Genomic DNA, 111,446 nt, shown 5'->3' with positions numbered 1-111,446 from the left:
GCTTGCTGGGAAATGCAGTCCAGTGAGGGGCCGGGAACCTCCTGCGCCGATCCTCTGTTCCCGAGGGTCGGCTAGGGTCTCTCAGCAGGATGCGGCCGTCGGGGACGCTGACTCCGACCAGCAGATTTGACTGAAGGACAGCGGGGCTCTCCAGGCTGGGGAGAATCTAAAGCAGGCGGGCCGCGTCGGGGAAGCTCTATGCATTTAGACCTGCTCCCACCCTCTTCTTACTCCCCTTGGAGATATGAGGCTCCATATCTTTTTCTGAAATAGAAAGTCCTTTCTTGTGGTGGTTGTTGTTTGATTATGCAAGTATTGCATGCTTAGTGTAGGAAAGAAAATAAAGTACGGAAAATTTTAAAGGCATCCATATCCACAAAGCTAACTTCCTCACTCAGCTCACATGGCACTCCCTCAAAGTGGTTTTTCCCTAACCCTATGTAAACAGCACCCGGCCCCCGCTGCCATGCCTCTGCCCTGCCTTATTTTTCTTCCTAACTTTTATCACTACCTGACATATTTGTATATTTGCCCCCCACTACTCGACTATAATTTTCATGATATCAGACTGTTTTCACTGCCCTACTTCCAGAACTTAAATACTGTGCCTGGCACAATATTTGTTGAAAAACTGATGGTTAAAATAACTGAAAGTTAAAAATATCCCTAATAAGGCCATTCAGAAATAAGCACTATTAATATTTCAGTCTTAAGTTCTACATCTATGATTATTTCTAAGGTAAATCTGGAATAATTCTATTTAATGAATTTTTGTTGGCTCAAGTCTATCAAAGAGGACTTCCCTGGTGGTGCAGTGGTTAAGAATCCGCCTGCCAATGCAGGGGACACGGGTTCGAGCCCTGGCCCGGGAAGATCCCACATGCTGTGAAGCAACTAAGCCGTTGCCCCACAACTACTGAGCCTGCGCTCTAGAGCCCGCAAGCCACAACTACTGACCCCGCGGGCCACAACTACTAAAGCCCGCGCACCTACAGCCCATGCTCCGCAACGAGAAGCCACCTCAGTGAGAAGCCTCGGCACCGCAATGAAGAGCAGCCTGTGCTCGACACAGCTAGAAGAAGCCCGCGCACAGCAACGAAGATCCAACGCAGCCAAAAATAAATAAATAAAAAAAAATTCATCTCAGATAACAGTAATGCCTTGTGGAGACAAAATATTAAAAAAAAAAAAAGTCTATCAAAATCCATCTGTTGTGCAAGGTGCATAGTATTCCAAAACATGGAATTCCATATTCCATTTAAAGCCCCCTACTCTTGGATATTTAGATTGTTTCAATTTTTCCATTTGTAGATGTTTACTATGTACACCTTCCTGCATTTGCTTGAACTACTTGCTGGAAGGGATGAGCCCAGGCTGTTCTAAGAAGACCGCTGAAGTGGATGCTACTGGGCTCCCTCTCCTCCCCTTACTGGCCCCAGTGGAAAACTACACAAGGAAGAAGGAACTTGAAAGTCCCTTTTTCCAGTGTGCCCTTACATTGTTCTTCACCCTGTACTGACAAAGATTAACAACAAGTTGGCTTGCAAAGGAGAAACGTCCGTGGGATCTGGCTCCATTACCACAAAGCAGGACAAAAGGGTGTATTGGGGGTTTGAGGGACAATAAATTAATAACTAGTACACCTACCATATATTCTATTGGGCATTGCTGATGGATGATAATTTGTATATAGTTATATTGAAATTGACCACCTTATTGTACTTTCCTTCTGATAGTTTTAGTTTATTTTTCTATGATGTAAAAAGGGAAAGTTGTCTTTCCAGAAAATTTATATTCATTTCCAGAATTTATACTCATTATTTTCTTAGTCTTATAGCATTGTCTAGAACTCCCTAAATATCTTGGGACTTCCCTGGTGGCATAGTGGATAGGACTCCGTGCTCCCAATGCAGGGGCCCCAGGATCGATCCCTGGTCAGGGAACTAGATCCCACATGCATGCTGCAACTGGGAGTTCACATGCCACAACTAAGGAGCCAGTGAGCCACAACTGAGAAGCCCTGCAGCCGCAACTAAGGAAACCATGTGCTGCAACTAAGGAGCCAGTGAGCCACAACTAAGACCCGGTGCAACCAAGTAAATAAACAAACAAATAAAAACCCTGGACCTGGGCCCCAGCTTCCAGCTCTCTGGTTCAGTGACTTTGGACAAGTTATTGGACTTCTTGGCCTGTTTCCTCCTCTATAAAACTGAGATGAAACCCACTGCTCAGACTTGTAGAGCGTTGAGGAAACGTATATATGGTGCTTGGCCCCACGCCTGACAGGGCAGCTGCCACTGGCAGCTATTATTACCATTCTCAGTCTGCTGTCCTGTTCAAGACATTTCATCCCTTATTGGCTGGGAGCTAACCGGGGCTGCGACTGCCCTGCTAGCCCTGTGATCTGCAGAGACAGGTGGGGTCCCAACAGCCTCCCTGATGCAGACGTCCTCAAGGTCATTTGGTGTCAGACTGAATGTAATTGTGAGAGCTGAGCTGCAAACCTAGGACAATAAGCAAGCTGAGCCCACCCCTCCCCAGCGGGGGAAAAAAAACCGTAGAGAATGGGAAGCTTCAGAGCTAAAAAACCAGAAGGCCAGGAGTAAAACAGCCAGGCAGGGGTGGTTAGGGCAAATTATAAAGGACATGTGCAAAGAGACCAAGGAGGTGAGAAATAGGAGAGGAAGCTGGCAGCAGCCTCAGAAAGGACCAGGAGGGGCAGGGTCCCTGGTAAGTGAGAAATCCTCACTGGATTACAGCTGGGTCCTCAGGGATGCAGGTGAAAACGTCCAGTCACAAAATGCAGGCCCCAGTGCCTGAGACAGGAGACAGGGAAGGCAGGAGACACTGAGCATGAATTCCCATGCTGGCTCGGCCCTCCTCCCGGCTCCCAAAGAGAAGAGCCCAGGGAGGGTCCAGAGCTCAGTGGGCAATGCCTGGGACAAGTGACCACAGCAGCAGACCACCCCACCGGGTCCACAATTTCAGAAGTGGCCAGCTGACTTCAGGTTTGGAAACCTCTGTGCTCAGAAGCCTTTACTATAGGCTCTGGAATGGGTCCAAGCCAGGTGAAGGCTGGGGAGGAAGGTGCCCAAGCCCCCCGAGGGATGACATAGGGATGGCTGAGTGAGGAGACACTGGGTTGACTCCGGAGCCCCCACTTCCCCCCGCCAAGTCCAGGGTCAGCCTCCAGGGCCCCACGAGACAGAGCTATAGGCTGTCGCTCGAATTCCAAGGCCTTTAATTTGCAGTGAGCATGCCTCCTCCTCACCCGAGCTCCTCCCATGTTGCCACGCCCCATCCCCATGCCAGCACCTCCCCAACTCCCTTCCTGGGCCTCCCAGGTCACACCCCCGCAGCAGCTGCCCCTGCTCCAATCCCCCTCCTTCCCTGTCTCCAGGCCAGCCCCTGTCTCTCAGCCTCCTAGGTGGGGGCCGGAGGGGGTGCCGCCAGAGCCCCGGCTGCCCCCAGCATCAGCATGGCCAGGGCCTTGGGCCCCGCCGTGTGGATCTTCTCGTGCCGGTGCAGGTTGGAGCGCCGGCTGAAGCTCTTGCCGCACAGGGGGCAGGAGTAGGGCCGGACACCACGGTGGGTGCGCTGGTGGGCAGTGAGGTGCGAGCTGTGGCTGAAGCTCTTGCCGCAGTCGAGGCAGTGGTAGGGCTTCTCGCCGGTGTGTGTGCGGTTGTGGGCGATGAGGTTGGAGCGCTGGCTGAAGCACTTGCCGCACTCGGGGCACGGGTAGGGTTTGACCCCGGTGTGGGTGCGCTGGTGGGTGACCAGGGCTGAGCTCTGCGTGAAGCACTTGCCGCAGATGGGGCATTTGTGCGGCTTGGCGCCCGTGTGGGTGCCCTGGTGGGTGACCAAGTCCGAGCGGCGGGTGAAGCGCTTGGCGCAGCGGTCGCACACGTAGGGCTTCTCACCCGTGTGGATGCGCTGGTGCTGGATCAGCGTCGAGTGGTGGCTAAAGCTTTTCCAGCAGGACGGGCAGGTGTAGGGCTTCTCGCCGGTGTGGATGATCTGGTGCTGGATGAGGTGTGAGCTGCGGCCGAAGCGCTTGCCGCAGTCCGTGCACGCGTAGGGCTTCTCACCCGTGTGCGTGCGCCGGTGCGTCACCAAGTGCGAGTGCCAGCTGAAGGCCTTGCCGCACTGCTCGCACTTGTAGGTCTTCTTGCCGGCGTCGCCATCAGAGGCCAGGCCCTCCTCGCTGCTCTCAGGGGCGGTCGTCCCCGCCTCCCTGGGTTGCTCTGGGAAGCGGCCCTCCTGGGCTTTCGGGATGCCGATGTCAGGCGGGGCTGGTTCCGACTGTGCCTCCACCACGGGACCCGGCTGCACATCGTCCTTGGCTGGCCCTGAGCTCTGGCTGCCGGCTGCTCGCTGCCCACACCGTGGGGCGTCCCCCTGGGCTCTCCCCACCCTGCTTTTGAAGGACTTCATATCCCCAAGGGCTCCCAGGGATGGGGCTAGCTCCTCCTTGCTCACCTCCATGGCTCCTGGATAAAGAGGGATTCCAGCAAGGCAGAGGCTTTCATGAGGGCCCCGGGGGAATTGTGGAGCTAGAAATTAGGGCAAGGACCTGCTGGGAACCCTGGAAGCAAGAGCCACCCTCCACACAGGAGGGAGGGCTGGCGGCCCTGCCCCAGGAGGGGCTGTGTGTCTGCACCCCACAGAAAACCGCCCGCACTGACATGGGGCACCTGGGAGTGACAGCCACGACCCTACTGCCCCGCCCACCTGTCACCTCTGCACGCACCTCTCTTCTCCTCCTTCTCATCTCCCATCTGCTGGCAGGATCCCGAGGCCTCGCCCTTGCCCTGTACTTGAGAGGCCCAGAAAGGCCTGCTGAAGGGAAACCCTGCTTGGGAAGAGATGCTGTGCTCAGTCAGGGCCTTTCGGGCTGCACAGCAAGGAGAAACCACCCCCACCTCCCCGGAGAGATGATGGAGCAAAAGAAGAGGGGATGCAGCTCTGCAAACACGGGGCAAAACCAAGTGAGCTCAACAGTCACTGGGGGCAGATGGCCATGCCCTCTCAGGATGCACACTCTGGGGCAACCTCCAGGCACACTCTTCTCAGGGCTGGGCCAGGTCAGCTGCTGGCCACCTCTATGTCACACTGTCCCCAGCAGTGAGTCCAGCAATGTCAGAAACCAGATGCAGTCTTTCTATCCTGCACCTGCACCTTCCCAGGATCACAGGCAAAAAGGGCTCCTGGGGGAGGGGCAGTGGGCAAAGAGAGGCCAAGTGGGAGGGCCTGCGATAAGAGGGCCAGGGACACTGACCACCCAGAAGTCAAGGACCAAAGGCCCATTTGCCAAGTACCCCAGGGTGAGGGCCTGGGAATTCTGGTCAAGTCAGGAAGAGAGCAGAGGGGCCCTGGCCTCCATGCCCTGATCCAAGCCCCATGGGGGGGAAGGAATGTTTGGACCAACTGGGTGGTTTAGGGCATTTGTGAGGCCTGCCATGGGGCTGTGGAGTGGATGCTGGTTCCCTCTGATCTCCCAAGACTTGCCTGGACCTGCTGGCCTGGGCCCCGGAGAGTGCTAACAATGGGTGGTGAGCAAACCAGAGATAATTAAAGGTGTGAGCACAGCAGCTGCTGTGATCCCGGGGTCCACCAGGGACAACAGGGGTCTTGGCCCGCCATCAAAGTCAGAGGGTGGAATTACCAAGACCCTGGCTCCACCTGGACTAGCAGGTGTGCAACAGATGTGCACTGACAGACAAACAGACTGAATGACCGAATGAATGACAATGAATGAATGAATGTTCATTTTTCCATAAGCCCTCATGAAAGTCTGCCATGAAAACTAGAGCCTGAAACTGAGGAATCAAAGCCCTGGGACTTTACTGCTTACCATGAGAAAAACCAAGGGAGCCAAGGCCCCTCTGAGGAGAGGACACGGCCCTGGCGTGGATGTGACAGCTCAGAGTCAAAGGCCTGGAGGGATTAGCTCGCACTGTTCCCCATCCCCTGGGCTAGCAGCCCGGCCCAGAGCCAGGCTTTCTGGTCAGATACCTCTGAAGCTGGGCTTGGAAGTGGGGGAACTACTGGAATAAGCTAGGGAAGAACTGGAGAGAAGCACAGTCTCTAGGTCGGCACTGTCCAGCACAGCAGCCGCTAGCCACATGTGGTTATTTCAATTCAAATCTGAGCTGATTAAAATGAGATAAAACAAAAAACTCAGTTGCCCTAGCTGCATTTCTAGGGGTCAATAGCCACATATGGCTCATGGCTACCATATCAGCACCGACCAGAACACATCCATCACTAGGAAGCTTCTATAGTACAGTGAGGTCTGGATGAACCACAAGAGGGGGTTCAAGCCCTGGAAAGGGAGGAGGAGGTGATGGCAGATAGGCCCCACCGCTGACTTCCCAGGGCCTCAGGAAGCAGCACTCCAGCACGAGTGAGCCCTTACCCAAGGACAGCCCGTTCCTCTTCTGCAGGATATCCCTGTAGAAGCTCTGCTGTGTGTGGTCCAGCCGCCCCCACTCCTCCCGGGAGAGGTACACAGCCACATCCTCAAAGGTCACTGGCATCTGAAACAACATGAGATGCCCACTCTCCAGGACACGCCAGGACGTGGTGGAGGGGCACGGTGGTGCCAGGACAAGGGCAAGACCCCGACTCCCATCCTGCTGACTCAAGTGAGGCTGGCCCTCGGGTGTGATGAAGCAGGACAGTTGCCCAAGGAAGGCTTTTGTGGGCAAGAACAAAGCGCTTGTGTACAGCAGAAGACAAGAGACAAAAACAAGGATCCTTCTTTTCGGCACCACTGCCAAAGCTCAGGATCTCCAGTCCCCACCCTCAGGTCCAGCGCTCAGATCCAGAGGATGATTCAGAGACGCTGTCCCTCCACGTCCTTCGGCTCCAGCTGTGGATGGGGACACTCACCTGGGACCAGGCAGTGAGGAGCGCCGCGGCCATCCGCCGGTCTCTAGTCCTCCCCTCGTGAGAGAGCACAGAGATCTGGGGGGAGGGGAGGGCTGAGAGAGGAGAGAGGTCCTCAGCGCGGCCTCCTCATCCCGCTTGGCCCTCCCACTCCCCGCAGTGAGCTCATGCCAGGCCCACCAGGGAAACCCACAATGCCTCCAACTCCACCCCCGACCTGATCCAAGAAGAGGGTCAGTGGGCTCTGAGGGTGAGCGGGGGCAGCCTCCAAGGGGCAGGTGGGGCAGACATCAGGGTCTCCCCACCCGGGCTGAGTGTCCACCTGGGAAAGTGCCTCTCTCCACATCCCCCTCCTCACCTCCGCCAGGCAGGAAATGTGATTTCTCCTTAGAGCCCTGGCTTAGGGGCACCCAGCCCCGTACTCCTTGAGCTCTGGCCTCCTGTGATGCCCCCTCAGGGTGCGGCTCTTCCGGCTCCATCTTGATGTGGGGTGACTCCTGAGCGGCTCCCAACGGCACTGTCCCCTCCGACTCGGAAAGCATTTCTTGACAAGAATGCCCATGACCTGGAGTCTAGAAATAATAGCCCCATCAGCACTGGGACGGAGAATGGGAAACACAGCAGAACTCCACACTTGGGGACCTGCAGAGGCAGACACCGAGGCTGGCAGAACGCACACCCAGATGCAACGCTGGCCCTGCTTCCGTCTCCGTCCCTGAGACCTGCATATCCGCGGTTCACCCCTGTGAGGCAGGACAGTGAGGGAAGGAGGGGAGGCTCATCGAGGCCCTGCTGGGTGCCCACAGGGCAGATGCCTCTTCCCAATTTGAGCCTCCCACCTCCTACAGGAGTGTGGATTGTTATTCTTTTAATATATGAGGAAACTGAATGTAGTTGGCTGGGTTGAACAGTGTACCCTCAAAATTCATGTCTACTCGGAACCTCAGAATGTGACCTTATTTGGAAAAAAGGTCTTTGCAGATGTAGTTATGGATCTTGAGATGAAATAATCCTGGATTCAGGTTGGGCCCTGAATCCAATGACTGGTGTCCATAGAAGAGGAGAGGACACAGGGGCTTCCCTGGCAGTCCAGTGGTTAGGACTCCCGCTTTCACTGCCGAGGGCCCAGGTTCTATCCCTGGTCAGGGAACTAGGATCCCACAAGCCATGCGGCAGCCAAAAAAAAGAGGAGAGGACACAGAAACAGAGGAGAAGCCATGTGAAGATGGAAGCAGAGGCTGGAGTGATGCTGTCACAAACCAAGGGACACCTGGAGCCACCAAAAGCTGAGAGGCAGGAAGGATCCTCCCCTAGAGCCTTGGGAGGGGGCCCTGCTGACCTCTTGATTTTGGGGTTCTGGCCTCCAAAGTGTCAGAGAATAAATGCCGGTTGTTTTAAGCCACCCAGTTTGTGGTCCTTTGTTACAGCAGACACAGAAAACTCACACCCCCAGGCTCTGAGATCAGACAATGGCCCAAGGTCACAGAGCTTGGAGTGACTCAGCCAGGACTTGAACTCAGTGTATCGGACTCACAAGTCACCCCCAGGGCCATAACTTCTTGAAAGTGACAGGAAGACATGTGGCCTTGGGCCATTTCAGTCCTAACTCAATTGGTCAGAGCTGTTGGCAGTTTCTGATTTGGAAAAAATAAGTCCAAGCATACCTCTAACTGTGCTGAGGCCTTGTACCCACCTAAGTCTGATGGAAGGGAAACTCCTCTCAGGCTCACCCCCTTTAGCACTGTCCCCCACAATGGGACTGCCAGGATCCTCCCTCCCCTCTTCATAGCAGCCTCTGCCCCAGCCCTCTGGGAGGTGAGGAGCAAGCTTTTGAGTCAGGCTACCGGGGCTGGAATCCAGAACCACCGCTTACCAGCCTTTCAGTCCTGAGCAGAGCAGAGCACTGGGAAAGTCACTTCCCTTGCACTGGGAAAGTCACTTCCCTTGCACTGGGAGGCCCTGGTGAGGCCTCATCATCACCACCCATAGCACTGGGCACCGGCCAGCCTTCTGCTGGGAACTCAAGCCTATCCCTCCACCTCCCCACCCACCTCAGTATATAAGACTCTCAGGCCAGGAGTCAAAGTTCCTGGGAGCCACACAGGCCAGGCGGCCTCCGAGACTCAGCTGCTCTGCCTCCACACAGATAACACGTGAGAAAGAGCTCTCCACTCCACAAAGTTCTGGATAAACAAAGAGCAGTGCTGGTAATTATTATTATTACTCTACTGTGTGAGCTGACAGAATCCAACATCAGCACAGAATGTTGTGGACATATGAGGCCCACTGGGAGTTACAAAGGCATTATGGAAGGGAAACTGAACTGCAGTAAAAATTCTTTGTGCTTCTATGGTATGAAAACAGAACTGACACTTGATTTGTACTTGAACTTACAGCTACTGGAAACCGTAGCTGAGGATTTCCAGGTTTCTCTGACCTAGGTTCTAGTTGCTGTGGGTGGTGTTGTTTTATATGTTACAATAATGAGCACCTACGGGCTGATGAGCTGCTTACAGAGGCCTCTCATGCCTATTATCTTCTCTGAGCCTCCCAACCACCTGGCAAGACAGGTGGGAATGGCAGGCACATGATCCGCATTTTATAGATGACACACCTGGTTCTCAGAGGCCAAGGGACCTGCCCAAGGTCGCACATCCCGCTGCAGCTGACTCATGTTCCCCCAGTCCCAAGCTTGGTGACCCTGGTCTCCCCGCAAGTCGTAACTACGCACACACAGGCAACAGGTACAGGAAGGGCTATGTGCTCAGACCCAGAGAGAGAGGAGGTGCGGGCCCAGGCAGAGGGGAGTAGAGGGTAGACTGAGGCTTGCCCATATGCTCTGAGCACTGTTCAGAGAGCAAACCCCACCCACGGGACCCCTGTGCAGCCCCCTTACTATCTCGTGTAGCCTTTGGTCTGCTGACTACCGAATTCACGAGGCAAAGCAAAGCAGTCCCATAGAAGTCGATTCCCAGGTGGAAGGTATTTCCCATCATACCACCTTCTCTTCAACATCCCCCCACCGCATCTACCAGCCCTGCTCCCACGGTGAGTCTAACTCCTCCATTGGTCCAAATGCCCTGCCTTGAAAATTCCCTTCCACTCCAGTTCCTTCCAGTGCATGCCTCCCTCACCCAGCACCCCATCCATACCTCTTGGGCTCCCTCCTTGTCCTGGGTAGCACGGATGCCTCCACCATCCTCAGACATTTTCTGTCTCAGAGCTACAAAGCTCAGCCGAGTTGTTTCTTGGTCTTGTTGGCCAAGTCCCCTCCAGCTTCTGGCCAGGAGCCTAGAGGAGCAGAAGGAAATCAGCCAGTGTCTCCTGGACATCCCTGAAGCCCCCCAAATTCCCACGCCGGACCAGATCCATCCCTGGTCCCAATCAGAAATAAAACCTCCGAGACGCCCTCCAACGGTCTCACTCTCTATGTTGTTTTTCGGTCCCTCTCTTTGACAGAATGCTATTTTGTATTATCCCGTTTATCGTTGAAGCAAGAATCTCACAGCAACTGGGTTAAGGAAAACCGGGGTGACTTGAAATCTGAATCTCCTGTCATCAGGAGCCGAAAGGTCTGCAGAGATCCTGCGAAACAGGTGCTGAGTGGGGCCCCGCCCACCACAGCCAGCTCCGCGGAGGAATACAGGCCCCGCCGTCTCCCGGGTCCAGGACACACACACACACACCCTGCGCTCGACCTGACTCGGTCCCGCCTGGGATCCAGAAATTGAGCTGCCCGCTCTCAGCAGCCCTCCCTGCGGCTGCAACCACCCGCCCGGGCCGGGTGTCCATCCTGCTCACGGTCCCGCACAGATGATGTCCTTCCTCTTTCCGAACCCGGGTCCAGGCCTCCTCTCCCTGCCAGCCCGTAGCCTTCCACCTTTGACCCCGTCCCCTCCTGCCAGCTGGCCACCCGCGCGGGTCTCGGGATCCAGGCGCCCTCCCAGCCCCCCTCTCACCGAGGTGGAGGCGGAGGGGTCACCTCGGGCAGCGGAGCCCCCTCCCCCGGGGAAGGGAGTCTCCGCAGCCTACACCGGGCGCGGGGAGCCGGGTGGAGACTGGGATTAGGGACAACAGGAAGTCCCTCCCAGATCCCGTTCCCCACACAGCTGCAGCCCTACAGCGTTCCCAGCTTGGAGGGTTCCGGGTCTGGGGTCCCGAGGCCGGCTGCACCTGCTCTCGGCCGGGAGAGACTCCCAGATCCGCGTTGCCGGCTCACGATCGCTTTACCTGGCACGTACTCGTGACACCAGCCAAGCAGGAGCGCCAAAGTGGGAAAATATATTTTGTGTAAGGATTTTTATATTTGACGTTTCAAATTGCAGCTGTCGTTACAGGACGAAGGACACTTTGCCGAGTGGAGGGACATGGTGGTCCTTTTCAGTACACAGAGCTTCTGAAAGTCTTATGGGTGTCTCCGTGGAGACGTCCCTGGATTTCATTTAAGGCTCCCAGACCAGTCAGCAGCTCCTCTGGGTTCCCGCCAAGACTGGCATGGAGTTCTCTCTCCCTAAGAGCAAACTTAGGAAACGAAGAGACCTGGGAACTCCTCAGTACCCACCCCTACACCTATGTCTCACACTTTGGAAAGATGTGACATCAATCTGATTTTTCCAGACGCTGCCCTCCCCCCGCCCCCGACCAGCTCCCTCTCAAGGCTAGGGATAGAGGTGACAAAGGGGTCTGACCCAGCCATGCATGGGGTCCCAAACCCTCAGACATCCCTGGTGGCTTCATAGTCCACCTCTCAGCTTCTGTCTTCCCTTCAGACTCTGAGAGCTAAGGCTCCCAAAACGGGAGAACAGACTGCGCTTCACTCCCTGGGGCAAGGCACTCATTTCTCCTTAACAGGGCACAGGAGATGAGTGTCAGGAAAGGGGTGAGGGCCAGCCCTGCAGTCAGATTCCAGGAAGATTCCTGCTGGAAACGTTCCCAGGCCCCCTGCCTTCGGCCTATCAGAGTCCTCTGAGATACATCCACTTCACCCAGGAAGACAGGCACCACTGGCCCTTGTACCACCCCATCGGTGTGCTGTGTGTACTCACAAGGGTTCAATTTTTTAAAAACTTAGTTCCCAATGCTTAAAAAATTAGGAGGGTTCCAGGACTTCCCTGGGGGCGCAGTGGTTAAGAATTCGCCTGCCAATGCAGGGGACATGGGTTCAGAGCCCTGGCCCGGGCAGATCCCACATGCCGCGGAGCAACTAAGCCCGTGCGCCACAACTACTGAGCCTGCGCTTTAGAGCCCATGAGCCACAACTACTGAGCCAGCGTACCACAACTACTGAAGCCCGCCCACCTACAGTCTGTGCTCCACAACAAAGAGAAGCCACTGCAGTGAGAAGTCAGAGCACCACAATGAAAGGTAGCCCCCACTCACCACAACTAGGGAAAGTCTGCACGCAGCAACGAAGCCCCAACGCAGCCATAAATAAATAAATTTATAAAAAAATAAAAGTGAGGAGAATTCCCATAAAATTGATTTTCTTGAGAAACCAGAACAACCAGAGCAACCTTGGACCCATATTCCTCCCATTCCGGGCCTGATCTCAGGGTGCTACCTTTGGTTCTCCACTTGGCCCTTGCAGCATTTTGAGTTTGCAACTCTGCTTTTGGAGTTCAACTTGTTTTAGGAGTCCTAGAATTCTTATTGATTCTACTATCACTTTGATGAAAGAAAAATTACCCCCAGGGTTTGGCTCTGGTCAGTATTTCCAGGTGTTTTAATCCTCAAAGTAAAGAGAGATGAACAAAATTGTATCAAAAGTCAATACTGTTTTTAAAACAGAGAGAATTATAAAATGAGAAAAAGCCACAGGGGGCCCTGGAAAAGATGAAATGCGCAGTCTGGGAGCCAGACTGTGTTAAGCCAGTGTCCAGAGTAAAGGAACTCAACCTGAGGTGGACCATCTCACACATGGCAGTCCCAGGAGTGCACCAAGTCCATAAAGAATGGGTGTGTCCTGATTCCTGGGCAAACGTTTCTCTACCAGACAAAAGGGGCTACAGTTCAGGGATACTGAGGAAGCCCAGAGGTTTGGATCCCACCATGGGATCACCTAAGTTAGACCAAAAGAAGTCTCAACATTTATTTAACTGTTCAGAAAAAAAAAAAAAAAATATATATATATATATATATATTTTTTTTTTTGGTATGCAGGCCTCTCACTGTTGTGGCCTCTCCTGTTGCGGAGCACAGGCTCCGGATGCGCAGGCCCAGCGGCCATGGCTCACGGGCCCAGCCGCTCCGCAGCATGTGGGATCTTCCCAGACCAGGTCACAAACCCATGTCCCCTGCATCGGCAGGCAGACTCTCAATCACTGCGCCACCAGGGAAGCCCCAGAAAATATTTACTGAGCATCTGCTATGTGATAGATATTAGCTCCTTCTTGGAAGTGAGAGGAAACCCTTCTAGGGCTGGCTCTAGGCCTGAGCAGGTCTAGGAGGAAGGATTATTGATATTTGCTTTGTGGGAATTGCAGTCCCCAAAAGACTTCAGACCAGGGCAGGGTGAGTCAATAAGTAGAGATCAAAAACCTAAATGCCTTCAGCAACCACGCAGTACCATAAACCACCAGTGCCTTGGGTGTAAGACCGGAGTGGGAGAGACTTCAGGGGCCTCAAGAAACCATATTTTGTTTAAAGGGGGCGGTTGGGGGCTCAGTATTGCCCAAGCATGAGGTTTTTTCAAGAGAAGCCAAAAAAGAATTCAATTTCTATGTGAAATATCCTGACTTTTGAATGTTGATGACTAAAAACAAAAACAAAACAAAATTAAGAACTCCATACAATTCCAGCAGAAAACATCTGTTGTCCCACTCACAGGCCACCAGGTTAGAGAGTACTTACCTCAGGAGCCTGTTTACAAGGCGCTTATCAGAGCTTCAGGCACGGGAAACACTCAATGAATGCCAACTCCACTATCCTGCGGCTTCAGTGAGCTTGAGTAAGAGAGAATACGCCACCTTTAGTAAATCGTGATCTACCCTCAGACTGGCCTGCGAACTGATTCAGGTCTTAAAGAGGACCTTACAAAAAAGCAGCCAGAATAATAAAAACTAGAAAAAAGAATCATCTGATGTAAGAAAAATAAAAACAAACGTGTGTTAATGAACACCGTTAAGCCAGGCTGGAGACAGGGAAATGCAGAGATTTAGCCTTAGGAAGGAGAGACGATAGGGGCAAATAAAGGAATGTAAGAGAAGCCAAGAAAAATAGGAATAATCGAGTAAACAGCAGAGAAAATGTTAACCATTGACAAAGAAGAAAAGGAAGCCAGTACAAGTGTTAGGTAGGTGGAACCCCGGAAATAAAACAAATTTTGAAGAAAAATAACAGAACTCCCAGGGCCGCTGGAGACCAGGTAGTGAGAGTTCAGGTGCCGGGCGGCCCGCTCACCGCCAGTGGCGTGGAGGCAACCCTGCGGCCCCGTCCCCTGATGCGAGACGGACGCAGGGGGAGGCGTTCGGAGCCACAGGAGGCCCAGGAGCCCCGCGCGCACAAGTCGTCGTTCCCCAGCTCTGCAGCCCGCAGGGCAACTATGCGGGGAGCGCGTCTCCCAAGCAACAACTGCCCCATCCCGCCCCCACGGGAGACGCGGTGATTGGCTGCCGCCTCCCTGGCTCCGCCCCCCACAGCACCGCCCTGCTGCCCTTACCTGGGCGCTGCTGTCCGCGCCCGCGAGGGGCAGTCCCGCCGAGGGCGAAGGGTCATCCTGGTGCTGCCGGACCCTGGCCGGTGTGCCCGCGTTTTCCGTCCGGCTGCCCCGTTCCAACTTCCGGTTTCCCCGGGTCTCTCGTGGAGCCCGCCTGTGGGCCAGGGGCACGGGGGCAACGGGGGCGGTGAGGACCGCGGGGCGGACACCCGGGAGCCCTCGAGTTTCCGGTGGGAAAATTGAGGCTGGCTGAACGAGGGACCTCAGCTTGAGAGCGCCGGCGCCGGGGTACCCGGGAGCACGAATTCCGGCCCAGCGCCCTATCCAGCCTCCCAGGTCAAGGGTTTCCGCCCCTCACACGTTTTGAGTTTTGTTTTGTTTTGTTTCAAAAATGGGAATATATGCTGCTGACGTGCCCCCTCTGTGTGCGTGACACATATTTAGTATAAAAAACATATAGAGAAAACGAAACATGTAGCATGTCAAAGACATACACAGCCATACATTATGAAGTGGTGAAAGCAGATTTTATTCGGTAACTACGGACAGCAGGGCAAAGAGCTGCGCTCCATCCGATGTGCTGCAGAGGTGACTGGGTGTTTCAAAGGGAGAATGGGGGCTGTGGGGGGCGGGAGGTAGTGAAAAGTCACAATGAGCCAGTCAGTGAAGCTGCAATTAGGCCAGGTGTGTCTGCTACCTGGCAGGTGTGGGAGGCAGGAGGAGTCTATCCTCCCACAGAGAAGGGAGACAGAGGCCCTGTCCCTCCTGATGAGTACATTTCAAGGGAATGGCTCTCAGGTCAGTGAAAGATTGTAAGAGTTATAATCTTCTTCTGGGTTATAAGAGACACATATTCACAATTATAAGCCCTTTTTAGTAAGTGCTCTAAGAAAGGGAGGCTAGGGGCCCATCATCAGGCATTAGCTAGAATGAACAGTAAATTTTCCTGGCAGCTTTGAGCTTTCTCAGGCAGGCATTTTAATGGGGGGCTGGGGTCATCATGGCCTTATGCTGCTAGAAGCTATGCTAGAGTTTGGTCAAGTCTTAGGGCAGGTTTGGACGGATGGTTATGTGTCAAGAGTTCTACTGTTCTCAAGCGGTGCCTTGCTGTTTTTCAACTGCGGCATATTCTGTTGTATGGCTACATCACAATGTCTAACCAGGAGCCTACTCATCACCCAATTCTTGATGCCCTTGCCTTGCAGCAACTGGAACTACCCAGCAGCTCTTATTGTGGAGGCTTTGCTCCTTTCCAGTGGGTAAACAAGACTATCATCTGATCTTGCAACAGGGCAGGCAGAGAGGCTGCCAACCCCAAACCTGGCTCCTGGATCTCAGCTGTGATGCTGGCCCAGAAGCCTGCCCATCACAGTCAGCAGAAATGGCTTTCTCCTGCCCTGGGCAAGCTCCAGGAGGAAAGGAGGCTCCTCCCTAGGCAGCAATTCCAAGTGCTTCTTACCATGATTGTCAAGGCTGGCAGCTTCAGCCTCAGCCACGCAAGCTGTGAACACCAAGGCCAGAAAAGCCCCCAAACTTAGTAGGGTTGACTGGATATATTCCCCCAAACACCCACATACCACCTTCCAGAACATTTTCTCTACCTGGGAGCTAAAGACAGCTTACAGTACAGGCAGGGAGGGGATTCTCTGTTGAGACCAAGCTCAAGAGTCACTCCACTTGGCTCTTTGGAGGTAGATATTAGAGTAAATTAAGTTACTTTCCCTATAGAGGTTGCTGCATTTTTAGGAAACCAGGACACTATCATCATCCTAAAATACCCTTCACTGTTGCTGCAGTCACCTCCTGCTATCTGATACCTAAAGGGTGCCCCAGTCTTGGGTAGAGTTTAAGGTACATTCACTCACGAAAGCTAAAGACACTGAAGCAGGTGGGGATGGGAGTACTTAGGAGGCATTCTGATTGGCTCAGCTCTGAGGACCCCTCCTGGGAGCAGATGACAATGGCACTCAGGCACCCACCCTTGATGTCCTTTTCAGCCCTTCCTCCTGCTGCACTCTCTGGCACCTACCCTCAGCTCTCAGACTCGTTCCTCTACATGGCGTGTGGTCTTTCACTAGTGTCTCTTCTATTTTTTTTTTTTTTTACTCAGTTGGGTGTGAAAAAAAATGTAGAACTTCCATTAATTTTACTTTCTCTCCTTTTAAAAATCCTATTTTTGTGAATGCTTTATAATGTGAAAAAAAATCAGGGTTCCATGGAGAAACAGCTGATCCTAGGACTGGGGCAAGAAATGCACAAGATGAGTCTGCAGACAGTGGGAGGGGAAATGGTACAAGCTCTCTGGACAAGTGTGGCAGAATCTTCTGAACCTGACCATCCACATACCCTATGACACAGCGATTCACTCCTGGGCACAAGTCCTGCAGTACGCACTTATATGGTTACCCGAGACCTACAAGAACTACTAAGCGTGGCTTCAAACTGAAAACCACCCCCGTGTAGACACAGTAGAATGAACAAATAACACAATGGGGGAATACTATTCAGGGAATAAGCAACGCGTGGATGACTCCCTCACTGTGGAGTAAGGTCAGATGAGAGTTCCTATTGTGTGACTTCACTTACACGGAGTTCAAAGACAGACCAAACAAATCTGCTGTGGTTGGAAGTCAGGATAGCGATTATGGGGGAAGGGAAGTGACCAGAAGGGGGCACCAGAGTAGGCCCGAGAGGGCCAGTAAATTCTAATTTGATTGGGATGCTGGCTAAAGGGCTGTTTTCGCTTGGTGGAGACTCATCACGCTCTTCGTTTTTGGTTTGCGCACAATTTCTGTACATTACACCTAAAAGTTTACTTTAAAAAAAAAAAAGGAAATGAATGAAGAGAAACCATAAGACCATTGCTATGATCCAGGCAATAAATGATGGTGACCTGGACTTGGTAGCAGCAGTGGAGGTAGAGAAACACATGTATGAAAAATATTTAGGCTATCAGACCTACAGAACTTGGAGACTGATGAGATGTGGGAATGAGTTAAAGCAAGGGGGTCAAGGATAAATTCCAGTACCTGGCTTGAGCAACTGAATGGATTGTTCTACACTTACCGAAATAGAGAATACCAGGAAAGACAAGGTCTGATGTGGAATATTCCTTCAATCCACATTTAGTGAGTGTTTACTATGTGCCGGGCACTGGAGATACAGCAATGAACAGCAGCAAAGCCAGTCTTGTGGAGCTTGCATTTAAGTGGCTGGGTGAGGGACTTCCCTGGTGGTCCAGTGGTTAAGACTCCGTGCTCCCAATGCAGGCGATCTGGGTTTGAATCTGGGTTTGATCCCTGGTCAGGGAACTAGAACCCGTATATATGCTGTAACGAAGATCCCGTGTGCTGCAACTAAGACCTGGCGCGGCCAAATAAATAAATAATTTTTTTAAAGTCATACAGTGGTTCACCCTCTCTTCAGTGCTTCTCAGTCATTTCTACCTTAGCAGTGAGATTAGAGTAAACCTAGCCCAGAATCCTGCCAAAGTGTGTTATTAAGTCTTTGTTCTGTCCTGAATTCTATACCACCTGGAATTAAACCAACTCATTAAAAAAAAAAAAGAATGAAGAGGAACTGGCAAAGTGGGGATGTGAGTGAGAGCATCCATTCCAGGCCAGGGCAGGATCAGACTGGCATGTTCAGGAATTGAAAGGCAAAGGAAAAGAAGCCAGAAGATGAGATCCATGGTAGGAAGGGGCTGTGGGATGAGCCCCAGGCTGAGCTGTCTGGATTTAGTTCTAAGTGCCATAGGAAGCCACAGAAGAGCTTTGAGCAGCAGAGTGAAGGGATGCAATTAAACCATCTGCCCAAGTCACACAGCAGCAAATGGCAAAACTGAGACTGCAGCTCGGGCTTGCAGAGCCAATGGCTGGCTCCTACCAAAGAGACAAGATGAAACACCTGGGAGATAGCTAGTTTACAGACACTGAAGAAAGACCAGGACAGGTGCAATGCTCACTCCTGTTCTTATCAAAATCCCCAGTGCTTCTGTACCAGGGCTGGTCCTTAGTGAGGGATCTGGCTGTACCATAAACACTGCAATTACTCCATCAAGATTGCAACCACCCAGAGGAAAATGCTGGGGTTATGGCTGCAGGAAAAGATGTTACTAATGCAGTTAAGAGACAGGCATTTAAGCCTCTGGATGAACCAAAGGCTAATCAAGGGATCATAGTGTTTTTAATAGTAATTCTTCCCAGAGCTGGAGAAGGATTTCTCCCTTTGCCCTGAATAATTCTAAATGGAGGAATCCTAAGGAAACTGAAAATACAAGGAAATTTGTTTTTCTTTTGCAATCTCTGAAGAGATAAGAGGAAAGAAGAAGACCCCATCACCCCATCACTATTTTCAGGTGCTTTTGCTGACCTGGATAATACTAAACTTAATTTTTTTTCATATTTAATAAATAAATGGTAAGTTGGGGTTTGTTTTTGTTTGTTTTTTAGACACCAGTTACTTCCCCCCAAAATCTAAGGTAACAACTAGAATAGTTTAAGTGTGCATTTTCAAGATAATTTTAGAAGATATTGATATATATCCTAAACAGGTAGATTTATATTAAAAGTCCTTTGAAGATGCGTTTATCATTTTTAGTAAATGGAGTAAAGTAGCAATCCAGCAACTGCACAAGAATTTTCGTCTCTCAGTGGCTAACACTCTGGGAGAGGGGAGTGTATTGATATTTTCAAAGATAAGGACGAATGTGAAGGGACTTAAATGTTCAGCTCTTTTTTTTTTTTTTCCTCGCCACGCGGTTTGCAGCATCTTAGTTCCCGGACCAGGGATTTAACCCGGGCCAGACATCGAAAGCGCTGAGTCCTAACCACCGGACCTCTAGGGAATTCACTTAAGCCCTTTATTTCTGCAAAGTAATTTGAGTTAATAAACCTTGCCCCCGTGATCTGGTCCTGCCCGGTCTGTAAGCCTCAAGGGGGCAGCACTTGTCCCTTCTATTCAGCACTGGGTACCCGGGGTCAGGGACAATGCCCGGACACACTCGGGGAAGGAAATATTTCCCGAATGAATGGTGCGCGCGCGTGGTGGGCCAGGAGCGCGGGTATTAGCCAAAGCCCATACCTGGGCCGAGAGTTAGGATTGAAGGAGGCCAAAAGCTAGTGTTGGTCTTGTCTCACTCCAGGCACTTGCCTTTCTGCCTGGATGCTATTTCTGGGAGTTACGTCAACTTGGTCTCTGCTTTTCTGACAGATTTCCAGGAAAGGTGTGCACCTGAGTCGAAGGTCTGGAAGACAGCGTCAACAGCAAACACCGAGCCTTCCCTCTGTGCTCCCAGCCAGCTCCCCCAGGCTCTCACCTGGACGCTCCAGGCCCGAGGCACCGAGACCACCTTACCCGAGGAGGCCACGCTCCTTCCTGCAGTTCTCCCCCATCCTGTCTAGACAAGGCCCACAGCTCCCGGTCGAGTTGCCCCCACTCCCAGGGGTCAGACACGGCCTCGTCCTCGAAGGCGGCAGCCATAGGTGCGCGTGTCAGTCCTGGAGGCGGGGCAGGAGCGGTGGTGCCCGGGGGAGGGGGCGTGATGGTCCAGCCTAGGTATAGGGGTACAGGAGACGCCTCCGCCCCGCCTCCCAGGCCAGGCCCAGCGGCGGGGTTTCCTTTCCACATCCGGGGTGGGGTTTCATAGTCCCGCCCCGGGTGGGTTTCCTGGCCCGCCCCAGAGAGGGGGGGCTCAGTAGCCCCCGACTGCCCCCGAGGTAGCGGGAGTACGCGCTGTGGAGTGCCCGGTGCGGGGTGCCAGCAAACCTCGGAGGGCGGTGGACTCTCTGCTCGGCGGTTCCTCATCCATTTTGTCCGTCCTCACGTGTGCCAGGCGCTAGGCTAGGCGCGGAGGATGCAGAGCTGACAAGGGAAACGGACCACTGTCCGCAGGGAGCTTTGGTCCAATGAGATCCACGCTAGACAATTAAAATAAAGGAACAGAAGAAGCCCAGGTGCTGTTAAGTGCAGGAGACAAGACCCGGCCGAGGAGCCAGAGCAAGCGCAGGATCTGGCCGCCCGTCGGGGCAGCCTCTGAGCAGGTTGGAGCCCTGAACGCTCAGCGAGGCACCGTGGACTCCCCAGAGGAAGTGCCCATCTGGCTGGAGACAAGGGCATGACGCAAAGAGGCCCTTTAGAGCAAAGGGAAAGGCTTGACTGGAGTTAGAGTTGGACTCAAGGCTGTTGGTGAGGTCACTTCGCCTCCTGGGAGCCCCTGCTTGGTCATTCGTAAAGCTGGGACAAAAGCCACCTCTAAAGATTCTTGGGAGGATTTTAGGTGCCAGTGTCGACCAGTGGCCTCTCTTCCCCATCACATGGTCCTGTTCCATTTTCTAATTAGCGCCTGTGGTTTGCTCCTGTACCCTGGCGTGCAAGCTCAGGACTGTCCCTCACGTTTACCTCAGTATCCTCTTTGCCCGGCACATAGCAAGCTTTTTTTTTTTTTTGGCCACACCTAGCACCATGTGGAACTTCCTGGACCAGGGATGAACCCGCGCCCCCTGCAGTGGAAGCGCAGAGTCTTAACCACTGCACCACCAGGGAAGTCCCAGCAAGCATTTGTAAATGGCAACTCTTGTCCCCCAAAAAAGTACAGGGTGACAGACGGCCAAGGGGCACAGGGCCAGTCCTGCTTAGGAGGGGGGCAGCTGTTACTTGGAGGGGTAGTTAGACTCTCAAATACAGGCCTGGGTTGGAATCTGGATCCACTGCTTTGTCTTTATTTCTTTGGCCCCGCCCTCTCCCCACCCCACTCCCAAACTGGGAGGTTAAGGGTTAACTCTAGGAAGCCCCCCTCACCACCTGGATGGGATTGGGGAAGGGAACTTCCTGTTCCATTTTCCCGGAGTCCTTTCCCAGGTTGGCCGAGGCTGACTCTGGCCCTGGGGGCCCTCAGAGAACCCCTCAGCACCTCCACCTCTGTAGTGGGAACCCCGAGTGGTGAGTTGCAGGGAGGCCTGGGGTACAGGCTTCCAGGACAGACTTAAAGGGTTCGTTGTAGCTTGGAGAGAGAAAGGGGGCTCCAGGCCTCTGTGGTGGGATGGGGGATTAGGGTGCTGGAAGAAAGCCTTGGGTGGATGTGGTTGGTCCATGCTGGGGAGTACTGGCGGGCCTGTGGCAATGGGGACATTCGGGAGGGTCGCTGGACTTCCTGTGTCGTGGGCTTGCTGTACCCGCTGGGGAGTGGAAGGCAGGCTCCACGGTCCCCCAGGTGGACCGGACTCATCGACTCGGCCCAGCACTGGAGGGGAGCCCGGCCAACAAAGACGAGCGATCCAGGGAGAAAGGGAGAGCCCCTGGCTGAGGACCCCGGCTCTGGGTGCTCCCATTGTCTGGGTGGGTCCGGTGGCAGCACCTCCACCCCAGGCTGGTCTAGCCTAAGCCTCTCCGCCTCTCGAGGTTCCAAATTAAGCTCGTCAAATATCGGAGGATGGCTGAAAAGCTCCCCCAGCAACCCAGCCCACCCCCCACAGATGCGCATATTAACAAAGCTTTTGTCCTGGAGACTTGGGGGGAGGGAGAGACTCTCCAGGGCCTTCGTCCCTTGAATTCCACCTCTTTCAAACCTTTTGGAGAGACCTCCCCTGAAGGTTCCGGCACCCCACTTGCCTAAGCCTGAGGGCTGGAAATCGGAATGGCCTTGTTTTTTCTGATTCATGCTGTAATATTCTGGTTAAGACTAGGCAAATCGCACAGGGTGGGAGGGGAATTGGGTCCTTTTCTGTTTCTGAGCTTTTGCACCATAAAATCAGCGTTCTCCCCTTAAAGCAAATCTTGGCTCTCCCTGGTGTGACCTTGAGCAAGTCACCCATCCTCTCAGAGCTTGGTCTTTGCACCTGTCAAATGGAGAAATTATAACTTACTGCGTGGACTGGAGTGGGATGAAGTGACCCTAAGCAGAGCCCATACAGATAAGCACTCAGTACATGCCAGCTGTTAATACAGGGTTCCTGATCACACGTGATTGGTTCTCTAATTATTTTGCTCATGCTACCAAAACACAATAAAACAAAAACCCATTTTCCTGAACATTTAGTAAAGACCTTTTCTGCACCAGACATTTTTTCATGCATTCCTCAATAATTAAAACTGCAAGGTAGCCAGGTGGGTGGTGTGTGTGGAGTCCCAGAAGAGAGGTGCCAGTGGGTGGAAGGAGCCCCATGTGCCAAAGTGCAGGAAGGAACGGACGTTGGACAAGGCTGTGGGGGAGAGAATGGAGGTAGGGGAAAGCTGGGGAGATTCTGGAGTGGTGGGGGGAGACTGCAGACTGGCCGGAGGGAGTGGGTAGGTGGGGGAGAGGGAGGGAAGCTGGGAAGATGCTGGAGGGAGGTGGAGGGAGGCTGGTCAGGTGGCCAGCACGTAGGCCTGGATCTGTGTTTTAGCATCACAAACCTCTCCCCTGTGTGGGAAGCGCTAGGCCCAGACTTAAAACACACGGGTTTCATTTGTTCTTTTACCACATCATACCCCACTCACCCCACCTCTAAAGGAGGTTCAGAGATCCCTCAGCCCTGAATGAAGGGGACTTAAACTATCCAAAGCTCTTGACCAGGCTGACTTCTCCCTGGCTCCATTGTCAAGGCTGGGCTGTTTTGGGGAAATGTCTGTACCTCTGAGCCTGGGTGTCCTGGGCTGTAAAATGGGTCAGTGATAGGACTAGCTGTTAGCTGTGGTTGTTTGTATTTTTACTCAGTAATGAGAACAGTAAGGTGTTCTCATTAGGCACACCCAACGTGTACTCTCTAGCAGGTCGGGCACCGCTCCACTCCCTTTATGTGGTGGGAAGTGATGCAAGAGGGTTTCTTCCCATTCCTCTGCCTGGGATGTTCCTGGTGGGGGTGGGGGACAGGTTTGGGAGAAGCTCATTTGCAGTCCTGAAGCTGGAGAGCAGGGAGGGCAGAGACACGTTGGAAATTGGGTTTCCATATCCAAAGAATAAGCCTTCTGGGTTGTGCTGAATGACTGAACTGAGTCCCCTGTGGGTGCGGAACTTGGGTCAGCTCCCCCTAGGTAGGTCTTGGCTACCCCAAAAGGAAGGAATAGTCCTATGGAACCAGTGCCCCCTGTTGGTCAGTTAGAAACACTTTTTTTTTAATGCTAGCCAGACTCACAGGGTTGGGATGGATACCTCCCAGAGGGGTAGACCAAGGAAGAATCCAGAACTAAAAAAAAAAAAAAAATTAGGAAAGAAAGGGAAATGACTGCCTCTCCTGCCATCACCCAGCTCCCAAGGGTGCACCCACTAGAGGCCTCTGAAGTGAGTGAGACTGCTTTGGCCTGACTTGGGAACACATCTGTCACAGACTTCTGCAAGCAGTAAGCTTAAGTCCCATGTGGAGACCCCCCCACCCATCCCAGCTCCCCGGCTCATCCCAGCCTGTCTCTAGGGATGGAACCCAGGGAGGGAAGAAGATTGGAACACCGGGTGGGAGCTCAGCCCTGCACTGGTCAGCTGGGTGGCCTTGGCCTTGACTGCTGAGAACCACCTCCAGAGCCAGAAAGTGAGGGTCCGGAAGTCTGGTCAAAGAGCAATCACATGCATGAACTACTCCCCCCTCCTGCCAACCTTTTATCTTTAAAATTCTCAAACTTCCAAAGAAGTTGAAAGAGCAATGGAATGAATGGGTGAATCCATACACCCATCTCCCAGATTCAACAACTGCTATAATTTTGCCACATTTGCCTTGTTGATCCATAAATGTGGCTGAATCCTCATGCTCCATCACTTCCAAACCCTTCAACATTTTCTAAGAATAAAGAAATTTCCTACATACCACAACACTGGAATCTCATCTCAGAAGTTGGTAGTCATCTCCATTATCACCCAGTGCTGCACCCATATTCAGATTTCCCCAACTGACCCCAGAATAGCTTTTAGAGCCTTTTGTTTTTTGTTTTAAATTAGGATCCAATCAATGTTCGTGCATTTGGTTATATCAGCTGTTAGTCTCCTCTAGAGAAACGTGTGCCCTACAGGCACTTTTTAAAATTTAATTTAATTTATTTATTTATTTATTTTGCGGTACGCAGGCCTCTCACTGTTGTGGCCTCTCCCGTTGCGGAGCACAGGCTCCAGACGCGCAGGCTCAGCGGCCATGGCTCATGGGCCCAGCCGCTCCGCGGCATGTGGGATCTTCCTGGACCAGGGAACGAACCCGTGTCCCCTGCATCGGCAGGCGGACTCTCAACCACTGCACCACCAGGGAAGCCCCAGGCACTTGTTTTTCATAACAGACTCAGAAGAACCTGGGCCACTTGTTTCCCATAATGTCCTGTCTTTGGGATTTGTTTGGTCGTTTCCTCAAGAGACATTTGACTTATTTGTTTGTTGTTGTTGTTTTTTATAAATTTGACATATAACCTTAAGCAAGTTTAAGATATACAGCATTTATATGTTAGAATATGATTGTAATGTAATGATATGTATCATATTATATAATTATATTATAGTACAATATTATTGTCTGCATTTGTTATACTGTGCATTAGATCTCTATGGCTTATTTACTACTTGTTACAAGTTTGTACCTTTAAACACCATCACTCTTAGCCTCTCTGCCAACTTGTTTTTATTCCCTGCAATGCCCTTTAACCTGGAAGTTGGGTCTAAAGGCTGGATTGGATCACGATGAAACATTTTTGGCAAGGATCCGTCTTCGGTGGTGCCAGGTACTCCCCGTGGCACCATATCAAGAGGCAGGGAAAGCCAGACTGTCCTCTCTCAGGAATGCCAACTTTGATCACTGGGGTAAAGTGAGGCGAACTTCTAAATGCTGCAGGAGGGAATGAGAATACTAAACAATCCATTTTCTCTGCCTTTTGGTGTGTTGGTCAGGCTGAGCCACTACTCGTGACCAGTTCGAGAAACGATTCCTCTGGAGGCCACATCTGTAGGCATCCCTTAACACCCCAGGTGTGGGAGCTGAGAGAGAGAGAGAGACCCAAGAGTTGAAGCAACCACTGTGAGGCATCGCCAAGGTGAAGGATGCTTGCAGAACCAGGCCCGGCTGCACGGGAGCCAGAGCAGCTCGGAGCAGTCAAACTGGAGGAGGAAGAGGCTGCCGGCCAGGAGGACCCCAGGCGGCCAGAGGCCAGGCCCCGGCCCGAGGTGGCTCACCAGCTCTTCAGGTGCTTCCAGTATCAGGAGGACATGGGGCCGAGGGCATCCCTGAGCCGCCTCCGGGAGCTCTGTAGCCACTGGCTGCGGCCGGCTCTGCACACCAAGAAGCAGATCCTGGAGCTGCTGGTGCTGGAGCAGTTCCTGAGCGTGCTGCCCCCCCACCTGCTGGCCCGGCTCCAGGGCCAGCAGCTCAGGGATGGCGAAGAGGTGGTGTTGCTGCTGGAGGGTGTCCAGAGGGAGTCCAGCAATGTGGGGCCGCTGGTAAGAAGGGGGCAGCCAGGCGGGCTGGACAGCAGGTGGAAAGACAGTGACTTTATCACCCCATTAAGAAATCACTGAGCTGGGACTTCCCTGGCGGCCCAGTGATTAAGACTCCCCACTTCCACTGCAGGGGGTGTGGGTTCGATCCCTGGTCGGGGAACTAAGGTCCTGCATGCCGCGCAGTGAGGCCAAAAAAAAAGAAGTCACTAAACCCCACTTTCCTTCCTCTGCCGGCTCCTTCTTGACCTCCTAACTCCCTCCCTGTCTGACCCTCACATTTCCTCAGTCCCATGGCCCTAGGGAGTTAGTAGGACTTGGATTACCGTCCTGTCCATCACCTAACATGGATGTGTTCTGAACAGGATTTTAGTTTTAATGCTGGCAAGAATTGTCCCCGTGCAGAGGTCACCTTGGAGGAACAGGGGGGCTCTTTCCAAGTCTCCAGCCACAGCCCCAAGAAGGAAGTGCCCTCAGAAGGGCCTCCAGCCCTGGAGCCATCGCAGGAACTCTCGCTGTCCCAGCCAGTGCCCTCCAAGCCTGCTGAGATGGGGGCCTGGAGATGTCCCCCAAGTTCAAAGCAGCCACTGAGTCCAGGTCCCAAGAGAACATTGCAGGCCCCGCAAGAGAGCGGTGAGGAGCTGGGGCCTAAGGAAGGTGGAGGCCTGGTGTACGGTGGGAGCTGAGGGGCCAGGTGGGTGAGGGTGGGGAAGGAAGGGGGCAGCCTCCCTAGTTGACAGGAATGGGGGAGAGCCAAGATGCCTGTCACGAGGCCCTGATGATGGGTGCACGTCCTCGGAGCCACATGGTGGTAGGACTGGCTTCTAGCAGCTCTTTCTTTCTCCCCCAGTGCTGTCAGCCCCGCTGGGTCCTGAGCTGTGGCCAGAGGAGAACTCTGGAGATCAGGAGCTAGCAGCTGTGCTGGTGAGCCGGACTGGTCCCCTCAGTTCTCTGCCTCTGAAGTTATAGCAAATCCATGTTTTTCTTAATTTAAACCTTGAAAGTTCTTCATCCCCCTCAGGTCCTAGAGCCCCATTCCTCACTTAGTGACAATCTCTGCCCCTCCTTTGGTCACAGGAGTCCCTAACCTTTGAAGATGTCCCAGCAAAGAAGGCTTGGCCTGTGCATCCTCTGGGTAAGAGGCCTTTCTCCCGGGTTTATGACCACTGAAGGGTTTTTCTTTGCCTGTCAGGGGTGGTCCCTACCTGACTTTTTGACCTCTTTGGCAAAAAATGGACTATTTTGATGAGGTAATATATACTGATATATATATCTACATAGATATATATTGATATGTCTGTATCTATACAGGGCTATTTTAAGGCTCATTGGGTCTAATCATCAACCCCCAAAACTTTGAGCTTTTAAAATAGGTGGTCGGGAACTCCCTGGCCATCCAGCGGTTAGGACTCTGGGCTTTCATTGCCGTGGGCCCAGGTTCAATTCCTGGTCAGGGAACTAAGATCCCGCAAGCTGTGCAGCATGGCCAATAAATAAATAAGGTGGTCATGGCAAATATCATATGATATCATTTATATGTGGAATCTAAAATATGACACAAATCAACTGATCTATGAAACAGACTCAGCCATAGAGAACAGACTTGTGGTTGCCAAGGGGAAGAGAGTGGGAGAGAGGGATGGATTGGGAGTTTGGGATTAGCACATGCAAACTATTATATATAGACTGGATAAACAGCAAGGTTCTACTGTACAGCACAGGGAACTATATTCAATACCCTCTAATAAAACATAATGGAAAAGAATATATCTGTAACTGAATCCATTTGCTGTACAGCAGAAATTAACACAATATTATAAATCAACTGTACTTCAGTAAAATTAATTACAACAGCTAAAATAAAATAAAATAGATGGTCACGGGAGGGCTTGCTAATGGATATGGGTCTCCATTTGGGAGAATGACATAGATAGTGGTGATGGTTGCACAACATTTTGAATGGACCTAATGGACCAGAATTATACACCTTAAAACGGTAAACTGTATGTTATTTGGTTTTTACCCACCCTCTGCCCACCTACCAGCTTTGCAGGATTCTGGGATTCTTTCTGCTTCCAGGCACTGAGGTTCTGGCAATTCCCAGAAGCGCCTCTGAAAAGGCCTGACCTGTCCTGTTTTCTGCTTCTTTCCCAGGATTTGGAGGCAGAACCCCAGACGAGGCGTTTAAAGAAGAGGAACCGAAAGGGGTGTCCTGGCCCGCTGCCACCTCAGCGAAGTCTCAGGCAGAGAGTCCCAGGGTGGCAGAAGAGCCCCACACTCAGTCGCTCGGCCCGGGCCCTGAGGTGGGCGGCCCCGGTGGAGAAATGTCCCCTCCCGACAGGAGTGAAGTTCTCGAGGTCAAAGTGGCTGGGGGCGCCCCCAAGTCGGAGCCGGAGATAAAGTTCATCTGCACAGACTGCGGGGTGAGCTTCCCACAGCTGGCCCGCCTGGAGACGCACCAGCTGCGGTCTCACCCGGGCGCGCGGTCCTTCCTGTGCTTGTGCTGCGGGAAGAGCTTCGGCCGCAGCTCCATCCTCAAGCTGCACATGCGCACGCACACGGATGAGCGGCCGCACACCTGCCACCTCTGCGGCCACCGCTTCCGCCAGAGCTCGCACCTGAGCAAACACATGCAGACGCACTCCTCCGAGCCCGCCTTCCTGTGCGCCGAGTGCGGTCAGGGCTTCCAGCGCCGGGCCCGCCTCATGCAGCACCTTCTGGCGCACGCCCAGGACCAAAAGCCCCCAGGCGCCCCGGAGACCAAGACCCCAGCGCCCCCCGAGCTGGCCATCGTCCTGTGCTCCCACTGCGGCCAAACCTTCCAGCGCCGCTCCAGCCTCAAGCGCCATCTGCGGATCCACGCCAAGGACCAGGGCCACCAGTGCTCCGAGTGCTCAGGCAGCCTGCGTCCCGGGCCCGAGCTCAGGCCCTACGTGTGTGGCGACTGCGGCAAGGCTTTCCGGCGCAGCGAGCACCTGGGGGCACACCGGCGTGTGCACACAGGCGAGCGGCCCTTCTCCTGCCAGGTCTGCGGCCGCAGCTTCAGTCAGAGCTCCCAGCTGGTCTGCCACCAGCGGGTGCACACGGGCGAGAAGCCCTACAGCTGCCCACACTGCGGGAAGCGCTTCATGCGAAGGGCCGGCCTCGCGCGCCACCTCCTGACCCACGGCGGCCCGAGGCCCCACCACTGCACCCAGTGCGGCAAGAGCTTCAGCCAGACGCAGGACCTCGCCCGCCACCGGCGCAGCCACACCGGGGAGAAGCCCTGCCGCTGCAGCGAGTGTGGCGAGGGCTTTAGCCAGAGCGCCCACTTAGCGCGCCACCAGCGCATCCACACCGGGGAGAAGCCTCACGTCTGTGACACGTGCGGCCACCGCTTCCGCAACAGCTCCAACCTGGCCCGCCACCGCCGCAGCCACACGGGCGAGCGGCCCTACAGCTGCCAGAAGTGCGGCCGGAGCTTCCGGCGCAACGCCCACCTGCAGCGCCACCTGGCCACGCATGCCGGGGCAGGGGACGAGGGCGTGTCTGGGCAGGCCGAGCCCCCCCAGGAGTGCCTGGAGTGCGGCAAGATCTTCAGCCGCAGCTGCAACCTACTGCGGCACATGCTGGTGCACACGGGGGCCAGGCCCTACTCCTGCGCGCAGTGTGGCCGCAGCTTCAGCCGCAACTCCCACCTGCTACGCCACCTGAGAACCCACGCCCGGGAGACCCTGTACTAGCTTCGCCTGGTTCCGCCAGGTCTGTCCCGCGTGCATCTCCCCAGCGTGCCTGGCCTCCAAGGCTGCAGTGGATGGCGCTGCCCCCACACCCCAGCCACCTCTCTCTGGCTCCACCGACCCTGCACAGTAGTTCTTCCCGTCCCCACAGGGAACTCTTCCAGGCCTCAGGAATGTATTTTAAAATACCCAAAGTAAAACAGCCTTCTTGAAAGTGGTCCCTCTTTATGTTTTTTTAAGTGCACCAAAATGCCACCTTTTACCCTCCCCACTGTATCACGGTGATGCATTTCTCCTTCCCCCACCCCTTCAAAGCAGGCTGGATGGGAGCAGGCCCAGGGGGAGTTCCTCCCACCTGAAAAGGCTCAGACTGTGTGTGTGTGTGTGTGTGTGTGTGTGTGTGTGTGTGTGTGTGTGTGTTGGGAGGTGGGGGGAGGGTTTCTGTCACAGGCAGCTCTTGGTAAGGCCAACCAATCTCACCCAGGAATTTTTTCTCCTCTGGAGTCTACCACTAACCCTCCGTGTCCAACACAGTATCCTCCAGCCATATGTGGCTGTTTAAATTAATTAAAATGAATAAAACTTAAAATCCCAGATTCTGGATTAATACAGGAAACCTCTTCTTCTATAACACTGGTAACTAATTCTAACTGAAAATGCTAACAGGAGAAACTAACCTGCCCACAGCCAAGTCAGGTTGACAGTTGGGGACCCCTAACCATCATACTCTTCTAAACCCAAAGCTGCCTTGTAGGTTTGCCCCACCTTCTTCCTGCCCATCAGGCTGACTTGGTTTGCCTCTCCCTCTGGTGGATAGATTTTAAATCACGTGACTTCTGCTAAAAATACAGGAGAGAAAAGCTGCCCACCCCAGCTCCAGAGCACACATACACCTGCTTTTGTCTGTCACTTTTCACTCAAAAAATATTATATTTTAATTACTGCCCCTCCACCAACCTGACACAAGACTGCTCCTTAGCAAATGCTTGTGGAAAGGAAGTGAACTCATCAACCAAAGCTCAAGGAACTGAAGAACCAGCCCCAAATCTGGGGAAAGTAGAGGTGGTTCTCAGGCACAGTTGGGAGGGAAAGCTCTGAGCCTATGGAAGGTCCAGCCCTTCAGGGGTTGGGAGGAAGAGTGGGTTGCAGAGAATCCCCAAAGGAAAAGCTACTCTGTGAGCACCCTGAGGCAGGATGTCAGGGCTGCTTGGGGTGAGGTTGGAGAGATTGGGGGTAGGGGAATTTGGCCTCAGAGATGGTGAGCATGGCTGGCCCTCAGGCCTTGCTCCTGGATCGCCCAGTCTGCATTTGCAGGCCCAGGTGAGGGAGGCCACAGGCCCAGAGACCCAGCTCCCACCTCTCCTACTCTGCCTTCCCTCCTGGCCCAGGATTGGGTGCACCCTCCCTGGCTCCTGGGGCTCTGATCAAGGAGCTGCGAGGCCCCAGCTGGAGTGGTGAAGGCCCAAAGAGGGAGATCAGGAGAAGAAAAGAGGGGTCAAAGCCGCTCCCCGGAGCTCCCTGTGCCCCAGGAGTGTGCATTTATTGAGCACCTACTATGCCTCAGGCACCGCGATAAGCAATGCAGTGGCCTGAGATGGTCCAGTCCTCACCATGAGTCAGTCCTTGACCAGTGTCCCTAGTTACAGATTAGAGAGGCGGGTGGCTTGTCCTTGTTCACCCAGAACCAGGACCCCCACCTGGGTCCATCTGACCCACGAACTCTGCCTGTCACCACTGGGCCCCCAGCCTCCATCCCCACAGGCACTCCATTTGGTTCAATCAACTTTTATTAGGATTTCAGCACTACAGCGACAGGCAGGTCAGACCTGGAGAAAGAAACCCAGGTGGGGAGAGCTTGATGGTGGTGTCCTCCCTGAAGGACAGGAGGTGAGGGAGGTTGCAAGGATGGGTCAAGGGTGAGCAGGAGGGCAAAGGTCGCTTCAGAAGATTCTTACTGAGAAGGGGAAAATCAAATTGGCTTCTACATGAGGCCAATCTCCTCCCGGACCCTGTGGGGCTCCCTAGACCTAGATGAGGCTCTTGAAGACCTGCCCCACAGAGGAGAAGAAACGCTTCAACTCTCCCCAGATTGCCTCAACCGCACTGCGCAAGGCCTGTAGGCCGGCAGCCCCCTTCTGCCGCAGGCAGGCAAGCGCAACAAAAAACTTCCGCTTCAGCTTCTGCAGCCATTCTCAGAACTGCCTCAGCGCTCTGTCCGGAAAGCTCTTTCCCGGCTTCTGGTCCCCTGAATTGTCAGAGCCAGAGGGCCTCTCCGGGTCTCCTGGATTGTCAGTACCAGAGGGCCTCCGGATTCTACAACGGAATTCCTGCTGCACTTCACCAAGCACAGGGGTGAACTCCTGCAGGGATGGGAGGCTGTTCAGGGACCCCCCCTAGCGGGGATGCAGCCCCAGGTCCTGACCCTGGCTGAGGCCTCCAAGCCTTTGTGAGAGTCTGGGACACAGAAGCCCGCAAATGGAAACTGCCTGCTTTCCTGCCAACAGCTCCATGGACACCAGGACTTTTCCCAGAGGCGGGGCCTGGCCCCTCAATTCCCCTCAAGGCGTAAACCACCATGGTGAGGTGTACCTGCCTGTTGGCATACTGGCCTCTGAGCCCAGCACCAGGCCCACGGGGCTCATCATTGTGAATTCAGGGCGGGGCTCTGGCCACTGTGTGCTGGGCGGGGAGGCCAGTGCCAGCAAGGCTGCACCTCCCGAGCTCTCAGGGGCCATCTCTCCAACCCCCACTCAGGGGAGCTATGTGCACACATGGCAGTGCCAACGGCGAGAGAGAGTAAGGTGGAGGGGAAGCAAGGGGCTGTGACAGTGGTTCATACTCACCGGTACATTGTTGTGAACTTCGGCATCCACAGCTTCAAGCAGGTTCTCACTGAGTTGGTCCTGGGGAGAGGAAGTGTGGAGGCTGCACACCTGCCCCTGCCGCTGAGGTCTGTGGTCCCCACTGTGGCCTCCCATGCATCCAGATGAGTCCAAAGGGAGACAGCAACCCAGATAACCTGGCTGATCCAACCCTGGGGGCTACTCTTTGGGGGACGGGCAAGGCCCAAACTCATGTCCAGCTTTGCTAGGACTGACTCGACCTGCTGGGAAAACAACGCTCCGTTTAAAATCCCCCCACCCACTCTCACTTTCAGTCTCAAACCCCAAGCCCCAGCTTGTTCTCATCTGTGGCCCCTCACCGCAAGGTGAGGGTTCAGCCCACGTGCCTGGGGACCAGGCATCTGGCATCCCTGCCCTGCCATCAATTGCCCTCTGACTTGGACACCTCCCTCAGCATCCCTGGGCCTCTGTACCCCCCACCTGTGCACTCACCTGCCACACAGGTAGGAATTTTGTCCAGTGTAAAGACTGGGTGCTGAGCTTTCACCTTCATCATCACCATCATCAGAAACCACCCACCACACTTAAACTGGGGAGGCAAGGGGAGTAGGGGCGCACTGACCCACCTGTGTTTCTGCTTGGGGTTGACTTTGGAGGTCATCACAGAAGTCGTCCACACACTCATGCTGTGAAGAGAGACAGAGTTGGGACAAAGAGGCCTGGTCCTTCTCCCTCCTGCGTCTCAGGTGGGCCAGGACATTCTCAGCTTCACCCAGCAGAACCCAGGCCTCCTGCATCCCCCAACCATACATGGGGAAGAGGTTCTTGCCATTTTGGCCCTCAGAGAAGCAATGTTATCTGGGACTCCCTGTGGAGGTAACAGTGACACTCAGGCTTATGTGACCTTGCCAACTCCCCCAGACCTGTTACACACACACACACACACACACACACACACACACACACACACACACAAGTAGAACCATTGCCACTGAGTGTGCAGGGTCAACCTGGTTCCCAGATCCCTAGCCCTCCGTGGTCCTGTTGAGAGCTGAACAGGGAGGAATTGGCACTGTCCTCTCCTGTCTGAGGCTCTACCTGACTGCTGACCCTGCAGGCCCCCGGGCCCCAGCACCTCCCCGCCAGACACTTGGCTCCACCATGGAGGTGGGAGGTGCCCCACAGACCCCTCACTAGACTCCACATTATGGTCCCAATCTGGCGCTGTCCACACTGCCTTCCGGCCCCTGGGTGGTCAGTGCCACTCACAGCGTGTGCAAGGCACCTGTCTGCACACTTTGTGTCACCAGGGGCACCACCCTGTCAGCCCAGTGTTACACACAACGGGGCAAAAAAACACCTTGGGGGCCAGTGGGAACAATCTCCTGTCCCTCTAACTGAGCCTGACCACTCAGCCCTGGGTCATCCCACAAAGACCACTCCCCGATCCCTGTGTTGCGTGGCCCAGAGCTCCCTGGTCTGGTCACCCTCAGAATTGAGGTGGGGGGAGTGGTGTGGTGGGGGAAGGGGGGAAGGCACCCCAAAGGGAAAGAATAGACAGTGAGGCCAGGCACCTGTGAAGAATATTTTTAAGTTTCTCGGAAAGCACTGCCCAGCCTCAACCCCTGGGTTTCCGGGGTGTAGACGGGGTCCAAGGGGATGGCTGATTCCTCTTACACTGCAGACCCTCCATTTCCAGCTCCCCCACGAGCATGTCCAGTCTAATTCCTAAAGTGAAACCCTTGTCCCATAACTCCTCTGTGCTCCTGCACACACAGACACGCACACAGAGCTGCCCCCCATAACTGACCTCCCAGACAGGAATACTGGCCCACAACAGGACTTGCTCCATAAAGGAAAGGGCTCAGAGCAAAAGAAAACTGTAGGGTCCTTTGTCCACAATTATGCAGGATTTCAGGACGGTGACAGCAGGGCATTCGAACAGGGTCATTGTGAGACTGGGCCCTGTTGATGGCACAGGTCACATGCCTTTGACCCTCTGCTTCCCCGGTGGCTCCCCCAGGGCCCAGGGAGGGTGGGACAGAGGCAGGTGCATGTGGACCAGTCAGCAGGGGTGGGGGCTGAGCTGGTGGGGGTGGGGGACACGGGGGAAATGAGACTCCAGGGCCCAATCTCCCCCCCATCACTCGCTCTCACTCACTTTGGAGAAGCACATGGTGGCTCCGGGTTCTGCTGCTGTGACCTAGTGGGAGGAACAGGTGTGAGGAAAAGGATTTCAGAGAAGCAGCCTGTCCCGCCACCCTGGAAAGTCCTCTGGCTACAGATCAGCCCCCTCCCCCAACTTTTGCTTCTCCTGAGCCAGTGACCTTGAGTTCCTCCAGCCAGAGCCCCAGCTGAGCTGTCTGCTGACCCCTGAGATCCACTGATTTATGAGCAGAAGAGAGAGGGGCGGGGGAGGGTGGAGCCACCCTGGGGCAGGATGCAGGGTCAGCTGTGTGTGTTTGCGTGTGTGTGACAGAAACAGAGACAGAGAGGGGAAGAGACAGAAGAAAGGAAAGACGAGGCAACAGAGGTCTGAGGGGCCTGGACTGAGGAGGGCATTTCCCTTACACTCAGGGTCCCTGGCTGTCGCCCCTCCACCCTGAGCTGGGATGGGACTCTCTGAGCCCAGCACGGGCCTCACCCCTGACCCATCAGCTCAAGAGAGGGGAGGGGCAGAGGGAAAGTCCAGACTTGAGACAGCAGGCTGAAGAATCTTCTGGAGCTCTGGAGAAGGACGTCACCCAGCTGCGGGTTAAGATATGGGGGATGCCCCTGAGCCCTCTGGGAGCCCCTCAATCCGGAGCCACCATGGCAGGGCTCTCCCTGGCCCTATCTCTCACAGCCTGGCCTGCCTCCCAGCTGCAGCCACAGCTCCTCACAGCCCAGCATGGCCATGGCCTTGCTGACTGTATTAGTGACCCAGAGCTGCCCTAACAAACTGCCACAGACCGGTGTCTAAACAGCACAAATTTATTCTCTCCCGGTGGAGCCTAGAAGTTGAAATCAAGGTGTCTGCAGGCTTGGTTCCTCTGAGAGCCCTGAGGGAGGGATGTGTTCCAGACCTCTCTCCTAGGCGTGCAGACAGCCATCTCCATGTTTACATGGCATCCTCCCTAGACACGTATCTGTCTCCTAATTCCCCATTTCTATAAGGTCACCAGTCATACTGGATTAGGGCATACACTAAGGACTTTTTTTTTTTTTTTTAAGGACTTCATTTTAACTTGATTCCCTCTGTTATGACCCATCTCCAGATAAGGTTGCATTCTGAGGTAGTGGCGGTTAGAACTTCACCATATGAATTTGGGGAAGCAAACTACAAACTGTAATATCCTTGAAGAAGAACAGTTCCTTAGGGGCCACTCGTGTGAGCCCAAGAGGGACAGACCTACAAGTCCCACTCCTTGCTGAAAGCCTCACTTGGGTTCACTGGACTCCAGCTAACATCCCCTGACCCTTAGGAGCCCATTCAATTGTCTGAAAACCCCTTTCCCCACCCAGGAAGTCCAGATCTTCCCTGAGCCATCTTTGAATTCCAGGGTGAGAGGGAGAGAAGGGAGCAGCTCCTGCTTCAGCTGCAAGTCGTATTTCTGGTTTCATCTCTGGAAACCTGGCTCCCTGAGACGTGACACTCTGCCCCCCATGTCTGTCTCATGAAGGCCACCATCTGAAGGCATTTTGTGTTTCATCATGGACTGAGCCATTTTCTTTAGAGCCTTAGTGAGATATAATTCACATACCATACAATTCACCCAGGAAAGTGCCCAATTCAATGCACAGAACTGCTCAACCATCACTACCACAATCAATTTCAGAGCATTTTCATCACCTCAAAAAGCCATTCTGGGGGTCTATCCTGGCGGTCCAGTGGTTAGGACTCCTTGCTTCCACTGCAGGGGCATGGGTCCATCCCTGGTCAGATCCCCTCATGCCACGCTGCTCAGCCAGCAGCCAGAAAGAAAAAAAAAAGCCATTCTGCACCCCTAAGCCATCATCCTCCAGTGCCCGTTACCAGGCAACCACTAATCTACTTTCTGTCTCTGTAGATTTGCCTATTCTCGACATTTCATATAAACGGACTCATACAGTATGTGACCATTTGTATCTGGCTTCTTTCACTCGGTATAGTGTTTTCAGTTCCTCCATGTGGCAGCGTGTACCAGGACTTCATTCTTTTTTATGGCTGCACAACATTCCACAGTAAGGATAGACCACATTTTGTTTCTCCATTCATCCACTGATGGACTTTTGGGTTGTTTCCACCTTCTGGCTATTATGAATAATGTTGCTATGAACATTCATGTACAAGTTTCTGTGTGGACATGCTTTTTCTCATGAATTCCACCTGGGAGTAGAATGGCTGGGTCATACAGTAACTATGTTTTTAACTTTTTGAGGTACCACCAGACTATTTTCCAAAATGACAAATCATTCAACATTCCCAGCAGTAATGTATCAAACTTCCACACATCCTTATCAACACTTACTATTATGTCTTTTTTTTTTTTTGCGGTACGCGGGCCTCTCACTGTTGCGGCCTCTCCCGTTGCGGAGCACAGGCTCCGGACGCTCAGGCTCCGGACGCTCAGGCTCAGCGGCCATGGCTCACGGGCCCAGCCGCCATGGCTCACGGGCCCAGCCGCTCCGCGGCATGTGGGATCTTCCCAGACCGGGGCACGAACCCGTATCCCCTGCATCGGCAGGCGGACTCTCAACCACTGCGCCACCAGGGAGCCCCCTGGGAGCCCCCTATGTCTTTTTGATTCTAGGCATCCTAGTGGGTGTGAAGTGGTATCTCACTCTGATTTTTATTTTCATTTCCCTGATGATTAAGGACGTTGAGCATCTTTTCATGTGCTTATGGGCCATTTGTACGTCTTCCTTGGAGAAATGTATACACTGATCCTTTGCCCATTTTTATTTTTTATTTTATTTAATGATTTTTTAAATAGTAGGTTTTATGTTTTTAAATTAAATATTTATTTATTTGGCTGCTCCGGGTCTTGCGGCATGAGGGATCTTTGTTGCAACATGCGGAATCTCTAGTTGAGGCATGCTTGTGGGATCTAGTTCCCTGACTAGGGATTGAACCAGGGCCCCTTGCATTGGGAGCGTGGAGTCTTAGCCACTGGACCACCAGGGAAGTCCCTTTGCCCATTTTTAAATTTATTTATTTTTTTTTTATTTTTGGCTGTGTTGGGTCGTTTCTGTGCGAGGGCTTTCTCCAGTTGCGGCGAGCAGGGGCCACTCTTCATTGTGGTGCGCGGGCCTCTCACTGTCGCGGCCTCTCCCGTTGCGGAGCACAGGCTCCAGATGCACAGGCTCAGTAGTTGTGGCTCATGGGCTTAGTTGCTCTACGGCATGTGGGATCTTCCCAGACCAGGTCTCGAACCTGTGTCCCCTGGATTGGCAGGCGGATTCTCAACCACTGCACCACCAAGAAAGCCCCATTTGCCCATTTTTAAATTGAGTTATTTGTCTTTTTATTGTTGTCAGGGTAGTGTATATATATTGGATAAAAATCCCTTATCAGATATATCATTTGCAAAAAATTTTCCCCCGGGCTTCCCTAGTGGCGCAGTGGTTGAGAGTCCGCCTGCCGATGCAGGGAATACGGGTTTGTGCCCTGGTCCGGGAAGATCCCACATGCCGCGGAGCGGCTGGGCCCATGAGCCATGGCCGCTGAGCCTGCGCGTACGGAGCCTGTGCTCCACAACGGGAGAGGCCACAACAATGAGAGGCCCGCGTATCACAAAAAAAAAAAAAAAAAATTCCCCATTCTTTTCACTTTTTTTTTTTTAAGAATTTATTGTACGTGAAATAAAACACATGTCGCATACCCTTTACCATCACCATTTTAAGTGCACGTTTCTGAGGCATCAGATATATTCACCTTCTCGTGGAGCCATCACCACCATCCCTAGAACTTTTCATCTTGTAAAACCAAAATTCCGCAACCATGAAATTCTCACTCCCCATCCCCTCCCACTGCCGCTGGCAACAACATCCACTTCGGTCCCTGAGTTGTTGACTCCAGAGACCCCATTGGGTGGAATCCTGCAGTGTTTGCTGCAGGGTCATTTTGGAAGAGCTGACTTGCAGTCTGAAGCTCTGCCTGTTTGGACCTAAAGAATCTGCATTTAGGGAGAGAGTGTATGAAGAAGGGGGTATACAAGGGACAAGGGTGTCTGGGGTGACTTTTCACTTTTCTGATGGTCTCCTTTGAAACACAAAAGTTTTACATTTTTATTATGGGACTGTACTGTTCTTTAAATAATATAATTCAATTTAATGTGGCATTTTTGTGTAGCAGACTTAATGAAGTCTTAAAGGCTGCAGAAGAAGTTTCCATTGTAGCAGTGAAAGCAGCCTCAAATTTCACATGGGACATCCCTCCTCTGGGCTCCCTTCAACCAACTTTTGGGTTCCTCCTCCCATTCATTCTCATCCACCCTGTCTCCCATCAACGCTGGATTCCAACCTCTTCTGCAAATCAGAGTGATTTGGGTCTGTCAAGTTTCTGCCACCGAACTTCACCCCAGCTCCATCAGTGCTCAGAAGAAACGAAGGGCTTTCTCTCCCGTCATTTTTATTGTCCTCCTGGTGGGGCTGACAAGCTCTTCAAATACAAGTTTCCTCCTCCTCATACTTCACAAGGATCCTAACAGAGGCCCAGATGGCTTTCTGGTGGCCTTGAATTTTCAGGTTCCGGGCTGGTTGAAGACACCTGGCTGTCACCCTCCTACTGGTCTCCTGCTCGTGACCGAGGTGGGCAACATCCCCACTGGCCTCAGCTCTGGGCAGCACTGTGGGGCCCCTGAAGCTGGGTACCAACCAAAGAAGTGGCTGCTAAGTGACTCCACACATGGGGGGTGGACCTCTCTCAACCAAGGCCATCAGCTGGGCTTTGTAGACAACAGGAAGGGGTTGGCCCCTGGGAGAGAGAACATGGCAGAGACACAGAAAAGCCACAAGGCAGAGACACAGAGACGACAGCTGCTGGCCCAGTTCCCTTGCCCAGCAGGGCCACCCCCACCCCCACCCCAGCTTGTTCAAATGCAGATTCATGGCCCCAGCCCCAGAGTGAGCATTCAGAGCGAGGGCATGGAATCTGCATTTTTAAGTTTAGTGGGTCATTCTGTTGTGTAATATTCCAAAAGCATAGTTGCAGAGGCACTGATTTAGATCCTGAATTCTGTGGATAGTGGGCAGGGGGGAGGTTGCAGTGGGGTCAATGAGATGGCCCAGGTTCCACTCACTCATCACCCAGGAAAGCTGAGGAGCCAGTGACCCTGGACTAAGAAGGGACCAGTCCACTGTCTTTCCACCAGCATTGAGCTGATGGAGCCAAGCAGTTCAGAAGGAGGTGGTAGAGGCTCAGGTGTGGAGGTGGGGAGAGGCGTTTTAGGGACAGGATGGTGTCCTATTGAACGTAGGCATTTCTGGTACCAGCGTGGTGACTAGAAAGAAGGTCCACCCAGAACTTGGGACACTGGTGCTCAGGGGTGGTCTCAGGGCTGGGTTTGGGGTCCCCACCAATATGGCTTGACTGGGACTTCATGGACGCAGGGCAGGGTGAGAAACGTCAGAGCAGCAGGTGGAGAGCCAGCCTGGGGTTCAGCGTCCGGGGCAGGCCTGTCCTGTAAAGACCTGAACAGCTTGGGACAGCTGCTGTTGTCAGGCGGGTCCAAGGCTGCAGGGAGTCAGCCGGCTGAGCTCCGGGAAAGGCTAGGTATTCCGGGAAAATAAGAGTCCTGCGGGGTCGAAGCCAGGCCGGAGTCCGGGTTGCCAGGGGAGGGGAAGGAGAGAACTAGGAGGCCAAACACGTGGGGCATTCAGTGCCAGGGCTAGTCCTGTCACCACCTCTTGGCCTTCCCAGGGCTTAACTCCACCCGCATCCGCCCAGGTGCATCCTCGCTGAGCTCCGCCTCCGGGGACAGAGGGCCCGCGGTGGGAGATCTGGTCCCTTCCATGTGGCGGGCGGTCCCCCCTCAGCGGGAGGCGAAGCCCGCCACCAGCAGGGGCAGAAGGGGCAGCAGGGGGGCCACGGACGGCCGCCCTGCCGCCTGACTGATCTCGCACTGACAGTCGCAGGCTCCTGGCTTAAGGGTCGCTTTGGGGGGTCTGGGGGCGGAGCAGTCCAGAAACTTAGGGCCCATTGGTTGGGGGGAGTCCTGCTCGGCTTTGACGCTGCCCTTGGGGAAGCGCCAGTAGTGGGCGCCCTTGAAGAAGTAGGTGTCACCTGAGGGGAGGGAGCAGATGCTTCAGGGGCTGGTCCAGGCCTGCCCCTCCCCCCGTGTAGCTTCTCTCCCCAGGGCTCTCCAAAACCCCGGGACGTCCTCTAGCTCCCCATCCCTCGGCCTCTCCCCGCGGGCGATCTCTCCCACCTGTGTTGCTGACGGTGACGTCGTCGGGGGCGTGCGGTGCCCCCTCCCAGAGGCTCAGGTCGCGCGGGTAGCCGGGGTCCGGGCGCGCTGCGGCCTCGTCGTACCGCCAGTACCGCCTGCCCCGGATCAGGTAGGTCTTCCCGTTCAGCGGCCAAGAAAACACGGCGTCCACCTCCTCTCCCGCGGGCAGCCCCAGCTCCGTGAGCGGCCGCGCGGCGCCCTCCAGCTGCCGGTCCTGGAACACCCAGAACTGCAGACCTGAGTGGGTGGGGGGGAGGGGCAGGTGAGCGGCGCTGCGCACGCCCGGAGCCAGCCACGCCTCGAGCCCCACTCACCGCTGAAGAGAAGGATCCGGCCGTCCGGGTGCCGGGCGTAGGCGGCCTGGATGACCTTCACCTGGGCCGGCAGCCCCTCCCAGAAGCGATGGAGCCGGGCGGGCCGGGGGGACACCAGCTGTCCCGAGGGCTGGAGGCGCCAGAACCACGGGCCTACGGGGGAAGAAGGGGTGGGCATGTGGGCGTGAGATGAGACGGCAGGAGGTCTCCTCCCCACCCCCCACCCCGCAGTGTGTGGCTCGAACACAGCGCTAGGTTTCCCCTCCCACCGCAGGTTGGGCAGGTCCATCTGAAAATCAAGGCTGCAGTGGCTCTTGGGTGACCGGCTGATCCAGGGCTTTCCCCTTTTTAGCACTGAAAGTCCCGCATCCCTGCGAACCTCATAGCCCCGGCGGGCGGGTCACTCTAAGTGGGTAGGAAGCCAACTATATGGGGTCGGGGAGGTCCGAAGTCACTTACCTTTGAAGAAGAAAGTTTCGCCTCGGATGTTGGCGATGGCGTCAAAATGGCCATCACATCGATCAGGAACGGGTTGGGAGGGGCTGGGAAGGAAAAGAGAGGTGAACAGAGAGGGTTGGGGGGCCCCTCTCCCTTTACTTAACCTGGACGGCATCCTACAAGGCAGGGACTCTTACCTGCCCATCTCGTGTAGGAGGACCCTGAGGTTAGGGAGCTCACCCAAAGCCTCACAGCAGAAGAGATACTCACCGGTCCGGGGGCAGGGCAGGGGGCGGGGGAGGAGGAGCCAGGGGTTTCCTTGTGGGCTTGTCAAGTGGGGTTTGGGGTGCTTTCCCTGTGGAGAAACCGTTAGAGAGCGGTGAGTCCCCTGACCCTGCTGCAGAGGCTACCCGGCGAGCGCCCCATCGCTCCTTGTACCGTAGAGCTGTTGCAGGCCTTCGAGGTCGTCCTGGGACAGGCGGTACTCGGTGGGGTTGCCCACCGGGCCCTGGTAAAAGGGCCTCATGATGGAGTTGGCCGCTGAGGAGTGGCCCAGGCCCAGGGCGTGGCCAAACTCATGAACAGCCACGGCAAACAGGTCCGTCCCTTCGCCATCTGGGGAGGGAGGGAGAATGGGCTGGAGCTGTGCCCCACCCCCACCCCTAGCACCCCCAGGCCCCGGGGAATGGGGCCTTCTGCTGGGCAGAAACAACCAGGAGACCCTCACAGGTGGCCATGGCCTCCTCTACCCGGACACCCGCCCCCACCCCCCCAGCCATTTTATCCTTCCTCTCTGCATTCACTTATTTGGTAAATGTTCTTGAGTAGCCTTGTTTGGCCGTGCTAGATGCTGGAGTGCCAGTCTGAAAAGAGCCACAGAGCAGGTTGGGGGAAGAGCAGGAGGAAACAGTGTGAATAGAGGAAGGAGCAGCTTTACACTGACGAAGCCCCTTCCCCCAAGAAGGCAACATACAGAAACATTCTGGGGGAATCAGGAAACTTAGGGTGTGTGCAGTTCTCTTAAGGGAGCTCCAGCCCTTGGAGTACCCTTCTCACAGCTCCAGTCTGTTGGCAGAGGCCCGCCACCCCTCCAAACCCTTCCCACTCCCACCCATGGGGAATGTTGGTCAGACTCCATGGCCCCACTCCCACCCCATGGTCTGCAGTCCCGGCTTCACCTCCCGCCCCAGTGCCCACAACCCCTCAGTCCTCTATTTTCCCTCCCCCATCTCCCTCTCCCACAGCCTCCACCCCCACCCCCACCTCCCTGGGGTCCTCGCCTTCCCTCCCCACCACTGCAGACTTCATCCCTCTCAGAACACAAAGCTCTAGCACGGACTCTCCAACCACAGCCTGCTAGCCCTGGTGCCCAGCCTCTCTGACCACAGAAGCCTCTTCCTTGGGGGGACAGCCCAGGTGCCAGGACCGAGCCTCTCCACACTCCCAGCTGCTGGCCAAACCCCAGCGCCTCATTGATTCCTGAGCCAGTGAGAGGCCAAGGAGGGACAGAGACAGCAAGAGAGGCAAGCAGCCCCGCCTGGAGGTACGGATTTCCCCAGATGTTGATCTACTTCATGGAAATCTCTAACTAGAGTGAGCAGTGCTGCATGTGGGTTTATTGGAAGTAACCTGGTGAACTGAAAAGCAAATTTCTCTCCACCCCTCAAGGCCACTAGGCGAGAATCTAAGGATGAAATGAGTGAGTCATAAGCAGAGTAGCAAACACTTGTCCCCATTTACTTTTCACAAACCTCTACCTCCTATCCCCATTTTACAAGTGAGGAAACTGAGGCACAGAGAGATCAAGTTAAATGACAGAGCTGGTACCCTGGCTGTGCTGTCCTGCAGCTCAGCAATGATTTCAGATGTCTTGGTCAAACTCGTAAGTACTGATGAATTCCCATGTTGACTGTGGATTTTCTCACTGCACTGAGTGCTTTTTCTAAGAAATTGGAGGACAGGACGTTTGGTGTCTTAATTGGGTAGATCTTTTTCATATCTCACCACTCCCCCCCACCCCGCCTTGCCTCTCCTTTGGCCGCACCCCTTTCTTGCAACCTTCTCACGCTATTCAGCTGGGGAAATTACACAACCATGCAGATCCAGCCACATGAGACTCCCGGTGCCCATCTCTGGGGGTCCTCAGCACCTCCTCGCATCCTTGCCCACAGCCTCAGTGGGCAGCTCCTTTGCTCTCTCCACTCAGCTTCAATTCCAGACTCATAGCCCCTTCAGCCCGCTACCCAGCCCCAGCCCCAGCTCCCAACTCTTAGATGACAAATGCTGACAAATGCATTTCCTATTTCATCAAGACAGGCCGCTGGTGTAATCTGTAACTTCCTGTGCATCGGGCACAGTGCTTCATCTCCCCCAGCTCACCTCCTGCCTCTTGCAGTGCCCTGGGCAGAGGTCCTTGCCTCGCTCACCTCCTCCAGGACAAGGACAATGCCCCACCCATCCGTTCATCACTGCATTCATACGTGCATGCATCCAGCTGTCCATCGATCCATCCGTGTGTCCGTTCATCCATCCATTTATCCATCCATTAATCCATGATCCATGTACCCATCCCCCACCCCTTTCTTTCTATTGGCTCATCCACTGTCCCTGAGTGCTCAAGACTCCCTCATCCTAAGACACCCCCTGGACCTGTCTGCCCCGCATCCATATCCCTTCTCCCTCCCCAACAAGTTCTCTGGTCAGTGGTCTGAACTCAGCCTTCAATTCCTCAGCTCCTCTCACGCCTCTGTGGTCTAGATTCTCCCGCCACCCACCAAGCCTGTGGGCACTAAGGTCACTTTGTCCCCAGAGGGCCAGATCCAGGCATAAATAACTTACTGGATGATTTGCTGCCCTGCTCACTCCTGTCCACTTCCTCCTTTGCTTTTGTTCTTGGTCACCTTTCAGCCTGTTTTTTTGTGTGTGTGTGTGGTACGCGGGCCTCTCAGTGTTGTGGCCTCTCCCATTATGGAGCACAGGCTCCGGACGCACAGGCTCAGCGGCCATGGCTCACAGGCCCAGCCGCTCCGTGGCATGTGGGATCTTCCCGGACCGGGGCACGAATCCGTGTCCCCTGCATCGGCAGGCAGACTCTCAACCACTGCGCCACCAGGGAAGCCCTCAGCCTGGTTTTTCTGCATTTCCTTTCATTCCTCCTTCCCTGCCACCCTCCTCTTAATTGTGGGACGCCCCACAGCTCTGAACTTGATCGTCACATTCTACATTCTCCTGGAACCTTACCCCCAAGTACTGCCAACTCTCAAATCTGCCACCAGACCCAGCTCATAGCAGCTGGCAGTGAACAGCCTGTTCTGTGCTGAGAGCTGTAGGTGAATTATTCGTCTAATCTGCAAGCCCATGGGACCAGCACATACTATTATTATCCCCACTTCTCAGATGAAGAAACTGAGCACATTGAGGTCAAGTAACTGATACACGCAGCAGGCAGAAGAACCCTGGCTCGAGTTCCACTTCAACCCGGAGATCTTAAATGCTGCATTACACAGCCTCCCTATGGTGGATTTGTCTATCTATGTGATCTGCACCTCACCCAAATCCTCTACAGAGCCTGTGTGCCCATCCTCCGGCCACCCCCTCCCCCAGGAAATGGCTCTCCCTCCTGGCCCAGCCTCCCCTTCCCTGAGCAGTCTGCAGCCAGTGGCTGATCGATGTGGGGAGCGGGGGGCTGGAAGAGCTGGGCCCCCTTCCTCCAGGCAGAACCAGCCCTGTGGCATTATTTATGCTCCAGTGTTCCCTGTGGGGTCAGGCTCCTGTCCAGCTGAGACCACATCCTTGCTTAGCTTCTTTCCCCAGTCCTCTCCTGCTTCCCTTTCCCCTGAGAACATGCCCCCGAAAACTGCTTGCACAAGAATTTTCCTCTCAAGCTCCAGTTCTGGGGAACCTGACCTAAGTTGGAGGAATCCAAATTCTAGTGCAAGATACCCAACCACTAATGCACCACCTGCACTGACCAGCCAACCAGCACTGCAGGCACACGTCCCAACCTGAACTCACCCCTGCCTTCCCGAGTCTGCTCCTCCTCCTCCCCCACTTCCCACCTGCATTAACAGGACACCATCCTCCAGGGGCCTTGAGCCAGAAACCTGGCTGGTACCCAAACATCCTCACCCCCCTTCACCCCTAGAACCCAGTCAGATCCCAATCTTTGCCCATCCTGACTAGACTCCCCTCAGAGCTGCCCACTGCCCTCTGCCCCCACTCCCATCCCCTCCACCATCTCTCACCTGGACCCCAAGATAGCTTCCTGCCTCCCTGTCCCTATCTTGCCCCCAACGGCAGCCAGTGGTATTTCTAGAATGCAAAACCTTCCACAGTTCCCACTGCCTTCAGAATCCTATCATCCAGACCCCACCATGTGCTGTCCAAGACCCCTCGTGATGTGAGACCTGCCCTCCAGCCTCTGTAGTCCCCTCCCAACACCATATTTTTGCCTTCCAGCCCCAAATGTCCCAGGCCATTTCTCCCCCCAGTGCTCCCACCCCTGACTCCCCTGGCCTCAGAGAGCTCACTGGCTTGTGCTTTCTTATGTGTCCCCTCTCCCACACCCCCACCCCACCCCTGCCCTGCATACGCCGGGAGAGTGGAACCTCGGGCACTAGTTGGTACTCAGTATATATGTGTGGAACAAACAAAGTCACCACTTCCAGGAAGTCCCCGGCACTCAAGAGCTTTGGATCAGCCTTCCTTTGAGCACCCCCAGGCTTGAGGACATCCTCTGTTGTGATTCCCCGTGGTTTTGTCACCATGTGTAGCAATTGCCAGTTACTCTTCTGACTCAGCTGCTGGCAGAGCTGTGTTTTTGCCCCTTTAAGTCCTCAGCCCTACCTTGGAGCTGAGCATCTAACAGGACTCTGTGATGGGCAATTTTCTGTGTTAACTCGGCCAGACTATGGCGCCCCGGTGCTTGATCAAACACCAGTCTAGATATTGTTGTGGAGGTTATTTTATAGACATGGATAACGTCTATATTCAATTGACAGTAAGTAGAGCAGATCACCCTCCATAGCGTGGGTGGGCCTCATCTAATCAGTTGAAGGCATTAAGAACAAAAACTGAGCTTTCCTGGAGAAGAAGGAATTCTGCCTCAAAGACTGCAATGTAGAAATCCTGCCTGGGTTTCCAGCTGGCTTGTTCTGCAAATACCGGACTCAGAAGTGCACCACCAAGTCACCTGAATTTCCAGCTTGCAGGCCTGCCCTACAGATTTTGGGCTTACCAGCCTCTGCAATCCTATGAGCCAATTCCTTAAAATAAATCACTTTCTACACATACATACACACACACACACACACACACACACACACATCCAACTGGTTCTATTTCTCTGGAGAAGCCCAACTGATACAGCCTCCATAAATAAAGGTAATTTAAACTTAATTCTTAAGGACAGACAGATCTGGGGAGAGGATCTCTCAGAAGAGGTGAGAGTGTACCTTTTGACCCAAAAGTCCAGATCTCCTCATCATCGAAGTGAGTGTCCCCAGAGATGGAGTGCTCCCCAGGGAAGAAGGCATGGGCGAGGGTGCCCCCCTGCCCGTCGAAGGGGTAACTGTCCTGGTGATAGGCCCGGGCAAAGTCGATGAGGATATCAGGCTCCATCGGGTCCTGAGAACCCACTTCCTGGAATTCAAGGCCTGACTCAACACCCCAGGTGGTCAAGGCATGGTGCATGAGGGTCCGCACTGTCTCCTGGCTCAGCACTGAGCCCTGGGGGAAGGAGTTTACCCTGGAAAGAGGAGGGGCGAGTGAGGGGGGCCGAGGAGGGAGAAGGCAGCCACTCACTCGAAGCTGGGTCAGGCAGGCCCAGGGTGGGAGAGGGCGCCAGGACCTACCTCCACGTCAGGGTTCGCTTCTTCCACACGCTGCCACTCAGAGCATACCGGCGGCGCCGCCTGACCAGCCCCGCCGCCCCCAGCACATCAGGCAGGGAGCAGCGGGGCTTATGCATGGTGGCCACTGTCACAGGGTCTGGGGGAGAGGTTGTGGCAGAGGGGGGTCACCAGTAGGCACAAGCTCACTTTCTCCATGGGGAAACTGAGTCTCATAGTGCTTCAAACACTTGCCCAATAAGGCCCCACATCTTCGATTGGAACCCAGGCCATCTAATTCTGGAAGCCAGCTCATACCAGACTATGACACTGCCCTTCTGGGTAGTATCACTCTCTGCACGGCCCTGCATGGACTCAAGAGTCTCAGGCCAGGATCTGGGCATCCTGCTTCCCTGAGCCCTGGCCGCTGGCCTCTAGAGAAAGGAACCCTGGGGGTGCAGTGAGAACTACTCTCTTGGAGGCTGGAACCCCTGGGAGGTTGCCCATACCTCACACGCTAGCTCCCAAGTCCCCATCACATCCAGATAAAGTTGAAAGTCCTCAGGCCAGCTGGGTCTCTGGTCTGTGGCAAGCTCCTCCTAGGTCAGATCTCCTGGAATCCCCTTTACCAGCTTGGCTCCATCCCCAGCCGTCCCCTCACTCCAAGTGAAGGTTGAGGTGAAAAAGAGCAATTGAGGGCTTCCCTGGTGGCGCAGTGATTGAGAGTCCGCCTGCCGATGCAGGCGACACGGGTTCATGCCCCGGTCCGGGAAGATCCCACATGCCGCAGAGCGGCTAGGCCCGTGAGCCATGGCCGCTGAGCCTGTGCATCCGGAGCCTGTGCTCCGCAACGGGAGAGGCCACAACAGTGAGAGGCCCGCGTACCGCAAAAAAAAAAAAAAAAAAGAGCAATTGAGCACATCCTGTTGCCCAAAGGGTCCTACCTCCCCTCGTAGCTGGACAGGACCCCTCCACCTCTCTCTTCCTTTCATTTAACCCAACAGACGAGCCTCTCAGCTCTACCTCCAAAATATACACCCTGGATTCAGCTGCGTCTCATCACATCGTTGCCTGAACACTACGTGCCTCCTTCCTGTTCTGGGTGCTCCCCACCCTCCATTCTCCAGCAGTAAGCAGAGGAAGCTTAAAATTGCAAATCACACACACACACAAAAATTGCAAATCACATCAAGTTGCCTCTCTCCCTCAAACCCGCTCAGGGTTTCTTATCACACTTGAAATCAAACCGAAACACCTTTCACGGCCCCTGATCAGGTTCTTGTTTAGCTCATCAGTCCTCCTTTCATTACAGGCATGCAAGCCAGTGTCTGCCACAGGGCCTTTGCACTTGCCTGTGACACTCTTTTCCCACATCTTCCCATGGCTGTTTCCTCCTCTTTGTGTCCTATGAATTCTTCAAGTCATATGAGCTCCTCCCAACTCATATGACATCTTTCAGAGAGGCCTGCCCTGCCCAGACCAGCTCCCTGAATACCATTAGCATTTTATTTTCATCAGAATGCTCACCACTATCTGAAATTAGTTTGCATATTTCTGTTCTTGATCTGTGTGTGTCTCCCTCTAGAATGTTAGCTCCGAGAGAGCAGGGACCTCATTTACCTTGTTCACTATACCAGCGGAGCCTGAAATGACCTCACATGTCATTTATCAAGAAGAGATTCCTGATAATTACTGAAAGAGGAATATCTTAGAACCTCCGAGTTGGGACCTGAGGTCAGCATTTCATAACGCCCATGATTCAGATACACGGGAGGTTTAGAAACTGCGGTTGGTTGGGTGGGCAACAACGGTCAGGCTGGGTGCGGAGGCTGGGCTGGGGGAGGGAGGATGGGGGCCACATACCCAGGATGCCTGTCTCTGGCAGACCCGCAAACCTCTGCATGACCTTGATCGCATCCCGCAGCTTTGCAGGGCTCTGCAGCTGGGCCTGGGCAGGGTGAGGTGGCGGCAGGTAGCCATAGCGGGTCAGCCAGTCCTAGACCAGAGGAGGGAACAGGGGAAGCAGGAAAGGTCGAAGAGATGGGACTTTCCCTTCCCACCACCATCCTGGAAGCCCCACCTCTCACCAGACATGGATAGTCCAGAGTCCTCAGCCTCGGGTACTGGCCTGCTCCCCATCTCAAGGTACAGGCCCTCCAGCCCTGGGCTTGCCCTTGTTCATCTGTTCCCAAGAGTCCCCACCTCCCGACCATAGCCCCTTTCCAGATTTCCAAATTCGGGCCCCGAACCTCCTGACGGATCCAATAATTCGGGTCCCCTGTCTCCATCCCCGGTCACTCTTTGGACATTTGAACCGCCCCCAGCTTCCTCTGAACCCGAGAGTTCAGGCCCCGGCTTCCCTCTCCCAGACCCCTGCAGGTTCAGGAGCCCGCGAACCCCGGCACTCACCACGCCCAGGCTCACGTCCTGCGCGGAGGGCTCCCGGGCGCGCGCGGGCTGCGGCAGCAGCGGGAGCAACAGCGCCAGGAGCCGGAGCATGGCGCGGTCCTGCCCTGGCAGCCGGCGGAGCTCGAGGGGACCTGACCCACGCCGCCCTGGGGATCCGGGGGTGGAGATCAGGGGCCCAGATTGGTTCAGAGGACCCGGCGCGGGATACGAGGAGTGGGCGAGGGGATGGGGGGCCGCTCGGGGATCCCGGACCCTGGGAGCACGATGCGGGGGGCACAGGGGCGTCCAGCGGAGGGCCGGCAGAGTTGAGAGGGTGCGGGAATGGGGTGGAAGCTCGGGCTCCGGGTCCGCGACGGCCGCCTCTCGGGGATGCGGGCCGGTCCGGTCCGCGCCGACGGCCCCTCCTCCGGACTGGAGCGGCGGGCCCGGCGGGGAGGGGCGGGTCAGGCGCAACCCACTAGGCGAAGACGGCGCAGCAGGGGAAAGGGCCGGATCTTCGGTCTTCCAGCGAGACGAGGCGGGCCGGGTGGTGACGCAGGACTTCTCCCGGACCCAGGACCTCTCCTCCGAGCGCTACACAGATCGCGGGGCGCGGCCCCAGCCCCGGCCGCAAGTTTCTCTTCCCAGATCCCGGCTCCGGTGGGACTCTCCGGAGCGCCGCTCGCTTCTGCTTTTTCAGATCCTCGAAGCCGGGCCCGGGGGAGGGGCGGCTCGGGGTCCTCCCCTTCCCCCAGGCGCCCTTCCCGGAGACCCCAGGACGCTCGGCCGGCCAAGCGCAGGGGGGATTTCCGGGCGGCGGGAGGCTGGGCCGCTTCCCCCTCCGCGGGGCCCTGGCACGCCCCCCGCCCATCTCCGCCCGCGGTCCCCGTGTGCGCGCGTGCGGCTGCCTGTGGCCACCGAATTCATTCCCCCAATCACGTGGGCTGAGCGGGTCTCTGCTTCCTACGCGGTGGTCCTAGCAACTCTAGATCCCAGACCCGGGGGCTACTTCGGGGCAGGTACTAGGCATTTAAAAATCCAGTGACATGCTCGCAGGAGCTGGAGCGCCGGCCCCGGGCCGGGAGCGCAGGGCGGAGGAGGGGTGAATAGGAGGAGATCCCGGAGGCACAGCCGCCCCTCGCGCCCCCCGGGGAGCCGGGTGCTGGGAGGCCGAGCAGCTGGAGAAGGATGAGGATGAAGGTGGGGGTGGACTTCCTGGCGAGGGCGGCTGAGTGAAAGAGCTCAGTCTGTGGCGCAAGCTGGGCAGCCACAGGACCCCATGTGTGTTTTAAACAAAATAAATAGTGAGCAGGATTAGCAAGCTAGAGATGCAAACTAAAACACAGAGATCCTGTGCTGATCCACTGGGGCTGCCATAACAAACTACCACAGACCAGGTGGCCTGAACAACGAGAGAAATTTATTTCCTGACAGTTCTGGAGGCCGGAAATCCAAGATCAAGGTGCAGGCAACGTCGATTTTTCCAGGCTTCTCTTCTCACCTTGCAGGTGGTTGTTTTGTCCCTGTGTCCTCACGTGGTCTTTCCTCTGTGCCCACGCAGCCTTGGTGTCTCTTTGCGGTCCATATCCCCTCTTCTCATAAAGACACCAGTCACATTGGATGAGGGCCCACCCTAATGGCCTCATTTTACCTTAATCACTTCTTTAAAGGCCTATCTCCAAATCCCCACATTTTGACTGGGGATTAGGACTTCAACATACAAATTTAGGGACACTGGTTCAGTCCATAATGGATCCCGTATGCAATAAAAACGTCCACTCCTTCTCCTGGTGTTTCTCCTTTGCTCTCACACACTACCGCACTCACAATGTTTAACATCTGACACCAGATGTGTGGGGTTTTTCCCCACATCGGGCAATTCTCTGTGACACCAGCTGGGTGTCCTACGATTCTTCAATTTTGATAGTAACCAGAGTTATTGAAGACCCCGCAGGTTAAGGGTTCAGTCCCACGAGACTGCCCCCTATTTCAAATGCCAATCACAAGTAGGAGGTCTCCAGGTCACCCCAGGTTCTGCCAAGTTGGCTACGAATCAGAGGTTCCCATGACTTCCCCCTCCTTGGACTTGATAATCTTTGCTAGAACAACTCACAGAACTGGGGGAAACACTTACTTACATTTACCAGCTTTTTATGTAATAAAAAAATAGGATAAGGAATATAGATGAACAGCCAGATGAAGAGATACATCGGGCAAGGTCTGGAAGGGTCCCCAGCCCAGGAGCTTTTGTCCCCGTGGAGTTGGAGTGCACCACCCTCCTGGGATGTAGATGTGTTCACCAACCCAGAAGCTCTCTGAACCTCATACTTTGTGGATTTTTATGGAGGCTCATCACGTAGGCATGATTAATTATTAACAATATCCAGCCCCTCTTCCCTCCCTGGAGCATGAGAGGTGGGACTGAAAGTTCCAAGCTTCAGGTGACCAGCCCCCATCCAGGAGCTATCAAGAAGCCCACCTAGAGTCACCTTATTAGAACAAAAGACACCCCTATCACCCAGGAAATTCTGATGGATTTAGGAGCCCTGGGTCGGAAACTGGGGACAGAGACCAAATATTAGAACAAAAGATGCTCCTAGTACTCTTATCACTTAGGAAATCACAAGGGTTTTAGGAATTCTGTTCCAGGAACCAAGGGCAGAGACCAAAAGACATATTTTCTATTATTTCGCAGCCCACCCCCTTGTCTAGCCATGGAACATTTACAGCAAAACAATATGCAACTTGAAAGATACTGGCATGTTACAGAATCCCATGCCGTCAGCAATCACTCCAGTCCATCATCGTATCATATGAAAGTGTCTGCCAGGGTGAAGCCGCTTAGGGTCTCAAGTTTCCGTCTGATCTTGTCAGGTTCCAAAAGCAGGAGTGGTCTTGGCACATATGGCTTCACCCTTCCAGGCATCTGGTATAATCGAGCTAACAGAGAATATCATCTCTTGCTCTGAGCCTCTTTCAAGGTGTTAATGTAATACTGGATTTCCCTCATGACATAATTCATTTATCCATTACTTTACCCTTAGCTACTGTTCCTCCTTCTCTACATTGACACCCAAATGCTTCCACCTTTGGAAGGGACGTTAGGTTCAGCCACCGTGCTGGTCCAGATTGCAGGCAGCTATACTAGTCTAGCCGGTGCCTCCCCCTCGGTCCACAGAGGTTGAGGTCACTGGTGGGCTATCTTTACCAGCATCACTATAGTTGCATTCACTGTCAATGCCAATTTTGTCAGAGGAGGTGAAGGCACATCCTGCCCCATCAGTCCCGTAGGAATTCTGACATAAGGTTTGACGTATAGTTGCTATCTCTTATTTAGGAATCATCACTGTTTGGGGCACTTGTATTTGCAGCCCTGGTCATGGAACCAGGTAGGAAGAAAAAAAGTTGTGATGATGTGGGGAAGAAAGAAAGAGAAAAAAATGAGTTGTTATATGAGCATCCTCCTCCCTTGGGAAAAACTACATAGTCTTACCAGCATTTCTCCCCACCCTGTCTTCCCCAGATCCACCAGAAAAACAGAGACATCTACCCAGTGGGGACACTCCTTTGGCCACACTCATACCTGTGTTACACAGGGAGGAGTATAAGCCAGCTCTTTAATTGTCCCATTTTAAACAACTAATGCTTTAACTGCTTGCTCCAATTCTCTACCAAACTAGTACTCTGGACATTATGGGCTATAAAGTGGGGTCCTTGGTCTGAAGAAATGATGATCGGCCACCCAAATTGTCATAATATCTTCTGTTCCAGTTCTTTTATATTATTCTGAGCATTTGCATCTACCACCAGCTAAGCAAAGCCCAGTCCAGAATCGGTGTCTATTCCCGGCAGGACCCATCTGTACCCCTCAGGGATACCAGCATTAGTCTCACTTGCCAGTTACGATCCAGGCCTTCCCCCCAGGGAATCTGCCACATAACTATCTCCATTCTCTGTCTCTTGCTTGTTGACAAAACAGCTCTTATTGGCATTTCGTGCCTCAGGGGGTACAAGAGGACCACGTCCAGATTCAGCCCAACTCTGCATTGCTGTAGGGACCCCATGTCCATTTATCTCATGGGCCCAGGTGGCAGCCACCTTAAGGGAACATATAGGAATCTCTGCTTATTAAGTTGGAAGGGGGTTCCAAGGATGGACATTGATGTGCCATGTCCTACTTTCAAGCACCCCTCAAATTTCCATAGTTATTTCCACGGGGCTGTGTCCCATATCGGCATCATTTTATTTATTTATTTTTAATTATTATAATTATTTTTTGGCCACGCTGTGCTGCATGTGGGATCTTTGTTCCCCGACCAGGGATCAAACCAGTGTCCCCTGCAGTGGAAGCCCAGAGTCCTAACCATTAGACCATCAGAGAATTCCCTAGGCATCCCTTTAACAGGCCAGGTTTCCATTGCCCTCCTGCCTGACCGTGAGTCTGTAGAAACCAAAACATAGGGAATTTCCCCACTGCCAATTCTCCCATCATGGCTAGGAAAACAGCTTGCAGTTCAGCCCACCAGACTGATCTGTTTTCACATTCTTTGATCACAGTGGTGGCCTTCCAAAGAGGAGGTTGTCTGTTCACCTTGGAACTGCTGTCCACAAACCAAGCATCTTCTTGTTGGTCAGTCGAGAGCTGTTAATAGGGCACTCACTGTCCAAGTGGTGGAATCCAGAGCTGCTCACACAGATCCGGATTCAGTCCTCAGAGAAGAGAGGCTCCCTCCTCGTGACGGTCTCCCCAGGCAGCGCCATTTTGTGAAAACCATTTCCATCTTATGATGGAACTCTTCTGGGTTCTGCCATCCCCATTAGAGCATTTCTCTGATATCACCCTAGACGTAATGGGTATTTCAGGTTTTAAGATCATTTTATGTCCTTCAGTCATGGGGTAGCTTCAATTAATGTCTGAAAACAAGATAGTAAATAACCCTGGAAACTCTCCAGTTGAAAGTCTCAGTAGTCATCGCTGGGGGGTGCTCACAGGCTTTTGCCTTAAGCCCCAGTCTACAATCCACATAGGTCTACCGCACAGAGACTCTGTCCCTGCCAGCACCCCACCTTCTATTCAACGCTGTGTAGAGTCGGGCAATCTTACTGGTTCCTGTTTAGCATGTCCAAGTAACCTTGCTTGAAGGGAGGATTTGCACACCTTCTGTTTCACAGTACTAGTTAGGGAAACATTCCCCAGTCAGATACAGTGTCAATCCCTGTAATTGCACTCAGGTAAAAGAGGCACTTCACAGAAAGTCTGATGGAGTATTCCAATTAGTAGAATTCCAGTTAGTAGAACTTTTACCTTAATTCAATCGACCCTTACATTCCTAGATGTGGCCTCCGCTGGGACTCCATCTACAGGTTTGGAGTTTACAATACCAGGTAGGGGAAATATTCCCAGCAGGACATAATATCCATTCCCATAAAACAATAGGTAAAGGAGACACAGCTTCTTTACATAAAGGCTGTTTAAACATTCCAACTTCCATAGTCTCATGAACTCTTGCACTTCTAGTTCTGTTTTCTCAATCTAATTGCCGCCAAGTCAGGGCTTCACCAACAGGTTTTGGTACCACAATGAGTGGTGAGTGGGGCTCCTGTGTCAAGGAGTCCTGGGAAGTTCCCTTCTTCACTCCCCGACTGTTTCACCCACTGTTGTGCTAAAGGCTTTGGATCAGAGAAGATTCTGGGAAGATGGTGGAGTAGGAAGCACCAGGAATCTGTCTCCCCACCTGGACAACAATTGCACTGGCAGAATCTGTCTGATGGAACTATTCTGGAAGCCTGAAGGCTTACAACTTCCAGGGGAAGGCTTGGACAGTAAATGGCCATCAATTTCAGCTCTCAGTTCAGTAGTAGCTGCCCATCCCCCACCTGGAGAACTTGTAGGAAGGAAGGTGAGCAAAAAAGGACCCTGTCCTCCGAAGATGGGGGATCTGGGCTCTGACGGCTGAGACTGATCAATGCTTCTGATCAGGGAGCTGTAGACCGAGGGGCGGCAGCCATTCTTGTGGCAGCTCGCCCGCTGCTGCAGCCCCCGCCCATCTGGCTGAAGTAAATGCCAGGGAATTTAAAGGCCCCGGACCCCTTTATAACCCCTTTCTTTTTCTTTTTAAATAAATTTTTATTGGAGTATAGTTGCTTTACAATGTTGTGTTAGTTTCTACTGTACAACAAAGTGAACCTATACATATACATATATCCCCTCTTTTTTGGATTTCCTTTTCCTTCCCATTTAGGTCACCACAGAGCATTGAGTATTAATCCCCATCTTTTAACGATTTTCCCCTTTCAGGAGTCAGACATTAAAGACTAGAACATTAAAACAAAACAAAACAAAACAAAAAACCTGCATCTATGGGGAAAATTAGCAAGTGACTGCGTGTGCCCAAGGAAAGGCTCAGAAAAGACCTAAGAACACATTAAGTTCACACCTCAGTCACAGAGACAGCCTACAACATTCCAAAAAAAAAAAAAAGCCCCCAAACAACAACAAAAAACAGCAAACCCTGGGGAGGGGGAGAATCTGACTTCCAGAGTTACCACATTATTAGATTTAAATGTCCCAGTGTTCAACAAAAAATCACAAGGCACACAAAGAAACAGGAAATATGGCCAGTTCAAAGGAAAAAAAAATCAACAGAAACTGTCCTTGAAAAGACTTAATGGCAGGCAACTACTACAGGATTCCACTCATATGAGGTACTTAGAGTACTGAAACTCACAGAGACAGAAAGTACAGTGGTGACTGCCAGGGGCCAAGGGTGGGGAGAAGGGGTAGTTTGTGTTTAATGGGGACAGAGTTTCAGTTTTACAAGCTGAAAGGAGTTATGGGGATGATGGTGGTGATTTCTGCCCAGCATTGTGACTGCATGTAATGCCGCCAACCTGTACACTTAAAAATGGTTAAGGTAGGGCTTCCCTGGTGGTGCAGTGGTTGAGAGTCCGCCTGCCGATTCAGGGGACACGGGTTCGTGCCCTGGACCGGGAAGATCCCACGTGCCGCGGAGCGGCTGGGCCCGTGAGCCATGGCTGCTGAGCCTGCGCGTCGGGAGCCTGTGCTCCGCAATGGGAGAAGCCACAACAGTGAGAGGCCTGCGTACCGCAAAAAAAGAAAAAAAGGTTAAGATAGTAAATTTTATATATGTGTATTTTACCACAATAAGAAAAAAAAGTTAATGTGGAAAACAAAAAAAGAAGGCAGACAAAAAAATAGATCATGCTATATGATTCCAGTTATATTTAGCAAATGCAAACCAAACTAGAGGGATAGAAAGCAGATCAGTGGTTGCTTGGGTGGGGTTAGGGGGAGGCAGAAGGGAGGAATTTAAACCGAGCAGAACACTGCGGTACCCCCGCCTCCCCCCAAGTACAAAGGCCCTTCCAATGTCCCCTGCCTCTTGTTTGTAGAAAAGCTGAAGTCTCCCAAGCCTCCCTGAGTCACAAAAGGGCAGGCTCAAGTAGTTAATGATCAGGACAATAGAGTCATAGAATCTTTCAGTGTCTGATGCACATTCTTGAGTTGCTTTACAGATACTGTAACTGTCCCCCAGAGGGAAAAAGCATGATGACCAGACTGCAGCCATGACATAAGCTGCTCCATTTTGAGAAGTACTGACTCTTTGGCTAGCACAATTCCAAGTACTGGCCTCAAGAGAATGCGGTTAACACTATTGCTCATAATAATCTGTATCTTTGTGGGCGTCAAAATAATTGTAGCGGGCTTCCCTGGTGGCGCAGTGGTTGGGAGTCCGCCTGCCAATGCAGGGGACACGGATTCGTGCCCCGGTCCGGGAAGATCCCACATGCCGCGGAGCGGCTGCGCCCGTGAGCCATGGCCGCTGAGTCTGCGGTCCGCGACGGGAGGGGCCACAGCAGTGAGAGGCCCGCGTACCGCAAAAAAAAAAAAAAAAAAAAATTGTAGCTCGCTAGGCCCGTATATGTAAGTGGGCAACTAAAATTGTCAGCAAAGAGATGTTATAGAAGCATGTCAGCATCTTCCACTCTAAGACTACGACACTCTATATCAGCAGGAAGAAGTTACAGAAGATGGACCTTCGCCCCTAATCCCTTAGAAATGGAGTGATGTCTGACAATGGGGATCTGTAAGCAGCTTTTTGCAGGAAAGAGCTCTTTGCAGGAAAGAGCTCTTTGCAGGAAAGAGCTCTCTGCAGGAGGTCCCTTTTGTCTTGTCACTTTAGCAAAGCCATATTGTAACTAACTTCCGGCCCAAGCACACCTTTCAAATCTTTTGATCACACAACACTTAGCCTAACCTGATTCTTTCCTTAGATCAAAGAAATAGAAATGAAGAATAAGGAATTAACAGATGACTAGATCTTTTTCCTAGCTTCCCCTTCAGTAATCTCGTGAAGAAACTGTGTGAACAAGGTGGCATCTAAAGAAAGATCACAAGGAGTCGACAAGGCTGCACCCAACGGGAGATGGTGATGATTCTGACCCCCTATCTCAGTGATTAACTGAGGGGACTTCCCCGGTGGCACAGTGGTTAAGACTCCACTCTTCCAATGAACTCAGATCCTACTTGCCAGCGAGGTGCGGTCAAAGAAAAAGAAACTGACAGTCAGTGATTAACTGAGATTACCTCCCCTTTTTCCCCTTTAAAAACTTTCATGGCCAAGCAGAATCTCCAGAGCTGGTTCTGGGACTTGAGTCCGACTTCTCCCCAGGTTGCTAGCCCCCTAATTTTTTTTGTTTTTTGGCCATGCCACGCATCATGCGGGATGTGGGATCCCGGATCCCAACCAGTGATTGAACCCGTGCTCCCTGCAATGGAAGCATGGAGTCTTAACCACTGGACCACCAAGGAAGTCCTTCTTTCCTCGCGTTTTCCTCTTTGTTTCATTCCTATTAATATTCGTTTTATTCACCTTATTTCTTAATAACCCTTTAAAAATGTTCACCCTGCCAAGACCTGTCTCTTGTCTCTTGATTCTCTCTGCCTTTCCCCATTTTTTTTTTTAATAACTAAATTTATTTATTTATTTTTGGCTGCGTTGGGTCTTTGTTGCTGGGCTTTCTCTAGTTGCAGCGAGGGAGGGCTACTCTTCATGGCGGTGGATTCTCTTGTGGAACACAGGCTCTAGGCACGTGCGGGCTCAGTAGTTGTGGCTCGCAGGCTCTAGAGCACAGGCTCAGTAGTTGTGGCGCACGGATTTAGTTGCTCCGCGGCATGTGGGATCTTCCTGGACCAGGGCTCACACCCATGTCCCCTGAATTGGCAGGTGAATTCTTAACCACTGCGCCACCAGGGAAGTCCCCCCATTTTCTTGTTAATTAACCTAATTTTTTTTCTTTAGTAAGACCCATGAGGGGGAGCTGGGACCGCAGATTTATAAGGCTTCCTGAACTGTCCTTCAGTTTTGCAGCAGTCGGGTTATGTGGGGTACCCATGCAAAAGGGCCACCCCCCAACCAGAGGGTGGTCGGGGTAAGGGGCATATTTTGTGGGCGAATATTCAAGTCATTTTAAAGCCAGCCCCAGGTGGCTAGCATACAGAGTTGTCAGCCACTTCATCTGCAGTGTTCCACTTGGCATTTATGGGGCGAGATGGATAGTTCTCCTTCTCAGGGTAATCAGACCTTACTGTGGCTTTTATTCAGTCTACCAGGCTGGCTGTTCCCTCGGGAATAACCTCCTGTGGGTCTGGATCACTTATAACCATCTGTGATTCTTTCATACTGAGCTGCGGGTCCTGAACAACCCAGACATGCCCTTCCACTCTGCAGACTCAAAACCAAAGAACAGCCCCTAAGCTAGTTACTCTCACAATCCATTTCAAGAAAGGGTCTTCAAGAAAGTGATGATACTGATCCATGAAATGAAAAAAAGCCCTCCACACTGTCCCCCTGTTTTCAGCAGTTTCTTGGTTTTGCCCTTCCCCCACCTTGACTACCTTCCTGGTGACCTGAGGTCTCAGAGGTTCTTATGGTTGTCCCTGCATGACTTTTCCCTCAGTGGGTGGCATTAGGCTAGTGGCCAAAGCTCAGACTCACCAAAATCTGATCAGTATCAATGTTCCACCCAGCACTCTCTTTTAATTTCATTTTAGCTATTACCAATAACAATAAACAATTGAATCATTTGCTGTTTTCTTAGTGGTTTTCATTTCCTTCTGCCTCAATTGAACCAACTCCCTGGGAGTTGGGTCCATCCCTAAATTCCATTGCCAGCTTTTACCTTTAGTACCTGAATACAGCACAGCTGCTTCTCCAGGCCATGGGTGACCACATGGCCACCAGGAATCAAAATCTCCGCATCCCCTGCCCTTTTATCCTTTCTCTTCCCAAGCCACATGCTTCCATGAGTTCTAGCAAATCCCACTTCACTGACACCAACTTAATGAAAACCTCACTTCTCCTGGCATCCCCATTTACAAGGATTTCAGGAGCTTTGTACCAGGAACTGAGGGCAGAGACCGATATATATTTTTTCTATTATCTCACACCATGTTTGTCATCGGATTGGCAAAAATTAAAAAGTCTGATGATGCCAAGTATTAGCTAGGTACGGGCTAGATGAAACTCACACTCTGCCGATAGGAGTGTGCTTCCTGGTTGCTCCATGATGGGATCAAACCCTCCACACAAAATTTGGTTCAGAGGTGAAGACTGATGAGGTCACACATAGCCAGAGAGTAGGATAAGATTGATGACTCACATAATGAGGCTTCCTGGGAGGAGCAGGGCAGGTTCCCAAGCAGGTCAGAAATGGCTTGAGAGAGTGAGGAGGGGCTTTCACTGTGGTTAGGGGGTGAGGCTGGATTGAGGGCCCCTCCACACTGGCCAGGGCTTTCCTGAATTCAATTTCCTGCCTGTGCAAGGGAGCAAGCATCAGGGCCTTCTTATCAGCTTGCCCAGATGTGGGACACAAGAGGGAAGAGGGAAGCCTGAGGCTTTCAGGCTATCAGCAAACATCAGAAATGGAGTTGGACTTCTGATTACAGAGTGTAAATTCATACCTACCCTTTGGAAACCGGTTGGGCGATATTTAATAAAACTGAAGAGTATAACCTCTGTGGTAGGTAAAAGATGGTTGCAAATTCTTCTCTACACCTCCTGTGGGGAGGTGGAATCCACTCCTTTCCCCTGGAACCTGGGCTGACTCAGTGCCTTACCTGACCAGTAGCATGCTGTAGAAGTGATGGTTCTGGGAACTTCTGAGTCTTAAGAAGCCTGGCAGCTTCTGCCCAGGCTTCTTGGAACCTCGTTTTTGGGGAAGTCGGCTGCCACGTGAGGAGTCTGGGATAGCCTCGCTGGGAGGAAATCCAGGCAGACACGTGCAGAGGCTGCGTGAAGAAAGAAACGCTATCTCGTCCCAGCTGACCCAGCCAGCCAGCCCAGGCGCCAGACTTGGGAGCGGAGAAACCATCTGACGACTCCAGCCCCGGCCACCATCTTACCTGCAACTGCATGAGATCCCGGCAGAGCCCAGCCAACCCTCAAAACTGTGACAGAGAAAACCAAATTGCTGGGCTTCCCTGGTGGCACAGTGGTTAAGAATCCGCCTGTCAATGCAGGGGACACGGCTTCAAGCCCTGGTCCGGGAAGATCCCACATGAAGCCTGTGCGACACAACTACTGAGCCTGTGTGCCTAGAGCCTGTGCTTTGCAACAAGAGAAGCCACCACGATGAGAAGCCCGCGCACCGCAATGAAGAGGAGCCCCCGCTAGCCAAAACTAGAGAAAGCCCGCGTGCAGCAATGAAGACCCAACGCAGCCAAAAATAAATTTTAAAAAAAGTTCTAAAGAATAATTAAAAAAAAAAAAAATTTGCTGTTCCAAGCCTCTAAATGGTGGGATAGTTATTACCCAGCAAGAGATCACTGGAACACCTCCCCCCACTGATTCTACTTCTAGAATGATGACAGCATAAAATTTCCATCCAAGTGTCCATGGAGATCTACGTACAAGGATGTGCATTAGAACATTGTTTATAATGTTGAAGAAGTGCCAGAAGACTAAGTGTTCATTGATAGGAGAGTGGAGAAACAAATCGGGGCATAAACATTGGATGAAATACCTTACAGCTGTTAAGAACAAACTAAATCTAAATACATTATCCTGGATAAGTCTGAGAAACATTTTGGAAAACAGCTGCTTGTATTCTTCCCCCCAAAGTCAATATCCCGAAAGACACATAAGAAGGCAAGGGGAGTGGGACTTCCCTGGTGGTCCAGTGAGTAAGACTCCATGCTCCCAATGCAGGGGGCCTGGGCTCAATCTCTGGTCAGAGAACTAGATCCCGCATGCATGCCGCAACAGAAGATCCTGTGGGCCACAACTAAGACCCGGCACAGCCAAAATAAATAAATAAATATTTAAAAAAAGAAAAAAAAAGAAGGCAAGGGGAGTATTTCAGATGAAAGGGGTCTAAAGAGAAATGTTCAGTCGATCACATGTGATAATGGTACATGATTATGTAGAGGGATATCTGCGTCCTCAGAGATGCAAGGTGAAGTAGCCAATGGTTTAGTAAAATGTGTGCGAGTGTGTGTCGTGTAAGAGAGCAAGAAAGCAAATGTGGCAAAATGTCCACCATTGGGAGCTTAAGTGGAGGGTATTCATTGTGTTATTTCAGCAACTTTCCTTTAGATTTGAAACTTCTCAACCCTATTGATTCCACTGATATGTATGACATGGATGAATCGCAGCAGCATTATGCTGGGTCAAAGCAGCCAGGAGCAGGGACTTCCCTAGCGGTCCTGTGGTTAGGAGTTGGTGCTTTCACTGCCACGACTCCATTCAGAGAGCAATCTGGAAGAGGCAAAGTAAAGCAGATCAGTGGTTTCCAGGGGATAAGACCTGCGGAAGGAGCACGGGGAGCTCTGGGTGATGGACCATGGAGCTGGGAGAACAGTGTGGGAGAGATGCCCGTCAGGGGCTCAAGGAGGAGCCAACACTGCCCACACCTTGATTTCAGGCTTCTGGCCCCCAGAACTATGAAACAATACATTTCTGTTTTTTGAGCCATAAATTTGTTATGGCAGCCCTAGGGAATGAATACCTACCAATAAAGTCAATTTTTTTTTTAAGTTGGGAAAAAACTTGGAAATATCAGGCTAAATGAAAAAAAGCAAGTTACAGAACAACGTATTCAGTGCAAAACATTTTATAGGAAAGTTTTAAATGCCCCAAACAATACTACTTATTGTTCATAGACTCTGTATCTGTCGTAAAAGCCCAGAGGCACCTTGGTCTGGAAGTGCGCCATTCCCTGGGTTGCCTCACTGGAGGGGGTGGGGCATTCTGCTGGCTTCCGCTGCCCAGCAAAGGCTGCCCAAGTCCTTGTGAAGTCTGTGGAGGTTTCCCCAGGGAGGAGACACCAGGACTCACCAGGTGGTTAGGAAGGCTGGGGAGAGCATTCAGGGCCGAGCCAGAGCTTGGAGGCTCCAGGAAGCTGGCTTGCTTGGGGGGTGGCTGGAGACCAGAGGGCTGGGTTATTATCATCCCTGCTCTTATCTGGACATGTCCCAGCATCCCTAGGGCTTCCCTGGGGCCACTCTGTCACTCTTATCCATCTTCACCTGTGATCAGCAGGGAGGCTGGGGAGAGGGGAGCTGGGGGACAGGGGAGGGGCTGGAGGCCAGGACTCAGGTCCAGCAGGGAGGCTGGAGGCCAGATTCAAATGTCCAAAGAATGACTGGGGCTGGGAACCAGGCAAGCTGGGATGAGAGGTCGGCTATGCAGCCACAGACAAATCACTTTGCCTCCCTGAGCTGGTAACCTGTCTGTGAATGGCAATGACTTAATAGGGTTGCTGTGAGGATGAAATGCATTGTAATACGTGTGGTGAGTCATTTCTTAGGGCCCTGCTGAGGATCATGAGCACAGCCTAAGCGCTGGTACTTCACCCTCATTGAATTCTCAGAACTCCATAAGCTAGGAACTGTGATCGCCTCTGTTTTACAGATGGGGAAACTGAGGGCTGCAGAGGCCAGTCAGCTGAAGGACACAGGTACACACAGCTGACATGTGACCAAACTGGAATTTGGATTGAAGCCATGTGATGCCAGCACCCGAGAGCCAAGCTCTTTTGCTGTTTGTTTTATTGGTGCCTTTCTGGTTTATAGGTCTACACCTCCTCCAACTTCCTGGGTGGACTGTGAACCTCCTTTGGGAGTAGGGCCTTGAGCACTTCATCTCCAGGTGAGCCCACCCCCTGCCTGGCAGGAGGGGGGCTCAGGGAGTGGAGTGTGGGTGCATTACACCTGGGGCCCCGGGTGGTCCTGGTATTTGGAGGGAGTTAGGTGGCAGCACCGAGGCAAGGCTGGGGTGTCTCCAGCCCTCTGAAGTCTGCCAGGCTGTCCCACAGGTGCTATGGGAGAATGTAGTAGCCTTGCCAGGCAAGGCAGCCCACAGACCCCTTTGCAATGTAATTGGTACCCCTGCTCTGTGCTGGCAGGAAACCTTGTCCCAGCCCCGGACGCAGTAGTCCCAGCCCCCGAACCATCCCTCCAAGGAATCCTTGCATCCATTTCCCCACAAGTCAGGAGTCCCAGCTCCCATCTTCCTCCTGTTTTTCTAAAACTCAGCCAGATAGGACTCCAGTCCTCCAAGACTCAGAAGCCCTGACCCCCCCAGCCAGAGGGGCAGGGAACCCAGCTGATACTGGCTGGCAAAAGCTGATTATGGACATTTCTGCCCATCTCCACATTCAAGGATGTCACATCAGTAGCTTGAAATCAGCTTTGGAGGGAGTACTTACAGCACAGAAATTGGCAAAAGCAACAACTCAGGGCATTCTTTTTCCCCAGAGAGTCTGTTGTTAAAGTGTTACCAGCATACCATTGCTCCCAGCCCTCCATCTGTCCCTACTCACCAGGACAGGAACCCCTTTTACAGGGACCCAGGGAGCCCTGGAAGTCTGAGGAGACTCCTGACAAGCCACCAGGCCACGGCAGGGGCATCCCCCGCATGCCCAGGCTGCACTGGGCTGGACCCCAGAACCCAGGCCTGGATCCTCCCACTCTCCATACCCAGACCTCTGCCTCTGCCTCTGTGCAGCCTGGGAACTGAGAGCCTCAAGTTGGGAGGCGCACAGGTTAAGGTGTGGTTACGGGTAAGTCACTTTAGCTGTCACCTACAGCACGGGAATCAGCATAAGAGCACACACCCTGAAGTCACACTTGTGCTGCTCACATTCAAGTTCTGTCCATGTGATCCCAAGCAAGTTAGATTCTCCCTGGCCCTCAGTTTCCTCATCTGTAAAATGGGGATAATAGTAGTTCCTGCTTCATTAGGATGTCATGAAAGTAAAGAAGTTATCCCCATATAAGAAGATATTATTACTTAGCATATTACTTAGCATTAATACATGTTAGATTTGTTGTTATTGTTAATAATTTCCTATCCCACAAGGGAAGTTGTGAGGGGAAAGGAGCTGACATATATACTCAGGGGTCTGCACACAGCAGGTGGTCAGTTAATGGGCCCTGTCGTTTTCCGATGGCGGCAAGATGGGTCACTGGCTCTGACCTGGGTCGAGGCGACTTTCTTTGGGCCCCACCTGGCCATTCCGGCCACCAGGGGGCGCCCCAGCCTTGCCCGTGGCACCGCCCCCTCACCTGTGCGGGCAGTTCACCTGGCGCCGTCTCCAGAAGAGGGGACCGGGGCCGCGGGTACCTCGGAGGGAGCCCGGCGTCGTCGGGTGAGAGCCTAAGGGGCGCCGAGGATGGGGGCCCTTCAATTTTCGGGCGGACCGGGCCGGAGAGAGTGGGCGAGTGGGGCATGGGGCGGGGCAGGAGCGGCCGTGCCGGACTCCCGGGGCCGGGAAACGGGGGACGCGGGCAGGAAGGAAGGCAGGAAGGCGGTGGCTGGGCTAACGACGCCTAGGGTTGGGGGTCGAGGCGTGGGGACCCTGACGCCTGGGCTGAGGTGCTAATAACTGGTAGCTCGGTGCCGGGAGGGGTGAGGAGGAGGGATACCCCTGAGTCCCAGAGTGGTGTTGGGCCTGCAGAGGCCACGTCAGGGAGACCCCCAGCCTGGCCGGGGGGCATTTGGGCTGGGACTGCCGCTGATGCCTGGGTCCTGAGAGTAGGCCTAGAGTCGGACACATGGCGAGGGGAGGAGGGGAAGGGACAGATGTGTGTGCGCGCGTAGGGGGTGGAGAACCTCAGGAGTGCTGGAGAGGGGTAATATGCCAGGAAAGCCCCATGTGTCCCCTCCCTCCTGAGCCCTGGAGCCCCAGAACTGCGGGCCCTGGCGGCCCTAGGGGAGTGCCACCAGGCTCCCATCCCCAAAGCCGGGCGGGAAGTAAACAGAAACCTGGAGTGGACGGTCGGGCGGCAGTGCCGGCACAACCTGTTACCTCGCCGGCCCGCCCACCCGCTCAGGGCCTGGAATCTGGGGGACTGGGGCCAGCAATCCAGAAGGGGTGGGCTGAGGGTCTGGGCACCTAAGTTCAGGATGGGGACCTGAGAAAATGGGAAAACAAGGGCCAGGAGGGCTGGGGGGCAGGGAACTTGGGCCTGGGCTTCTGGAAAGGGAGGGTGCTGGATTTCTGGGGGCTAAGGGCTCAGGACACGGAAGTTCCCAAGGCCCTGTATTCTTGGGAGAAGAGGCTGGACTAATCGCAGAGTCCTGAGTCCCAAGAACCTGGGTTCTGGGAAGAGTTTCTCAGCTGGTAAGAGGCTGGGAGCCAGAACAGCTGGGTCATGGGAAGAGGGGGGTGGGGACTGTCACTGGGGTGGCGTGTGGTCCTGGAGCACTGGGAGAAGGTTTCCTGGGAGCAGAAAACATCTGCTAGAGGCAGAAGCCTGGACAGCTCTTTTCCTGCTTCTCCCTGCCTCAGTTTACCCTGGGGACATTAAAGGAGCTGGACAGCCAAGACACAGATCATTAACCCTTCATGGCCCAGGGAGGCCCTGGCTGCAGGACCGAGAGGGCCAGTAGGCAGGTGAAGAACTGCAGGAGAGCCACGTCTTGGCCAGTGTGTGTGTGTGGGGCGGGGTGGGGGGGGGGTGCGGGGCAGGGCAGTGAACCCCTTTGGGCTGCGGTGTAGAGTGTCATGCAGCTACCTCTCCCCACAGATCTACCTGTCCCCACAGACACTGCAGGCACCATGAGCTCCCCAGAAGGGCCCAGCTTCCCATCCGGGCTGCTCTCCGGGGGCACCTCCCCCAGCAGCAATGAGGGCTTCTTCCCCTTCATGCTGGAGCGGCGGGACTCATTCCTGGGAGGGGGCCCAAGGCCTGAGGAGCCCGAGGACCTGGCCCTGCAGCTGCAGCAGAAGGAGAAAGACCTGTTGTTGGCCGCAGAGCTTGGCAAGATGCTTCTGGAGCGCAATGAGGAGCTGCGGCGGCGGCTGGAGATGCTGAGCGCCCAGCACTCCGAGCATGAGGAAGTGAGCTGACAGCAGAGGGCAGGGCTGGGGGGATGGAGGACAGGGGAGGGACCAGGCAGGGGGGCAGGGAGAGGAAAGCCAGGCAGGGGGATGCCTCTGGAACAGCAGTTCAGGTCTGGGACCAGCCTCCCTGGCAGTGTTGCCCAGTGGTTAAGAACATGGGCTCTGAGGGCAAGACAGGACCTGGGTTCAGATCCCTGCCTAGCTGTGTGACCTTGGGCAAGCTGCTGGACCTCTCTGAATCTTGGGTCTGTCTCCTCAGCAGTATTGCCAACAGATCCTGGGCTCTCTCCCTGCCTGGCTCTGGGCTAAGCACTTTCCATGCATCATCTCAGTCAATTCTCACCCGGCTCTGGGAGATATGAACAGTTCCCTCTGCCCAGGCTGTGGTCAGCCACACTCTCACCCTGGGGGTCACATCTGGTCCCCTAAACACCCTAGACACCACTGACTCCTGTATCCATGTCGTCGGCCCCACACCCTCCCCACCTGGCCACCTAATGGGCATTTCAACATAAGTGGCACTGGATTCCATGACCCCATCCCCTGCTGTCCCCACCCCAGCTTCCCACCGTAGGACCAGAGCCTGAACATCTCTGTGACCTCTCCCTCCCACACTGGCAGGCCCTGTTGATTCTTCTTCGAAACTAGATTGTGAGTCTACCCACTTCTCACCGTCTCTCCAAGCTGGCCGCAGCCCCATCATCTGCCCCAGACACTGCAGCTGCCTCCTCACTGGTCCTCAGCTTCCACTCTTGCCCCCTGAGCCCCTTCTCCATGGGGAAGCCAGAGGGATCCTCAAAAATTGCAAATCAGATCATTTCAGTCCTTGCCCAGAATCTCTCAGTGGCTCCCCCTCACATTTAGAATGAAACCAAAACTCCTCCTCTTGTGACCTCCTTGACGTCAGCCACGCAGTCCCTTCTCAGAGGGGGCCTTTTTTCAGTTCCCTGAGCAACCCACGCTTATTGCCTCAGGGCCTTTGCACTTGCTGTCCCTTGCTGTAGCCCTCTTCCTTCTTGCTCTGCAGGAGTCAACAGACATCACTTCCTCCTGAAGGATCCCCACCCCACCCCACTCCTTTTCATCACTTACCAGGGTTTCTTTAGAGCTCTTAATGTTCCCCCTCTGAAACTACCTGGTTCAATGAAGTGTCCATTTGCCTCTGGACTCTAAGCTGCTTCAGGCACGGAACTTGGTGGTCTCACTTACTGCTGACAAAGACTCCAAAACAGGGTGAGCTCAGGAAATATTGGATGGATGGATGGATGGATGGATGGATGGATGGATGGGACTTGGAGATATTAGGGAACTTGCCTTACCACAAAGCAGCAGCAGAGCAGGACAACGGCCAGGACAATCAGACCCCGAATCTGTGGGCTCCATCCTAGAGCTGTGTTGCCCCCACAGTATTTGGTTAAGGGCTTGGCTGCCTGGGTTAGAATCCCGGCTCCACTAACTCACTGTGTGTCCTTGGGCAAGGCTTTTAACCTCTCTGAGGCCCAGTTTCCTCATTTGTAAAATGAGGATGTTAAGGAGTCTAAGTCTCGTGGAGTAAATAAAAGAATATAATATAAAGTGCTAGCACAGGCCCTGGCAGGAATGCCTGCTAATCATTGTAGCAGCTGTGATTAGCTTCACCTTCCTGCGTGGAGAGTCTATGACGGGGAGGCAGGAGACGCTGGCCCCCTGACTTGCCTGCCTCCACAAGCTGGGCATCTGGGTGTGCCAGGAGCATCCCCCTGCTGGTTAGACAGGTTTGGGGGAGGGCAGGCAGAGGCCTGGGGCCAGGGTGTGGCTAACCAGGGTTAATTAGAGGGAGCTAGCCAGGAGGAGCTGGGGGATAGGGACGGAGCAGAGAGGCTGGGCAGAGGCCGAACCTCCAGAGCCCCTGGAACCCAGGTGTGTGAGGCCATGGGCCGAGGCTTCAATTCTGCCAGACTCAGGCGCCACAAACGGCGCCTACGCCCTCGGGTCCAGAAGCCCTGGTGGCAGCCAGAGGTGAGTGGGCATCAGGGAGCCCCGCCCAACTCTGGCCCAGGGTCAGCTCCTCCTGGAAGCTTCTTTCTATTGCTCCCCCTCCTCCTCTACTGTCTGAGGCTGTGTCTTGCCCTCTGCCCACTTCCTCCCCGGCTCTCTCATGTTTCTGGTTTTCAGGCTTGTCTCAGACCCCCCTTGGACTTTCTTTGGGTCTCTGTCTCCCTGCGTCCCCTCCAGTCTCACCTCTCCCTGTCTCTACCCTCTGTCCCGGCCCCCACAGCGGCTGCAGCAGGAGAACCATGAGCTCCGCCGAGGCCTGGCAGCCCGGGGAGCCGAGTGGGAGGCCAGGACTGTGGAGCTGGAGGGGGACGTGGAGGCCCTTCGGGCCCAGCTGGGGGAGCAGCGTTCTGAGCAGCAGGAGAGCGGACGGGAGCGGGCACGCGCCCTCAGTGAACTCAGTGAACAGAACCTCCAGCTCAGCCAGCAGCTGGCCCAGGTGGGACGGCTCTGACCCCAGGTCCCTGGGAAGGAGTGGCAGATACCTGGGTCCTGGTGGGAGTGGGTGCACTGGGCTTGGTGTTGTGGCTTGGGCCAGCTGAGGGCTCCACTGCCTCCCCCCACCCTCAGGCCTCCCAGACTGAGCAGGAGCTTCAGAGAGAATTGGATGGCCTTCGGGGTCAGTGCCAGGCCCAGGCCTTGGCTGGGGCAGAGTTGAGGACACGGCTGGAATGTCTGCAGGGGGAGGTGAGTGCCAGCTGGGTCTGTTGAGCCTGGAAGGCTGGCTGGGAGCTGTCTGTGCCTGGCCTAGCCCTTCCACTCCAGCTCTGAGGCCTTTCCCCAGAATCAGATGCTCCAGAGTCGCCGACAGGACCTGGAAGCCCAGATTCGAGGTCTGTGTGAGGAGGTGGAAAAGGGCCAGGGCAGGCTACAGGCAACCCATGAGGAGCTGCTGCTGCTACGGCGGGAGAGGCACGAGCACAGTCTGGAGGTGACTAGTAGGGTTGGGGTGGGCAGCTGCATCCAGCCAGGGCCTTGGCCACTGCCTCAGGGCTTCCTGGGAGAAGACACCAGAGCTGGGTCACTGGGAGCCCTAACAGCTGGGCCAGAAGAGCACAGGCATTAGCACAAGGGCAAGTGGGAGCCATAAGCTACTGAGCAGGGGCAGTAATCTTAGAATGCATCAGAGACTGGCATCTGGGAGGCCAGGGATGGGGCTGAGGCCAGAACTCAGGGCAGAGATGATAGGGACCTGGACCAGGTCTGGGCTGTGAAAATGGAGGAAAGGAAATGAAAAGAGGCAGTATGGCTTGATGTTTGAGATCTCAGGAGTTTGCATTTTGTGGTCAAATTACCTGGGTTCTTATTTCAGTGTCCCTTCCTACTATTGTGGAACACCAGCCTCAGTTTCCCCATCTGTGAGATGGGATGTTATGGTACATGGCTGTGGTAAGGGTGTGAGACACTCAGCACATTGCCCAGCTTAGAAGAAAGAATCAGTCAATGCTGGATGATAGCATTAGTGAGAGAGTTAGAAGGTAGACTGGTATGGTCGGGGGAGGGGGTGGGGCTTTTCGAGGTGACCTGGTGGGGTGGGACTGGAGGGACGGTGATGGGAGACTTTGAAGCCGGGGCGCCCATCGGCGCCCTGCTTTATAGGGGAGGAAATTGGTGTCTGCCGAGGGTAACTGCGCGGCCCAAGGCAGCCCAGCGATCCGGGAGTGGGAGCCAACTTCAGCGCTGGGCTGCGCGGACGCGCGGGGCTGCCTGACTCTCTGCGGCGTGCCGGCGCCCCCTGTGGGCCGGCCGCGGGATGCCGGTGGCGGGAGCACCTGGCTGACCGCCCTTGTTTCACTCTGTGGTGGGTTGGTCGCAGCTGGAACTCGCGCGCTCCGAGGCGGGGGAGGCACTGAGTGCGCTGCGGAGGCTGCAGCGGCGGGTCTCGGAGCTGGAGGAGGAGTCGCGCCTCCAGGACGCCAACATCTCAGGAGCCTCGCTTCAGTCAGAGTTTGCCCATAGCCTCGACAGCAAGGACCAAGACCAGAACGCGGACAGAGGCGGAGATGTTCTGGTGAGCTCTCGGCCCACCAGCCCCTACACGTACCATCCAGGAGGGCTGCAGACTCCGTCCCTCCTTTTTTTCCCACGAGGTTTGACACTGCACTGACCAGTTTCTTTGGTGAATAGGCCACTCTGCCCCCAGAGACCCAAGAGGCATCCAGCCACCAGCCTTCGCCCCAGGAGGAGAGGTTGGAGCCTCCCAGGAAGCGAGCATCCCTGAGCCCAGCGGAAATACTGGAAGAGAAGGAGGCGGAAGTGGTCCGGTTGCAGGATGAGGTGGGGGGAGCATAGTACTGGACGCAAAGCCCCTCTCAATGTCAGTTTCTCTTTCCCATCTACATCTCCGAACCTTTGCCCACGAATTCCCCTCTACCTGGATAGCCCTTCAACCCAACAAACTTGCAATCATGTTTGAAGAGTCAGCCTGTATGTCACCTCCTCCAGGAAGACTTCCTGAACTACACTGCCCCTTTAGTCCCACCTCCCAATGCTTCTCCATGCATCCTTCCTGCAGGCTTATACCACCCATCTAGCCCCGACCAGCCCCACCCCTCTAGGCGCTCAGAAAATTCATCTCCAGTACAGGACCACAACTGTCTGGGCTGTTTGTGGAGCAGGCGGGGATGGGGGGTGGGGGAGGGGGCGGGAGGGCGGCGAGCTGGAGTCCAGGCTGCCTGGAAGAGTAAGAGCTGGGGCACTCAGGGGCCTACCTGCCTTTCTGCACCTTACCCTGTCCGCAGATAGCGCTGCAGCGGGAAGAGCTACAGTCCCTGCGGGAGGAGCTGCAAAGGCAGAAGGAACTGCGGGCGCAGGAGGATCCCGAGGAGATCTTAAGCGGTGCCCTCTCGGATCGGGACGAGGCTGTGAACAAGTGAGCATCTGCCACCATCCACCACCGCCCCAGGGGGGGCTGCAGGCCCCCAGGACACTCTGGCCTTTCTGGGTCTCGGATTCCCTCCCGCGAGTGCTATAATTGTCTCCACTCCGATGCAAGGGCCCTCTAACCTCCCTGGTTTCGGTATTAGCGGCCTCACTCCCGCCTGCGTCCAGGAGCCCCCAACCACCACTGTTCGCTGAGGCCCCAGCGCCCTCGTACCTGCTCTCTGCCCCTCGCTCTTGCAGGTCCCTGGAACTGGCCCTGGAGCTCAGCCGCGTTTCTCTGGAGCGGGACTCCCTCTCCCGGGAGCTGCTTCGCACCATCCGCCAGAAGGTGGCGCTGACGCAAGAGCTGGAAGCCTGGCAGGTGAGGGGCGGTGCCGGCGGGGCGGTGCCGGCGGGGGCGGTGCCGAACGCTGACCCGACCTGCCGGCCCGGCCGCCCTGTCCGCAGGACGACATGCAGGTGGTCATCGGGCAGCAGCTGCGATCACAACGCCAGAAAGAGCTGAGTGCGGCTGGATCCGCCCCGAGCCGCAACCCGCCGCGCCTCTCGCTGCGCCTGGGCCCTGGGCCCGCCGGCGGCTTCTTCAGCAACCTCTTCCGAAGGACCTGAGCGCCTGGTCGAGGGGGCCACCTTTGCCCTCTTTGGCTCACTTTCCTCTTCTGGCCAACGGAGCAACGGGCCCCGACTGTCTGCCAAAGGCGGCTGGTGCCCTCTCCACCCCGAGAGGCTGGGCAAGGGCTCACCGGGAGCAGGGGCCAGCTTTGGGGACAAGGGACCCCAGGTGGGTGGCAGGGGCAGGTGTGGCAAAGCTGTTTTTCGAATCTATATAAGTCTATCTTTTCCAGGGACTAGGCCCCCTGGCCCCCGGCATGCTCCAGGACAGGGTTGAGGGTGGGTATTTATGTATCAAGCTCAGACAGAGTAATATATAAATCATTGCACCGACTTGGCCTCCATTCTTGGGAAAAAAGCACATGAAAAAAAAATACCCCAAATTTTATTAGTATAAAAAAAAGAAAAAACCAAACCACTCCGAACCCCTGAGATGGAGGTGGGGGTGTTGCTGGAGGTCAGAAGGACAGGGAGAAAGCTCGGTAGCCCAGATTGGTGAAGACATCCACCCTGCAGCTGTTGCCTGCAGCTGTCAGGACCTAGAGGCAAGAGGGGAGTGACTGACCTGCCCACACGCCCTGGCCTCCCAGGATCCCCACTGCCCCTTGCTGAACCCACCTTGCACTCAGGGGCTGCTGGTTGCTGGTTGAGGCTGAGGCTTAGCAGCCCTGGGGAGGAGCCAGGCACCTGGGCCTTGAGCTCCCCGCTCAGCTGCCACTGATTGACACAGCGACCCTGTCCAGCTGATAGAATCTGTGGAAGACAAGGAGGGGCCTCAGGGTTCAGGGCTGCAGGGGGAGCGGGGCAGGGCTGGCAGAAGCAAGACAGAGGGCCTCACCAAGTCCTGGTAGAAGGTAACGTGCTTCTGTGGTGCCCGCATGGGGAAGACGGTGGTGGGTGTGGAGGATCGAAGGTGCCAGAGGGTTAGTGCTGGGCCACCTCCACAGACCTGGGCAGAAAGGTGGGGGTCCCCAGCCGCCATGAACCACAGGCTTTCAGCTGGACAGGGCCCGGAGCTGCCACCCCATCCTGCACTCTGCCCGGCTCACCATCCAGTCGGAGTCAGTTGCCAAACATCCAATCCAGCGCCCATTGTGGGGCCTCGAGCACTCCTGGGAGGGAGGAGGAGAATAGAGGAGGAGGTGAAGACACAGCAGATGCCCAGGAAGGAAGAAGGACAGAGCATGGGGTGCGCCCTCACCTCGTGCTTGTAGACCTCAATCGTCTGGACCTCCTTGGCCGTGCGGAGGTCTGTGGGGGAAGAACCATAAAAAGTACCCTCCTTGCCCCAGCCTCCCTTACCACCATCTTTCCCTCCAATCAGACATTCCCTTACCCCAAAGCCGCACGGCCCCATCCTCGCCACCTGACAGCACCTCGGGGCTCCGCTCCCGCAGTGCCAGGCAGTGGATGTAGTCTGTGTGGCCCCAGAGGGCCCGCTGCAGGGAGAGGGGCAGTGTCAGGACAAGATCCAGGAAGGATGCTGCTGCCCCTGCTCCCCCACCCCGCCCCTGCCACTCCAGTTCCACAGCCCTCTCACTGTGAAGGTCCCCGTCTCAAGGTCCATCGTATGCAACTGACAGTCTCCCCCCGCCAGGATGAGGGAATTCTCCTGCAGAAGAAGGAAGGATGGGGTCAGAAGAGAATGTCAAGTCAGAACAGGGAGAGGAGAAGGATTAAAATTTGGGCCCAAAACAGGGCAGGGCAGAGCCCCGATTAAAAAGGGCTCAAACCTTGGGGACGAGAAGCAAAGCATTGATCTCAGGTACTTCCAGACTGGTCCTGGGAGAGGGAAAGCAGAGTCAGCTCTTGTGAGGCAGTACCTTCACCCCCACATGCCCTCTGCCCACATGGGCCTGGCTCACCTGTATGGGGGCTGACGACGCCACAGCTCCTTACAGCCCTTCATGGAGGAAAACACTGGGTGACCTCAAAGGCTCTCTCTGGGTCTGGGCACCTCACCCTTCCCCCAGCTCCACACTCACCTTCTTAAGGATCTCTGCCCAAAGCCAGGCCTTCACCTCCCCATCCCCAGCACTGAGCAGATGTCGATCAGTGGAGACCATGCTGTAGACGGGTCCATCGTGGGCTAAATGGAAGTACAGAACCTGAGTGACCCTGTCCTGCTCCTCTCGTCCACCCGGGGGTTCCCTAAGCTGGCCTCAATGCCTGCACCCACCTTGGAAGGTCACCATGGGCTTCTTACTTTCCTCTTTGGCCTCAGAGCTCAAAGCAGCAGACAAGCTGAAAGGAGAGGGGCCTGAGAGTCAGAAGCAGGGGGCATCAGCCCCAGGAGGACCAAGTGCCAGAGCTAATGGATGGTGGGGAGCAGGGGCAAGGGTACCTAAAGATGGCTATCTGCCCGTAATTGTTGCCGGCTGCCAGGAACTTCCCACAGGGTGAGACATTCTGGGAAAAAATGATCATGTGCAGCCGCTGCAGGGCCTGAAATACTTCCATCTGTGGAGAGAGGCTGGATGAAGGCTGTCTGGGGCGTCTGGGACCCCTGAACCACACACTCCTTCCTGCTTCCCCTGCTGCAGTCCGGCCTCCCGCCGCAGTCCGGCCTCCCACCGCACTGACTTCTCAGTTCTCCTTTTTATAGCCCACCAAGCAGGCACCTGTCCATATAGTCCCAGGAGTGGCTCGAAGAAGGAGGTGAGAAAGGGGAGAGTTGAGGCTTGATGCCTATTGGAACTTTTGTTGACCAAGGACTCAGCCTCTCCTCCACGTTTCCTCAACTGTCAAAAGGAGCCCACTGGAGATTTCGTCACGATTGGATGAGCTACTGTATATAAAAAGCTTCGCACAGGGCTGCCTCGGAGAAACCGCTTAAAAAGTGGCTCTAGGGGCTTCCCTGGTGGCGCAGTGGTTGAGAGTCTGCCTGCCAATGCAGGGGACACAGGTTCGTGTCCGTGGGATCCCACGTGCCGCGGAGCGGCTGGGCCCGTGAGCCATGGCCGCTGAGCCTGCGCGTCCGGAGCCTGTGCTCCGCAACGGGAGATGCCACAACATTGAGAGGCCCGCGTACCGCAAAAAAAAAAAAAAAAAAAAAAAAAAAGTGGCTCTATTACTCCAATACAGAAAAACGTACTGACTCCTAATCCGTATCCTGACTTTCATGTTAGGCCCCTGAGGTATTTCTGGGTTACTCTCCCTCCCTCGGGTCAGAATCCGAGTCCCACCAACAGCCCACGCAAAACAGGTCTTGAGCGCACGACTCCTTGCCGGCCCCTTCGGAGCCGGGCATGGACTACAAACCCCAGAAGGTACCACGCATCACGCCCCCTCACCTGACCCAGAGGCACCGCTTGCGGCATGGCTCGCTCCATCTCGAGAAATAAAAGTCCCAGAGTGCTCCGCACGCGACGAAGCCTCACGAGACCGGAAGTGCCGGCGAGCGCCTCCCTTTCGCGGCGCGTCACCTACCCAACACCGGTGGCGGGTCCGGCGTGAAGGCGGCCGCCGCGTAACCCGAGTCCCAGGAGCGGAGGTGACCGCCAAAAAGGTCCCAACACTAAGTGGCGCCCTCCTCAACGCCACTACGCCAGGTCCCTTCCCCTACCTCCCCTCCCCTACCCCGCTGAACCGACCCGCCTTCCAGTCCCGTGCCGTCCGTCTTCCGCGCCTGCGTGGAACCTGGCCGCGCGCGCGCGCGCGCGCCTAAAGCCACGCCCACGTGTTGAGCCACGCCCTCGGAGGCTCCGCCCCTGTCGCCCGGATCCCACCCCTCCGCTCGCAGGACCCCGAACACCAATGATCTTGCAGCAACCCCTGGAGCGAAGCCCCCAGGGTCGGGCCCGGCGCGACCCGCGGGCTGACTCAGGGGCGTCCCGAGGCGTGGACGCGAGGTGTGTGTGGGGGCCCTGGGTGGGCCTGGCCCGGGGGCCCAGGAGCTTTGCTGGGCCCTCAGGGCTGGTCTGCAGGATGACACGCGGTGGGGTTTATCGGCAGGGCTTGGGCATGAGTTAAGACAGGATTGCAGACTCTGGACAGACTCCGAGGCAGGCTTCTGGATGGTCTGGGAGAGGAGGTGACTTAGGCGTCAGCTGAGACAGGGTTGGGCTGGGGGCTCCTGGCTGATGCTGCAGGCTTAGTTGGGCAGATCCTGGGGATGGGTCCAAGAGGGTGGGGTGCTCCTGGCTCTCTTTTCTTCCCAGCTCCCCTCTCCGAGGACCTGTGCCCATGAGTACCAAGCGTCGCCTGGAGGAGGAGCAGTGAGTTTGGGGGCAGGGAGGGACTCCCAGCAAGCCCTCTGTCACCTCAGGTCCCCATCAGACTACCTCTCTTCTGAATATCCCAGGCTGCCTGCCTCCTCATCTCTCCCCAGGGAGCCCCTGCGCAAGCAGTTCCTGTCTGAGGAGAACATGGTCACCCATTTCTCTAGACTCAGCCTGCACAATGACCACCCTTACTGCAGCCCCCCCATGGCTTTCCCCCCAGCTCTGCCCCCACTCAGGTAGGCACAATCCACAATCCACTAGCTGGGCCTTCTGGAGGATCATACCCAATCCTCAGAGCCAATCTCCAGGCTCTGCCTCATCTTGCTATTTTTAGCTTCTAGCCAACCTCTGTTGTTTTCCTACTTGGCTCCTTGGAAGGTGCCAGCAGTCCAGGAGCCCCTGGGGACCTGTACCAGGTGGGGTGTGGCTCTGCCAGTCCAGCCTCAGCCCTGTGCCGTGACTGTCATTTCCTCTTCCAGAAGCCCTTGCTCTGAGCTGCTTCTCTGGTGCTACCCTGGGAACCTGATCCCTGAGGCGCTCCGGTTGCTGAGGCTGGGGGACACCCCCAGCCCCCACTATCCTGCAACCCCAGCTGGGGACATAATGGAGCTCTGAGTGCTGGGGGGCAGTGCCCCTGCCCACCTTCCTTCTTCCCCACAGCAGGGGAGGCCAGCACTCCCACGAAGGGAGCAGCTGCCCTGCTTTTCCTCCAGACCAGGCCTCTGGGCACCAGGACCTTCCCCCAACAGAGGACACTGAGCCCCACGGAGCCCTGGGGTGGGAGGCGCAGGAGCATGGGAAGGGAGCCGTCCCCTCCCCAGAGAACTGAATAAAGATTGCTGAGCAAATGAAGGCTACAGTGTGGAACCCAGGGCCTTTGGGAAAGGGAGGGCAGGGCAGGGGTGCTGGATGCTGGGGTTTCTTCTCAAGATCTTCCCTGGAAAACGGTCAGGGCACAGCCAGGTCCTGGCAGGCTGGGCTCAGGCATTGAGAATGTGTGAGTCAGAGCCTCACCCCCACCCCCGCGGCTGACTCACTCCTCCCTCCAGCTCTGGGAAGTCAGGCTGGGATCATGCCACTCTCCAAACCATTTAAAGTTAAAGATTCTTTTATTAATAAATTCTCTCCCCCTCCAAACTTTCTTCCCAAAATAAATATCTCCCCCCTTTTGGGGGTTGGAGGGGCAGTGTCTTAGGGCCAGCCGTGCTAGAGGGCCAGCCCCCTAGTGTTAGGAACAGGTCCCTAGCCCCCCAGGCTGAGACCCCCTGGTGGAATTTCAGTACATCTGAGTGGGTGGGTCCTGATGTTGTGTCTGTCTCTCAGGTCAGCCTGGCCCCCAGGCCATAGTGGGGGTGGGGGGACCCTTGTGCAAATGCTGTGGTTCCTTAGTGTCAGCTGTCTGGCATGAGCCAGCCAGGGTCTCCTTTTCTATTCTGGAGCCAGAGTCAGGGCAGTCAGACACCTTGGAAGGCCCTTCTGAAGCCTGGACCCAGGCCTCAGAGAGGTGACTCGCTGTCCCCCATCCCTCCACACCCCTGTGGTTGGAGCAGCCTGGCTCTGGCTGTGTCTGGGAGGCTGGGGCTGGCTCCAGAATGAATGAATGAATGATGAGTGGGCGCAGCCTCCTGCTGGCAGGGGGCGCTCACTGTCACTGGATCAGGGCCACGCCAGGACAGCCCTCCCCGCCGGTCTCCTCGATGGGGGCTGCAAGATAAGAAGAGGGGCATCAGGAGCGGGGGAGTTGTTGAGGAATGATGAGGGGCCGTCGGGCGGGCAGGGGCACACTTACTGGTAAACTTTTCTCTCCTGCGGCACCGTCTCCAGACCAGGAATCCGGAAAGCAGCCCCAGAACGAGGGCCAGGCTCAGGGCACCCCCAAGGATGGGCCACAGCAGCCTGAAGGAGGCTGGAGGGGCCGCAGCGCCTGGGGGCGGGACTCCAAGTCAGACCTCGCCCCTCTAGGGACCAGCCCCGCCCCCTAGATCGGAGCCTTAAGCCTTTCCTCCACCTTGGTCCCTACCCCAGTCAGAGCCCCTTCCTCAATCCAGCCTCTCCCAATTAATTCCACAGATCTGCTCCCCTCTCCACCCAGCAACCCTCTCCCCCAGACTGGGGTCCGCTCGCCTCTGGCCCCGCCCCCACTCACAGCCCAGGCAGAAGTCGCTGTGCGGTCGCGTGGGGCACGATGCGCAGTCCATGCACTTGTCTAGGTCCGCGCTCCAGGAGCTGCCGCGAGAGCAGGGGGTGGTGCCTGGGGAGGGGGCCACGAGTCAGAGGCGGGGGGCGGCTATTTTTGGGGCTGAGGTCAGGGTCGGCCGGCTCGAATAACGTGAGTCACCGGCGCCCTCCCTCCACATTCCTCACAGGTGACCGCACGGCCCGACCGGGACACGGCAGCGCGGGGGAGAGGGGGGCGTAGTGCGGGACGCTGGGGGAGTGGGTCAGGTCCCCATAACAGCCCCCCCGCCGCCGCCGGCGGGTGACTCATTCCTGGGCACCGGGCCCGACCCCGGTCCCTCCCCCCGCATAGCTGGGCACTGAAGTCACCGGATGGAAGGGGGCACCCCACATGGTATGGGGGGCACAGACCTCCGTGCCTCTCAACACCCCCCCAACTCTCCGGTTAAGGGGGGTGGGCAGACCCGGTATTGATCAGGCTGGGGGCGTGCCACCTTACCGGACGGGACATCCCTCCCTCAAACTTTTCTTCTCTCTCCACTTCCGAGTCCAGACTCAGGACCGAAGCCTCCCCCGCCCCCCAAGTTGGACAGGCGGGAAACTGAGGCCCGGACTACGGATGAAGCTGGGAGCGAGATGGGACCTCTCCTGGCCAGGGAGCGCGGTGTCTGGAGACCACCTGACCCCGGATCCCCATGTCCGCCTAGTCCCCCCAGTTCTGCCCCCCCCTCTAGGCCCCCAATGACGGCTCCCCGATCCCGGACCTGGGAGTCCTCCGTCTCCCACGCCCTCCCGCCCAGCCCGGGCCGGGCATACCTGGCACTCGCTCCCCGGCCGCGGCGCGCAGCAGCGCCAGCCCGAGCCCCAGCACGAAGAGCCGCGGCAGCGGGCGTAGTGGGCCAGGAGACATGGTGTTCGTCGGGCGGCGGCTGCAGTCTGCGCTGGCCGCCCGCGTACCGGGGCAGACAGCAGCGGCCCCGCCCCCGCCTTCCGGGGCGGATCCCTAGCCTCTCCCCGCCCCATGATCCACCCCTAGATGCCGGGTCCCGCCCGGACCTCTAAGTTCAGTTATTCGCTCAACAAACGCCGTCTCTGTGCGGGAGCGGCCAGAACGCCAAAGGGATGCAGATCTGGCCCTGCCTTCTCGGTGCGGAAGCCCAGGAGGTGCATGTTGGGCGAGAGGGCGGATCTGACACGAAACAACCCAGCACAGAGAAAGCTGTTTCTTAAGGGCCCCGAGGGTATGATAATAACAATACAACAAAAATAATAATACTGTGCCCTTTAATTTCTACCTTAGGACATAGTTACATAGTAAAATGTGGGCTTGTTGTCTCCATTTTTCAGACTAAAATGAGGCTCGGGAAGGTTAGGTGAGTTCCGGAGTCGAGCCCCAAGTTCTGTTCGGCTCCATACCCTGCCCCTTGACCCACTGCTTGCCGGACTTCAGCCAGTTGATGCCCTGCACCCGGGCCAGATGGGGGAGCAGCGGCTCCAGGCTCGAGCGCCCCCCACTGACGAGGTTGGGATTCGCGCGTCCGCCGCGGTCTGGACTGGGGTCTCTGCCCCTCCCCTGGGCGGTGGTCCGGTGACGTCATTGCCTCTTTAAGACCCCCGCCTCCGCCCCAGTCCCAGCACTCCGCCTGCTACTCCGAATCTTGGTGGACTCCTTTGCAGGTGAGCCTGGGGGAAGTGTGCGTGTCGTGGGGGAGGGGGTAGGTGCCTCGAAGATAGGGGGGCAGGGGGAGTGGCGGAGTTGGGTTGGGGTGCGCGTGAAGAACCTGAACTGATTGGGCGGCAGCCACCCAGGGCCAGGAGCCCCTGGGCGGGGGGCTGCACCAAAGCCCTAATGGGGTCCTTTGGCGGAAGGGTTAAACGCCCCTCCCCCCAGCCCGGGGACAAAGGCACCGAAACCCAGGCGCCCCTCCCCCACCTGTGCTTCCCTCTGGGGCGGGGCTCCCTTCCCCCTCACCTGCGGGAGCGGACCCTGCAGCTAGCGCCGCCATTAGAACCTTCCAGGGTGCGCGGCTTCCAGGCCGGGGGGCTGAGGACACCCTTCTTCGGGCCAGACTCAGAAGGGAAATAGGGATCGAGAGCGGGAGGGGACGCCCTCGGATGAGCCGAGCCTGTAGTGCGTGGAAAGGGAAGGGGTCGAGAGCAGGGACACGCTTGTAAGGGAGAGGTGCTGGGTGCCTAGTCTGGCGTGGCCCCGGCCCTAACCCGGCCAGAGTCCTGGAGGGCTGACACTGGGTTTGGGATTAGCGCCACACGGCCCGCCGCGTCCTATCTCCCCCCAGGTCATGAGTTCGGCCCGGGTTATGGGCGGGTGCAAATGAGTGGAGAGTCTGCCCTCTGGCCACCCTGGTGGGCCCGGTGCTAAGTTTAGGTCCGAGCCGTGCGCGGGAACTTTGGGCAATGGAGAGCCACAACGGGACCCTGAACGGAAGGGATCCCCCGCGGCGACCTCCAACACGAAGTGGGATGTGAGGGGGCCAGGGCTGCCCCAGAGGAGATGTTTCACTGGACAGACCCCAAGGGTGGTAACTTCTTTTAGGGAAGTTGTGTCCTGAGAGAATGGCACTTGGGGCAAGAATACACAAAAAAAAGTCACCAACCTTGGGGGTCTGCTCTGTGGCCCCCCTAGGGGAGGACAGAAGGGCAGGAACCAGGGAGGCAGCCGGTGGCCTTGGGAAAGGAAGTGCTTCGGGGTGGGAGGGCTGTTTTTGTTTTTGTTTCCCACCATCTCTCCTGCCCCATCCAGGGTCTGACTGGGTGGGATTGGTTTGGGCCAGGCAGTGGCAGGCAAGGCCAGGGCTGACTGGCCACCATGTACACAAGATCTTAAGATCAAACTGGCAACCGCCTGTATGGGGTACAGAACCAAGTTGGGGTGAAGGGTTTGGACATTTATGTTGGGTGCTGGGAGGAAACTTGTATCTCTATTCTTGGTGTTAAAACTAAGTTTTAAGCCTGAAACTCATGGCTAGAGCAAACCTACCACCCATTAACCCTGTGGAAACCACCAAAAAACTGCATTCTATTGTTTCATCCCTTTTGCCCCTTTGTACCCAAAGTAGCTGAAGCCATGGGCAAGCATGTGCATAGGCTTTATATTTCATTTGCACTCAAAACAACTAGGACTGGGTTGCTTACTTTTTCACTCTTATAAACTAGTGCCTGTCTGGGGAAAAAAAAATACTAAAGCATTAAATGCTCATTTTGCCCATGAGAAAATGAGGCTCAGGGAGCATGCCTTGCCCATGTTACAGGACACGGTGTCCTGATTCCCAGGGTTCATACTCTTGGTGTCCTGTGTGGTGGCCATGGCATGTGGCATGGGGGTTAGCATTCACTGGGAACCAGGGGCTGGGCCAGCTGATCTTAACGTTACTCTGCTTCTGTCCCGCAGTGCAGCTCCTCAACCTCAACCTCACCATGGCCTCTGCTGGTCTGCAAATCCTGGGGATTGTCCTGACACTGCTTGGCTGGGTGAATGCCCTGGTGTCCTGTGCCCTGCCCCTGTGGAAGGTGACCGCCTTCATCGGCAACAGCATTGTGGTGGCCCAGGTGGTGTGGGAGGGGCTGTGGATGTCCTGCGTGGTGCAGAGCACTGGCCAGATGCAGTGCAAGGTGTACGACTCGCTGCTGGCGCTGCCCCAGGACCTGCAGGCTGCCCGAGCCCTCTGTGTCATCACTCTCCTAGTGGTCCTGCTCGGCCTGCTGGTCTACCTCGCAGGGGCCAAGTGCACCACCTGTGTGGAGGACAAGGACTCCAAGGCCCGTCTGGTGCTCATCTCTGGGATCATCTTTGTCATCTCAGGAGTCCTGACCCTGATCCCCGTGTGCTGGACTGCCCACACCATCATCCAGGACTTCTACAACCCCCTGGTGGCCGAGGCCCAAAAGCGGGAGCTGGGAGCCTCCCTCTACCTGGGCTGGGCAGCTTCTGGCCTTTTGTTGCTGGGTGGGGGGCTACTGTGCTGCACCTGCCCCTCTGGGGGGTCCCGGGGCTCCAGCCATTATATGGCCCGATACTCGGCCTCAGCCCCGCATACTGCCTCTCGGGGTCCCTCTGAGTACCCCACTAAGAATTACGTCTAATTCGGGAAGGGGAGCGTGGGCTCCCTTGAGAGTGGAGCCTAACCCTCTGAGCTGGAGCCATGGCAATGGTGATCCATGACAGCTTTGGTGTTGTTTTTGCTTTATATTGGTGGGGGGCGGTGGTTAATCCATTTGATAACCCACCTGGGCTCTGCTACTGGCGTTCCTCACCTTTGGATGATGGAGCCAAAGAGGTGATGCTTCAGAGTTTCTGGATCTTTCTCCACCCTGGACACCCCCATCTTAGAGACCAACCTGGAGCTTTGGGCCCCATGTGAAGGGTGCTTGCTATCCAGGTGCTTTCATCCTGTCCCCGAGAGTTCCTGCTGATGTTGGGGGTAGGACCTCCCTAGGCCTGCAGAGACAAGCCTTCCCTTGCTGGTCAGGCCTCTGGAACCCCCAGGGGCTTTTGAGCCACGTGTAGCCTCTAGAGGAGCAGGTGATAAGTTACCAAAGACCCACCCACCTCCAAGTCTTCTGACCTCTGGCTTCTCCATCCTGAGTCATGTCCCCCCTGTGCTGACCCCTGACCCTCCCATCCCCAGCCCCTGTGCACTTCTGCCATGTCCTGCCCACACTCACCAGTTTTTACTAAATAAAGCACATTTTGTTTGGTTACTTGCCTTTGGTGTTGCTGGGGGTCTGCTGAGTGCCAGCCTGGCAGGAGGAGGTGGGCACAAGTCACTCACCTCCCGTGTTGCCCCCGTGCCTTGCGTGGCCTGAGTGAGGTTACCCACTGGTCAGGACCTGGAGCAGGCCTTGGCCAGACAAACCCAGGAGAGGCCATCAGGTCTTCCCGGCCCAACCACAGATCAAAGGAGCCGGGTTACAAATGGTCTATTTATTCCCTACTCAAAGGTGGCGGTGAGGGGGGTTGATGATGGGCAGGGCCTCCAGGCCTGGAGGAGAGTGGCTGCTCCCAGATGACCTGTCCAGATGGGCCTCTGGATGCTGGTAGTGGCCAGGTCAGAAGGGACCAACTCCAGGCCAGGGAGGGCATAAGGAGCTACTGCCCTTTGGGTGAGGCCCAGGTTTGGGGGGCAGGGGAGGGCTCAGGAAGAGGAGGGCCAGCCTGAAGAAGGAGACAGCAGAAGAGAGAAAATTGGGGGAAGCAGGGGCAGGCCAGGGCACCCTGCCTGGATGGAGGTGGGGACCCTGAAGAGGGTCTAGACTCAGTCAGGCCCGCTGAGACTAGCACTGCAGCCGGGCTGGGCTCCAGCATCTGGAAAGTGGGTTTCACCTGGGGGAGGAATTGACAGTAGAAGGCAAGGATTAGGGCAGGGCATCCAGCACAGGGTCAAGGTTCTAAGCAGCAGGCTTCCATGGACATTCACCTCATACGTAGTCTCTCTTGTCCAGCCCAGATGCACCCGAGCGGGAGGGGATAGAGTAGCCCAACCTCGGTCCCCGGGGCCGGTCGATCTGGGGCGGGGGGCATGTGCAGCAGAGGAGGCCCCCGCCCAACATAAGCAGGGCAGATGCCGCCCAGCCCAGGTAGAGAGAGGCTCCCAGCTCCCGCTTGAGGGCCTCAGCCACCAGGGGGTTGTAGAAGTCCTGGATGATGGCGTGGGCGGTCCAGCACACAGGGATGAGCACCAGGATGCCTGAGAGGAGGAGGATGACCCCCCCGGTGAGCACAATGCGGGCCTTGGCGCCTTCATCCTCCACGCAGGTGGTACACTGTGCACCCGTGATGGCCACCAGCAGGCCAAGCAGAGCCAGCAAGAGGGCGATAACGCAGAGGGCTCGGGCAGCCTGCAGATCCTGGGGCAGCGCCAGCAGCGAGTCGTACACCTTGCACTGCATCTGGCCGGTGCTCTGCACCACACAGGACATCCACAGCCCCTCCCACACCACCTGGGCCACCACAATGCTGTTGCCGATGAAGGCAGTCACCTTCCACAGGGGCAGGGCACAGGACACCAGGGTCCCCAGCCAGCCCAGCACAGCTAGGGTCATGCCCAGGAGTTCAAGAGCAGCCGAAGCCATCTGTTCCCTCAGTTAGGTCTTCCCAACTCTAGGAGGCCTGGTTGATTTGCAGGAGTGGGTCCGATGCTGCGAAGCGTAAGTCAGCGTCCTCTGACCAAGACAGTCCTCACATCTGTGAGCCTCTGGCAAGGCACCTCCTCGCTCCGTGCCCCTCACAGATGTGTCTCTGAACCTCCACAAACACAAATCAACCTCAAGTCCTGCTCAGCTGAGCGGCTGGTGTCCCTTCGAGGGGCCCGTCGCCCCTCAGATGCCCAGCGGCTGCTCCTGCCACCCTGCAGTCAGGTCCCACCGCCGCCTGTCTGACCCAGCTTGCACGGACCCTCCCGACCCACCTTCAGGCTGAAGAGAGATGTGTCCCCAGAGTTGGTGCAGGTTCACGCTGAGCGGCTCACCTGGCAGTGCCACCTGGGGACTCTGCTGGCTCCCGGTTGCAGGCGGGGTTTTAAGGCCAAGGCAGGGGAGGAGCAGAGAGGCCGAGACTGGGGAAGCCAGAGTGATGGGAGGAGGCGGGGCTGGGGATGGGATGGGGGCCTCAGGGTCAGTGCGGGGGTGGGTCATGACCAGGATGGAACAGGGGAAGAAAGAACATCCATGCCATAGGAACCCATGGACAAAGGAATGGGGAGACTGAGGACCGGCTGTGGAGGAAGGAATGGGGGCCATAAAGGAACTGGCTCAGGACAGAAGTGGGAGGGTATCTTGGGGAGCCTCCTGTCCCCCGCCCGCCGCTGTCTCTGCTCTCCCCCACCCCGTGATGCAAACGCACCAGCTTCCCCAGTATCACACACCCCGCCCCTGTCCAGCTGCCTGCCAACCGGGGACTCTCTGGAATCTGATCCGTCTCCCGTCTCAGCCCAGTGGCGCTGGCGGCTCCCGAGGGAGGGGCCCTGCCCGCACTGTTCCCCAGCAACAGGTGCCTGGCGCTCAGCTCAGGTGGCATCACCCAGGCAATGGCCTAGAAAACCACCACCCCCAACTTCTACATCAGCTCAGGTGTGCCATCCCCACCCCTGCTGCTGAATCTGGGGGCTGAGCTGAGGGTGTCTGGGGGCCAGGGACAAAGAGCCCGTTGTGCAGGTGGGGGAGGGGGAAGGGGGAGAGTAGCAGGGGCGTGAGCCCTCCGTGGGGGTGCAGCCCAAGCACCCAACTCTGTTCCTCGGGGAGTGGGACACCACAGAGGAGGGCGTCCCTGAGCCCTGCCCCACAGTCCTCAGGAAAGACACCCCTCCTGAAGACCCCCTCAGAGCCTGTGACTCCCCTCGTGGGGGCAGCCTGGAAGTCACACAGACCATGGCTCAAATCCTGCCCCCAACCCAGGGCCAGTTCATGGAAGGTCAAGGTCCTTAGCCTCCTTGGGTCAAAGGTCCCTTTGAGAAGCGCACAAACAGGAGCCCCTCATTTGGGGCGGGCCATGAGCTCCTTCAAGGCCCTCCCTGGGTGCTAAGAACTGAGGATTACTGTGTGAAAAGGGAGTTGGGGGCTGATGAAAATTCCACTCTCCAGGGTGGTGGAGAAGACCCCCGGGGGAGACCCTCTCCACCCGCCCTCCTCCTGAGGAAGCTGGAGCTCACCTGGCCTGTGGGGGCAGGGGTGGGAGGCCCCCCAATGCACACCTGGCCGCTGCACCACTCTACGACCCTGAGGGAGGGGAGGGGTGCTAGGTGCCTCCTCACCTACCCAGTGGGGCTTCATTTATAAAGGATTCTAATTTCAAGTGGCTGCATTGCTTCTGGGAATGGGTTTTAGCAATTTTTTGGAAAAGAGGTTTATAACTTCATCAGATTTGCAAAGGGGTGGGTGCCCCAGAAAAGCACAAGAACGCCTCCCCCTAAAATGGAACAACTGAGGCCAGTGCCAGCCAGTGGGTCTGATAGGCGGACGCCAATGATTGGAGCTTTCTCCACACTGGGTGCCTCCCCAGAGAGGGGCAGAGATCAACTGGTATGGGCTGACCTGGTGGCCCCAGCCTGAAGACGGGAGGAGGGTGCTGATGCTAGCTGGCTGGGACACGGCCAGAGCTCCCTGCTGGCTGTGATGGGCAGGGGGAGCCCTGGGCAGGTTGTCCAGCTCATCTAGTGCCCCCTCACGCCCCCAGGCCTCAGACTTCATGGGGTAGGTGGGTGGTTGAGAAGAAGGGCAAATAGAGGCAAGCCTTCAGTGGGCTCCCTCTGGGGCCACCAGGAATCCAGTCACACAGGTTTGGGCAGGCAGGTGTCAGGGAGCAGCAGCCAGCCCGGATCTCTGGAGGGCCCACCGAACCGCACAAAAGGCCTCCCATCCTGGGCAGCCTCAGCCCAGGGCCTTTTCCTTCCCCAGGCCTGGAGAGAGTCTGCCTCCTGCCTTGGGCATAAGGTCACCAACTCATCCTGATTTGCCTAGTACATTCCTGGTTTGAGCACTGAGCCCTTTGTAGGGGGGTCGCAGGGGATGGGGACAGTTGGTCAGCCTGCAATTGGGCCTTGCTTTAAGGGCCCACCAGTTCCACGGGCAGCTCCAACCCCCTCCCCCCAACGTCGTGATGGGGCCTGGTGTGGGCACTACACACACCAGGTAAACGTGGTGCCCAGAGATGGCACAATGAGGACCCTAAACTTCTTAGATCCCATTTCCTCTTCGGCCCGACATGTCTACACTCTACCCCTGCACTGCCACACGGGAGGTGGGCGGTCAGAGGATGAAGACACCCCTCTTGCCGCCGCCCCCAGAAACCAATCCCAGCCAGACCTGCCTCCGGGCACGGGGCAGCTTCAGCTTCCTCCCACCTGTCTCCCTTTTCCCCCTCTTGATAAGGCGCCTCCTCCACAGCCTAGACGGAGAGTAAATGTGGGGACATTTGTCAGAGAACTAGGAGAGGCACACTGTGTGTGTGGGGGGGGATGGGCAGCAGAGGTCAGAGTCCCAGGGCACTTGGGCAGGAATGTACTGCCCACCCTCAGCCCTCAGCCCTCCTTAGGCCACGGCTGGGAGGCCCCAGGCCCTCTCTTAGGTCCTCTGGTCAACCTGGATTCAGCTGGATCTGGGAACCAAAGGGTTAAAGTTGGGGCCTAGGCTGGGCCTGGGACTCGGGCTGGAAGGCTATGGACAGGAGAGGCCGGGACCCCCACTGTGTAGTTACCATCTCAATGACACTTTACCGAGTCCGCAGGAAGCCCCACCTCATCCGCCACCTCCTGGGAAAGAGGTGGGGGAGGAGAACCTTCCCCGCTGTACCACTGAGGGAGGAAACCAAGGAAGTGGAGGGGGGCTTGTCCTCCTCACCCCTTCAGGGAGTGACAGAACCGAAACTAACCTTTGTTCTCTCTGGGAGGGAGGAGGGGTGGGAGGCTCAGGTGGGCAGAAGAGACTGCAGCTCAGCTTAGATGAAGGTGAAGTGGGAGGGGGTTAACTCCAATCCTATTGTCCATCTCGCTCCCCTTACAGGGGAACAGGACAAAAGAGGGGAACTGACTGTGGCCACCATGGTGCCAGGAAGGGTATGGAGGTAGCTATGGGGGCTGCACAACAACCCCAAAGGCTGCATCGCCCATTTCCCTAGGGAGGCACCTGAGGCCCCGAAGTTGCAGGTAGAAAGCCCCTGGCTCCTGAACCAAAAGGAAAAGAGGAAACACTGACATCCCATAATAATTCTCAGGGACTTACGCCCCCATTTTACAGACAAGGGAGCAAGCTCAGAGAGGTAAGGAACTTGGCCAAGAGAACACGTGGGAAACAGGACAAGCCTGATGCAACCCTAGACTGACTTCAAAGCCTCCAGCTCCTTGCCCAGCAACGCTGGCTGAGCTTCCTGAGAGTAAGCTGGGCCTCCTGGTGCCTTTCCCCGAAGGCAATGCAGCCCGCAGCCCAGCCAGGCCACCCCGCACCATGTTGAGCTTCCCTCAAGCCATCCTCCCTGCATCCTGTCCTTTCCTCCAGAGCCAGCCATCCCCTCCTCCTCCCACTCCTCGAGGCTCCCTGCGTCATGGGGAAGTCTCTGCACAGAACAACATCTGTATCTGATTACACGGGAAGCCACCCTCCACCCGGGTTCACTTTCACCGTGTCCATGTCCCCGTCTCAGAAAGCAAAGAGTGCTCTCCACTCGCAGCACGCAGATCAGTGAACTCTGGGGTCAGACGTGGTGTCAACCCCACCCCAGGACCTTGCTGGGCAAGTCACGTCTGCCTAATCTCGGGTGTCTCCTGGCTACAAACCAGAGGGAGAAGCCTGCCCTGCTTACCTCCAGGGTTGCCAAAGGCACTGGCTGGGCCGCAAGTGCCCTGCACACCTTAGGTATTATTGTAGGTATTAACTTGGGATGGGAGTATTTCATCAAGAGCACAATGGCAGTTTCACTTGTAAACTGGGGCCGACTCCATTGACTGGGTAACAACTTTATTATCAGTTGTAATTGTCAGCTTACAACCAGCAGCATCTGAAGCTCTGAGAGTGCTGTCTTCTTTAGGAGCCCACATTCAGTCTTGTCCTTCCTGTTTACTGTCTGATTCTCAGCTCAGAGTGGGGAGGGCTACAGGACATAAAGAGCATAGAGGAAGCAGCAAGCTGGCAGGAATGCGAACTCGGCCACAATTCAGCAAAGGGGAAAGTCGGTCTACTTTTTTTCCTGTGCCAGTGAGAGTTTTATCAAGGCACTAGCGCCTTTGGATCCTGCGTGAGTACTCCAAGGGCACCCAAGGCTCAGGTTCAGCAAGGGGTAGGGCCTAACACAGGCTTTAGGGAAGCTGAAAGACAGCGGGGCAGGTGGGCCAGCCCCACAAGGGAGAGCACACTGCCTGTATGGATTGGATGGTGGCCCCCAACACTATGTCCAGTCCCAAGCCCTGGAACGTGTCAGCGTGGCCTTATTTGAAAAAAGGGTCTTTGCAGGTGTACTTAAGGATCTCAAGATGAGAGCATTCTGGACTTAGGGTGGGCCCTATATCCAATGACAGGTGTCATAAGAGAAAAACAAGAGGGAGATGTGAGACACAGCTACAAGGGAGAAGGTCATATGAAGATGGAGGCAAAGATTGGAGTGATGCAGCCATAAACCAAGAACACCTGGAGCCACCAGAAGCTGCAAGAGTCAAGGAAGGATCCTCCCCTAGAGCCTTGGGAGGGAGTATGGCCCTGGGACACCTTGATTTTGGACTTGCAGCTTCTAGAACCAAGAGAGACTAAATTTCTGTTTTAAGCCACCCAGTTTGTGGTGATTTGCTACAGCAGTCTCAGGAAACTCATACACTGCCTTTCTTGCTGGCAGGTCCCAGGCTCTCAGAGGTCGCCCAAGGTCAATTTGGCTTCCTGATACCACTCCTGAGCTGCTGTAGAAGAGCCCACTGAGATAGGACGTCTGCCTGGTTACTTGAGCCCAAGCCACCTGAGTAACAAAGGGAACTTTATTCTGCGTTGTACATGCTGGGGAGAAAGGGGGGTGGGGGTGGTGAAGGGAGGTAGTAAGGATGAGGAGAGAACAGGGGCTTCCTCTCATGACTCACCCTGGGAGCTTTCCTGTCCCTTGGGGATGACTTCAGAGCCCTTGCATGTGACACTCTTGTTCCAAGGCCCAGTATCGACTGTCCATCAACACCGCTGTTCTCCCCGTGCGCCCAGGCCCAAGGGACCCCAGGATCTATTTCAGCTGAAAGTTTGACTTCTTAAGACTTGGAAGGCAGGTTCTGAGTTTCCAAGAAGCCATACAAACTTCAGCAGAGAAAGATCTTAGCGATGACATCCAAACCCTTTACTGTACAAGGGAAAATGAGACATTTTGCGTACTCTAGTAAAAGTATTTTTAAATTTTGTTTTCATTTCCTCAAGCCGCGTGCTGTGGGATCCGAGCCCCACCTGCCCAGATCACCAGCCAGTTTATCACTACAAGGAATTAGTTACATTCTCAAATGACCAGGCAAAAGGCTTCCTGTAGGATCGTAAGAAAAAATGGAAGAAATGGCCCCAATTTTCAAACGAGCTTATTTTCAGACTTGCTCCTTCCTCCCCCAAAGCTGGGCTGCTCCCGACACGCCCTCCTTCTTCCCCAAGCCGGACCCCGACCCATGCCCCTGAACCTGCCGGCGGGGAAGGCGGCGAGGGGCATAGCCTCTGAATCCAGGCAGGGCTGCCAACTCACCCGCCCGCAGCCCCTCCGGGGCGGGGAGGGCCGGGCCTTCAGCACGGCGGCTACAGGAAAAAGTGCGGAGGCGGGGGCGGCAGTGGCGGCGGCGGGGGAAAGGCGGGCAGCGGCCAGGGGTCGAGCGGCCAGGGGTCGAGCGGCGCAGGCGGTGCCTGCAGGTTGAAAGGCGAGGGCCGCGTGGGTAGCGGCGGTAGCGGCTGCGGGGGCGGCTCGGTGTTGAGTGGCGGGCGGCCGCGCGCGCCCACGGGCCCTGGCGTGGCGGCGACCGCGGTCTCGGGCAGAGGCGGTAACGGCAGATGCGAGGGCGGTGGCGCGGGCGCGGGGAGGCGCGGCAGGTCCTGCAGGGCGAGGGCGGCGGCGGGCGGCGCGGAAGACCAGGCCTCGGGCGGCAGGTCGGGCAGCGCCATGTGGGCGCCGGGGCCCCAGGGCGCCACCGGCTTGGGCCGCAGCGGGAGCGCGGGCAGCGGCGGCAGCTCGGCCAGCGCGAGCGCCGAGGGAGGCGGCGGCGGCGGCGCGGGGCTCAGGCCGGGCGGCAGTCCGGGCAGCGGCGGGTGCGGCAGGGACGGAGCAGGCGGTGGGGTCACGGATAGAGATGCGCGGGCCCGGCCTAACCGCGAGTGGGCGCGGGCGCGGGCCAGCCGCGGATGCGAGCGGGAGCGAGGAAGCCGGGACGCCAGCTTGGCCACCACCGCCGCGCCAGGGCCGAGCGCGCATAGTCCGCGGAGGCCTTGTTTCTCCAGCAGGTGGCCACGCGCCGCCCTGCGAGAGACCCAGCCAATCGGAGCCGTGCGCCACCGCGCTCCACCCAATCAAAGGCCAATGCGCCGGCGACCTGTGCGTTTCTCCCGCCGGCTGGCACGAGCTGTCACTGGCAGCCAGTCAGAGGCAGGAGCACTCTCTGTCAACGTCTTCTTCCCTCCCCTCCCTCAGTTCCAGCCAATCATAGTATTCCGAGTTGCCGCAGGCTCCACCCCTCACCATCCCTGAGGCCAGGCGCTGCGTGTGCAGTGGGCGCCCCCAACTGGCCTGAGGGTCCATTTAGCCACGCAACCCCCTCTACAGCCCCGCCCTCCCTCCCTACAACAGCCAATGTGGAGAGTGTATGGATCTCTTTTTTTGGGGGGGTTTGCCCTTAGGGATTCTGGAATGATGCTCCTGGTGTAGGTCAAGATCTACGCAAATTCCCAATGAATGATCTTACAGAAAAGATGAAACGATATCAATTCAAAAGCAAAGCTTGACATGCAGCATTTGTGTTAACGTTGTTAAGAACGGTTGTAAACAACACAGATGGGTGACAATCAGGAAAAAATGAGAAATGGTCAATCTATTTAAAATTGGAATATAGAAATATTTATTAAAACATATTAGAGGGCTTCCCTGGTAGCACAGTGGTTAAGAATCCGCCTGGCAATGCAGGAGACACGGGTTCGAGCCCTGGTGCGGGAAGATCCCTACATGCCACGGAGCAAATAAGCCCCTGCGCCACAGCTACTGAGCCTGCCCTCTAGAGCCCGCGAGCCACAACTACTGAGCCCGTGTGCCACAGCTACTGAAGCCCGTGCGCCGAGAGCCTGTGCTCCACAACAAGAGAAGCCACCACAATGAGAAGCCTGTGCACCGGAACAAAGAGTAGCCCCTGCTTGCCACAACTAGAGAAAGCCCATGCACAGCAACAAAGACCCATTGCAGCCAAAAATAAATAAATAAATTTATTTAAAAAAAAAACAAACAATATTAGAGGCCTTCCCTTGTGGCACAGTGATTAAGAATCTGCCTTTACATATAGGGGACACGGGTTAGAGCCCTGGTCCAGGAAGATCCCACATGTCGCGGAGCAACTAAGCCCGGGCACCACAACTACTGAGCCTGCTCTCTAGAGCACGCAAGCCACAACTACCCACAATTACTGAAGCTGGCGCGCCTAGAGCCCTTGCTCCGCAACAAGAGAAGCCACCGCAATGAGACGCCGAGCACCACAACAAAGAGTAGCCCCCATTTGCTGCAACTAGAGAAAGCCCGGATGCAACAATGAATACCCAGTGCGGCCAAAAATAAAATAAATTAATTAAAAAAAAAACAATATTAGAACATTTCTCAGTGGGTTAGAAAGGATATCATCCACTGCCCTCACTGAGACCGTCTTCTCTGTGGCCCCTGTGCCCAAACGCTCCTCTTAATCCTGTTCTCCAGTAAAGAGACGATGTGGGTTATTCCACACCTCAGGTCAGAGAAACACAAGATGATTTTTTTTTTTTTAAAGAAATGACAAAAAAAAAAATGACATCCAGGATTTATTTATTTTTAATAAATTTATTTATTTAATTTATTTTTGGCTGTGTTGGGTCTTCATTGCTGTCCACGGGCCCTCTCCAGCTGTGGAGAGCAGGGGCTACGCTTCGTTGTGGTGCGCAGGCCTCCTACCGCTGTGGCCCCTCTTGCTGTGGAACACGGGCTCCAGGCGCACGGGCTTCGGCAGTTGCAGCATGTGGGCTCAGCAGTTGTGGCTCACGGGCTCCAGAGCACAGGCTCAACAGCTGTGGCACATGAGTCTAGCCGCTCGCAGCATGTGGGATCTTTCAGAACAGGGCTTGAACCCGTGTCCTCTGCATTGGCAGGCGGACTCTCAACCACTGCGCCACCAGGGAAGCCCAAGATTATATTTTTAAAGAATCAATACTTCTGTGAAAAAACAAAAGTCTATAATGATTCTCAAATAGAGCAAATTAAATGAGGTAGGCTAAGAGAAATCAGTCTGGAATTCCAATAATGTTTATACATTTACACTCCTCAAGGTTGTTCAACCCAAAACCTTGTGCATACTGCAGTCAGATTTTGGTCTACACTTGTTATCCTAAATCAGGCCACAGAAAGACAAGCTGAGTTCCTCATAGGGTGCCAAATCCCCTCAACTCTATTCAGCTGGAATTCTTCAGTTAAGACAAAACTTCACCAGATTGCAAAAGGTGTAGGCTTGGGAAGGCACAGCTCAGAACAGAGTCTCAAAGAGACTGGTTCCAGGACTAGCCAAGCCCTTGGTCAAAGTTCAGAATAGCAGATCAATCCCCAATTGTGCAACCTCCATTCTGGACCCAGCCTAGGAGAGTAATTTGCTTCCACATTTCTGGGTGATTAAACTTATAATCACGGGATGAGAAAACGAAGCAATCCAGTAGCACTGATTATTGACATTGGATTAGTAACTGGCTTTTTAAAATGTTTGAAAGTGTTCAGTAATCTGAGATATTAAATGTCTAATTTATTCATTTCCAAGAGGGGCTCATTTCCAAAAGCCCCTTAAGTGCTTAGGAAGAAGTTGCTGGTTGGATTTGTACACACGTACGCCACCCCCTCACCCTGTTAAGAGATCAAGTAGATTATGTGTGTAATTATTTGAAGTGTCTAAGGGAATTGAATTAATCAGGCTTGTAAAGCATGCTAAATATTTAGGGAGAAGCTGATCTGTCAAATTTATAATCTAATTGAGTACTAATCAAAGAATGTGAAGTGAGTTTTACATCCACATTATAAGGTCAATCAATAAAATGAGGTCTGGAAGCAAGTATAATGGCTTAAGGAAAATGAGATTTTTAGTTGGATCATTTTAATAAGTTAATTATAAATTAAAACACAAATGACGCACAAGTCCCCTAACTTGGACATGGCTCCATCGCCAGATTGTGACCACGTGATGCCCCCCTCCCCAAGGGCAGGCCTGAGTTCTCACATCTCTCCCATCTGGAGCACAGCCCCTGGCACACAGCTGTGTTGATGTTTGTTGAAGGAATGAATAAGGGGCCCCCAGCTGGCCCCCAACCCAGACAGTGATCCCCTGCACACAGCCCACAGAGGCAAACAGGGAAGCACATTGCCTTTATTGATAGTTCCAGCCCACAGGAGACCCCAGGCCAGAGGCCAAGCCCGAGGGTCTGGCCAGCCTCGCCAGGCAGACCAGGCTCTGATACAGAGGAGCTCAGAGTGGGCAGTAAATCTGCTCTGGAGCTCAGCATTTCCCAAGAGGGCAGCAGCCTGGGAAGAGGCAGAGCAGGGCCGTGGTGAGCCCTGTCTCCCTCCTTACCTCCTGGGGGACATGAGTCCTCTCCCTCCCCTGGCCTCTGAGGCCAGTCACCCAGCAGACACACACAGGTAGCCTGAGAGCTGGCTATATGTCCCCCCCGAGGGCTGGGGGTGTCCCCCAGTGCAGCCTGGAGGGGCAACGATGGTGGCATGGGATGAGTGGGGGCAGGGGCCCTGCATTCCCTCTCACCTCCATAGCCATTTCCCATCAGGCCATTGCTGCCTCGCTTCACCTCAGGGCCCCCTAAGGCACACAGACAAGCCAGGGCACCCCAGTCACCAGACGACTTCGCAGTCCTCCTGCCCACCCCAGCTTTACCCCAGGCCCTGGGAGACCCCCACTCACCTAAGGGCCCAGGGCCCAGCTCTGGCCTCAGCTGCCCATAGGGCCCTGGGGGGAGGGGCAGAGGTGAGAACACTGAGTCCCTCCTGTCCCCCTGCTACTCCCTCCACCAGGAGTGCCCTCCCTCCATCTCTGCAGGGCTATAAGGTGGGCTGTACGGCTAGCCCCAGGGCCCAGAGCCCAGTTCTCCACAGCTACCCGACCCCTGATGACCCGTTCCCACACACCTCATTACCCGGCTGGCTCCTGACCTCTGGATATGCACCTCTGGCCCCATATCTAGGCCTCAAGTTGGCCCCCCAGGGCTGGAGGGAGGGCCAGGGAGAGCCCCTCGGGGCCCCGGCCTGACCTGAAGGAGGAGAGCCGGCTTGGGACTCCTGCCCACTGGAGTTGTACATTCAGGATGCCCCAGTCCTTCCAGGGTCTCAGAGTCCCTCACCCACTCGGCCTGGTCCCCGCCACCCTTGCTAGGGTTCCCTCTGCTCCCCCAACGTTTCTTACCATTTCCTCCAGGGGCTGGAGCAGCCACATTGGGGCGCACAACTGCTGCCCTCTCATACCCTGCAAGAGACCAGGCTGACTCCTGCCCCGCCCCTGGACATCCCTTCCCCCACCCCCTGCACGGTGTCCCCTGGGTCCAACTCACCATTCCAAAAGCCATCAGTCCCAGGGAACCCTGGAGGAAGAAAGGGAAGGTCAGAGGCAGGAGCAGCCCCTGAGCCCAGAAACCCCCACTCCACCCTACCCAGCAGCCCCAGGCACCTGGCTGTGCGTGGGCCTCAGGGAAGACCCCGGATCCCAGACCACCATTCCTGTAACCAAAACCTGTAGGACAGCGGTGGGAGAGGGGCTGGTTGGAATGGGGCGGGGGCAGCACTGGGGGGGGCCAGGGTGACCTGCTCATGGACAGGGAGGGGCAGACAGACAGACTGACTCAGAGGCAGCCTAGAGAGGACCTCCCACAATCCCCCACCATCATCCAGCTAACCCAGTGGAGCCCACCTTCTGGAAGCTGTCCCTCCCTCCCTCTGGGCACTTCCCTTTCTGCCTGCTGAGTCTGTCACTCTGCCCTCACCTGAGACAGGATCCCCCTGGCTCTGGCCACCACTGTGGTCCAGTGCATAGTACATAATCGCTGGGTGGATAAGGACGGAGACTGACAGACAGACAAGGAGCACTCACTGTGAGGGAGACATAGCTCATGCCCAAGATGGGGACCCGGGGGCTCACCGACTTTCTGGGGCTTGAGGCCACCACCAAAGCCTGGGGGAGAGGAAACAGGGGTCAGAGATAGCCGGTTTCGCCTCCCTGCTTCCTGCGCTGTTGGAGGGGAGAGGAGGGAGAACTCAGGCGAAGGGCCTCCTCACCCAGTTCTGCTGCTGGTCTGTAGCCATTCGGAGGCTGGTACCCTGTGAGGGGAATGGAGATGAGCAGGGAGGACCCAGAGTTTCCCAAACTCCTTGGGGGCCCAGTATGGACCTTCCAGACTCTGAGGAGGAAGGGACTCTCCTCATCCACAGGGAATGGAACCAGAAGAAATGAGATATGAAAGCAGCAAGAGATACCAAGGGTAGACTCGGAGAGGGACTTCCTGGCCCTTAAAGTGCCTGAACACCTGAGATGACCCAGGGAACAAGGGAGATGGAGGAATGATCTGATCTGGCATGGGGTGGGGCAGGGAAGACAGATGCACACCTGCTTCCTGAGGTTTCGGCCCCCACTGGATGGCTGGAGTAGGAAATAGAAGGAAAGCCAGGGGACAGGAGTGAGCCCAGGGTGGGGCAGGTGTGGAATGTCGCAGACTGCCATGGGGGAAGGGGCTGGGGGAGCTGTCATATTGGGGGTCATGTGGGGTCTCAGGGCCAGAGTTCAGGCTTTTCCTCACTGACTTGCTGGAGATCAGGCCTGGGGGATTCTGAGTGGCCCAGCCAGGCCCAGCCCCTCCTGGGACCAGGTACCCGCCAGGGCCCCTCAGGTCCCTTATCCGCACTGACCTGGGAACTTGCCGTTCTGCACTGGGGGAGGGGGCTGGGATTTCAGGCCCCAGCCACCTGCTTTATCTGAAGGGATCCCTGGAGTGGGAGGCCTGGCAAGAAGCCACGGAGGGACCCCACCACTGCAGGGACCTAGATGGGGAGGAAGGGAGGGGGCAGTGAGCCCAGGCCAGTGCCGCCCCCAGGCTGCCCTCCTGGCCTCCACATGGCCAAGCCACCCGCCTGTGGTGGCTTCTAGGGCAGACACACCTTCCAGGGGAGAGAGTGGCCAGGCCAGAAAAAGCCCAGCTCCCACGGGCCACAATCTGCTCTGGGGACAAGGTGACTCAGCCACCTGATGTGGTTCCTGCTATTGCCCACCTTGCCCTCCACCTTCCAATATCCCCCCACTTCCCTCTGTTCCCTGCCCCCTCACCTGGCTGGGCCCCCAGCCCATTGCCATTGCCATATCCTGGAGAGGAAAAGCAGGGATGTGAGGGACAGTATTGGGCAGGGGGGTTCTGGAAGGACAGCAGGAGGAGGTGCAGGACAGGGATGGGGAAGGCTCTGGCTCACCTGGTTTCTGAGGTTTCAAACCCCCTCCCAGACCTGCAGGAGAGACAGAGGCTGCCTCAGACCCGACCAGCCCTTCCCCAGAAAGGAGCCCTCTGTCTCCCCTACTGAGGCCACCACTGAGCTCACCTGGAGGGAGCTGCAGCCCATTCCCTGATATGTATGCTGGGAGGAAGTGTGGGCATGAGGGCAGGGGCTGGGTGGGGGAGACTTCAGAAGGGGCAGAAGGGAGGCAGGGATGGACTCACCTGGCTTCGGAGGGCTCAAGCCCCCTCCCAGGCCTGGGGAGAGACAGACAGAGGCTGAGTGACAGGTGGACCCCACCCTGCCCCTTCTCTTCCTCTTTGCCCAGTGTGCCCTGTGCCCCCTCTTCCCCACCTCCCAGAACTGCAGGGCCTGACCCTGCCCCACTCACCTGGCTGGGGCCCTTCACCTGGGAAGGCTCCAACTCCCAGCCCATTCCTATAAACTGGGGAGACAGAGTGGGGGGTTATGAGGAAGAATAAAGTGGGGGCAGTAGACAGTTTCTGGGGGTAAGAGAAGTGGGGGGTCCAATTCTGACACCAGGTCCAATTCTGGGGTTTTTCCAACACCACCAAGCAATTCTCAGACACCATCTGGGTGTCCTACAATTTAATTCAAGTCCGACACTGTCTACCTGGAGACAGCATCAGATCCTACAGGTCAAAGGCTCAGACTTCTCCCCCCACCCCCATCCCACATTTCAAGCACCAATTTCCAGTCTAAGTTGTCACCTGTGCTTCTGACCAACTGGTTGTAGATCAGAGATTCCCACCACCCCCTCCTCCTTGGGTTTGATTAATTTGCTAGAGCGGCTCACAGAACTCAGGGAAACATTTTACTTACTAGATAATCGATTTATTATAAAAGGATATAACTCAGGAACAGCCAGTTAAAAGAGATGCAAGGGACAAGGCACGTGGGAAGGCACAAAGAGCCACCCTCCCAGCACTTCCAGGTGTTCACCAGCCCAGAAGCTCTCCAAATCCTGTTCTTTTGGGGTTTTATGGAGGCTTCATTACATAGGCATGATTGATTAAATCATTGACCAGTGGTGACTGACCTCCAGCCCCTCTCCCCTCCCTGGAGGTCATGGAGTGGGACTGAAAGTTCCAACCTTCCAATCACATGGTTGCTTTTCCTGGCAACCAGCCCCCACCCTCAGATGACCTCGGGGCTTTCCAAAAGTCACCTCATTAACATAACAGAAGACATATCCCTCTCCCTCCCTCCCTCCTTCTCTCTCTCTCTCTCTCCCTCCCTCCCTCCCTCCCTCCTCCCTCCCTCCTTCTCTCTCTCTCTCTCTCTCTCTCTCTCTCTCCCTCCCTCCCTCCCTCCCTCTCTCTCTCTCTCTCTCTCTCTCCTCTCTCCAGGAAATTCCAACGCTTTCAGGAGCACAGTGCCAGGAATGTGAGGAAGATTAAACATACATATTTCTTCTTATAAATCACAATATCACAGGGTGGTAAGAGAGAAAGGGAGGGTTTACCTGGCTTCTGAGGCTTCATGGCCTCAGCAATGCCTGGAGAAGAAAGAGATGGGAGCAGGTAAGGGACCCATGACCCCCCTCTGAGCCTCTCCTCCAGAACCCTGGCATCTGCCCCCAGCACCCACTCCTGTACCTGGTCCGTAGCATGGGAACCGCAGACCCTGTGGGCATGGGCAGGAGGTGCGGGGGGTGGGGAGGGGTTGAGGAACACAGGAGGCCAGAAACTGGGCTTCCCTTTCCTCCCAGTTTAGGGACCAGAAAACTTGGAGCCTCCTCTGCTGCATTCCATTACCAACTCTGCCCTCTCCAAGGAGCCCAGGAGAGGACCCTCAGAACAGAGTCTGGGTGGGGACCACCTCGCCCCCTCCTCTCTCCTCCTCGCCCAGCCTCCAGCTTCTCCCAACCCCTCAGTTCTGAGCTGGGGGGCCTGTGAGGGATGGAGGGATGAGCAGGGGGTTGGGGACCCTGGCTAAGTTAGAGGCAAGGATTTGTGATCCCCCGTACAGAGCCAAGCCAGAACCCTGGAGGCTCTCCCCGACCCCCTCTTAATCCTTCACCATTCCTGCCTCTTGAAGGCCTGGGAGATGGGAGAGAATGCCTAGATGTGGACCACACCCCAGAGCCCACCAGTCTCACCTGGCTGGGCTCCCAGCCTGTAGCTATTCCCAAATCCTGGGGGGACAGATGGAGACGGGTGTGTGAATAGGGGGAGGGGAGATTAGGGTTTACAGGGAGGTGGAGAGACATGCCCGGACAAGGCTCACTTGGCTTCTGGGGTCTCACACTAGCTCCGAAGCCTGGTGGAGAGACGGGGGGCAGGTTAGGGCTCCTGGCCCCATCCCTGGACCTCCCTAGCATCTCCAGGCAGGCCCACCCCTGCCTGCTACATAGCCATTTTGAGCTGCAGGGCCTGGGGGCAGGAGACAGGGGCTCTGGGTACAGCCTCTCTGAGGCCCCTGCACAAAGAAAGGTCCTTTAGCTCTCCCCCCCCCCCCACCCCCAGCCGGGCCCTCGGCCTCCTCCTGGGGTCCAGCCTCCCTGTGGAGCCTGAACGCCATCCCAGCTGCCTAAGTCCCGTCTGGTTGGTGTCACCACCACCACCCACACCAACCAGCCAGGAAGGTGGACACCTTGACGTCCCCTTACCAACCACATGCTCTGCTCTGGGCATGAGCTCCCGCCTCCTTGGCCCCCAGCCATTTCCAGAGCCTGTACCCTCTCTGGTCCTCTCTCAGATGCCCCAGCTCAAGATTTTCAGTGGGGCACGGCCAGCGGGCCCCCGCCTCTGCCTCCACCTCCCCAGAATATGCCCCCGTTACATTCACGCTTCTTTCCTGCCTGCCTCCTCCTGCTGCCCAGGCTCGGGAAGGCCTGCCACCCCACCTGGCTGGGCTGCCCTGGGGATGTTTGTTGAAGGAGTATTTGTTGTGTGACGCCAGATGGGAGGGCGGGTCTCACCTGGCTTCTGAGATTTCAGTTCTCGGAGGCCTGGGGAAGAGAAGGAGACTGTCCGGTGAGTCCACCCGGATCCCCGTCCCCTCAGAGCTAGGGACAGCACCTCCACCCCTGCATCAGCCACCCCCTCGGTGAGCCCTGCACCCCTAGACCTCTGGGGTCGCACCCGGCTGGGCTCCATTCCCGGTCCCAAACCCCGGGGAGACAGAGCAAGAGGCCTGAGGAGAGATCAGGGACTCAGGCGAGATCAGGAGTCTCAGGACTCCTGAGAGATCAGGAGCACAGATGCAGAGATGACAGACAGAGCCCAACAGAGCAGAGCATGGCTCACCTAGCTTCTGGCGTTTTCCTTTCCAGAAACCCCCACCTTTGGGTCTCCGCCCCCCCCAACTCAGCCCTGGTCCCCTCTCTACCTGGTCCAAAGCCATTTAGAGCTATGAGACCTATGGGGGGGTGGGTGTGACACAGGAAATCTGGATGGCACTGACGTGAGAGTGAGCCCCAGCCTCCCCGCCTACCCAGACCCCTGCCCTCCCCTTCAACATCCCTCCATTCAACCTAGCTAGGTTCACAAGAGGGGTGGGGAGCTCACTGGGGGGACCTGTGATAGGAAAAGGGCTGGGAAGACTGAGGCGGTTGAGAGATGGGATCCCAGATCCAGCCTTCCTCCATCCCTCTGGCCCAGAAGATTCCTGGGGTCTTAACATCCTCGCTCCTCCCTGCTCCCACTCTGGATGCCAGGACCCAAGCCCACCCCCCACCCAGAAACGCCAGCAGACTCCTCCCCAAGTTCTCCAACCCCTGCCTACTCCAGGTAGACAAGGTCTTTTGCTCCCTGCTTAAAACCACAAAGGTGTGTCCCACTGCCAGGTTCAAGTCCCCCCAGGCCTCCAGCCTCGGGCTGTGTCCTCTGGCTTTCCACCTCTGGTGGATTGTCCCCCAGTCCTGACCACAGCCTGCAACAGCACCTGGGGGTCCTGGCTTGGGCACTGGGCCCAGCGGGTCTGCAGCCAGGTCAGGGTTGACCGGCTCGGTCTGCAGTGTGCAGCCAAGGTCGGGCTCAGGCAGGCACTTGGGAAAGTTGGTGGAATGAGTGAGCCTCTAAGAGGCCCCCTGTTAGGAGCCCAGAGTGGTGGCCAGCAGTGATCTCTCCCTCCCCCAGCAGCCTGGGCCCTAGCCACCCTCACCTGGCTGGGCCCCCAGGCCATGGCCCATGCCCTGTCCTGGAGAGGAAAAGCCATATGTGAGCAGTGGATTGGGGGAGGACTTGGGATGGGGACAAGGACAGGGATGGACAGGGACAGAATTAAGATGGTGGGACGGAAGGGCAGGGTCTCTGTCTCACCTGGTTTCTGAGGTTTCATGCCCCCTCCTAAGCCTGGGGAAAGAAGAACTGAGCCACATGCAATGTGGACCCCTCCCAGCCCTTATTCTCCCCCAAGAAATCAAGTTTCTGCCCTCCCCCTCCCTCCTTTCTAGGACCCCAGGTGCCCTCACCTGGCTGGGCTCCAGCTCCTGGGAAGGCCCCAGCTCCTAACCCATTCCTGCTGCTGAGTCCTGGGGAGACAGAGCAGGAGTGAGTAAGGGGAGCAGGGGTGGGGGTGGAGGGACGATGGGGGGCAGAGGACAGGGACATAGGGACAGGGTGGGGCTCACCAGGCTTTTGAGGTTTCACGCTCCCTCCAATTCCTGAGAAAGAGACGGAGACTCGGTGAGGGAGCCTAGAGCTCCTGTGAACCCCGAACCCAAGCACATGCCTCCAGCTCCTCCCACCCCTCCCCTACCTGGTCCCTGGCCATTCTGAGCCATGGGGCCTGTGGAGAGGAGGAGGGTAGAGGCTGGAGCCCAGCCAGTGCTGGGTGGGCCCACACCTCCTGTGGTGTCCTCACCCACAACCTTTGTGCCCCCCAAAAGTTATTCCCCTGGAGCATGCCCAGAGAGGGGACTGGAAGTCTGGAAGAGCCTCCCTTGAGACCACAGCTCAAGCCAGAGGAGTGGCAGCAGCGGCTAATGAAGGGAGCAGTCCCTGGGAGGGTGGCAGAGTGGCAGGGCTGGGGACAGGGTGAGAGGGCTCCCCCGCGCCTGGTTTCTGAGGTCTTATGCCCCCTCCCAGCCCTGGGGAGTGACAGAGAGATTGACACTGACCCCTACCAGCCCCTCTCCTAAGAGTGTGGGCCAGGACCCTGAACCCCGCTTGCCTGCCCCTCCCTGCAGCCCCCTGGCTGGAAAAGCACCAATGCTGAATCCATTTCTGCTCCCAAATCCTGGGGACACAGAGGTGGCACTGTTGGCTGTGGGCTGGCAGGTTGGAGCAGGCAGAAGGGGCCAGGATAGAAATGGGTGGGGAGAGTGCCAAGATGGGCAGGGCAGGGCTCACCTGGCTTCGGAGGTTTCATGCCCCCTCCCAGGCTGAGCCCCTGCCCTCCCCCCAGAACGCAACTCTCTCTGGGTTCCCTGATTCCAGCTCTGTTCACGCCTTCCCCCTCCCTGGACCACAGGGTGGTGCCCCAGGTGCCCTCACCTGCCTGGGCTCCCAGCCCTGGGAAGTCACCAGCTCCCAGCCCATTTCCATATCCTGGGGAGACAGAGCCAGAGGGAAGGATGGGGGGAGGGGCTGGGGCTTCAAAGGGCAGGTAGATGGAGAGGTGGGCAGAGGGGCGGTCATGGAGCAGGTCTCACCTGGCTTCTGGGGTTTCACCCCCCTTCAAAAGCCTGGGGAGAGAGATGCAGTAGATGAGGGCACCCCAGGGAACCAGCCTCTTCCTGGGGTTCCATGAGCTGAGGGCTAAGGTGGGGGCATTTGTGGTCCCAGCTGAGGTAGGGGTGGAGCAGGGGTGCCCTTGGTCTCCATTCCCCAAACCAGACAACTGGAACAGTTTTGGTCTTTCCCTTTGCCTCCAGTGAGTCACCAGTTGTGCCCTGAGGGAGCCTGGGGGAAGACCCAGTGGTATCCTCCCCACCCCTCATATCCAAACCAATCTTTTTCCCGGAACCTCCTCACCTGGCTGGGTGGCAGCACCTGGGAAGGCCCTGACTCCCAGCCCATTCCCGTTCCTAAACTCTGGAGAGACACCTGGGGACACAGGGCAGGAGAGGGTAAGGGAGAGGGGCAGAGAGATGAGGAGAGACAGGTAGGGCGAGGCTCACCGGACTTCTGGGGTTTCACGACCCCTCCAATGCCTGAGAGGGGGATGGGGGTCAACTGAGGGTCTCAGGAGACCCCATGTCAGGGGTGCCCCTAGAATCCTGGCCCCACCTCCACCTGTTCCCTAGCCATTGGGAGCTGGAGGACCTGTGGGGAGAGGAAGCCATGAACTGGGTGGGTTTGGGGTGAGGGTGCAGGACCCTTGGACCCCACCAGAAACAGCAAACTTGAAGGCTCTCTGTCTGTCCCTTCACCCCCTGGAATCATTCACAAATCCTGCCCTCTGCTCCGAGGCCTGGGAGTGAGCAGGGGGATGGGCAATGCCCAGCTCCACCACTCACCTGGCTGGGCTTCTAGCCCATGCCCAGTGCGGAATCCTGGGAGAAGAGATAGAGGTGAGGGGTGTGAGAGAAGGGTGGGGAGACAGAGAGAGAGCCAGGGCCAAGCAGGGCCCACCTGGCTTCTGAGGTTAAACACCCTCTCGGAAGCCTGGGGGAGACCCAGTGAGCCGGTGAGAGACCCAGGACACCCTCCACCCCATAGCCATTCTGAGCCAGGGCCTGTGGGAACTCAGCTCCAGTCCATTCTTCCCAAGAAGGGTGGGGGACACAGGAGGGGCCCTGGCTCCTGGGAGCTCACTCCCCTTCCTTCCTTCTTTTGGCTCTGAGCTGGCCCAGGGCCTCGCAGTGAGCCGGGCTTGCCCGCCCTGGAGTTGGGTTCTGTGGGCAACCGGGGAACAAGCAGGGACAGGAAAGAGTTGTACCCCCGAGGCGTGTACATGGTGAGACAACAGAACCGCCTTGGTGGATTCCTGGGGCAGGGGAGCGGTATGTAGGAGGGAAAGGACAAGGCCTGCAGGAAGGGTGGTGGGCGGGCTTCTCCACCCAGGGCTGGGGTGGGGGGGGAAAGTGCAGCAGTGTGGTCCTTAAGTGTTTCTGAGATGGCTGTCTCCCCCAGACCCAAATCCCATTTGCCCATGCCTTACCTGCTCCTAGACCACTGGGGGGGGCCATAGCCTGTGGGGGAAATGGGAAGTTGAGCCTGGGGGGCAGGAGGGGCCAGGAGCTGGGTGCCCTGCTCTTATTCCGAGGACACAGAGCTGCCCTGCCCGCCACCCCTCAGCCAGCTTTACCTGATGGATAGCCATTCAAGCCTCCTAAGCCTGTGGGGTCAGGAAGAGAGGGTGACTTAGGAGGCAGCAAAGAGCTGAATCTGGATGCTCCCTGCAAAGCAAGAGAGCACACCCCTGTCTCTGGGCCTCAGGTGCCCTGGGGTCACTGGAGGGTGAGCAGACTGGTGGCAGGGGCAGGAGAAGTGGAAGAGTCCCTGGCATGGAGGGAGGCGTCTGGGCCATACCCCTGGGAGCAGATCCCCCTGTACCCTCTTCCAGGGGCAGTTGCACTTCTGGCCTCCATTCTTACTTGAACTCCTCCCTTCCTGGAAATCCCGTCCTCGTCCCCCAGCCCCGAAGTCTCTCTCCTGCAGCTTAGGTGTGTCAGGTCTCAGGAGGAAGCCCCTCTCCCACCTGTAGGGCCCCACAGGTCCCTGGAGGGAAGACCTTTCCGGACACCCCACCCCTGGCCCCGCCCCAACTCGCCTTGTCTCCTCCCTTCCTGTCCTACCTCCACGCCTTTGCCTTGTGTCACTGCCAGCGATGTCCTTCCCCTTTCCTGTAGCAATCTGCCCCACCCCCACCCCGCAAAACCAACTCCAGGCCTTCCTCCAGCCCTGATGTTCTCACACCCAGGGTTGAGATTCTGCCCCATCTCAACTCAGTTCCAAGGGTGCGAGCTGTCTGTTTCTCACACTTGAGCTGACGTGAACAAGGTCACCTGCCAGGAAGACACGGATGACCCTGTGTTCTCCTGGGCCCCAGATCTGGATCCCAGAGCAGGGAACATCTGGGGTGCTCCCCCAGAGAACTCCCAGACCCCTGCGAGGGGAAGACCAGGCCCTCTTCCTTGACCCCAGAGCCTGGAGGATCCACTTACCTTTCCCCAGGCTAGGAGACAATGGAGGTAGCCCTAGGGGAGGAAGGGGGGTCCTGACTCAGGGCAGGGACCCCAGGCATCTATCCCCCAGTCTCCCAAAGCCCTGCCCAGCCCAGATTCACAGACCCTCCCCTCCTTCTCTCTGGAGCCCCAGCATCTGGCCCAATGCTCTACCTACACTCCAAGCCCCAACTTCAGCTGCCCAGACCCGCCAGCAGCCCTGCTGCCTGCTCTCACAGCCTTGCAGGCTTTCAGAAGTCAAGCAGAGCAGGAAAAGGGTGGAGGGGAAGGCCCAGGTGCTCATGATGAGGGCAGAGTGAGAGGACACCCACGTTTTGGGCCTTTAAACACCTCTGCTATGTGGGGGCCCACATCCACTTCCCCCCACTGTGAGTAGCAGAGGCTCCGCTGGGCTGGCAGACCCCAGGGGGCAGCCCCCGCCCGCCCCCTCAGGCCTCTTCCCTGCTCACCCCTCATCCATCATGGGTGCTGACAGCCGGGACAGGCCCCCACCTAGCCCCCCAGGCTCCTCCACCCCTGTCAGGGACTGGGGCCCTGGCGCCAGGCCTGGAGGGCTCAGCTGCTCCCCCCAGCAGCTGGAGAGGGCAGGCAGGCACCCCAGGCCCAGCCTAAACACAGCTGGGGGTGGGGGTGGGGGTGAGCCAGGCCCAGAAATGTGGGCGTGGCTGGCAGGGGAGGCTCTGAATGAGTTACTATGTTACAGGAAGGAGACAGTATTACAGAGGCAAGTGGCCAGGGGACAGTGTAGCAGAGTGTATCAGGACTGTATCACTGTATCCCACAGGCAGGCGTGTCCACGAGAGGAGCTGGGCTATTAACCCATCTAACCCTGGAGACCGCAGTGATCACACCAGGAGACAGCCCTTTGACCCCAACTGAGTCTGGGCTTGCAAGAGTGGGACTGAGCCTCCCTTCCATGAAGGATGGTGACTCACAGGGATGGGTCACCCCATGTTCAGCCTGTCCAAGAGTCCCTGCTGTTTCTTGAAGGCTCAGCCAGGGTCTACCTGCTGCACAAGTCCCTCCCAGCTTCACCTCCATCTCCTGCTCTGCTCCATCTGCACTGACTCTAACTTTAGGGACAGAATCTGGGGGAGGGGGAGCTCCTTAGGGTGCGGTGGGGGCAGGAGTGCAAAAAGGGTACCTGGAGGTTAGTAAGCACTCTCCATTCCTCAGGTGGGCGGATGAGCCTGGAGCTGGGGCCTGGGCGCAGGGGGCTTGGTGGGGAGCCGAGCACGGGAGACCCAGAGAGGTAGGCCTGGGAAATGCCAGGAGTTGGGGCCTGGACCCCAGCCCAGGTAGAGGGCTGAGGGGGTGGCTTGAGGGGCCTTTAGCACAGCTGCATGTTCAGAAGATGTCTGACCCGCAGGTGCCTGGCCTCCCTTCAACTGGCCTCCCCCAAATTCCCACCCTGGCAGGTGGTGCTGTTGTGAGCAGTTGGCAGGGAGCCTACTGACACGGGCTGTGCCATTTTAGGCGATGCGCTCCTTGGGCCTCCAACTTGCACTTCCGACACCCCAGCTGTCACCTTGCCCTGGGCTCCCAGCTCTGGCGCCTCAAAGTTGCTCCTCTATTCGGAGGCTGGGCCATGTCCCCTCACACCTAGGGGCAAAAGGTAGCCCAGGACCTAGCTCCATCAGGGGCTCTCTCAACCCACTCTAAGTGGTCCATGTGCTCTCAGGCTGTCCTGCCAGGGTGGGGCTGGGGGTAAGCTGAGGGGACTGGCCTTGCCGGGGGTCGGGGTGGTGGCATTGCAGGGGCCGGAGGTGCCCAACTGGGCCAGGCCCTAGTCCTGAGCGGAGTCAGCTGGCCCAAAGCCCCAGACTGGTTGGCATTTTTCACAGGCCCATGCCAGCACCCAGGCAGCCTGGCAGTGGTGGCGGGCACTGGCTTTCCCTCTGGCAGTGGCCAAGCAGGCGCCCAGACTGTACCTCCTGCGAGGCCTCTCCTAGTCTCCCCGCCTGCCTCCTCCTGGGCCAAGCTTCCCTGGCGCCCTGCAGGGTGGGCCATGTGTCTGTGTGTCTGGGTCTGTGCAGGGGGCCCTCAGCTATCCCAGGTCTGAAGCAGACACCTTGGGCCTAGACTGGCGCAAGGTGGGCAGACAGCGAAGTGGCATCTGAGGTAACAGGGGCTGCTGCTGCCCAGAAGTGTGTGGATGAGCAGAGGGCGGAGGCCTGTGTACTGCCCGGCCTCAAATCCCAGCCCTGCTGCTTAGTTGTAAAATCTGTGCCAAGTCCCTTCTCTCTGCCTCTGTTTCCCCATCTGCAAAATGGGGTGAGAAGTAGCTCCCCCATTTTAGAGGAGAGTGAACAGACTCAGGAAAGTGGGATTTCTGCTCAAGCTCCCAGCCAGATGGAGCTGGTATGTGAACCCGATCTGCATCTGAACCCAGCGCCCAGTCGGCTAATCATAGGCCACTTGGTCACCGTCCATGAGTGGGCCAGGGAGCCGGTGCCTGTGGCCATGGGGCAGAGCAGGTGGTCTGGCAGGAAAGCCCTCCCCAGGGAACCTGAGTGGACCATCCCAGCTGCCCCCGGCTGTCAGGAGTGGTTGAGGCCAGGGGCCACCCCTGAGCCCTTCCCAGCAGCCAGTAAAGGTCCAGCCTCCAGGACTCCAGGTCTTGGCTACCTGCCAGGTGGGGCAGGAGGTGGGCCTGTGGGGTGCTGTGCCGGGGTGCCTGGCTGAGGGGACCCAGCTCGAACAGAGGGGTCTTGTTCACAGGTGGGTCTGTGCGGGGGAGGTGGGTGCCCCAGGCATAGTCACATCACATGTGCTCTCATGTGAGTGTGCTCCCAGGGTGCAGGCCCTCCTGTGGGAAGCGAGCAGCAAGGGTGCAGCCCAGTGTGTGTGTGTGGGGGGGGGGCAGAGGGGGAGGTGCTGGTGACTTCAGCCCAGATCCCTGTATTGGCCACCTCTAGGACACCTCTGTCACCCCCAAGCACGTGCACTGTGCAAAGCTGACTTCTATTAACTCCCTCTCCTACCTGTCAGATTTTTTTTTTTTTTTTTTAATGTGGTACGCGGGCCTCTCGCTGTTGTGGCCTCTCCCGTTGCGGAGCACAGGCTCCAGACACGCAGGCTCAGCGGCCATGGCTCATGGGCCCAGCCGCTCCTGGGCACGAACCCGTGTCCCCTGCATCGGCAGGCGAACTCTCAACCACTGCGCCACCAGGGAAGCCCTCAGATTATTTTTTTAAAAAAACCTATGCCAGGGACTTCCCTGGTGGTCCAGTTGTTAAAACTCAGCACTTTCACAGCCTATGGGCCCGGGTTCAATCCCTGGTTGGGGAACTAAGATCCTACAAGCCGTGCAGCATGGCCAAAACCAACAAACAAAACTTATGCCATTGCAAAGTGTGCACAAGACAGAAACATACAGTATAATAAGTACCTATAAAGCACAGAGATCAAGAAATAGAACACAGCCAGCTCCCCAGAAGTGTCCATCACAATCGCTTCTTTCCTGTTAGGGTAGCCATGTTTGCACATGTGGCCGTCTTTTCCTCGTCTTTCTTTCTTTCTTGTTAATTTATTTACTTACTTATTTATTTATTTTTGGCTGCATTGGGTCTTCGTTGTTTCTCGTGGGCTTCCTCTAGTTGTGGAGAGCAGGGGCTACTCTTTGTTGTGGTCCGCGGGCTTCTCATTGCGGTGGCTTCTCTTGTTGCAGAGCACGGGCTTTAGAAGCGTGGGCTTCAGTAGTTGTGGCTCACATGTTCTAGAGTGCAGGCTCAGTAGTTGTGGCACACGGGCTTAGTTGCTCCACGGCATGTGGGATCTTTCCGGACCAGGGCTCGAACCTGTGTCCCCAGCATTGGCAGGAGGATTCTTAACCACTGCGCCACCAGGGAAGTCCCTTGCCTTTCTAAAGTCACATTAGTCCAATTTTGTGGCCCCATCCCTGGTGAGTGGTGAATGCGGTCTTGGCGGGCCCGCGGTGCTATTTCTGTGACAGGTCACACGGGGGCGCGCTGTTCAAGCTGGCTATCACCTGGATGTGCGACCAGGACCCGGGGAGTCCAGAGCCTGGGCAGGGGTTGGGGGGCTTCCTCCTGGACCGAGCCTCTGCCAAGTGCTCTGGTCTCAAACCTGTGACCCCCCCAGGTGGGTGCAGAGGTCCTGGGTCTGAGTCTTCTCCAGGGGCCTCCTTTAGGTCCAGGCAGGTGCTTTAAGAACTGCAAAACACTATATGCACGAGGGAGTGTTACTATTATTATTAAAAAGTGAGTAAGTTCCTACTGTGTGCTTGACCCTGTCCTTTATTCACATGCACTTTCTCATTTACTGCTCATACACCCCAAGGAGGAATGAACTATTATTATTATCCTCATTTTACAAATGTGGAAACAGGCCCAGAGACATAAAGCAACTTGCCCATGATTGCACAGCTTCTGTGTGGCAGAGTTGGGTTAGAGCCTTAAATTCCCTGACTCCATGGTCGATGCTCTTACCTGCTATCTGTACTTAACTTTATATTAAAGCATGTTTGTGAATTTAAAAATTATTATTTTAAAATTTATTTATTTTATTTATTATTTGTTTTTGGCTGTGTTGGGTCTTTGTTGCTGCACACAGGCTTTCTCTAGTTGCGGCGAGCGGGGGCTACTCTTCGTTGCAGTGCACGGACTCTAGGCTCATGGGCTTCAGTAGTTGCGGCACACAGGCTCAGTAGTTGTGGCTCATGGGCTCTAGGGCTCAGGCTCAGTAGTTGTGGCGCATGGGCTTAGCTGCTCCGCGGCATGTGGGATCTTCCCAGACCAGGGCTCAAACCCTTGTCCTCTGCATTGGCAGGTGGATTCTTAACCACTGTGCCACAAGGGGAGTCCCTAAAAAATTATTTTTTAAGTCATTGTGAATTAGACGTTCGGACCTGAGCCCAGGACTCCCGGAGATGGGACTGGCAGAGGGGCTGGCAGCTGGAGAGGGCTTGCCTGCTCCCGGGGTCTCCTGGGGACAAGCCTGGGGTCTTTAACAAGGATTCAGCCTGAGTGAC

The 111,446-nt window shown here is 55.8% G+C and overlaps 12 protein-coding genes and 1 long non-coding RNA gene across 45 annotated transcripts; 4 read left to right on the top strand and 9 right to left on the bottom strand.

Annotated features, from left to right (window-relative positions):
- Positions 1 to 3,224: 3,224 nt before the first annotated feature.
- ZNF205 (zinc finger protein 205) lies at positions 3,225 to 14,573 on the bottom strand. Of its 10 annotated transcripts, none has more exons than XM_033429001.2 (8): positions 14,549 to 14,573; positions 13,741 to 13,832; positions 10,044 to 10,182; positions 7,250 to 7,463; positions 6,895 to 6,986; positions 6,419 to 6,539; positions 4,751 to 4,855; positions 3,225 to 4,490 (listed from the first exon to the last, which is right to left on the bottom strand). In XM_033429001.2, the coding sequence occupies exons 3-8, from the start codon at positions 10,098 to 10,100 to the stop codon at positions 3,424 to 3,426; spliced, it is 1,656 nt and encodes a 551-aa protein (XP_033284892.1). In that variant the 5' UTR covers positions 10,101 to 10,182; positions 13,741 to 13,832; positions 14,549 to 14,573; the 3' UTR covers positions 3,225 to 3,423. The 10 variants fall into 10 exon arrangements, with proteins under 10 accessions (XP_033284892.1, XP_033284890.1, XP_049554964.1 ...); XM_033428999.2 differs by lacking the exon at positions 14,549 to 14,573 and adding an exon at positions 14,290 to 14,442; XM_049699007.1 differs by lacking the exons at positions 13,741 to 13,832; positions 14,549 to 14,573 and adding an exon at positions 10,316 to 13,642.
- A 10,883-nt stretch (positions 14,574 to 25,456) lies between these two features.
- On the top strand, positions 25,457 to 29,644 carry ZSCAN10 (zinc finger and SCAN domain containing 10). The gene is made up of 5 exons (XM_004270256.4): positions 25,457 to 25,925; positions 26,288 to 26,555; positions 26,782 to 26,846; positions 27,000 to 27,057; positions 28,077 to 29,644. Exons 1-5 carry the CDS (start codon positions 25,530 to 25,532, stop codon positions 29,642 to 29,644), a joined length of 2,355 nt encoding a protein of 784 aa, XP_004270304.4. The 5' UTR covers positions 25,457 to 25,529.
- A 1,776-nt stretch (positions 29,645 to 31,420) lies between these two features.
- Positions 31,421 to 34,740, bottom strand: LOC105748024 (uncharacterized). Its single transcript, XM_049699402.1, is given in 5 exon segments — positions 31,421 to 31,909; positions 31,946 to 32,001; positions 32,413 to 32,544; positions 33,111 to 33,170; positions 34,646 to 34,740. Coding segments are annotated over 5 exon segments (504 nt in total). The 5' UTR covers positions 34,661 to 34,740; the 3' UTR covers positions 31,421 to 31,668.
- Positions 34,741 to 38,541: 3,801 nt separating this feature from the next.
- MMP25 (matrix metallopeptidase 25) lies at positions 38,542 to 50,714 on the bottom strand. 3 transcript variants are annotated; one of them, XM_033429005.2, is made up of 10 exons: positions 49,885 to 50,706; positions 49,339 to 49,471; positions 47,500 to 47,635; positions 47,101 to 47,393; positions 42,086 to 42,262; positions 41,918 to 42,002; positions 41,669 to 41,751; positions 41,210 to 41,362; positions 40,875 to 41,132; positions 38,542 to 40,297 (listed from the first exon to the last, which is right to left on the bottom strand). In XM_033429005.2, the coding sequence occupies exons 1-10, from the start codon at positions 49,972 to 49,974 to the stop codon at positions 40,191 to 40,193; spliced, it is 1,515 nt and encodes a 504-aa protein (XP_033284896.1). In that variant the 5' UTR covers positions 49,975 to 50,706; the 3' UTR covers positions 38,542 to 40,190. The 3 variants fall into 3 exon arrangements, with proteins under 3 accessions (XP_033284896.1, XP_004270308.1, XP_033284897.1); XM_004270260.4 differs by having other exon boundaries at positions 38,542 to 40,729; positions 49,885 to 50,702; XM_033429006.2 differs by lacking the exon at positions 42,086 to 42,262 and having other exon boundaries at positions 38,542 to 40,729; positions 49,885 to 50,714.
- Positions 50,715 to 54,042: 3,328 nt separating this feature from the next.
- LOC117201492 (uncharacterized) lies at positions 54,043 to 65,570 on the bottom strand. 2 transcript variants are annotated; one of them, XR_004483545.2, is made up of 4 exons: positions 65,453 to 65,570; positions 61,289 to 62,642; positions 61,004 to 61,174; positions 54,043 to 56,961 (listed from the first exon to the last, which is right to left on the bottom strand). It is a non-coding gene; the product is annotated as an uncharacterized LOC117201492 (long non-coding RNA). The 2 variants fall into 2 exon arrangements; XR_007472049.1 differs by having other exon boundaries at positions 61,004 to 62,642.
- Positions 65,417 to 73,095, top strand: BICDL2 (BICD family like cargo adaptor 2). 10 transcript variants are annotated; one of them, XM_049699077.1, is made up of 11 exons: positions 65,417 to 65,535; positions 66,679 to 66,783; positions 66,935 to 67,230; positions 69,491 to 69,706; positions 69,838 to 69,954; positions 70,052 to 70,198; positions 71,084 to 71,278; positions 71,395 to 71,544; positions 72,009 to 72,139; positions 72,391 to 72,511; positions 72,598 to 73,095. In XM_049699077.1, the coding sequence occupies exons 3-11, from the start codon at positions 66,949 to 66,951 to the stop codon at positions 72,757 to 72,759; spliced, it is 1,521 nt and encodes a 506-aa protein (XP_049555034.1). In that variant the 5' UTR covers positions 65,417 to 65,535; positions 66,679 to 66,783; positions 66,935 to 66,948; the 3' UTR covers positions 72,760 to 73,095. The 10 variants fall into 10 exon arrangements, with proteins under 10 accessions (XP_049555034.1, XP_049555033.1, XP_033284901.1 ...); XM_049699076.1 differs by having other exon boundaries at positions 66,917 to 67,230; XM_033429010.2 differs by having other exon boundaries at positions 66,679 to 66,818; positions 66,917 to 67,230.
- Positions 73,096 to 73,132: 37 nt separating this feature from the next.
- Positions 73,133 to 76,197, bottom strand: THOC6 (THO complex subunit 6). 2 transcript variants are annotated; one of them, XM_004270262.3, is made up of 13 exons: positions 76,056 to 76,196; positions 75,107 to 75,222; positions 74,942 to 75,006; positions 74,748 to 74,851; positions 74,628 to 74,665; positions 74,496 to 74,544; positions 74,303 to 74,374; positions 74,099 to 74,201; positions 73,964 to 74,013; positions 73,812 to 73,874; positions 73,601 to 73,711; positions 73,381 to 73,515; positions 73,133 to 73,301 (listed from the first exon to the last, which is right to left on the bottom strand). In XM_004270262.3, exons 1-13 carry the CDS (start codon positions 76,092 to 76,094, stop codon positions 73,221 to 73,223), a joined length of 1,026 nt encoding a protein of 341 aa, XP_004270310.1. In that variant the 5' UTR covers positions 76,095 to 76,196; the 3' UTR covers positions 73,133 to 73,220. The 2 variants fall into 2 exon arrangements, with proteins under 2 accessions (XP_004270310.1, XP_033284911.1); XM_033429020.2 differs by lacking the exon at positions 75,107 to 75,222 and having other exon boundaries at positions 76,056 to 76,197.
- A 281-nt stretch (positions 76,198 to 76,478) lies between these two features.
- On the top strand, positions 76,479 to 77,841 carry HCFC1R1 (host cell factor C1 regulator 1). 2 transcript variants are annotated; one of them, XM_004270264.3, is made up of 4 exons: positions 76,479 to 76,613; positions 76,923 to 76,979; positions 77,093 to 77,221; positions 77,465 to 77,841. In XM_004270264.3, exons 1-4 carry the CDS (start codon positions 76,519 to 76,521, stop codon positions 77,598 to 77,600), a joined length of 417 nt encoding a protein of 138 aa, XP_004270312.1. In that variant the 5' UTR covers positions 76,479 to 76,518; the 3' UTR covers positions 77,601 to 77,841. The 2 variants fall into 2 exon arrangements, with proteins under 2 accessions (XP_004270312.1, XP_012388628.1); XM_012533174.3 differs by having other exon boundaries at positions 77,066 to 77,221.
- Positions 77,842 to 78,075: 234 nt separating this feature from the next.
- Positions 78,076 to 80,135, bottom strand: TNFRSF12A (TNF receptor superfamily member 12A). Its single transcript, XM_004270267.3, has 4 exons — positions 79,980 to 80,135; positions 79,132 to 79,236; positions 78,775 to 78,909; positions 78,076 to 78,689 (listed from the first exon to the last, which is right to left on the bottom strand). Exons 1-4 carry the CDS (start codon positions 80,071 to 80,073, stop codon positions 78,634 to 78,636), a joined length of 390 nt encoding a protein of 129 aa, XP_004270315.1. The 5' UTR covers positions 80,074 to 80,135; the 3' UTR covers positions 78,076 to 78,633.
- Positions 80,136 to 80,199: 64 nt separating this feature from the next.
- CLDN6 (claudin 6) lies at positions 80,200 to 83,883 on the top strand. 2 transcript variants are annotated; one of them, XM_004270268.4, is made up of 3 exons: positions 80,200 to 80,404; positions 80,511 to 80,840; positions 82,573 to 83,883. In XM_004270268.4, exon 3 carries the CDS (start codon positions 82,599 to 82,601, stop codon positions 83,262 to 83,264), a length of 666 nt encoding a protein of 221 aa, XP_004270316.1. In that variant the 5' UTR covers positions 80,200 to 80,404; positions 80,511 to 80,840; positions 82,573 to 82,598; the 3' UTR covers positions 83,265 to 83,883. The 2 variants fall into 2 exon arrangements, with proteins under 2 accessions (XP_004270316.1, XP_049555036.1); XM_049699079.1 differs by lacking the exon at positions 80,200 to 80,404 and having other exon boundaries at positions 80,418 to 80,840.
- Positions 83,884 to 83,932: 49 nt separating this feature from the next.
- CLDN9 (claudin 9) lies at positions 83,933 to 85,532 on the bottom strand. The gene has a single exon (XM_004270269.3). The coding sequence runs from the start codon at positions 85,251 to 85,253 to the stop codon at positions 84,600 to 84,602; it is 654 nt and encodes a 217-aa protein (XP_004270317.1). The 5' UTR covers positions 85,254 to 85,532; the 3' UTR covers positions 83,933 to 84,599.
- Positions 85,533 to 85,555: 23 nt separating this feature from the next.
- On the bottom strand, positions 85,556 to 92,403 carry LOC117201493 (uncharacterized). Its single transcript, XM_033429022.2, has 3 exons — positions 92,337 to 92,403; positions 91,363 to 92,164; positions 85,556 to 90,978 (listed from the first exon to the last, which is right to left on the bottom strand). Exons 1-2 carry the CDS (start codon positions 92,401 to 92,403, stop codon positions 91,413 to 91,415), a joined length of 819 nt encoding a protein of 272 aa, XP_033284913.2. The 3' UTR covers positions 85,556 to 90,978; positions 91,363 to 91,412.
- A 1,243-nt stretch (positions 92,404 to 93,646) lies between these two features.
- GREP1 (glycine rich extracellular protein 1) lies at positions 93,647 to 106,422 on the bottom strand. 9 transcript variants are annotated; one of them, XM_049699431.1, is made up of 23 exons: positions 105,427 to 106,422; positions 104,298 to 104,818; positions 103,976 to 104,008; positions 103,818 to 103,871; positions 102,953 to 102,985; positions 102,794 to 102,853; positions 102,642 to 102,674; positions 100,478 to 101,329; positions 99,975 to 100,002; positions 99,842 to 99,874; positions 98,747 to 98,800; positions 98,580 to 98,612; positions 98,335 to 98,367; positions 98,195 to 98,230; positions 97,153 to 97,194; positions 96,968 to 97,048; positions 96,548 to 96,610; positions 96,432 to 96,461; positions 96,287 to 96,346; positions 96,021 to 96,134; positions 95,789 to 95,833; positions 95,633 to 95,686; positions 93,647 to 94,047 (listed from the first exon to the last, which is right to left on the bottom strand). In XM_049699431.1, the coding sequence occupies exons 8-23, from the start codon at positions 100,697 to 100,699 to the stop codon at positions 94,031 to 94,033; spliced, it is 945 nt and encodes a 314-aa protein (XP_049555388.1). In that variant the 5' UTR covers positions 100,700 to 101,329; positions 102,642 to 102,674; positions 102,794 to 102,853; positions 102,953 to 102,985; positions 103,818 to 103,871; positions 103,976 to 104,008; positions 104,298 to 104,818; positions 105,427 to 106,422; the 3' UTR covers positions 93,647 to 94,030. The 9 variants fall into 9 exon arrangements, with proteins under 9 accessions (XP_049555388.1, XP_049555383.1, XP_049555382.1 ...); XM_049699426.1 differs by lacking the exons at positions 93,647 to 94,047; positions 102,794 to 102,853; positions 102,953 to 102,985; ... (2 more) ...; positions 104,298 to 104,818; positions 105,427 to 106,422 and having other exon boundaries at positions 94,057 to 95,833; positions 100,478 to 100,513; positions 101,300 to 101,329; XM_049699425.1 differs by lacking the exons at positions 93,647 to 94,047; positions 99,975 to 100,002; positions 102,794 to 102,853; ... (3 more) ...; positions 104,298 to 104,818; positions 105,427 to 106,422 and having other exon boundaries at positions 94,057 to 95,833; positions 100,478 to 100,513; positions 101,300 to 101,329; positions 102,642 to 102,783.
- Between the last annotated feature and the right edge of the window lie 5,024 nt (positions 106,423 to 111,446).

The sequence above is a fragment of the Orcinus orca genome, chromosome 16 (assembly GCF_937001465.1).
Source record: "Orcinus orca chromosome 16, mOrcOrc1.1, whole genome shotgun sequence".
NCBI lineage: Eukaryota > Metazoa > Chordata > Mammalia > Artiodactyla > Delphinidae > Orcinus > Orcinus orca.
Note: the sequence above shows the minus strand (reverse complement) of the source record. Positions and strands in the feature narration are given on the sequence as shown.

Coding starts and splice junctions, on each gene's coding strand:
- ZNF205 (XM_049699005.1), bottom strand. CDS start 10,223: ATGTCCAGGAGACACTGGCTGATTTCCTTCTGCTCCTCTAGGCTCCTG. Junction 6,987..7,249: donor ACATTTCCTGCCTGGCGGAG/GTGAGGAGGGGG, acceptor CTCCTCTCTCAG/CCCTCCCCTCCCCCCAGATC. Junction 6,540..6,894: donor TCCTCACTGCCTGGTCCCAG/GTGAGTGTCCCC, acceptor ATGTTGTTTCAG/ATGCCAGTGACCTTTGAGGA.
- ZSCAN10 (XM_004270256.4), top strand. CDS start 25,530: ATGCTTGCAGAACCAGGCCCGGCTGCACGGGAGCCAGAGCAGCTCGGA. Junction 25,926..26,287: donor CCAGCAATGTGGGGCCGCTG/GTAAGAAGGGGG, acceptor TGTTCTGAACAG/GATTTTAGTTTTAATGCTGG. Junction 26,847..26,999: donor AGGAGCTAGCAGCTGTGCTG/GTGAGCCGGACT, acceptor CTTTGGTCACAG/GAGTCCCTAACCTTTGAAGA.
- MMP25 (XM_004270260.4), bottom strand. CDS start 49,974: ATGCTCCGGCTCCTGGCGCTGTTGCTCCCGCTGCTGCCGCAGCCCGCG. Junction 47,636..49,338: donor GCCAGAGACAGGCATCCTGG/GTATGTGGCCCC, acceptor CCTCTCCCCCAG/ACCCTGTGACAGTGGCCACC. Junction 41,752..41,917: donor CCTGCCCTGCCCCCGGACCG/GTGAGTATCTCT, acceptor TTTCCTTCCCAG/CCCCTCCCAACCCGTTCCTG.
- BICDL2 (XM_049699077.1), top strand. CDS start 66,949: ATGAGCTCCCCAGAAGGGCCCAGCTTCCCATCCGGGCTGCTCTCCGGG. Junction 70,199..71,083: donor GGCACGAGCACAGTCTGGAG/GTGACTAGTAGG, acceptor GGTTGGTCGCAG/CTGGAACTCGCGCGCTCCGA. Junction 71,545..72,008: donor TGGTCCGGTTGCAGGATGAG/GTGGGGGGAGCA, acceptor CCCTGTCCGCAG/ATAGCGCTGCAGCGGGAAGA.
- THOC6 (XM_004270262.3), bottom strand. CDS start 76,094: ATGGAGCGAGCCATGCCGCAAGCGGTGCCTCTGGGTCAG. Junction 74,014..74,098: donor TGGGGCCGTGCGGCTTTGGG/GTAAGGGAATGT, acceptor CTTCCCCCACAG/ACCTCCGCACGGCCAAGGAG. Junction 73,875..73,963: donor TTGAGGTCTACAAGCACGAG/GTGAGGGCGCAC, acceptor CCTCCCTCCCAG/GAGTGCTCGAGGCCCCACAA.
- HCFC1R1 (XM_012533174.3), top strand. CDS start 76,519: ATGATCTTGCAGCAACCCCTGGAGCGAAGCCCCCAGGGTCGGGCCCGG. Junction 76,614..76,922: donor TCCCGAGGCGTGGACGCGAG/GTGTGTGTGGGG, acceptor TTTTCTTCCCAG/CTCCCCTCTCCGAGGACCTG. Junction 77,222..77,464: donor CCAGCTCTGCCCCCACTCAG/GTAGGCACAATC, acceptor TTCCTCTTCCAG/AAGCCCTTGCTCTGAGCTGC.
- TNFRSF12A (XM_004270267.3), bottom strand. CDS start 80,073: ATGTCTCCTGGCCCACTACGCCCGCTGCCGCGGCTCTTCGTGCTGGGG. Junction 79,237..79,979: donor GGCCGGGGAGCGAGTGCCAG/GTATGCCCGGCC, acceptor CCCCCTCCCCAG/GCACCACCCCCTGCTCTCGC. Junction 78,690..78,774: donor CAGGAGAGAAAAGTTTACCA/GTAAGTGTGCCC, acceptor CTTATCTTGCAG/CCCCCATCGAGGAGACCGGC.
- CLDN6 (XM_004270268.4), top strand. CDS start 82,599: ATGGCCTCTGCTGGTCTGCAAATCCTGGGGATTGTCCTGACACTGCTT.
- CLDN9 (XM_004270269.3), bottom strand. CDS start 85,253: ATGGCTTCGGCTGCTCTTGAACTCCTGGGCATGACCCTAGCTGTGCTG.
- LOC117201493 (XM_033429022.2), bottom strand. CDS start 92,403: ATGGACCCTCAGGCCAGTTGGGGGCGCCCACTGCACACGCAGCGCCTG. Junction 92,165..92,336: donor GGCCTCAGGGATGGTGAGGG/GTGGAGCCTGCG, acceptor GATTGGGTGGAG/CGCGGTGGCGCACGGCTCCG.
- GREP1 (XM_033429026.2), bottom strand. CDS start 97,633: ATGACCCCCAATATGACAGCTCCCCCAGCCCCTTCCCCCATGGCAGTC. Junction 96,347..96,431: donor GACTGATGGCTTTTGGAATG/GTGAGTTGGACC, acceptor GGTCTCTTGCAG/GGTATGAGAGGGCAGCAGTT. Junction 96,135..96,286: donor TCCAGCCCCTGGAGGAAATG/GTAAGAAACGTT, acceptor CTCCTCCTTCAG/GTCAGGCCGGGGCCCCGAGG.